The following is a 144,179-nucleotide window of genomic DNA, read 5'->3' as shown; positions in this document are numbered from 1 at the left end:
CCAGTGCTTAGCACATAATATGTTTGTTGACTGACTCAGTCTTCACTTCAACCTGGTTTTCTCCCTTCCATTTCATGTACGAGAAAATGTTGGCAGTATGTGAGAGGTGGAAAATTATGGGGGGAAGAGTAATAATAATTATAAATAATTCACATTTTAGTTTGTCTATATGCATTAGTGTGTATATCTGTCTACACACCCTTTTTCTTTCCCTTATTAAGATGCAAATTTCTTACATTTGGGAACTGTTGTATTTATTGCATTTTTATCCCTAGCACCCAGCACATAGAAGGCGCTTAGTAAATGCTTGTGGATTGATGGATAGTGCTTTCAGGTTTGCATAACACTTTGGATACATGATGTCCTTTAATCCTCACAAAGATCTCTATTATTACGTCTATTTTACAGATGAGGGAGAATCTGGAGCCCAGAGAGGTTAGGGAGCTTTCCCAGCGTCCCAGAACTAGTCTCAGGGGAAGGATTCAATCCCTGATTTCCCTCCCCAGCTCATTTTACAGATGAGGAAATGGAGGTAAACAAGGTTAAGTGACTTCTCCAGGGTCATACAGCTATTAAATACTTAAGGCTGAATTTCTCATAAATCCGAGTGCAGCATTCTCTCTACTACATTCTTACTCTTGAGTTTAGGATTCTTTTCATTCTATATATCCCTCAAGTAGATGCTGGAATTAACTTTATTTTAACCAGTCAAAAAATTAAAAATCTTTAATTTTTAGCTTTTTAACTAGTCAATACATTGGTTGTAATCTTAAACGTTTTAGTTGATTCCTAACTCCAAAGGCAAATTTATAGAATTTTATAACGCTAGAGCTGAAAAAAGTCTTAGAATCCATTTAATCCAAACCATTAGTTCTACCAATGAGGATCTAAGGGACAAAGGGGTAAATTAATTGCCCAACACCATGCAACTAATACAGCTGAAACTTGGATTCAGTTCTCCTGAAACCAAATACAGTGTGGTGTTTCCAATTCAGTTGAAATCAACTTGGCAACCATTAATAGAAACATGCATAAACAATATTATATAAATAACACAAAGATATGCCTTATCTACCCAAATGGAGTTTATAATCTAATAGAGATATGACCAAAGATAATTTAGCTTACAGACAGTCCAGTGTGTGTAGTTTCTCTTTCCCTCCCTCCTTGTCTCTCTCTGTCTCTATATTTGTATCTCTCTCTCTGTATACTTGTATATACAGCATACTGTATATACAAGTATATAAATACTTGAAAAAATATTTTAAAAGGTGGCAATTTGCTAGACTGAATCAAAGGTTTTTTATAGGTAGGAAAGGAAAAGCATGGTGGGGGAAAAAAGGCTAATTCAGTACTGTAGTCAAGAAGTGATTAAAGTTCAAACTAGAATGGTGAATAGTATAGTGAAGAGAGTGGAGAGTTGCTATGGAGATAGAAATGAAAGACTTGGAAACTAATTGGATATGTGGGGAAGGGAAGAGAATGTATAGGAGAAAACATTTGGCCAAATAAATTAATCCTTTCAATCATCCTCATCATCATCATAACTAGTTGTTATGGAATGTAATAAAGTAGAATAAATAGAAGGGAAAAAGTGGAAATAGACCCTTAGAGACACAATCAAGTTGAAAGGCCTTTTCTTACTATGCAAATGTATCTATTAATAATGGGGCCATGTCATGTATTATGTAAACAAGCATGATCTTGAGAAAAGTCTCTAACGGGGTTTTTACTTAGAGTAGGATGACTCAGTTTCTTGCAATATGCCTGCAGGGTTGCAGATTGTGGAATTTCCTCTGACATAATGCCATGATGAAGAAGTATTAGAACTGTATAAAAGAGCCATTAGCATGCTGCAACCAACAGAAAGCCTCAGACTCAGGACAGCTACCAAGAGCTCCAGCTGAGAGCCAATCGTAAACCAGAGCAAAGCAAACCACAAACTAACTGTGAACATGACTCCCAAGCTGCTGGGCGCCCTCCTGACCCTTTTCCTGATTTCTGTAGCACTGAACGAAGGTGAGTAGATCTCTTTTTCAGCATTCAGACTAAGGAAATCCGCACTCTGAATGTGGTTCTTGCTTAGAAATATGTATTTCCAGAAGAGCAAATTGTAATAATGGAAAAAGAAAACTATCTTTTTTCAATGGACACAAAAGAAAATGGACTCCTTTTGGACCTGCTTTCCTTTCTATCTTTCTTTTTCTTTCCTTCTTTCTTTCTTTCTTTTTTTCTTTCTTTCTTTCTTTCTTTCTTTCTTTCTTTCTTTCTTTCTTTCTTTCTTTCTTTCTTTCTTTCTTTCTTTCCTTCTCTCTCTCTCTCTCTCTCTCTCTCTCTCTCTCTCTCTCTTTCTCTTTCTTTCTTCCTTCCTTTCTTTCTTTCTTAGCCTTTCTATTCCAGTTTATCCTAAAGCAAGTATTTGTGGTTTAGGCATTTTTCGGTTATGTCTGACTCTCCGTGACCCCATCTGGGGTTTTCTTGGCAAAAATACTGGAGTGGTTTTCTTCTCCAGCTTCTTTGATAGATGAGGAAATAGGCAAATAGAGAGAAGTGACTTGCCCAGGGTGACACAGCTACTAAGTATCTGAGGCTGGGCTTGAACTTGTGAAGATGAGTCTTCCCAACTGTAGACTGGATGCTTTATTTGCCATAGCACCTAGCGAGGATAGAATTTGGCAAATGCAAATGAGATTGGAGAGAGCAGTTCCCGTAATTCCTACCTCTAATGCTTGTAAGATGTAAGATCATGGAGAAGGTATTTATCTTTTCCCCACTTTTGCTTCCTGCTTTGTGTAGCGTGAGGAGAATTGTATGTAGCTGACAGAGTGACTGTGATACTTCAATTGGATAACGCATGCAAACTTTATAGCGTTATGTCAATGTTTTTCTTATTGTTGTTCAGGTCCTAAATGCACACATACATGTACATATATACAAATATACATAAATGTATTCGCATATTTATACAAATCTATATACACACATAGATACATACATGTGCACACACATACATGTTAATACACATCTATCGTCATTTGCACACACAATATATGCCTGCACATCTGTGTATATGTATTCACACATAAAAATATATACATGTCTGCATGTTACACATATGTGCATCAAATAAAATGTGAATACCGTATCTTGCAAATAAATCAGTAGAAAGAGTCACTAGGTGGTGCACTGGATAGAGCACTCTGAATCTGGAGTCAGGAAGACCTAAGTTCAAATCCCTTCCCAGACACTTACTGGCAGTACGACCGTGGGCAGGAGCTTCTGTTTGCTTCAGTTCCCTCATTGGTAAAGAGAAGATAACAGTAGCACCTTTCTCACAGGGTTGTTACGAGTACGAAGCGAGGTGATATCTATAAAGCACTTCGCAAACTTTAAAGAGCTATGTAAGTGCTAATTATATAATATAGATATAATTTTAATTCACAATATTTGCTGTTACGCAATATTAGCTATAACCATGTAATTACAAATATGTGCACTTCGGCACATGCCTGCCGAGAATGGAAGCACACATATACCTCTGCATTCTAGAGCTGGCATGGGTTGTGTCTCCGCTATTATGAGTTCTCCTTACGTTGTATGTGGAGACTCATTTTTGCAGACTGCTTATTGACATCAGTCGAATTGGCCCAAATTTGACAAATGCCCACCTTACTTTTTGTGCACATGATAATGTTCCTAATCTATGTTTCTCAGACACATCTGTAGAAAACTTGGGAATCCTGAACACTTAGCAACTTTGATGCTTTGGTAACATGTTTACTGGACACTTCTTTGTTGGTAGCATTACTAGGAATATTGGCTAAAATGTCAAACTTTCAAAATATTCATTTCATAAACCTGGCATTTCTAGTCACCATTTTGTCCTCTTGTTTCTACCTTATCTGTTTTCTGTAGAATGGCTCTGTGATATCACAAGGAAGCATTTCATACCAAATAGAGAGAAGTGTGAGGATAAGTGAACAGGCAAACATTTGCTTAAAGATATCAAAGGTTTACCTGTAATAAAATCCCATTAGAAATAGCCAGTGGGGGCAGCTAGGTGGTGAAGTCGATAGAGCACTGGCCCTGGAGTCAGGAAGACCTGAGTTCAAATCTGGACTCAGACATTTGACACTTGGTAGCTATGTGGCCCTGGGCAAGTCACTTAACCCTGATTGCCTCACAAAAAAAAAAAAAGTAACCAGTGAAAACCATTCTTAGAGAATCAAATTGAGACTGATGAGAGATCAGTTTTCAGATTTAGAGAAATTTTCATGCTAATGATAAGATGTGTAACAAGTTCTTAAAAATCACCAATTAATTTCATGATCAGCAAACTCTTCAAATTGGGATTGATGGAACTGATTCTTTGATTAGTACTAATACTTATCATTTCCTTATTCCTTCCCAGCTGCTGTGGTGCCTAAAGCAGTGTCAGAGCTCCGGTGTCTATGCATCAAAACACACTCCAAACCTTTCCATCCCAAGATCATTAAGGAACTGAGAATGATTGACAGCGGACCACACTGCTCAAACACAGAAATCATGTATGTATTTTCAAAAAGGAAGCAATGGTTTCATTTAGGAGACTGGGGATGGGGTTGTTGGAGGGGGTTGGAGGAGAAGAGGGGAAAGGAGGAATTATGGCAGTTGCAAAGGAATCAAGAGACCCCACCTAAATGTGTTCCCATCATCTCTCTCAATCTAGTCTGGCCAAGGGTACATTCATAAAAAATTTCATGGAAATTGGATTACTTTGGGGACCAATATAAGTATTTTAAACACATGCCTTAGAAATTTGATATTTAATAAATTTCTATGGTGAACTTTTAAAAGAGCAAATAATTTCCCTATTTCTGATCTTTTAAGTAAATTGTGATTTTCATAAATCTATTTTGTCCTCAGGGAGGCATGTCTGTAGTCTTCTTTTAAAAGAACTCTATTTTAGAACTTATTTTGATAGAGCAGAAGGAGAACAGAACCTACATAAAATTATATGAACTCTGATTATATGAGGCTGCCAATGTTTAATTATTAGTAGCCTCAGTAATTGTTGTTCAGTCTTTCTAATCATATCTGACTCTTTATGAGGTTATTTGAGGTTTTTCTTGGCAAAGATATTATAATGATTTACCACTTCCTTCTCCATCTCATTTTACAGATGAGAAAACTGAGGCAAACAAGATTAAGTTGCCTAGAGTCACACAGCTAGTAAATGACTGAGGCCAGATTTAAACTCAGGAAGATGTCTTCCTAACTCCAAGTCCAGTGCTCTAACCACTGTACTACCTAACATTCATCAATAACTAGTTATTAACAATTAGCAACTAAATATTAACAATAGGCAACATTTACATAACTTTCATAAAATGTTTTACATGTCATCTCATTTGATTATCACAACAACCTGCAAAGTAGGTGCTCTTATTATCCCCATTAGACAGATAAGGGAAGATTAGAACTCAGATCTTCCTAACTCCAAGCCCAGTGCTCTCACTCCACATCATCCTACTTCCCTAATTTCTAGTGTGAAGCCTAGCTTGACACTCTCCAAAAAAGTTGCAGAAGCTTATCATGACTTTGAAAAACACTTCCACGTTTTTGAGTTATAGAGCTTATGAAGGTTTCTCCCCTCCTTTACATATAATTTCTTTGAGACATTACAGAGGATGGAACAAGGAACTAGGCACATTGCTGCTCTAAAGAGTGAAAGATAAATTAAAGATGAGCAGAAAGTCTTCAAATTTTAATATTTTAGTACGAACCATCAGTTGACTTCAATGATGCAGGTCATCATTTGTGTTATGTGAGTAGTAGCCTTCCTGAATGTTCTCCCCTGGACTTTTTGAATTCTCTGGTGCTTAATCATTCTTTCATGGCAAAGGAAAAAGTTCCCTGGAGGTTGATGTCATGAACGAAAGAATGCAGCTCCTGCTATTCTAATGAGATGGTTTTGGGAGAATCTCAGTGTTCTGATTGAATGTCTACATTTCTGGCTGACTTGGGGGAGTACTGCATTGATTTTGGTATCAGAGACCCTTCAGAGTAGATCATTATTCATCATGATTTTTTTCCTTTTTAGCGTCACTCTTCAAGATAATAGACAGCTCTGCCTGGACCCTAAGGAGAAGTGGGTGCAGAAAATTCTCCAGGTGTTTTTGAAGAAGTGAGTATGTCATTATTCCTCACAGAGAAATCAAAATCAGGAGGGAAACAATCAGAAAAATGAGACTAGATGAATGGCATTTGTCCACTCCTTTCTCATTGCCCCAGAGTAGTTCACTTTGTTTTCCCATTTCTGGCATCTACCCTTCCAATAAAAGAAAATCATGATAGCGACACCTGACATTTATGTAGTTTTCTTTAAGGTTTTATTAACATTTTATGTGCATTATTTAATTTGATCCCCATAACAAATCACTCAGATCAAAATGCCTGCTAAGATGGATATTTACAGACAAGGAAACTGAGGCTCCAAGAGATTATGCTACTTGTCTAGATTTTCCGGTTACCAAGAGTCAGAGAGTGGACTTGAATCCAGGTCTTAAGTGACTCCAAGTTCTTTTCATTATACTGCTACCACTACTACAACAGCAGCTACTACTGCTACAACTACTACTGCTACAGCTAATGACATAAATTATTTTTTTCACAACATAGTATATTAAAAAGATGATTACACACACAACTGCAAATCTACTATGCACAATTTGCTATTCCTTTTAAATAAACTAAAAAGATGTCTTTTAAAAAAAGACTTGAAAGAAAGAGCAAAGTCAATCTTAGAAGATATTAAGTTCTTGAAAATATGTATATTCAGAGCCTCCCTTTTTGTAGCATTGTTTAATCTCTTAAAATATTTTCCATTTCAGAGCTGAGAAGAACCCACAATAAAATGGGAAGACTTCTTCTTTGTCTTGAATTTATGTCACCATGAAGATGCCAATGAAGCGTCAGAAAAATCCATTTCTCTTTAAAATACACAAGATGGAACAGAGAATTAAGGAAGCTAGATCTTGACTTTGCCACTGATTCACTCTGCCTCAATTTCTTCTCCTCTGTAACTCTTCAAGAATACCTGCCCATTCCTACCTCACTGGCACGCTCATTATGAGGATCAGATTGCCAAAGTTCTTTCTGTTTTTTTGTTTCAGGGTTAGACAACATAATGTTACTATTTTCAACTATGATTTAATTTAAAATATTTACTATTTATGTATTTATTAAAAGGATGTATAGATCTACAGCTGGATGATAAAAACTGCCCTGATAGGAAGTGAGGACAAAATGACAATGAAGTTGTATTTCATTTAAGACCTGAGGAATTCTCAATATTCCTCCTACCTTCACTGTTAGGGACAGGATTCTGTCCTCCAGAAATGTCTGTGGAGGGATGGCATCACTGGAAACCTGGCTTAGGGGCTTCTGCCCCAGTTTGAGAATCTAGAATGGTATAAGAAATGAAATGCAAAGTCTTACTGGGCCAAAGTCCCAGAAGTCTTCTTGGTGGTATATTATATGCTGTATTATAACCTTGTTAGGAGTTTATTTAAATGGTTGTGTTCTGTCACTACCATGGTTTATTTATTTAACATAACTTGAGAAAACTTTGACATTATGTCTGAGAGAAGTTTTCTTAACATTTTTGGTCATTTAGAAGTCTGCTTAGGACCATGAGTATATTTATGAAAAATGTAACTTTTTACCAACTTTGTAAACATTTTCTTTATTCTAGTTTGTTTGTTAAGATCTCCTGGAAGTTTTCTTTCAATAAAAAACTGCATATTTTGATTTAAAAAGATCTGCTTCTTTGTCTCATAATTTCCATGATAACTCTTGGTTTAAACAGCCCAACAGTTAAATTTATTTAATTTTTGCACCAGGAGTAACTACCACAAATCAGATTTGGGCCCAGTTGCATGAAAGGCTTCTCAGTTTGGTTGGGGTGTTTATGAGAGGGGGAGCGGACTCCCTGCATACTATTGGGAGCTCTGTCCCCAAGGAGAGGAAGCATCATTTGATAATTCCGTTTTATTTTATTAAAAAATTATTTTTGTTTACTTTTTATATTCTTTTTTTTTTTTGAGTACCAAATGGTCTCCCTTTCTCCCACACACTGAGAAGGCAAGCAATATGGTATCAGTTATATGTGTGGAATCATGTAAAACATATTAACCTTTTTTCTTTTAATAATTATTCCTAATTAGGTGACAAATTCCATTTTTTCCCACTAAGAGAGTGAGAAAATGTTATCTCCTAGAGCAAAAGGATAATTGTCTTGGGAGAAAGATCTGAAGGAGGGCTTAAAGCCAATAGATTGACTATCCCCTCCAAAACACCCCTAAAAATTGTTGCACAAAGTATCATGATAGACTATTCATTTGGGGAGAAAATCATTTTCTTGATTAATTTCTTCCTTTGTGTTGGAAAAAAAAGCCAAGCTGAAGCTTCTCTTATGATAACCATTTGAGAAACTAAGTTCATGCTGTCTGAAGCTCGTGTAGAATGAAGGAGTGGGGAGTGGGGGAAATGGAAAGAGCATGAGCTCTGAAGTGAGCCATACCATTAATATTATTACAGTCTCCCTCAGCTTCCATTTCTTCATTGGTAAAATGAAGCTATATGGCCTCCAAGATCCCTTGGCTAAAGGTCTTGCTGAATCTGAAGATGGGGCAGAGCTAGAAGGGAATGAGAGAGGCCATCTTGTTAAATAGCTTTATTTGAAATCTAAGGGAACACAAGCCCAAAGTTATTCCAAACAGAGACATGACTCTCAGTCTAGTACTGTTCTAGCCAAGGTGTTGAAATTGGACATTCTGAGATATGCTTGAGGCTCACTTGGTGATCCCAATCTCTCTTGAGTTCTAGTGCCTGGTTTCAGGACTCAAGACAAACAGCTGAGTGACCCAGAGTGGAAGAGGTAGAGGGTGAAGTTTCCATGAGCTCACTTGGATACTGAGGTTCCTGTCTCTGGGGCAGGGTCTTTCCCCTACTCCTTTGTCAGCTGTGATCTGCAGCCTCCAGGGCAAGGACACCATGAGCCAAAGTATTGCTCTCACACTCCTGTCGCTGAGATGTGCTTCAATGATCATCAGTTTCTATAGTCTTCTTTCTTAGAGAACTACAAGTATTGCTTTTGTTGAGTTGGTTTTCAGTCATGTCTGACCCTTTGTGACCCCTTTTGGGTCTTTTTGGCAGAGATGCAGGAGTGGTTTGCTATTGCCTTCCCCAGCTCTTTCTACAGTAGAGGAAACTGAGGCAAATGGGGTGAAGCGACTTGCCTAGGGTCACCCAGCTAGTAAGTGTCTGAGGCTGGATTTAAATTCAGGAAGAGGAGTCTTCCTGACTCTAGGCCTGGCACTCAGTGCACTATGGTGCCACCTAGCTTCCCTATAAATGCTTTTAGAACTCTCTAAGTTCAATCTCTGCCTCTGAGAGGAGTCATAGAATGTAGAAGGCTTTTTTCTAGAAGCTCATTAATACAGAATGAGAACTCAAGGGGATGGCAGAGTCAAGGACAATTTTCTTTTTTTAAAGGATGGAATCTTTCAAGGAAGTAGGAGAAAAGGAGCCAGTAAGTAAAACTAGGAGAGAGAGAGAGAGAGAGAGAGAGAGAGAGAGAGAGAGAGAGAGAGAGAGAGAGAGAGAGAGAGAGAAGAGAGAGAGAGAGAGAGAGAGAGAGATAGAGACAGACAGAGACAGACAGAGACAGAGACAGACAGACAGAGAGACAGACAGAGACAGAGACAGAGAGACAGAAAGACAAATGCAGAGATAGACAGACACAGAGACAGAGACACACAGAGAGACAGACAGAGACACAGAGAAATGGAAACAGAGATGGACAGACACAGAGACAGAGAGACAGACAGAGAGAAACACACAGAGAGAGACAGAGAAAGAGACAGAGAGACAGAGACAGACAGAGAGACAGAAAGACAAATGCAGAGATAGACAGACACAGAGACAGACACAGAGACAGAGACACACAGAGAGACAGACAGACAGAGAGAGAGCCAGATAGGCAGAGAAAGAAGAGAAGACACACATGGAGAGACATACAGAGACACAGAGAGAAATGGAAACAGACAGATAGACACAGAGACAGAGAGACAGACAGAGAGAAACACACAGAGAGAGACAGAGAGGGAGACAGAGAAAGAGACAGAAAGACAGAGACAGAGAGAGACAGAGAGAACTGAACTCCTTGTCAAAGTGGCAGTTAAGGGCAAGGCCAATTAATATAGGGATCAGAATTATTCATTGTGTGTTTCTTCCATAGTGTGAAGCAGCCTGGCATAACAGATAGGGAGATGGTCTAGGAGGAAGAAAAACCTGGGTTCAAGTTATGCTCCTGGCACATACCATAAGTCTGACACCCTGGGCAACTAGCCTAACTTGTCACTGCCCCAGGCAATTTTCTAAGACCATAACTGCAGAACAGCATCTGCGTTGGCACAGGGAACTCCTTATTCCAGGAAGAATTTCCTCTTGAAGCTAAGCATTCCTATGATTTTAGTAACATATATTCTCCTTAGGACTATCCAGTGTCTCCCCAAAATCTTAGTGCAGTTTCAAGTTCTGTTAGAGAAAAAATAGTTTTTGCCACTGGCCCCATGGCAAGGAGAATGGACACTAGGAATTCTTTGTCCCAGAACACAAAGAGTAGGGAGAGAGAGGGATGAAAGAAAGCAAAGACTGGAGTGTAGATTGCCATCTATGTGCCACTAAGAGCTGGGAATGGGGAGGGGCAAAGTGGACCCTTGGAAATAGTACCATGATGACTGGATCCTAGAGAAATGGCAAGCTGAGGAAATGGGGCTTGCATAGACCGTTGGAGTATGATGAGGCATGAGAAATGAGAATGAAGAGTGTGTCCCCTCTGCTGTTGCCAGGGCCCTGAGGTAAAGCCCTCATCACCTGATCCTAGTTATGTCTCTGAGGAGACTATGCCAGAGTTTCTCTGGCTTGGTGGGGAATTCATTTGTCTTTGGGCAGTAACAAATGAGGGGGCCCTCTCAGGAGTTGGTACCTTCCTTGCTTTATAATTTGTGCCAATTTCTGACCTTGGTCCATAGAGAGATCAGGAATACTTTGCTTCTACCATCTCCAACTGAGTCTCAGTCACCTGAAGGAGATACTAAGTTGAATCTTTGTGTCTCCAAAGCCTGACATGCCTTTTCCCTCTGGCACCTGGATGGTGTGGCTTTTGCCTAGGCATGCACAGGTGTCTAGAATGTTGACAAACCATCTCAGATTCGAATGAATTATTTCTCATGTATCATCCAGTTTCTCTGGGTTCAAATGGGCAATGATATTCAAATTCCTCAGGGCTGCTTCCTGTAATACCTACCTGAACAAGTGTGGGTGGGGAAAGCTGGTCACTTTCTAAGGACTATCACCCATAAGGGTAATGGAGAATGGGAAAGAAACATTCTCTTTTGTTTAATATATATCTGTAGCACTTGAAGTGAATTCACTGTTGTTTTTGAATAGCTATAACATGATGGTCTGTAGCAGCCAGATAGATAATCATGGGCTACTGAAGCCATCTGAAAACCTAAGTGAGCAAAAAGAAATTCAATTTTCTTTGTCTTTTAGATTTTTAAAACTGCCTGCCATTTTAGCCTGTGATGGTTGCAATTTGTAGTATCACAATGATAACATGATGTGTAATATTAGAGCAGAAAGGAGCCTCAGGAATCCAGTCAAACTCATTTACTGATGGGTTAATTAAGACCCAGTGAAATCGTGAATTTACTCAAGTCTTAGAATTAGTTCAGAGTGGAACTGGGAGTTGATTGGGGGTCTCAAGAGATTCAGAGGGCAGTACATTGTCTGCTATGGATATCTATTATGCAGTCCATGACCATGAACAGTCTCTTTGTCATAGATGAAATGGACAATTTCATAGTTATTTTCCAGATCTGGAAATAATCATTGGCCAACTACAGTTACTACCAATATGGATTTATCTTCAAGATACAGTTCCTTTTGTTTAAACAAAGCATCAAATAATGGTCCATCATTATATATATATATATATATATTCCCTTTGAGTTTGGTGAAAAAAAAAGATTGTGTTATGTCCAGGGATCCACCACTGAAAATATTTAGGGACTAGGGCTAACTTTAAAATCAAACTTGGTCAAGGTGCAATTCTACTTTTAAATGTCTGCTGGCTTCATTTATTCCTCATGGCTGTGGTTGTTTGAAGATAGGATTTAGATGAATGGTAGATATATTTCAGGAAATATATATATATGGAAGGGGCAGCTAGGTGATGCAGTGGATAGAGCACTAGTGCAGGAGTTAGGAGCACCTGAGTTGGAATCTCACCTCGGACACTTGACACTCACTAGCTGTGTGACCTTGGGCAAGTCACTTAACCCCAGTTGCCTCATCCTGGGTCATCTCCAGTCATCCTGATCAATATCTGGTCACTGGACTCAGATGGCTCTGGAGGAGAAGTGAGGCTGGTGACCTGCACAGCCCTCTCTCACTCAAAACAAAAGTCAAGTGCAAGTCATATCACCATTTCTCTGATGGCATGATCTTCTTCGGCAATGAAGGACGAACACACACAACTATAGAAGGAAATGAAAAAATTGCTTGGAGGTGGTTTTGGTCTGAAGATGACTCAACCATAGTTTAGATGGGGAAAATTTCAAAGAATTAAAGAGCCTTTTATGAACTTATAAGTAGATGCAGAAGAATAGGGTAGAATCACCTCTAAAACATAAGTGGAAGCAGCTAAGGATTTCTATCCTCAGTTGCAAATCAGGAGGTAAGGAAGAATAATTAGGTAGAGTGAGGTATAATTGACTTTAGGGGCTCAGGAACATGTGGTTTGTGTGTTGTAGTAGGAAGCATAGACTGGTTCTCATTATAGCTTCTTCAGACTAGCATATATTGCCCAAGCCTTGGAGAATGCCCAGACCTTGATCCCAGGGTGGAAAAGAACTCATGATCTTGGTCTGGACAAGTTCAAATTGAGTATTAACATGTGGTTCTTGGATCTTAGTGGTCATTTATTCTAACCCCCTCATTTAAAAGATAAAGAATCTGAGGCTAACTGAGGTCATGCTACTTATCTTGGGTCACATTAGTTAATAGGTGTCTGAGGCAGTATTTGAACTAAGGTCTTCCTAATTCCAGGTTCAGTCCTTTATTTACTAGAGACCTGGCTTAAATCACACCATATCCCCACCTAAAAGAGGGAGGGTCTCTTAGCAAAAACAGAAATCTCATTTAGTCTAGAGCAAATTTCTATTGGAAGCTATTATATAGTCCCAGGTTTTTGAGACTGAGCAAGGCAGGGGGCTAAGCAAATGTAGCCACCACTACTGAAGGTCACCTAGGGATTGATAACTTCTCTCTGTCTCTGCAAAGCTCACAATGGCAAACTACCCATGAGTATGTGGCATTGGCTCAGTCATATCATTGCAATCCTTTGAACTTAGGATTAAGGCATGAATTTGAGCAATAGTATGACTGACCTTGGGTACCATGTGATGGAACAACTGTGAATAATATCCTATTTAAACAATATTCACACTTGAAATTTGGGTCCTTGATAGGGGAGCCCTTGCCTTATCTAGTCCAGAACTGCACCTCTACCCTATTTTCTAGACATCTTCACGCTATGCTTTCTGCACACTCCAGCATCATCCTTATCTGTTCCTATTGATTCCTTGGACTTTGCTTCAAGCGTTGTGCCCATTCTTGATAAATGATAGTCTACCTTATGTTACCTGGGATTAGTTCTCCACTTCTCTTCCTGGCTGTCTTCATAAGTGGTACCTCCATCCCCAACACCCTTGTGTGTATTGTCTTCTATTAAAATAGGATGGACATGTCTTGAGGACAGATACTACCTTCCTTGCTTGTATCTGTATACCTTTATTGTTTGTCTTTCATTTTTGAAGAGGACCAGTCTTGACTTGTATGTGAATGGGATTTAAGTGAGGCACAACATCATTAGCCTCACTCCCTATTCCAGTGGCAGGACAGAAGTCAAGATGACCAGTGATGACCCAGGATGCAGTGGATGTCCTTAGTGTCTTTGATGCCTGATTAAGCTCTTAGAGTTCTGTAATGTCTGCTTCAGCTGCTTCTGTGGCCCTTGGAACAAATTATTCTCATCTTCCCATTCTTCTGGGGTAGACATCCTCTAACGCACTGATGGGTATAAGGCTTGGTGGTTATCCTCAGCTTCATTTAGTCTCTCTGCCAAGATGATTTACCAGGGTGTGACTGCTGCTCCTGCTACAGCTTCTCGGAGCCACAGGTAAGAATTGAGTTTATCAGGTGGACACCAAAGGTGAGTGAGCAGCCTAGAAAGCACTCAGCAAGCCCTCATACCAGAGATGCTAGTCCTCTTGAACACCTCATACATCTCAACTTGTGTACCTAATACTTAGTGAAGTAGCTAACACACAGCATTTAATAAATGCTCTCTCTCTCTCTCTCTCTCTCTCTCTCTCTCTCTCTCTCTCTCTCTCTCTCTGCAATGGGGGTACTTGGTGTGGTGTTCTGGATATTTTCTGATACAGTCCTCAATCTCTGCATTTGATTATTCCTTAGCAATAATTTCATGAGTAACAAAGGAGAGGTTGAACCCTCAGCCTCTGACTCCTAATCCTGTGCTCACACTTCATTAATGCTCTGTACCTCTGTGACCAGAGGCCCAGGGATACTTGTCCAAAGAGACATCATTTAAAATCCTGCTCAGGCCACTTACTACTCCTATGACCATGGGCAAGTTACTCATTCTCCCAGGGTCTCAGGTCACAAAAGCATCGAGTATCAATAAAATAAGAGTAGAATTTGGAATTGGAGGATGTGGATTCGATTTTTCTCTGGACCCAGAGTCTCCTCTGTGAAAGGAGAATGTAGATGAGATGGTGTCTTCCATCTCTATCACCTCTAACTCTATGAGCCTTTAATCACACATATTTTCTTTCAACATTTTTTGAAGATTACTAGAAGACATTAACTAACAAGCCTTAAAACTATGTGTCTCCATTTGTTAACAATATTTCTTGAATGACTACTGACATTACTGATGTAGCAAACATCATGTTCCCAGAATGCAAGAAGAAAATTGCCAAAGTTTAACAAAAGAACCCCTCCCCCTCCAAATGTTAAGAAATAATGAAAAGGAAATGAGGAAGCTCTCCCAGTAAATGCTTTAATTTAGCTTTAAAAAATTAAGTTTTGGAGGCAAAACACCCAACTTTCAAATAATGTTCAGGTTTGCCAGTAATGTCGGGAAATGTTGATGAGAAAAAAATAAGACCAGGAAGTTGACAAACATTGGTGAATATGTCTGAGGAAAACGTCAACAAGAGAGTTAAGAATGAATTTTCACCTCAGGAAATTACGACCAGAAAACAATCATGCCCAGAGACTGGGAACTGAGACAGAACAGAGCTACAGTCTCCTGTACCTCTGCCACCTACCCTGTGCATCATTTCAGATCTTTCAAATAATGATTCTTCTAAGTACTTCAAGAAAGATTGGTGTTACAAATTTAGTTACTGCATACTCTCTTTCTATGTTGCTTCAATGATTTCCTTATGATAAACATCCCAATAACTTGATCTGTGCCAAAATTAAAACTTTAGGTCAATATGTAGTAACTAAAGCATATGGATACCTGAGTAATTCTGAATGATCACAAAGTTACATTAATAGAATTATTTTTAGAATGACTGAATTTGAGAATAATCTTTTAGAATAATAGAATGTAAGTTTTCTGAAGTTAAAGACTATTTCGTTTTTCTCTTTCTATCTCCAGTGCGTTGCACAATGCCTGACACATAGCAAGGGTTTAAGAAACGTTACTGACTTAAATGGAATGGAAGCGAAATATGCCAGATTTTTTTTCACTTTATATCTATAAATCAATGACCAACCATTTATTTAGCATCTATTTTGTGGGAGGAAAGCAATAAGCATTTATTAAGTGCCTACTATGTGCCAGGCATTGTGCTGAGCACTTTACAGATATTATCTCATTTGATCCTCATAACCATGAGAGGTAGGCACCATTATTGTTTCCCATTTTACAGATCAAAAAATAGGATGAGTGAATTAAATGATTCACCCAGAGTCACTTAGTTAGTAAGTGTCTAAAGCTGAATCTGAACTTAGATCTTCCTGACTTCAGCCCCAGCACTCTATTTACTGTGCTGCCTAGCTTGCACCCTACTTTGTTAATTATTTAATAAAATAATTACTTCTTAATAAATCATTCATTAATAAATGATTACTTCTTAACTCATAAGTATTTGCTCATCTCTGAACATCATACACCCACCCTCAGTTTTGTAGGTATAAATGAACGTCAAGGTGGTTGGCTATACCATTTATTGTTGTTCAGTCTTTTCAGTCATGCCTGACTCTTCATGACCCCATTTGGGGGATTTTCTTGGGAAAGATAGTGGAATGGTTTGCCATTTCCTTCTCTGGCTCATTTTTACAGATGGTACAACTAAGGCAAACGGATTGAATTGCCCAGGGTCACATAGCTCGTGAGTTTCTAAGATCCAATATTTGATAACTGGGACAATATGTACTCATATGTTACACAAAGATAATTACAAGGCAGTTTAGGAGGGGTCCTTGCAACAGGGACAACATCACCTCAAATAAGAAGTGACATCTGAGTTGAGTTCTGAAGCAAACTAGGGACTTTAACAGAGAAAACTGAAACATTCAGTCAAGTTAGTTATTTGACATTAGAAGAGAAAGAAGAAAAAGAAGAAGAAAGAGGAAGGAAGAAAATAAGAAAGCAGAAAAAGAAATATTAAGTAAGCAGGGAAGGCAGTAGTAGAAAGACAGACCTAGTTGCTTTACTGAATTCAACAATTGCTTATTTTGCTAAAATTACCGAATCTGTTAGATGTAGTACACAAAGACTTTATATTTACAGATAATTAAAAAATAGAATTAAATTGCTATGTGCTTTTAGGATTGACCATTCCATTTGTAGCTCAGGTGGGGTACCCAGTCCTTTCTTTCTCAGTTTGTTACTAGATCCTTTTAAAAATTCATCCTTATCTTCATTTCCAAGGTAAGGAAGGGGGTAAGTTCTATTAGATCCATATTGATTGCTAAAGCTGTGTCATCTTTTTCTTAATCTCTTGTCGTCATCCTTGCTTGGTAATTATTTAATAAAATGGAGAACTTTTTCCCCCATTATCTCTATGACATTTATCTCTTGACAATATCCCGTGCTCAATTTTCTAGGTATAAATTAACATCATGGTTATTGATTATACTCCTTATTAACTGTTGCTGTGCAGTTGTTTCAGTCATGTCTGATTCCTTGTGACTGCATTTGGGGTTTCCAGTCATTCTGATGAATATCTGGTCACTGGACCCAGATGACTTAGGAGGAGAAAGTGAGGCTAGTGACCTGTACAGCCTTCCCTCACTCAAAACAAAGTGAAGTACAAGTCATGTCATCATTTCTCTGATGTCATGGTCTTCTTCGAAAATGAAGGACAAGCACAGACAGACAGGCAAGGATATGGAAGGATATGGTTTGCCATTTTCTTATCCATATCATCTGACAGATGAGGAACTGAGGCCAACAGGGTTGAGTGACTGGCCCAGGGTCACACAGCTAGTTAAGTTTCTGAGGCTAGATTTGAACTCATGAAGAGGAGTCTTCCTGATTCCAAGCCCAGAGCTCTATACACTGGGCCACCTAGCTGCCCTATTTATTGATTGTAACAAACAATAAATCAAAAACAGTATCAGCTGTGAGAAAGAATTTAGCAAAAATCACATTTTATCACACCACAACTGCTGACTTTGCTCACCTTAGAACCCAGGAATCACTATATTTTCTCCAGTCCTACCATTCAGAATTCTGAAAAAATCAATTAATTTGTCTTTTTGAGAATTCTCTTCATACTTTTTCACAATATAAGGATCCAATTCATTTCTTTAAAAAAACAAGTGAAGACCTTTTCGTTAATCTCTAAAGAATGTTAGTAAAGCCACTTCAGATTTCTCGTTGAAACATAGCTAAAATGATCCTGTTCAAGAGTGTGTTGCCTTAGTGTATTGCAAAAGTACTGTATTTAAGATACAGTAACTATCTATAGCCTTTGTGAGAGAGGCTGTTGAAGATATTATACATAAAGACTGGGGCAGCTAGCTGGTGCAGTGGATAAAGCACCAGTGCAGGAGTCAGGAGGACCTGAGTTCAAATATCACCTCAGACACTTGACACTCACTAGCTCTGTGACTTTGGGCAAGTCACTTAACTTCAATTGCCTCATCTTGGGTCATCTCCAGTCATCCTGATGAATATCTGGTTACTGGATTCAGATGACTCTGGAGGAGAGGTGAGGCTGGTGACTGCACAGCCTTCCCTCACTCAGAACGAAGTCATGTCATCATTTCTCCAATGGCACGGTCTTCTTTGGCAATGAAGGATGAACACACACACATGATGACTAAAATTCATTCAAATACCAAATTGATTTACAGCAACTTTTTATTTTTAAAGGAACGAGTTTTGGTTTGAATGGACCAAAACCCAAAGAAAATTATTTCCCTGAATTATTAAGTGAAATAATACAAATGGATTGTGAATAATCATGCAGCCAATGAACTTTTGTGGTTTACTCATAGCTTTAAAAAAGGAAGAGTCTGAGCTTTCACCTTAAGAGAACACTAAAGGTCTCTATCATATTTAGAGTTTTTTACTCTTCAATGTTAGCTTGATGGGGATAGAATCTGAAGCCCTAAAAGTAAAAGACCATGTCTTTGGGATCTGAACCCCAAAAAGGAAAAACCTCTGAACTTTCCCATAAATTTCAGCAGTCCAGATTCCTGGCCAAAGCAGGTCATCTCCCTTCCTCTCCCTCAACCCAACTTGATTACTTAATTAGTTTATTTAACACTCCTTAATCCCATTCAGGGTCCCTTTCTCAGTTACCTCCGGACCACCCCAGGCTATTTGCCACTCCTTGATACCATCCAGGTTTTCTCAGTCTTTTCTGTACAAAAATACCAATTTTATTCATATCATATGCGAAGACTAACTAGGGGTTTCAGCCACTCCAATCAATGTCTTAATAAACTTGGACTGAAAGAACGCTTAAGTAGTTGAGTTTTTTCAAGGCAGACCCTCATGCTTTACCCATGCATTTGGGAGTTCCTAGCACTCCTAGACCAGTGCAAAAAACATTCTATTCCGCTCCTATACCACCATTTATTGAGCTATTCATTTAGAAGTTGTTGGGTATGCGACTTGTTATCAAGTTTTTGTTTCCTATCAATTCAGTGACTATGCATGTATAAGTAGAGAGAGATGCTGTTTTCTAGTGAGGACCTTCTTCAACTATAATCTTAATAGTAGATTGTATAGTTAAAGGACATGACCATCTTGGGGTCTGTTTTTGTGAAATAGATTCCCCAAATAACCATACTGTTTTGTAACTCCTCCAGAACTGAATTATGTACCCCTTTTATATGAACCCCATGAAACAAAAATCAATTTTTAATAACTTTCCTTTCCAGAGAAAATTAATTTCAAGAGTAGTTTAGTAAGGAAATAGTAAGTTTAAAAAAATAACAAAAGACAAGTAATAATATATTGACTGTTTTTTTTTCCTTTTAAAGTATTATGGTTACAATCTTGTTCATGAAACAAGCATTGTCTTCTGCTCAAAAGGCATTCTAAAATAAATATTTTTTTTTCAAAGTGCTGATTAGCTAATGGCTGTAAAATTGTAAGATTATTTGTTAAGAATATATTAATCCCTCTAGCTGTAAGAACAACTCACATTTATAAAATGATCATGTATGGTTGAGAGGGGAATTACTCACTGAAAAATTGTTTTAAAGCAAACTCATAGGAGTTGAGTAACTTTCTGCTGACTCTTTAGCATGACCACAAAAAAAAGAAATTATTTTTTTTCAATTCCTTAGGAAAATATGAAGGTCATGTTGACTCTACCATACTCATGGGTTAGTAACTGGCCTTTCAAATGCCCTTTAAAATAATGCTCACAACCACTGAAGCAAACTTTTACTGGTTTGCAAACCTTTGACCTACCAAGGTCCTTACTCTTAAAACCTACATGTAGTACTCCAACTTGTGCACTAGTACTTCTGACTTGGGTCTCTAGAAAGATGGGGCTACTTTCAGGTTTTCTTAACACTCCTAGAGCCCTCTACCTTCTTTTCACCAATGTGCTTTCCATTAATAATTAACGAATAGAAACAATTAGCTCCTGGCAAAGGCATTTACTGAGAAGGCATAGCAAGGGTTGGACTTACCAAATGTGGGGGCATACTTTCTCTTAAATATAAAGTGTCTTTTGGAAGAGTAGAGTACAATGGTAATGAGGTACATATGTAGTATAAGCAGGTGGCAAAGGAGACCCAAAAATCTGGGTATGAGACCACCTTTTTTCTCTTCATAGATTTATGTTTGGTTCAAAATTGAACAGAAAATCAGGCCAAATTACATTTGGGAAATTGTGAAGTGCCTTCAAAGGAAGAGTTTAGTGGATCTAAATTTGGAACTAAGAGACCTTTGTGGGCCTGGGAAATTTAATTCACCTCTCCATGTCTCAGCTTCTTCATCTGTAAAATGGGGGCAACTGTATTTATGCTACCTATAAAACCAAAACACTTCCTAAGTCATAAAGTGCTATGTGTTAATGAACTCAAACAGTTCACTGACACAAAAGTCCATCTCTGTCGCTGGTGTTCTCTCACATGGCAACCAATCTTACAGAGCTTCAATATTGAAGAATCACAACTTTAAGGGCAATGGAAAGATGAACAGTTGGTATAAATAAGCTATAGAACATTACGCATGAATTAATTCTATTAAACCAAGCACTTGCTAATGCAAGAAGCATACAAAGATAAAAAGAAATACTCCCTATTCTCAAGGACCATAATCTTGTTGTTAGAATATAATGTGTACACAGAGAAATGCACAAGGTAACATGAGGAGGGAGGAAACAGTAACAACTGGGAAAGAGAAGAATCAGGGAAAGAGTCATGCAGAAGTCCCTGAGGGTCTGAAGGAAAAAGTGGGAAACAAGGTGTATTATATTGACTACCACACTGAAACTCTACAGAGCCACTGTGCTGATCTCCTTGCTATATGCCTATGAAACTGGACAGTCCACCAGTGCCATGCCAGGAAACTGAATCACTTCCATTTGAATTATCTTAGGAAGATTCTAAAGATCATCTGGTAGGATAAGGTACTGGAAACTAAGGTCCTTTCTCAAACTAAACTGTCAGGCATTCAAACTCTACTTCATAAAGTGCAACTCCAATGGGCTGGCCACATTGTTTGAATGTTAAATGCATGCTTGCCAAAAAGGCTATTTTATGTTTGACTCACACATGACAAGTGCTTGCGTGTTGCTCAGAAAAAAATGATACAAGGACTCTCTCAAGGTCTCTCTTAAGAACTTTGGAATGGATTGTGTGACATGGGAGATACTGGCACAGAACTGCTTAGCATGGTGTGTCCTCATCAGAGAAGATGGTGTGCTCTATGAGCAAATGAGAATTGAAACAGCTCAAAGGAAATGCAGGATGTGCAAGTTTAGACTATCCACTCCAAATGTGCCCACGGACTATTTGTGCCAAACCTGTGGTAGCATTCCAAGCTTATATTGGTCGGATGAGCCACAGTCAGATACATTGTAAACTGATTGTAACATACTGATGACCTTTTGGTCCTCTTCAAGAATGAAGAACAAAAACCATAAATATATAATGTGTCCATGGACACATACACACATATACACATATATGTACATATGTTTATGTATGTATGTATAAAGCGTGCAATAACCTGTCATGATAATTGGCTCATTTTAAGCCGAGGAGGAAATATAAAAAAAAATCTCTAAGCTCCGTGCGGTTCCCTTCTCTTTCCCTTTTGGGGAAGTTCTTTTAGTAACAATGACTCCAAGACCTCATTTAATAAAATTTCTAAAATGTAATCAGAGGTTAGGTTGTTTGTCTAACATTACATTTTTGCTTATTTCTAGTTAATCTGTGGCTTCTTTGTGGTAGAGGCAAAATTTAGTTTGCTGGAAACATTTAGGAAATGAAACAGCATAATTTATTATTGTCTTTTTTGGATAGTCAGGCAGGCACTGGGAGAGGAAGCTGGAAAGTCATCCTTTTTTGGGAATTCTCTCAGTCAGGCTCTTTTGCTCTCTCCTGGAGAGCTGATGAGGTTTTTCTCTATGTGTCTAACTTAGTCCTAGCTTTGCTCCTCAGGGGTCTGCTAAAACACTGTGCTTGCCCTAATCTTGTTTGCAGACCTTCAGGCTCTTTCCCCAGGTCTGGGTTCCTCCTTCCTTTTGTACAAATACTTTAGATTTTGATTAAATCTCTCTTACAATGGCTCCAGATAATATAGTGTTAAGTGTTAAGGCTAGACAGACCAACAAAGGAAAACACAGACAGGGCTTTGATACTTAGGAAGTGTTTACACAGATGATCTGATTCTACCCTCACAACAACCAGGAACAAAATGTATAACACTCATTTTATAGGTGAGGAGACTGAAGCTCCAAAAACGTCAAGTGAATTATCTATTGTCACATAACTTTGAGCCCAGATCTGTCCTTATTCCTTTGTAACTCTGTCTAGACTGTCAGTTGATAAACATTTATTAAGTTGCTAATATGTACCAGGTGCTGTATTAAGTGATGGAGATACAAAGAAAGATAAAAGACAGTGGATGGAAAAAAAACCAAATGCTTGTCTTCCATTTGATATCTTGTGTAACTGTTGTCCCATTTTTCTTGATACCACAATACTTGTAATTTTAAGGAAATTGTTCTTATTTCATTACAATATTAAGTAATATCAATACTATTTTTTTTTTTTGCTTAAAAAGGATAACACATCAGTGGGGGCTCAGAGATTGGTTTTAAAGTTATGCTAACCCCAGTGAGTTGGGCCAGCTTTCAGTGTGTCTCTGGGTATAATAGATACAATTTGAAACAACATGGAGGGACACAACATGAAGACACTGCTCAAAAGTCAGAAAACATAAAGACAATACAACAGCAAAAATCAAGGGTACAAAAAAGATGGTATAGAAGTGCTATGTAATTAGTCATGTTCTGTTAGTGTTTCAGAGAAATGGGCAACTGACTATTTTTTTATGTGATCAGAAAAAGTAATGGCATTTCTTTCAATAATGTCAAGGTAACCTAAACCAAATTAATTTATTGGCAAAAGTCAATGGCTCTCAAAAAACAGTACTTATTGTCAAGAGTGAAAAAACACATCACACAGAGGACAGACACAGGATCATATTTATTGGCTAGTTATTTCTTGTTTGACTACAAATTAATATCTCATCAATAATTATGATAATCTCTGAAACAAAAAACCAGAAGTCAGGAAACAAATGATAAGATGGAATTCTTCTTCTTCTTCTTCTTCTTCTTCTTCTCTTCCTTCTCTTCCTTCTCTTCCTTCTTGATTATTGGATCTTCCTTATTGAGTCCTCAGTAATCTATAAGCCAGTGACAGCAAGATGTCATTATTAGTAAAAGGAGAGCAAAATGCGAAATCATTTCATTTTTTCAACGTATACACATGTGGCAAATCTGGATATGAGAGGCCCTGGGTATCTTTTTTCTCTTCACAGACTTTCTGTTCCAAATGGAACAGAAAATCTTAGGAAACTGTGATGTGCCTACAAAGGAAGACAATGTAGAAGAATGGAGAAGTGTAACGCAAGATAACCTAAGGAGCAAAAGATTGGTAATGAAATGGACTGACCAAGACAAGCACAGGCAAGAGTCAATTGAGAATTTGGGAGCATCTTTATTAGTCTGCAGCTGTCCACAAAGGTGGCAACCCTGAACAAAGGTGTGTGTGCCTTTTAAGCATCTTAGCACCTCCCGGTACAGCTTTGTGGTTCCAATAGCACACATTTTTCACAGAACAGTTTTGACAGGGGATCCTAGGTACTGCTAGGCAAGGGGGGCACAACAGAGAGGGGGGCCCAGGCAGCTGCTAGGCAAAGGGGTACAACAGAAAGTGTAGCCACTAACAGTAAGTGGCTACTAGGCCCAACCCTGCCTAGAACCTCAACAGACATTTCTCAACCCAGGGGCTCTGGGGGGGAGGGGAAATAATGTCTACTTCAGGTAATGGCTAGGTATACAAAAGCAAGCAAAAGGAAAGACAGTTCCTGCTTTCAAAGTGCTTACATTCTAATGGGAGAAGATAACACATAAAAGAAAGATGGAAAGATGGGAGGAGAGGGAAGTATCCATTTGAACACATGATGGAGAAATTTGGACAGTCAGAAGAGGAACCAAGAGAGGAAGCTAGGAAAGCTGACCTGGGCATTTTCTCAAAATGCAGCCTTTAGGATAAACTTCCTAATGGATGAAGAGGGCTGCAATGATAGAGGGATGCTCCAGGGAGAGTAGGTCGAAGGACTGAGGAATCTTTTATGGTAATTAGGCTACACAATGAAGAGATGTTTCAATGTGCAAAAAGCCACAGGCATTGAGGAAATTTACAGAGTGAGAAGGCAGTAAAGACATGGTAGTAAAGTATAAAGAATAATTGCTTCTAGAGAGGAACATCTTTACCAATTTTGTCTTATAAGAAATATGGTAGAACCATCTGCATATGGAAATAACATCAGTTTTGAACTAGAGATTTGGGTTTGAATTGGAATGCTGCTAATTGTTAGTTGGGGGAACCTCTTTGAGTTTCCTCATCTGTAACATGAAGAGGTTAGATTTTGGTGGTCCTTCTGGTCTCTTCTATCTCCATAGCTATGATCAACATCATAGAGGAAAAAAATCTAAGAAGTCAGCCTCATATGAGATAATACATATGTGTAAAATGCTTCACAAACCTTGAAGTACTATATTATTATTATTATTATTAATAACAATAATTCCATAAAGGGAAGCAGATGCTGTCATTTTTAAAATGAAAATAGTTGTATTCTTACTAGTTTTTAAAAATGATTACTTTGTGGAATTGATATTACTAAATAATGACTGACAGTGCTGATCGTAAGTGTGCTTTCACTCATCTCCAAAGTTACTCAAATGCCTTAGCCTGAAGTAGAACAGGGATGATAGAGTTTTTTAAAGTAGCATAGATTTGGACTCCATGAACTAGATATACAAGGTCCTTCCACTGAGGGCCCTCTGGGCCATGTGGTATGGGACTTAGATTCAGACCTGGGTTTGAATTTCAGTTCAGTTACTTAGTGTGTGATGCTGGGAAAGTTGATGATTTTTTTTCTTCCTTAATATATTTTCTTCCCCCTCACCAATTTTTTAGACATATCTATTCAAAGTTTTAAGTCCAAAATTCTATTCCTCCCCCCTCTCTGAGATGGTAAGCATCAGATATAGCTTATACATATGCAGTTATATAAAACATTTCCATATTGGTCATTTTGTACAAAAAGATTCAAAAGGAAAAAAATGAAAGAACAAAATTGAAAAATATCATGCTATGGTCTCAATATCAGTTCCTTCTCTGGAGGTGGATAGTATTCTTCAGAAAGCTGGTGATTCTTCCTCTATAAAATGGGGGTGGTGGGAGGTGGTCAGGAAACTGAAGGTCAGAGAGAAGTGACTTACCCACAGTCATGCAGCTAGTTAACAGAGAATGAGATTTCCAAGAAAGGCCTCTGATTCTAAGATGCAGTACTACCTTTGCTCCTATCATCCTAAAAGAGGGACTCAGTCACTCTGCCTAACAGTCTTTAGAAACTAGTTGAATTATACAAAATTCTTTAATATGCTTCCCCCCACACCATTTTATCACAGTCTACTTAGGTTATAGAGTTGAAAGTTTATTCATCTATTGGCGGGGGAAGGACTGATTGAAAGTGGAGTTTAATCACCTATGGCTGTTAAGTTTAAGAAGCTCTCATCCACATCATAAGAATGTTAAGTGGTTACCAATAAATCAGACAAGGAGGAAACAGACCTTCAAGAGAAAGAATATTCCCTGGGTTAACCTTCTCTGTAAATGACAGCCCCTCTTGGCCATCCACACCCACTGGAACTCCAGAGATATGGAAAGAATAACATTGCCCAAGAAGGTCCTATGGCAGGTATATAAGACATTACCTTCCCATCTATCAAGCATGTTTAAGATCTCCCATTTGATATGACTTACTTTCATTGTTTTCTTTGAAAAGAGCATTCATCTCAGAAGAATTGGAACTCACAAAAATCTTACTTACCTCCTACTGGTTCAGTGAAACCACAAGTAGTAGCTTGTTTAATAATGGTTGAGTAATTGTGGAATATAGCTTCCCCCTTGCATTCACAGAAATCATGAAGCCCTGCTTTAACTAGAGCTGAAGGTGCAACAAAGCTACCGTTGCACATTTTGTTCAGAGCGATATTAAAAGAACTTGCTAAAAAGTGGAATCTTGTGCAGATCAGAAAGGAAATATGCATTTGTTAAATGCCTACTAAATGCCAGACATTGTGCCAGACTCTTTCCAAATCTTATCTCATTTAATCCTCACAATAACCTGGGGAGATAGGCACAATATTATCTCCTTTTTACAGTTGAAGAAACTGAGGCAGAGGTTGTGACCTGCCTAGGGTCACACAGCTCATAAATGTCTGAGATCAGCTCTGAACTCTAAACTCTATCCATCCAGGTGCCTTAGGCAGTTACTGTACCTCAGCTTCCATAACTTCAAAATGAGGGCAATGGAGAAGATAACACGCTTAGTCCAACCTAGCTTGGCATCCTATCAGTCTGAAACAAAAATGTGCAGAGACAGCAAGGAAATAAAAGAAATGTTTAGGGTGAACCAAGGATGAGAGTCTCTTTTCAGGTCAGTGCTTCAGTACTGGAGCTGAATTGGTTGTGCCTATGTATTAGGCAGGTTGCCAATCCCGGGAATTGCTTATGTACTCTTTGGAGCTGCTTACATGCTCTTTCTTTGTTGACTAGACCTGAAGCTTTAGAAAATGACTGTGCTTTCATTTACTGTCCATACAGCATAAATCCCGTTTTGTGGATGGCCAAAGAGTGTCACTATCTGCTGCAAACTCTCCAGGGAGAGTTCAAAGGTTTGGTCCAACACCTGGTATGCTGGAAGCCAGAGGGGAGCCTGACTTCACCCATCATAAGTGGATGCCACTTGGGTTCCCTTTGCTCCTTGACCATCATGTGGGAGAAGGATGGACAGGAGAGACCATGTGCCTTAACACACACCAAAGCACATGGACATTCCAGAGAGTGGGATACACTCTCTTCCCTTCTCCATCATGACCACTTGGTGAACAAGTTAAATTTGACCTTCTCTTGAGTTTTTGCCTCTCACCATGTTGCTGATCTTGCCCTGCCAAGCTTAGCCTTTGATCACTCCCACCACCTGCTGCTATCACTCCTTCACATATACTGCTGAATCAAGTTGTATTGATTTTAGTCCACTACAGATGGATGTTACAGAACCTCAGCTGGTTGCTGTTTATAACAAGTTTATCATTGTTCACTTCGTTAATTAACTCACCATCCCAATAACTATAGCAGCATTCCCAAAACTTTTCATTCCTCCTCAAATTTCCCATACCTCCTCTTTCCCTACCTTCTCAACTGAAAATCTTGCTTTATATTTTACCAAGAAAAAGTAGACCATATGCTGAGAACTCTCCTTTCTCCCTTCCTCTCCATCTCATATCACTCTCATGCTTTCTAAAATTATCTTCCCTTTCACCTCCGTCTCACCTAGTGAAGTAAAAAGGCAGCCTGTGTATATACACAGGTGAATGATCCCATTCTGCTGCATCGTCTTCTCCAACAGATTGCCCTCCCATCATTCCCATTATTTCACTTATCTTCTATTTCTTTCTGTCTACTGTCTCCTTCCTTGTCTACTGCCTATAAAAATGCCCATGTCACTGCCATCCTTAAAAACCCTCCCTTGATCTATCTATTCCTGCTATCATAGTATATTTCTCCTTCCCTTTATGATGTAACTCCTTGAGAAAACCATTTTCACTGGATCTCTACTTCCTTTCCTCTGACACTTTTCTTAAAGTATGTATTCTGTACTCTACTATTCTGTAGTCTGGCTTCTGACCTCATCATTCAAATATAATTGCCCTCTCTAAATTTACTGACAATTTCTTAGTCACTAAATTTAATGATCTTTTCCCAATCCTCCTTCTCCTTAATGTCTCTGCAGCCTTTGACCCTTGATCACTCTGTCTTCCTTGATTTTCTTTTCTTCAGTTAGGTTTTACTAACACTACCTCTCTTGGTTCTTTCCTACCTATCTAACCTCAGTCTCTTTTTCTGGATCTTCATCCAAGTCAAATCTGCTAACCCTGGTTGCCCCAGGGTTCTATCTGGGTCCTCTTCTCTTCTCCCTCTATATTAGTTTATTTGGAGATTGTATCAGCTCCTATGGATTCAATTATCATTTCTCTGCTGATGTTCTTATGTCTATTATCCAGCATTGGCCTCTCTGTTGACTTCTAATATCATTTCTCCAACTACCTTCCAGACATTTCAGACTGAATATCCTACAGCCATTTTACATGCAAGATTTCCAAAACTGTACTTATCATATCTCCTAAACCCTACTTTCTTGGTAACTATTAATAACTTCCTTTCCCCCCAGGGCACTACCATCTTCTCAGTCTCCCAGGCTTGCCACCTAGATGTAATCCCCACCTGCTCATTCTCTCTTATCTCTCATATCTAACTACTTGCCAAATCCTGTTAATTTTTCTTTTGAACATCTTTGGATATGTCCCTCTAATGTCTTCTGAAAATGAAGTATGGATCCTTATAACTTCACACCTGAAATGTTGCAGTATTCTTCTGGTTGATCTTTTTGCCTCAAGTCTCTCTCTATTCTAATCTATCTTCTGTTTAGCTATCAAAATAACCTTTCTAAAGTGCGTGTCTGATCATGCTACCCTCCCCCATCCCATTCAATGAACTCCAATTCCTCTGTATCACTTCCAGAATCACGTTTCTCCTCCCACTTCCATGTTCTGATATCTTACATTACTGTGATACAATGATACTTTTTTTTTTTGCTGTTCCTTTTTCAGGACACTCCACTTCCAGAATCCAGGAATTATCACTGGCTGTCCCCCACGCATGACACATAAAAAGTCAAAAGTAAATATAACAAAATTATTAAGAAATGTGGGAATCAAATGAAGAGATGTAACAGGACATCCCCAAACCTACCTCTCTGTAGAGGAGGGAGGTCTATAAGTGTAATACATTACAAATGTTTTAGGATTTTTTTAAAATATATCTATCAGTTGAGTTGCCTTTTCCCCCCTTGTTCTCTTTCTCTCCCTTTTCTTCTCCAAAAAATACTATTTCTTGTGTGGAATGGCTACCTGTGGGGGGAAGGGCAACATTTGACGCATTGGATACTATGGTGATATAAGAAAATATCAATAAAATCTTGGAACAGTCAGTGGGCATTCAATAAGTATCTGGGCCTTGGAGTGACAAAGACAAATGCCTTTCAGAATCTTACAGCACACCTAAAGAAGACATGTACATGTGGAGATAGATATGAAACAGATATGAGATAATTTTGGGGAAAGCAATAGCAGTTGGGGCAAATGAAGAAAGGCTTAATGTAGAACATGCTAGGGATTCCAAGAGGTTGGGGATAGCTTGTCAAAGGCATGCAAGTGGGACATATATGAGGAAGAGTAAGAAGGCCAGTTTGGGTGAATCACAGAAGGCAGGAAGGACAGTCATGTGTAATAAGGCCAGGAAAGTAGGTTGGGACTAGGTTGTGAAGGGCTATAAACATCAAACAGAGGACTTTATATTTGATCTCAAAGGGAAAAAGGAGTCATTGAACTTTCTTGATTAGGGGAGTGACAGAGTCATGCCTATACTAGAGGCATCCATAGGCAAGATGTGATAGAGAGGTTCAGACTTGAAAAAGGACAAGCATTTAGGCTTTTGTAATTGTCTAGGCAAGAGGTGAAGAAGGTCTGAATAAGTGAGGTGGTTGTAGGATTGGAGGTAACAGCTTATCTAAGAGACTAGAAATGATAAAATTTGGCAATTCATCCAATAGAGTGAGGAGTCAAGGATGTGAGGAGTGAGGAGTCAAGGATGACACCAAGGTTGTGAAATTGACTGGAAAGATGATGGCATCACCAATGAAAATAAGGAAGTTCAGAAGGGTGAAGTTTGAATGGGTGTGGGGGGGAAGATATTGACTTCTGTTTTAGACATGTTGAGTTTGAGATGCCAGTGGCATATCCTGTTTGAAATGTCCACATGATACAGGATTGAATCTCAAATGAGAGACTAGAACTGGATAGCACATATCTAGTTATACAACAGGGAGTTCTCAATAATTCAATCTATGGGAACTAATAAGGTCAACAAAAGAAAGTATAGGAAGAAGAGAAAAGAAAGCTCAAGATAGAGCTTTGGGGAACATTCTCACTTATTTGAACTAATATGACATATCATCCATCAAAGGATATTGAGAAGCAGCAGACAGAGAAATAGAAGGAGAACCAAGAAAGAAAAGTGTCACAAAACCTCCCAAAATTCAAAAACTATTGAGAAGATGTTCATTAGTGCTACTAGGAAGAGTGTAATAAATGGTTACTCATTAATTCACTGACTAGTGGTAAAATGGAGAAAAGAGATCAAGAAAGATGAGGACTGAGGAAAAAAAGGCCATGAACTTTGTAAACGAAGTCACTGAGAGATCTCTGTTCTTGCTGAAACTGTAGTTTAGAAATGGACCTTAAATCTCATAGAGCCATAAGGCAAAAGAAGGAAAGGACATTAGAGATTATCTTGGGATACTCATTTTACAAAGGAAAATGCTAAGACCCACAGTTAGTTTTAGAGGAGATATCCTTTCATATAGGTTGCTGAAGTTAAGAGGGAAGAGGGTTGAGGGGGGAAATAGGGTGGAGGGGCAAAATGGGAAGCGAAACAAGCATGTTGACCTTTCTGTAGCAATTGTTATTGGTGGTTTCTAGACTCAGAACAAGTAGTTAAGCAAGGAAAGGGCTCTCTTGGTCATTCCAGGCACACATGGGACCCAAGTTCATCCATCTCTACCCATTACCATCATAGGTAAATCTAAACCACTTGGGGAGGTCAAACTTTGAGGGAAAGAAAAGTCTTTGCGATAAATGGATTCAACACTTCTCAAGTGTTAAGTGAGACACTAGGTGCTAGGTATTAAGGATCCAAAGACAAAAATGGGGGATGTTTAGTCCAAGCAAATGTGCCCAGAAAGGCATGACCCTTCAACAAGGCCTCCCTCCTTTGTCTTGCCATGCCCAAAGTTCTGTCAAAGTCCAGAGTCCCTGGAGAGGGCATAGGGATGGAAGGAGAGACAAAGCTGAGAAGCAGTAGAAAATTCATGCGGAGAAAAGCATTTCTCCTTATCCAAGACAGCTCAGTCATCAGTATATGTAGGGGTCTGGGATGCTTGAAGTGTTTCCTCTTTCCCCTCACATGGGCCAGTATACTTTCAAATAAATTCTTCTGTCCAAACCCAGGATAGGGAATTTTGGGAAAATTGGAGAAATCTGGGAAAGGAATCAGTGGTGGGATAAGGCAGGAGAGTCTCCAGGAAAAGTATGGAACTTGAGAAGCAGAGATCATATCTCTTCCCAAATCTTGCCCTTCCCCTGTAGAAGGAGCCCCCTTTCCCTTTTGCAGTCTGATGGGGCAAGGAGAGGAATTTAGGTCCCGTTCTAAGCCATGACTGTTATTATTACCTGGGTTTAAGTGAAGACTACTGGGAAGGGGTCAGGTGTCAGATAATGGTTATTGCTTGCTTCCCATCAGGAAAGATATTGGGTCTTACCTACCATTACCCTACAAATCCAAGATCAAGTTCTTTCCTAGTGCTCCTCCTATCCCTAACATCCATCTACAACTCTGCCCTTTCCTCAACCCCACGCTTGTTTTCTATTTAAAGGAGTATGATAGCTAGTCAGGAGACAGTATAAATCTCCCACTCTAAGGCAAAAGTCCTGATCTCCTGACCTACTTATGGCTCTGATGGTCAATGAAATTTCAGTGTCTGACATAGAAGTTCCTCCTGCAACTCCAAATATGTCACCAATTCCCAAAGACTCCAATGAACTTCTTTGATTGGAGAAAAGACTTAAAATGAAATTATTCCTATGAGATACATAAATGCCTTAATTTCAGAGTGGAGTATAAATCAGAAGTGTCAGTCACTTCAGCTCCCACTGAGTGGCTTGAAGCAGATTAAAATGTAATTGGGGTATATTTAACAAAACAAATGCATAAAAAAACTAGTAGAACATAGATGATAAGTCAATATGCACCTGAAGAGATTCTTAGATGTGGTTTGGTGGAACTTTTCTATTTGAATTTGACAGTATTGAAATAAATGATTCATAAAATCTTTCCCTGATAGCAGATTTAATGGAGGGAGAAGGGAGAGAGGGAACACAGGAACTCTGGGAATCTGAATGAAGGGAAGAAAATTGAAGAAAAGAGGCTGGGGGCACAGGAGGGGCAGGGAAGACAAGCTTCCCAACCTTACATTTGTTCTAAGACCTAGTCCTGGTACTTAACTGTTGGGGTTTTAATTTTGGTTTCATAGAGTCCCTATCAGAGCCAAAGACCCTCATGTGCTGAAGCTTAGTCATTGACTCACCTTAGAAGGTGACTTCTAAGGTGAAATGGATTTGGTCCTTACCCCAAACTCCTGGTTCCTTCACTATACATTCTTTGACCAGGATGCAAAGGAATCAGAATTTTCAAATACAATTCTCGTAGATCTGAGATCAGCATTCACAGGATCATAGACTGTGACCTGGAAGGGACTTGGAAGGTGATCCAGGTAGAGCAGCCCGAAGAGGTAAAGTCATTGAGGCCCAAGGTCACACATAGTGGAGTGAGTCAGGTCTTCTGACTTTCAACTACGTGTCATTCTCAGAGCATTGCTTTCATTCCAATTCCAATAAACCTAATCATTTTGCTGCAGAAAAGCATAAGAAACAGTTTTGCCTACAGCATAGTCTCAGAAATCAGAGAAGTTAAGCAAAAGACACTTTTGAGGATACTGCTGATGACAGTAAATAAAAAAAATTGCACAGTCACTCACCTCCATTACATCACGATAACAGCTTACACATATGTAGACTGCTTACAGAACAGTTTCCTTAGGAAAGTTCTATAAAGTAAACAGTACCCAGGGGTATATACTGGATCCAGGCTGACTCAGCTCAGAGATGATGGTTCAATTTTCAGGGTAAGCACTGATGGTAGGAAATCAGTAAATGCTACAGATTAGGTCTTGACTTATTGTTTCATTGATTGTTTATACTTAACGAAAGTGATGGAGAAACTGCTAGTAAAAATGATCAAACTTAAAAGTATGTCCAATGTATTTTCTTTTCTTCTGGAAAGCTAGTGGTTAAACATTACCAGTACCCTCCTGGTTATATCAGTATTATATCCCTATTTTATAAGTAAGGAAACTGAGTCTTACTGTTAGTGTCAGAGTGATCTCTTAACCCTAGGTCTTCTGAGTCTAGAACTCCTTATACCACACTGTATTAGTTCTATGTTTTTTTTTTCCTTACCAGGATGTAAGAAAAAAAATTTAAAGCTATTCCTAAAAATATTGATAAATAATGTGCTGAATTGACCTATAGGAGACATTCCTGGTGGTAGGGTCTAAGAACTCCAGTGGAGTTTTCCCAAGACTCCAAGGACATGGTGATTCATTATTTGGGTCTTTTGAGGATAATATACTTCCTAAATGCCTCCTTCCATTGGCAAACACAATACTGAAAGGAATGAGCTTTTTAGTATGATTTGGTGATCCTAAATGATCCCTCTGTCATCCACTTGCTCAATAAGAGGATCGAGGAGATGCAGTGCTACAGCAGTTGAAAGAGGTGATAGCTTCCAGCTCCAATCCTTCAGGTGGCTTTATGGAAAGGAAAGGAAGGGTATGTCCTTTCTCTCTGGTAGCATGCCTTTGCCAGCATGATAACTAGCACAGGGGGCCTCAACTAGGCACGCTTTCAGCCCATGGCTGCCTTTGGCCTCTTTGTTCTTCTTTATTCCTGATATTATACAAATAAGTACCTATCCAGAGATGAACATGTTCAGGATTGGAAGAAGCCTTCCATTTTTGTTTAGAAGTTCCAGAGGTCCTAGATATCATTGGGTTGAAGCTGAATGGAAATGGGGGTAGGGTTGGGCAGAGTCAACAGAATAGAAGCATTTAAAAAACCTTCCTTTTTAGTTTCTCTAGAAACACTAATAAATAGTATTTCTTTACCCTAAAACTCTATCCAGATTTTTCTTTCCTTTACAAAAATGAGAAGAAAAAGAAGTAAAGACCTTCATTTAAAATAGAATAAAGGTGATGTCTAAGCTTAACTCTTCCAAAGATAGGGTTGTCACTTTCAAGGTTATGATGCTGATCACAGAAAAGAATTTTTAAGGTATAGTAGTTGAGGAAGAAAGTGAGCAGTAACTATTCTGGAATGTTACAGTATTTTGATCTATTATAATTTCCTTGTTTGAGATTCCTATAAATGATACCTTATATTGGGAGTAGAGAGTCATGTTAGAAGGCATGGAAAGACAATGTGAGTTTGGACATCTCTCTGTCCAAATTGGAAATGACTTGGATATGGATTAATGTTAAATTCCATAAAATTATTTCTGACAAAAGAAGCCTAAATTGTAGAGTATGTTACACACACACACACACACACACACACACAAACACACACACACACACAGGATGTCTATCAGAGCACAGGGTGAGCTGAATATGAAGGGAGAATACCTAAAAAAATAAAATTTACTGTTGAATGGAATGTACTAGGAGTAAGAGAAAGGGAGATGTAGAAGGTTGCAAATCATTCCACATAAAAGAGGGAAGAAAGAACTTCTACAATGGAGGGGAAGAGGAAAGAGATGAAAGGAATTAATTGAGTCATATTCTCATGGGGTTTGGCTTAAGAAGGGAATAACACACACTAAATTTGATATGGAAATCTATTTTACCCTGCAGGAAGTCAAGGGGAAGAGGATACGAGAGAGAATATAATAGAAGGGACAGAAAATTGGGAAAAGGGATAACAAAAGGAAATGTTATTGTGGGAAGACAGGTCAAGGGAGAGAATGGAAAAAATGAAGGACTGGATAAAACAGAGGGAAATGTGGTTAGTCTTTTACAACATAAATATTATGGAAGTGCTTTACATTGTTATGTATGTATGACATATTGAATTGCTTGTTTTCTCAATGAGGGTAGGTGGGGAGGAAGGGAGAAACTGTGGAACTCAAAGCTTTAAGAATGAATGGTAAAAAGTTGTTTTTTCATGCAAGTGGAAATTAACCTAGACAGGCAATGGAGTATAGAAATCTATTCTGCCCTACAGGAAAATAGAGTGGAAGGGGAATGGAAGAAAGGTGAGTAATAGAAAGGAGGACAGACTGGAGGAAGGAATGGATGGGGTGCATGCTATCCTGGGGTGGGGGTGGGGAGAAATGGAGAGAAAATTTTGAATTCAAACTCTTTTTTTTAAATCTCTGAATATTTTATATGAATGAATAAAACAAAATTAAAGACAATCCCTGCCCTCAAGGAGCTTACATTATATTGGGGTAGACAACACACAAAGGAGAATAGTGGTCATGGAAGGAAAGGGAACAAGTATTTATTAAGCACCTACTATGTGTACCATGCTGAGTGTTTTCCCAATGTGACATCATTTGAGGAGATAAGGTTAATGACTGGGCATGCCTGACATGGGAACAATGCAATAATGGCAGAGTTGAGATGATCATGGTTGACTGAACCAGGACAGGGAGAGCAAATAGAGAAGAAAAGGATGGCCATGGAGTCAGGCATGGCTGGAGCTGTTCTTGAAATACTGGTCTGGGAGAAACCATCACCAATAAGGAGAGTATTCCCCCAGGGCAGAAAGGCACCCAGCTAGGAGGCAAAGATTCCCTCTCCCTCTCTCAAGCAGAATAGAAAAAAGTTCTAGTTCATTTTGCCTGTTTTATCCCTAGCACCTGCCACAGTGCCCAACACATAGCAAGTATCTAATAAATGCATACTGATTGACTTATTGAAAGCCAGGATTTCTGTCTATGGATCCTATATATTTTCTTTTCTTTTTTTAAAAAATTATTTGTTTATTTATTTTAAGTTTTTAACATTCATTTCCACCAAATTTGAGTTCCAAACTTTCTTCCCATCTCTCCCTGCCCTCCCAAAATTCTGTGCATTTTGATTGCCCCTTCCACCAATGTGCCCTCCCTTCTGACATCCCTCTCTTCCCTTAACCCCATCTTCTTTCCTGTCCTGTAGGGCAAGATAAATTTCTATACCACATTACCTATATTTCTTATTTCCCAGTTGTATGCAAAAACAATTCTCAACATTTGTTCCTAAAACTTTGAGTTCCAACCTCTCTTCCTTCCTCCCTCCCCACCCATCCCCACTGAGAAGGCAAGCAATCAGTATAGGCTATATATGTGTAAGCTTGCAAATGACTTCCATAATAGTCTAATTTCTCTCCATTCTATCTTGCTCCCCATTTCTTCTCTTCTCTCTTTTGACCTTGTTCCTCCCCAAGAGTGTTTACTTCTAATGTTTCCCCCCTCTCATTTGCCCTCCCTTCCATCATCCCCTCCATCCTGCTTATCCCCTTCTCCCCTACTTTCCGTAGTGTAAGATAGATTTTCATACCAAATTGAGTGTGCATGTTATTCCTTCCTTGAGCCAAAAGTGATGAGAGTAAGCTTCACTTTTTCCCTTTCACTTCCTCCATTTTCTGCTCCATTGGAAAAGCTTTTTCTTGCCTCTTCTATGAGAGATAATTTGCCACATTCCATTTCTCCCTTTCACCTCCCAATATATTCCTCTCTCACCCTTTAATTTTATTTTTTTAGATATGATCCCTTCCTATTCAACTCACTTCAGCTTTCTGTCTCTCTCTTTCTCTTTTTCTCTCTCACTCAGGGCTGAGATTCAGATCAGTTGCTCAATTCCCCATGGGTTTTAAGCTGAGGGTTTAACAATGGAAATTGGCTGCTGCATTCCCTGGGCCACCTTGGCTTCTGCCTGCTACTGCTGCTGTTGCTGCTGTTGCCACCACTGCCTGGGGCTGGGGCTAGGGGAAGACCCTGCTTCCTTGTCATAGAGGTGGAAAAACCCTCTCACTGACCTTTGAAGTGTCTTTGGTGCTTGTGTGTTGAGAGATCTGTGAACCTCTGCTGCTGCTGGGGATTCTACCCTGAGGCCTGTTCTGCAAGGCTGGGTTCCTCTCTGCGTCTGGTGAGACAGAACTTTCCTGTCAGCCTTCCAGGTCACCCTGGGCTGGAAATCTTCTGTACTCTGTTGTTCTATGGCTTCTGCTGCTCTAGAATTTGTTGAGAGTCTTTCTTTACAGGTATTTTATGGGCTGCGGAGGAAGAGCTAGAGTATGTGTGTCTTTCTGCTCTGCCATCTTGGCTCCACACTTTTGAATTCATATTCTTATAAAAGTGAATGTTAAGAACTGAAAATAAATAAATTATATATTAACAAAAGAAAAGGAAAACAAAATAATAAAAAAAGAAATGCTAGCTAACTGACTGACTCCAGAATGGCCACCAAACAATGAAGCAGATAGTGAAAATAATCTTGATTTAAAAGAATTGGAGGAGATGGGCATACTTAAATAGTAATTTCAAAAAAATACCTTCCAATTTGATGATATGAGTGAAATAGAAAAACTATATCAAAACAAGTAAGTTAAAACAACACTCATATTGGCTGTAACCACAATGAACAATTTTATTCTCCCCATAATATTTGACAGAGTCTCAGGATTTTACACAATAGCAGGTTTGTGTTCGAGCTAGTTCAAAGCAACTCATGAGAGGATTGTTAAATTTTGAAAGTGTTAATAACGAAGATTAGACTTTAAAGTGTATTGCATGCACTTTTCCCTTCAGAGGCCATGGTTGTTTAACATTTACCAGCATACCCCTGTATTGACCTATAAACATTTTCTTGAGCTTGTTCTGTAACGAAGGTCCAGGAAATGAAGTCATTATCAGATTGGAGGTCTGATTACTGGAAGCTAATAATATTAATATATTATTATTAATATAATAATAATGGTAATGATAGCAACTGACATTTACATTGTGCTTTGAGATTTGCAAAGTACTTTATACCATTCTCTCATTTGAGCCTCACAATACCCCTGTCCAACAGTCTGAAGTAGCCATTACTCCAGTAAGACAAATGAAATTAGGAAAGGTGGTGATATTTAGGGATATTTCCAAGGATACGCATCAGATACCACATTATTAGAAATGATTTGAGAAAATGATTATAATTTTCTGGAAATACACTGAAAGAGTATATCATTTTTATCCAGAAAACACAATAGAAAGCTTGAACACCTTATCTCCCAATGAAAGACAATGACAAATAAACATGTGGAATGGAATCGGAAAATTAAAGTCTAACAGAAATTCTTGATAGTCTTAATGAGCAAGTGGTAGTAAAAGCCAAAATGCTATGGATGTATAAAGAGTTAAAATGGTACAAAGAACAAGAACAACCTGATGTCTCTCAAAACCTACAGTGTTGAAACCTGGGGAACAAAAGCATTAGAGGAGAGAGAAAAATTCCTAAGAAGGGAGTCAACAATAAAATTGGAAGAAATTGAACGCAAAAAAAAAAAAAACCAAACTAAAAAACGAAACCATTAAGTGGGATCCAACATGAAAATAGAAGTTTCTGTCATGGCAATTTAATGAATGGCAGAGCAGTTCCATCAAAGAAAGGGATAAATTACAGCTTCTCTGCAAAAGTCGAAAGAAGCAGGGCTAGACAAGATCCAACTCAAGCACTGAGCATGAATTACTAACTAAGCAATTTATTTTTTACCAAATTTCTCTCTGAATCAATTTTTATTTTGTCTTTCTTTTTTTGAGGGGTTAATAATCACTTTAATCCAATACATGTATCAATCTTTTAACCAAGCACATGTATTATTATCCTACTACAGGGGAGTCAGCACCCTGAAATTCAAAGAAAATACAGAGACATCAAAAAGTCAACACACATGGCTTCCTTTGCCTGAATTCAACAGACAGCTGCACCCCAACTATCTGATGATAGTTACCAGAGAGGGAAGCATGACATCTGGGTTCTCAAAGCCAGGGAGCTCCTTAGAGGCTTCCCAGAGCCCTCATCTGGCCAAACACTGTTAGAAAAACCAAGCCCCTTATTTTGTCTTTCTTAATCCAGAGAATGATATGTTTATTACTAAAAGATGAAAATACCAGTAAATTATCCATATATAGGCCATTTGCTTGCTTATGCACATCATACAAAGCATTCAAAGCTTGTAATAATAAAAAAATTGAAAGATAATTACAATCAGGGGTGGACTGGCAAATGTTTAACAATTGACTTAAAAGAAATGTTCACATGACACACTTTTAAGTTTAATCTACATCATTAACATTTTCTTCATCACTTTAAGTCTAGAAATCAACAAAATGATAAATCTGAACATGATTTGAAGCTGATTTTTGTCACGTAAATACTCACACTGAAAATTTCACATTAGCTATAGCAAGCTAGATCAGACCAGTGGTAGCACACTTCTCTTGACTAGAAAACAACATATTAGCCTAACAATAAAAAAGTGTGATGAAAAGTCCAAGGGGTATAAAAAGTAACTTAACAATTCCATGACTGTTGAACAAATTATTTCAAAATTCCTTAATTTTTATAATACCTTCACCATCATGAAATCTTTCACTCCATTCTGCACTCATTGCTCATTTATCTGCTGAAAATATATAAAACATATTCAAGTAAAAATGAATACTAGCATATCTGGAAAATTGCTGTCTTTTAAACCATGTAACTAGAACAAAAATTTCAACAACAATTGATATAAACTATTTCAACTTCCAGAAAAACAGTTTAAGCTCATTATGTTTCTTATTATCCCTAAATTAATTGTTATCACTCCTAAATAGAAGTAAAGTTGACTGTCTAATCAAATAAACATTAAAATCAAAGCATGACATTAACCATTTGATGAATGTGGATTACACTAAGTTAAATGGTTCCATTGAAAATCATATTAAACAATTGCATCAATTAATGGAAAATTTCTCCATCAATATTAAACTATCATTTGTAAAATTCTTGAAGTGCGCTAGAGAAGAATAGACACCAAGACCTTGAGCTTGAATCTGGAGGTTAAATGGAGCCTATGGATGAAAGTAAGGTTTAAAATTCTTTGGTCTTCTGTAGGCAAGACATGTTAACAGTAAGAGAGAAAGCTGAGGCTATGCATGTCAAGGGACTAATTAGCATCCTGAAGTCAAAATTGGATGGGAAAAACATTCAGAGGGAGCCAAGATGGCGGAGTAGAAAGACACACATACACAGGGTCTCCCCCCACAGCCCATAAAATACCTGTAGAGAGGGACTCTCAACAAATTCTGGAGCAGCAGAAGTGGAGAACAACAGAGTGGAGGAGATTTGCAGCCCACGGTGACCTGAAAGGCCCACGGGAAAGGTCAGTTGCACTGGACGCGGAGCTGAGTGCGCAGACCAACCCAGCCTTGGCTGTGTGACTTAGCGCAGCATGAATCTGAAAGGAGATTCCACCTTGAGGGCGGAATCTTCAGTCGCAGAAGTGGGTCCTCAGATCCCTCAGCCCACAGGCACTAAAGGTGAGTGACGGGACATTATCAGCTGGCCAGGAAGGGAGAAGGGCCTTCCCATAGCTTCAGCAGCAGGCAGCTACCGCAAAGGCTGCACAGCAGCCAGTAAAGACTGCTCCATTGAAGCATAAAAACCTCTGGGGGCATTGAAGAGCTGAGTCTTACCTCAGCCCTTAGTAGATGCCCTGAGGCAGCTGGTCTTTGTCTCCCACTGAATGGCGGCCCTGCCCCCACAGCTTAACTGAATCCCACCCCCCTAGTGCTAGCTTGGTGGAACCAGAGGCCAGGTGCCTGTGGAGAGGAACCTCTGCTAAGATTCTGGGCACAAAAATCCTTCCCTGCACCTAGACCAGTACAGGCTTGATTGTGCCACCTTGGAGGAACTGATACCTTACAGGTCCCCAGAGTATACCCTACTCTTGACAAAGGACCCAAAAGTCAAGTAACTGGTTGGGAAAAATGCCCAAAAAAGGGAAAAAAAATAAGACCATAGAAGGTTACTTTCTTGGTGAACAGATATCTCCTCCCATCCTTTCAGATGAGGAAGAATAATTCTTACCATCAGGGAAAGACATAAAAGTCAAGGCTTCTATATCCCAAACATCCAAAATAAATATTCAGTGGGCTCAGGCCATGGAAGAGCTCAAAAAGGATTTTGAAAATCAAATAAGAGAGGTGGAGGAAAAACTGGGAAGAGAAATGAGAGAGATGAAAAAAAAGCATGAAAAGCAGGTCAACACCTTGCTAAAGGAGACCCAAAAAGATGCTGAAGAAAATAAAACCTTGAAATATAGGCTAACTCAATTGGCAAAAGAGGTTCAAAAAGCCAATGAGGAGAAGAATGCTTTCAAAAGCAGAATTAGCCAAATGGAAAAGGAGGTTCAAAAGTTCACTGAAGAAAATAGTTCTTTAAAAATTAGAATGGAACAGATGGAGGCTAATGACTTTATGAGAAACCAAGAAATCGCAAAACAAAACCAAAAGAATGAAAAAATGGAAGATAATGTGAAATGTCTCATTAGAAAAACAACTGACCTGGAAAATAAATACAGGAGAGACAATTTAAAAATTATGGGACTACCTGAAAGTCATGATCAAAAAAAGAGCCTAGCCATAATCTTTCATGAAATTATCAAGGAAAACTGCCCTAATATTCTAGAACCAGGGGGCAAAATAAATATTGAAAGAATCCACTGATCATCTCCTGAAAGAGATCCAAAAAGAGAAACTCCTAGGAACATTGTGGCCAAATTCCAGAGTTCCCAGGTCAAGGAGAAAATATTGCAAGCAGCTAGAAAGAAACAATTCAAATATTGTGGAAATACAATCAGGAAAACACAAGATCTAGCAGCTTCTACATTAAGGGATAGAAGGGCTTGGAATAGGATATTCCAGAAGTCAAAGGAACTAGGACTAAAACCAAGAATCACTTACCCAGCAAAACTGAGTATAATACTTCAGGGGAAAAAATGGTCTTTCAGTGAAATAGAGGACTTTCAAGCATTCTTGATGAAAAGACCAGAGCTGAAAAGAAAATTTGACTTTCAAACACAAGAATGAAGAGAAGCATGAGAAAGTAAATAGCAAAGAGAAGTCATAAGGGACTTTACTAAAGTTGAACTGTTTACATTCCTACATGGAAAGACAATATTTGTAACTCTTGAAACTTTTTTCAGTATCTGGGTAGTTGGTGGGATTACACACACACACACACACACACACACACACACACACACAGAGAGAGAGAGAGACGGAGAGAGACAGAAAGCACAGGGTGAATTGAATAGGATGGGATCATATCTCAAAAAAATGAAATTAAGCAGTGAGAGAGAAATATATTGGGAGGAGAAAGGGAGAAATGGAATGGGGCAGGTTATCTCTCATAAAAGAGGCAAATAAAAGACTTTCCAGTGGAGGGATAAAGAGGGTAGGGGAGAGAAAAAACATGAAGCTTACTCTCATCACATTTGACTAAAGGAAGGAATAAAATGCACACTCATTTTGCTATGAAAACCTATCTTACAATACAGGAAAGTGGGGGATAAGGGGATAAGCAGCGTGGGGGGGATGATGGAAGGGAGGGCAATGGGAGGAGGGAGCAATTTGAAGTCAACACTCTTGGGGAGGGACAGAATCAAAAGAGAGAATAGAAGCAATGGGGGGCAGGATAAGATGGAGGGAAATATAGTTAGTTTTACACAACATGACTATTATGGAAGTCATTTGCAAAACTACACAGATATGGCCTATATTGAATTGCCTGCCTTCCCAAAGGGAATGGGTGGGGAGGGAGGGATGGGGAGAAGTTAGAACTCAAAGTTTTAGGAACAACTGTTGACTATTGTTCTTGCAACTAAGAAATAGAAATAGAGATAATGGAGTATAGAAAGTTATCTTGCCCTACAGGACAAAAGAGAAGATGGGGATAAGGGAAGGGAGGGATATTAGAAGAGAGGGCAGATTGGTGATAGGGGCAAATAGGATTCTCGGCGTTTTGGGGTGGGGGGGAGGAGAGAAATGGGGGAAAATTTGGAACCCAAGCTTATGTAGAAATGAATGTTGGAAAGGTAAATAAATAAAAAAAAAATTCAGAGAAATTCAGAGAATTTAACATAATATAAAACTGTAACATAACAGTCATAACAACAGTCTTAATGTATACTGTAGGCACAGTAAAATCAATGACAGCAGACCTATAGTGTATCCAAACAAATAAAACATAACCACACACAGTGTTTATAAAAAAGTTTTAAAAATGCAGAAATAGTTTTAGAAAAAAGATACCTTGTGTAAGAAATAGTAAAGACCAACAATAGGTATACATCACCCAATTTATTAAATGTAACCAAGAATACTTTATTATGGGACAGAGCTCACAAAAAGGCTAAAATCCAAGAGTGACATCAAAATGGGGACAACCGGTTGAACTTAACCAACTATATTTCAATAAGGAAGTGAAGAATAAATGGTTGAGTGACGCAACTTTCATTATAAAATACAGAAGTGTTTAATATTATGACTCAAGATCAGGTCATGGCTTCCAGAAGTTTTCTTTAACGAACCTAATCTTATTCATGAATGCAGATCACAGGTTAATGGAATCATAGATTTAGAGCTAAATGAGGCGGTGGTAATCATTGAATCCAATTCCTTTCCTTTTATAGATGAGGAAACTGAGGCGCATAAAAATTAAATGACTTGCTCAGGATTACACAGTTTGCAAATACTCAAGACATAATTTTAGCCTAGGTCTTCCTGATTCCAAATCCAGTGCCCTGTCCATTAGGAAAATGGTATAATATATTATTGAAGATTCTAAAAATTTAGCTTCTACTAAATACCATGAAAGACATGACCAGGAGATTAGGGTTATTTACCAGATATTTACTATCCTTTATAAACTAAATGACCAAATCCCTGTATTATAAACATAAACCACAAAATCTTGAGAATTCAACAAATAAACAGAACTGCTACCACAGTGTCATTACATACGTAAGTAACTGCTGTTCACAGCAGCTCAGGGATTCCATTGATGCATAAAAATGTCAGAACATTATTAATATAGTACCATGCTAGAGACTTATGATCTCTAAATTGCATGGAATTGTTGGGATTGGAAGCTCAATTCCGTGTGGACGGTCTCGGACGGGTAAAAGTGGGACTTCTAAATCTTAGAGTCTTATGAGGCCCTCCATGAACAGCGGGGGTTCGAGAAGGTCAGACTGAGCTAGCTCGGCTAGCTCGGGTATTTCCGCCTCTCCCCTGGAGATACGTGATGGGTGGAGTCTCCCTGCCCTCGAGGTCGTCCCGGATTGGAGCACACCTAGTTACCTAACAGCACGGTATTGAGATGCAAACTGTGTGGCTGAAGGTTAAGTAGGATTGAGGAAGCCGGAAAGCCCTCTTAGCACGTGTGGAGCCAAAGAGGACAGTAGGCTCCGCTTCTTTTCTTTCCTCTCTCCCCTCCCCCTCTCTCCCCGCTTGTACTTCTACTTCCAATCCCTTAAGCTTAGCCTCCTTAGGAAATCTCCCCCTCTTCCTCCTAAGGAAGACCCCCCTGCACTTGTAACCCGGACCCTGAAATAAAGCTCAACCCCTGTTCGACTCTGGAACGTCCTTTCTCTCATACGTGCATCCGGCGTGGCCAGCCGAAGACCTCGGAGGTGAGGTAAGAAAGACTCGGGTAGCCCAATACAGGCCTCTAGGTCTGGCATGGAATGAAAAGTTTTCTAAATAGAGGCATTGTGGGTTAAACTATGTGAGTTTAACAAAAAACTTATTTGAAAATGGGAAAAAGGAACCCCCCCCCCAAACTAATGGGGGAACAGGACAAGCTACATATCGTATTCATCCTCCTGACTGTTTTAGCAATGTTTCCAAAATGATGCTTTAAGTCACTCTACAGTTGAATTGACATCTCAATACAATTTTTCAGTTACCAAAAGGAGTCATTTAATTCACCTGTCCACAGAATATAAAATATACAAGAATAAGAGGAGAGTGACTCAAACTGTGAAAAGATAAAAATAATGATTATGCCAATAGCTCAAATGTGCATAGTACTTACTTTCTTATGGATTATGTAGCACTTACTTCCCTTTCAATAGCCCTACAAAATATGCAATTAATATTTTACAGAGTCATGGAATTTGAGCTAGAAGAGACTTTTATTCTGTGACTAAACCATTCTGGAGCCACAATGAGCTCATGCTGTAACTAGGGAAACAAAGCTTAAACAGGGGAAATAATTCCAATTTTTTTTTCCAAAGTAGAACCAATTACAGCACGTTATGCCTTCTGTAGTGGGTTGTGCAAATAGAATGAATAAGGAGTAGGACTCTCTATGCTAATTGTGCAGGACAGATTAAAGAAAGAAATTGCACCAGGAAAATTAATTTACAGTTGGAGTTGTAGGGACACTAAATGAAAGAGATAAAATTTGAGTTCAGAATTCAAGAACAGGCTGGAAATAGAAACTCCTTTGTAATGCTTCTCCTTGATTTTCCCTCTACATGTATGACAGTTTCTTCTCTCATAGTGTCATCATCTTCCTAAAGGTGGTCACAGTTTAAACCTCTGCCCTAGGCTCTTTTCTACTGGTCCAATTATTATCTATGTTCAGGTGACTTCCAAATTTGTAACTCCAGTACTAATACCTCCCTTGCATGTCATTCCTGAATGACAATATGGGTGTCACCTAAGCATCTCAAACTCAACATGTCCAAAATGGAAACATATTCTCCTACGTAAACCCCAAAGTCATCACTTCTATAAGCTTCCCTGCTTTTATTGTGGTTATTATGTTTCCAGCCACTCAGTTTCACAACCTCAAAATCATCCTGTCTCTAAATTCCCTTAATCTCCATGTTCTATTTGTTGCCAAATCTTGGCATTTCTATGTCCACCAGATCTCTCATCCTTATTTCCTTATTTCATACGACCTTTACCTTAATTCAAGCTCTCATTGTCTTTCACCTGAACTATACTTCAAGAGTCACCTAATTAGTCTTCCTGCTTCCAGTCTCTCCTGTCACAACCCTTCCTCCACAGAGCTGCCGAATTGATATGACTAAAACTAAGATGAGAAGACATTATGACTCTTCTGGTCAAAAATCTCCAGTAGCTTGCTTAGACGAAATGCAAAATCTTCAGTCTGGTATTCAAAGCTTCCCTCCCTATCACAACATGGCTCCCACCTACTTTTCAAGTCTTAAATAACTTGATTTCCCTTCATGCATTCTCTGTTTTAAGCAAACAGGCTTACTAGTTATTTCTTGGGAAAACACACCTCTGCCTCTTAGATTCCTCATTCCTTCAAACCACAGCTAAGTTGTCACCTCCCATATGAGGTCTTTCAAAAGGAATTTACCCATCTCCCTAACTAGTATTCTCTCCTTGAATTTGTTTCTTAGAATAGTACATTATTTGTCCTTATCTTTATATGTGTGTAACCATACAGCAGACTATCAACTCCTTGAAGGAAAGGATTCTCTCTTTATCATCTCTGTGTCTTCAATGAATGTTTGATGAATTGATAAGCAAAGAAGGCATTCAGCCAGCAGATGAAATGGGGTAACCCATCTTAAATAATTGCTAGTCAATGTTACTTGGTTAATCTGGCAAAAGTTCTATGACGTATATATTTGCCACCATCTGATTTGTATTTGCCTCCCCAAATCTCTAATATAAGGAATATTGTTTATATATTGAAAGAAAATAACAATAATTATGTCTTTCATAGCAAAACCAAATCATGCTAACCAAACATTTCTCAGGATTCCCCAGAGCATTCAGAAACAACAAAAGAGAAATCCATCCTACTCAACTTTCAAGAAGGTTGGAATTCCCCGTAGTCACTCTTAGATTTTCACATGAGTTGCACCAGCTTTCCAGGATTTTCCTGTTGCACTTAATACTTCAATATTAAGGTGTGGCATTGGTTACTAAACATCCCTGCAAGAGTCAAATTTATGGGAAGTCTTGCCATTTTCAGAGATCAGGCCCGAGGAAATTCTGTTCAGGCAAAAATGTGTCTGTTATCATTGGTTGGATCTGCCTTACTGATATAAGCATAAGCTATCACTTTCATGGTACCATGGGAAAAGGCAGTAGGAAAGGAAGACAATGAAAAGGCAGAATTGCCTGCCCAGAAAAAAAAGCCTATGGAAATTATTTCACTGCAATAGTTCCATTTTCTTAAGGATTGAAGGCTTTTTAATACTTCACTTCTGTTAGGAAAGATCACATTTCAAGACTGCTTCTCCATTCTCCACTCCTCCACTTCTAATCTATGTCCCATCTTCAGCACTCCATTGTAACGGGTCTCTCTAAGGATATTGGTGGCCTCCTAATTGTCAGATAAAATGCACTTTTGTCAATCTTCATCTTCCTTGACCATTCTCCTTGCAAGTTTTGACACTGTAGATCATTTCTCCTACCAGAAACTTTCTCCTCTTTCCTTGGTTTCAGAGATATTATACTAATCTGGTTGTCCTCCTACCTCCTTAATCACTTCCCAGGCTCAAGGTTTTTATTCAGGTATCTATTCTTCTTATCTGCTCTCTTGTAATTTCATTTACCATAATGGCACCAGCTTTTCAGAGATAACTACCAAATCTCCATCTTAAGTCTTGACCTCTCCTCTGACCTGATCTATAGCTTTAACAACATGTAGTGTAGCTCTTTCTATCCAACTAGCACCTCAAACTCAACATACCCAATGACAAAATACATTTATTTCTCCCATTTACTCCTTCTTTTTAAGTGTTATTTTGTCTAGTATCACCATTTGCCAAATCAAATTCCCTTAATCATGCTAGTATCGGGATTTAGAAGTAACCCTGGATTCAATCAATCCATAGTCATAAACTTAGCAATCATCTTTCAGTCTCCCCTCCCATTCCTTTTTCATACACAATCAGTTACTAATTGCTGTTAATTCCTTCTCCAAAATATATTTTGCATCCAGTTTATCCTTTTTAATCCCACCCCACTGCTCTAAACACATATTGGAATTTCTAGCTGCCTTGAGTATTACCAGATTCCTCAGATGTGTCCTTACTTTCACTCTATATTTCTTCCAATATATTGTTCATTCTATTGTCAGAATAATTCTTCTGATGTCTAGATCTGGTTATGTCATTTTACCCCCAAATCTTCATTTGTTCTCCATTTCCAGCCAGGTAGAATTTAAACTCTCTTCCTGTCATTCAAGGTGTTTTACAATTGACACCACTCTATCTTTCTAACCTTAGCTCATATTACCATATAAGATAGCTTCCATACACTTTCTTATATCAACAAACCAGACTACTTCTTGTCACTAGAAAATGCAGTTGTCTACATCTGGAATATCTTTCCTCTTCTTTTTCAGTTGTTAAATTTTCAGTGGTTCTTTAAAGCCCAATTCATATGCCACAACTGTCCATAAGAATAACTCTTACCCCTCTGTAATCATATATCACTTTGTTTTATAACTCTTTAATGTATATATTATATAATACTACGTACTCCAGTGATTGGAGTCTTTTCCCTCTACTAGCCCACTTAGAATAGAGCTCATTGCCTCTTTAACCCTGGTATATTCCTTAGCTTATTTCTTTTTCTTGGTGTTGAGTGAAATAGTTTAATTCAACCAACATTTTTTAGAAAGACATTATGCTAGAACCATAAAGGATGAAAATACAAGTAAGAGAAAGCTCTTGCTCTCAAAAAATTATAATCTATTGTGAAATATGACATGCATAAATAAATATATACTAAATACTAAATTATGAAAAAGCTGATGGGAGATGTACAAAGTTCTATGACTATAGAATAGATAAGGGTGATGGTGGGTGGGTCATGTCAAAAGGCACTTTTAATACAATTGTCCTGTGTATTATGTAGGGTGAAATCTCCTCCCTGACTGTTCCCAAAATCTTATGCTATATAAATAGCAAAATGGATAGCTAGAGGAAATAAGGGAGACAATTCAACCAAATGAGAGCTGGCTTATAATGGTAGTTAATTGAAAGAAAGAAAATAAGATGAGGACCAAAAATATTGGGGACTAGATTAAGTTGGTACAGATATTTAATTAGTCGAAGAAATTAAGTACTCAACAGAAATGACTGAACAGCAATTCTAGGACACTAGAGTGAATGGTAGAGTTAATTTCTATAGATCCTGACTTACTTAGTCATTTGGAATTGTTAGAGGTGAGGCATCTTTTGAGCAAGCGTCCATCAGGAAAAGAGGGAGAAAACTGCAGAAAAAGAAAAGTCTGACTCAGCAGAGTGTATGACTGGTTATGATATACCACTTCCTGTTATTTCCTAGGTCATTAACCAACATCGTATGACACAGCAGAAAAAAACCCTTTTTTCCATGATGACATTTAAACAATGGATGAAGAGGGTAGGGAAGATGACCAGAGGTCACCAAATTTTTGCTATTATCAAGAAGCAATCAATAAGAGGAATTCTTTTATAATAATGAGAGGCATGCCTTGTAGTCCAGTCATGCTGTAGTTGATTTGTTGAGCTTAGGGAGGGGATGAGGAGGAATTGATTGAATCCATGTTGCCTCTAAATTCCTATAACTTCATGATTAAAGGAATTTTATTGCATTTGAGCTCTATTTCTTTTCTTTCTCTATCTCTTTCTCTTCATTCTTTTTCTTCTCTCTCTTTTCTTATTCTTCTCTGTTCTCTTTCTCTCTGATTCTCACTTTTCTCTCCTCTCTCCCTTTTCTCCCCTATCTTCTCTCTCTCCTCTCTCTCTTAAGTTCTCTCTCTCTGACTTCTCTTTTCTCTCTTTCCCTCCTCTTTCTTCTTCCTTCTCCTCCTCTTTTCTTGAGTGAGAGGTATGATATAATGTAAATATTATTAGATATGGAGAAGGGAAAGGGAAACTCAGTTTTAATGAAATTGTTATTTGAGGTCACAGAATTAAAACCCAGATGTTCCAACTTAAAACCCAAAGTACTTTTCCATTCAGTATGGTATTTGCTACTCAACAACTCCAGGAGAAATGCCAGGAGCAGAACAGAGATCTATCCACAATGTTTGTAGATCTGACCAAGGTCTTTGACACTGTTGGTTGTGAGCGTTTATGGAAAATTATGTCAAAATTTGGTTGCCCAGAGAAGTTCATCTGTATTTTACATCCATTTCATGATGACATGTTTGCCCAGGTTCTGGATAGTAGACAATGCTGTCATTCTTTCGCAGTCACCAATGTAGAGAATCAGGGCTGTATGCTTGCTCCCATGCTTTTTAGTATGATGTTTTCAGCCATGTTGTCAAATGTTGTCAATGAGGATGAGCACAGCATCAAGGCCAACTACCGTACTGATGGTAAGTTCTTCAATTTAAAAAGGCTGCAGACCAAGACCAAAGTGCAGGGAGTGGTGGTGCATGATTTTCTGTTTGCAGATGATTGTGCACTCAATGAAGCCTCTGAAACTGAGATGCAACAATGTATGGATCAATTGTCTGTTGCCCGTGCTAATGTTGGCCTAATAATTAACACCAAGAAGACAGAGGTGCTCCATCAGCCACCACCACATCATCAACATGTGGAACCATCGGTTACAACAAATGGAGAAGTTTTGAATGCTGTGGATAAGTTCACATACCTTGGTAGTGTACTTTCCAAGGATGCACACATTGACAATGAAGTTGATGCACACATCTAGCTCAGTGTTTGGGAGGCTCCGAAGGAAAGTTTGGGAGAGAAGAGGTATTAGACTGACTACCAAACTGAAAGTCTACAGAGTAGTTATGATGACCTCACTGTTGTATGCCCATGAAACAAAGACAGTCTACCAGCACCATGCCAGAAAACTGAATCGCTTCCATTTGGGCTGTCTCAGGAAGATTCTGAAGACCACCTAACAGGATAAGATACCAGACACTGAAGTCCTTACTTGAACTAAACTGCTAAGCATTCAGACTATGCTTCAAGGAGCACAATTCCAATGGGCTGGCCATATCATTTGAATGAGAAATGTACGTTTGCCAAAAAGATTGTTTTATGGAGAACTCGCATGGGGCAGGCAATGACATGGTGGTCAGAAGAAGAGATACAAGGACACTCTCAAGGTCTCTCTCAAGAACTTTGGATTTGCTTGTGTGACATGGGAGACACTGGCATAGGACCTCTCAGCCTGGCATGCCCACATCAGAAAGGGTGCTGTGCTCTATGAGCAAAGCAGAATTGAGAGAGCACAAAGGAAACACCGGATGTGCAGATTTGGAGTATCGACTCCAAATGTTCACATGCACTATCTGTGCTCAATCTGTTGTTGAGCATTCTGAGCTCATATTGGTCTGATCAGCTATAGTCAGACACACTGAAACTTGAATTTATCATGGTGATGCCATTTTGGTTCTCTTTGAGAACAAAGGACAACAACTAAACCACTTTCCCATTGCCCCATGCCAAAAGCTTTCTTGGAGTAATCCACTCTGCTTTTCTCAGAATCTCAACCAATATTAAACCACATACTTTTAGATTAGCAAGAATAAACATGTCAAGAGCAAATATAATAATTAACACATAAAACCATAAGTATTAGGAAGTAATTAGGAAGCAAGATCATTCTCTGGCCTGTACCAAAATGAACACCACCTCCCATTAAAAAGTACAGAGGAGTTAGCAACACTAATACTACAGAAATTTGGAAGAGAAGCTCAGTTACTTAGCTGTTTGCATCATGGAATTCAGGAAAATCTTCTCAGTGCATTTTGGACATAAGTGAGACTCCTTGTCAAATCTCTGGGATCAGCAGGATTTTGTGAGGTTTGCTGTGTTTAGGGATACCCTGGAAACATTGTTTTAGTTGGGCATTTCTTTTTCTGTCCCATCTGTCAGAAGGCACTCCACGACATGCCTTCCCAGATCTCCAGACCTGCTCCCTCCCACATGTGGGTCTCTTTGACTGTGCCAGGTCTAAAAAAACCAAATATAAACTTTCTATGCTCTTTGCAACACTTTCTACATATCAGAGTCCCTTTTGACAATGCCCAAACTCCAAATTTCATGGTAGTCATTCACCTCACTCCGCTTTCATTTGTGGTGTGCTCTTTGTTTTATTTGACACATTTGACACACCACAGTAGTGCCAAGCAGACACCAAAAGTTCAAACCAAATGAAAGCTGCCTTTAACTCAAAATTATAGTTATTTTAATTATGTGATTTCTTGTAAAATTTCTTTTGGGATCCTAAATTGTTCCAGTAAAAAAAACCCATTTCACAAAAGTCTTTAAAAAAACCAAACCCTTGAAATAATGTACTCTTTTGTTCAAATCATTCATTAAATTAAATGTTTTGTTTTGTTTTTTTAGCAATGCTGACATTTTTATTATTTGTTCAAGGTCCTACCCTGATGCATCATTGAGTCAAACTGAGATCTTGAGTTCTATGCCAATTCAAAGGATAATGGTAAATTCCATCAGGCTAGAAAGACTTTGAGTATGGACTCACTGAGACCTTGTGTGTGTTTTCTTAGGACCACTTCAGAGAAGTACAGACACATCCATTACTAGTAGGTTGGTCAACAGGTGATGAATGTTTCAGTCATGGTGGAGTAGGGCAGATTTAACTCATTCAGGGTTGAATGTTAAGGTTCAGGATTGGAAAAAAATGAGAATTGTAGATTACCTAGCTTCTAGCCAAAGGAAGTTTGCTTAAACGTAGCATAGGAAGAATATTCCTCAAAGGTAGAACCAATCAGTCAACAGGCATTTATTAAGTTCCTGTTGTGGATGAAGCATTATGCTAAGCTCTAGTGAAACAAAGAAAGGCAAAAAAACCCCAAAACAAACAACAATCCCTGCTCTCAAGAAATTCACATTCTAATGGGAGAGACAACATGTAAACAACCCTGTACAAGCAGGAAATATACAGGAGAAATTCACTGATTCAGTTTGCTTAGCTCCCTGCCTCTGTATTGGCCATGCTGGTGCACTAGCCAAACTCCTTACTCTTTCCTGAGTAGTGTTTTTACTTAGACCACCAGGAAGCTCCATTAATGGTTCAGATCTCAGATCCCAAACCAATTTTATTTCAAGGACCATTTCAGTTCTTTTAAAGGAAAAAAAGAAACAAAAAATACCTACCCTGTGCTGGTAGCTATTGCTTCTATAACATAAAGTGATGTATGAAACTGCTGTTCAGTTTTTTTCAGTCATGTCTGACTCTTCATGACCTCATCTGGAGTTTTCTTGGCAAGGATACTGGAGCAGTTTGCCATTTCCTTCTCTGACTTATTTTGTAGATGAGGAAACTGAGCTAAATATGGTTAGGTGACTTGCCAGGGTCACATAGCTAGTAAGTTTCTGAGGCCAGATTTGAACTCATGACTCCAGGGCCTGTATCCATTGTGCCACCTCACTGTCCTGAAATGTATGGGATAGAAAAATAAAAAATGTACAGCAATATTGTACAATAATCACCTATGAATGACTTAGCTACTCTGATCAATAAATTGATCCAAGACAATTCTGAAAGATTAATGATAAAAAATGCCATCCACTTCCAGAGAAAGACTGATGGACTCTGGGCACAGAATGCAGTATATTTTCACTTTCTGTATTTTTGTTTGCCTTTTTTTGGCAACATGGCTAACATGGCAATGTATTTTGCATGATTGCACATGTAGAACTGATATCACATTTTTTTTTGTCTTCACAATGGGTGGAGGAGGGGTGAGAGGGAGAGAATTCAGGACTCAAAAATCTTTGTGTTTTTTTAAAAGGAACATTAAAATAAATAAACAAATTTTACAAAGGAAAAATACAAGATGCTCCTTGATCCTGTGTAGCTCCCTTCTGCTTCTGTGGTAATGGTGGAAGGATGAAAGAAAAGGGGAGGAGAGGGTATCAAGAAATACAGGTTTTAGAAGGTCTACATGTATTAAACAGCTACTGAGACTCTCAACTTGAAATCTTTGCCCTTTGACTTCCTGATCAATATCCTCCCTAGAATGTAGAACTTGATTGAGTGTAGCACTAAAAGTGTGGCCCATTCAGGGCAGAGTACAATGAGATGGTCACTTCTACATTCCTGGATAAAGGCTGGACCTCTCTGTCCCATTTCACTCTGGAACACAAACCAGATAATCTGCTATTTACAGGGCAAAAGGCACTGGGAGTAACATACGGGAACAGCAAGGTCATGACCAGCGAAATTGCCTTACTCTGATTTCTGGCATTGTGGAGAAAGCATGGAATGAGAAGTCTTAGTACGTGGTTTCTGAACTCTCTTCTACTCCTGTGCTGGAGTGTAAACTGAAGCAAATCTTTTCATTACTCCAGTCTTTTCTTGGTTGCAAATTGGAGATGATGACACTTACTCCCCCTACTCCTCCATCTCATGGCCTCTGTCTCATAGAGTGATTGCCGGGATCAGAAGTGCCCGTATGTGTAAAGTGTTTTCAAAATTATAAAAAGCATTTGCCCAGTGGTGCTCTTTCTTATTATGTCTTATTATTCACAAAAAAGTCACTCTTCAGGTCCATTTTCTGACTTCTATCCCAGAACTTGGAAAATTCTGCTAACCCAGGGGTTCTTTTATTTTATTTAATTTTTGTTTTGTTTCTCAATTATGTATAAACAAATATTTGCAACATTTTTTTTTTGAGTTCCATAGTCTATACGTCCCTCCATTTCTTCCCTCCTCCTTGAGAAGGTAAGCAATTTGATATAGATTATACATGGGCAGTCATGCAAAATGCTTCCATATTAGCCATGTTACAAAAGAAAATGCAGACCAAAAATAAAACAAACAAACAAAAAAGCAACAGCAATCAGGAATAATAAAGTTTTTTAAAAGTATGCTTCAGTCTGCATTCAGACTCTATCAGTTCTTTCTCTGGAGATGGATAATATTCTTTATCATTAGTCTTTTAGAATGGTTTCAGGGCATTGTGTGGCTGAGAATAGCTAAGTCATTCACAATTCATCATTGCACAATATTGCTGTTACTGTGTAGTGTTCTCCTGGTTTTGCTTATTTCACTCTCCATTTTATATGTCTTCTCAGGATTTTCTGAAAGTATCTTATTCATTATTTCTTATAGCACAATAGTATTTCATCACAATCATATCTCAAAAACTGTTCAGCCATTTCTCAATTGATTGGCATTCCCTTGATTTCCAATTCTTTGTCACCATTAAAAGAGTTGCGATAAATATTTTTGTATGTGTAGACCCTTTTCTCTGTAAAAAATCTCTTTGGGGTACAGACTTAGTAGTGGTAATGCTAGATGTAAGGGTATTCATAGTTTTATAACCTATTAAGCATAATTCTAAATTGCTGTCCAGAATAGTTGAATCAATTTACAATGCGTTAGTGTCCCAGTTTTCCCACATCTCCTTCAACATCTGTCATTTTCCTTTTCTGTCATATCAGCCAACCTGATAGGTGTGAGATGATAACTCAGAGTTATTTTAATTTTCATTTATCTAACCAATAGAGATATAGAGCATTTTTTTCCATATGACTATAGATAGCTTTGATTTCTTCATCTAAAAACTCTCTGTTCATATCATTTGACCACTTATCAACTGGAGAATAACTTATATTCTTATAAATTTCACTAGGTCCTCTAAATATTTGAGAAATGAGGACTTTATCAGAGAAAACTGCTTTAAAATGTTTTTGCCAGTTCCCCAATTTCCTTTTAATCTTGACTTCATTGGTTTTGTTTGTGCAAAGCCTTTTTAATTTGATGAATGCAAACTATACATTTTATATCCCATAATGCTCTCTATCTCTACTTTGGTCATAAATTCTTCCACTATCCATAAATCTGACAGGTAAAATATTTCATGTTCCCTTAATTTCCTTATGATAATGCCTCATGTCTAAATCATGTGCTTATTTTGACTTTATCTTGGTGTGAGGTATTGATCTATGCCTAATTTCTGCCAAGTTGCTTTCTAGTTTTCCCAGAAATTTTTGTCAAATAGTATTTGTCCCCAAATCTTGGATCTCTGAGTTTGTCAAACATGAGGTTACTATGTTCATTTACTTCTAGGTATTGTGTACTTAATCTATTCCATTGAACCAGTACTCTATTTCTTCACCAGTAGGAAATTGTTTTGATGACTATCACTTTGTAATATAATTTGTGATTTGATACTACTAAGCCACCTTCCTTCATGTTTTTTTTTACTGATTCCTTTGAGATTCTTAAACTTTTGTTCTTCTGGATGATTTTTATTATGACTTTTTCTATCTCTATTAACTATTGCTTGGTCGTTAAATTGGCATGGCACTGAACAAGTAAATAGGTAGAAGTGTTATTTTCTTAAAAGAATTTTTTTTTCAGTACTCTTAGGTAGTTTTTCGTTATATCAGTAAGAAGGATATAGAGTTTTGTAGTATTTCAAAGGAAAACCTGTCCTGTTCTTGGGGGATGAGAGAGAGAGACAGAGAGAGAGAGAGAGAGAGAGAGAGAGAGAGAGAGAGAGAGAGAGAGAGAGAGAGAGAGAGAGAGAGCTCCTACAGATCAATAGATGGCTGGATAATTGGCATCCCCTATCATTGATCTGTTTCTCAAAACTCTCCCTTATTGTTCACTTGGACAATATGTCCAAGTATACCCCAATGACAATATCATTTTTGTTTCTTCCTCCCTTGATTTTCACCCAAAGATTATCCATCACATGTTCCCTATTTGCTTCCTAGATTTCCTCAAATTAGTATACCTTTTAAGAGACATTAGTACATCTACCTATCTTGTTTCTTTCAAATAAGGTATATTTATCAAGAACCTTAGTCCAGTCATAAATTTCATCCCACTAATTCTCAATAGTGTTTACAAGGTCAAATTTGCTTTAAGTAAGACTCTTCATTTTCCCTGTGTACTGCATAAAATTTGGCATTTATGGTAGATATTTGAAGACTTGGTTTTTACTGCTAACTCCTGCTTTGGATGTTTTTCTCCTGTGAAATTTGGGGTATTTAAATGATACTTTATTGTCCTTGCTATTTATGAGCTCTAGCTCTAGGGAAATATATAGATCGTATTTCTCTACCTCCATCCACACCATCCTTTTTACCTTAAAGCCCTTTCTTTAGATTTACAATGCACCTCACATTCTTATCTGCCTTTCTTATATATATTCTATCTTTGACCAGGAATATGCTCTCATATAAATATCATATAAAATATGTATTTTAATCTATGTCCAATTCTCAGAAATCACCTTCTTTTGCCAGATATTAACTGTTCTGCTTGACTTGGTTTTACACTCTTTAGCTTCAATTGGCAAGAGAGAGGGAAAAATAACCTCTGCCCCAATTGTCTTTAGTTTCTTACCCAAACTTCATTATCATTAGCAATACCTTTTTGGTTCTTTCCAGAAGCACAGCAGCATCATTTGTGCCCAGATTAATCAATCACCAGAAGTGAGCAGTCATCATTTACTTTGGAGGCTTTCTGTTATATCTTGGATACATGCCCGAGGAAGGGAACAGACTTCTCCATTGTTGTCAGGCTGAGAAATAGCTTCCCCTGGAACTCCAAGAAGAGAATCTTGTATTGTTTCTGTTTCTTACTGGATAATCTCCTATTTGGTATCTTCTAAGGCTCTCCCATAACATTCTTTGGAGGATAAGCAACCATTTTTACATCAGAAAATTATCTTTCTTCCCTTCAGAAAGAGGATCAAATCAGGTTTTTAAAAATTGATTTTCATGAATATCTTTTTTCTTTTTACAACATCTACAATGTATATTTCCTATATATAAAATTGGGCAACTCCTTGGAAAGAGCTACCACTTAAAACATAAAATAAAGATGGACACAAAAAAAGAGCTCAGCAAAACTGATGAACATAGTGAAAAAAGTTAACAATGTATTTAGTCATCCATACTCATAGTCTCCCACCTCTACAAAGAAATGGGGAGATACACTTTCTTGTATTTTTCCCCAGTGGGGCCAGGGTTGCTCATTGTAATTTCACAGATGTAAGTGTAATTGATTAGCTTTCATCATTCCCTCCACTTGCATTGTTCTAGTAGTTGTTCATATTGTTTTCCTGGTTCTGCTTATTTCACATGTAATTAATTCCTATAAATCTTCCTCTGATTCTCAGTATTCACCATATTCATTACTTCTTAAAGCCAAATTATATTTTATTATATTCATGCATCACAACTTTTTAAATTACCCCCCATTTTATGGGCATCCAGTTCTTTACTGCTAAAAAATATTGCTATAAATATTTGGTGGCCTTCCTTTTGGTCACTGACCTCGCTGAAGTATGTGATTGGTACTAGAATTTTAGGATGAAATGAGATAGCTAAAAATCACTTCCTTTTCATAATTAAAAATTGCTATTCTAAATCGTTAGGTTAGGTGATAGCTCTATCAGTAGTGTATTAGTATGCCTATCTCTCTGTAACTTCTCCAATATTCTCCTTCCCTTTCTTGTGTCATCTTGCCTGACTTGAAGAATATGTGGTAAGGCCTAATGGAGAGAATTTTGTTCACTCTGTTTATCTTTATGCCTTTAATGTCTTTTTCTTCTCTTATTGCTATAAGAAGAGTTTCTAGAACTGTGTTAAATAATGGAAGTTCTGCTTAAAAGTAATGCTCATTTCATTTTTAAACGGTTTGGGAATAGCATATTCTCAAATTCCACAGGGTCTTCTGTATCACCAAGTGTTGGATCATTATCTTATTCTTTTTTGGTAGTATTTATTCATAGATGTCTGAACTCATTTACTATACCTGGAAGCCATATTTCCTTTGTTGCTGCTTTTTCCCTGTTTATTTATCTATTGATGTTCAAAGTCTTTGAGTTTTCTTTGTCCTGAAATCTTTGGTACAGTGCAGTTTTTTTTCTCCCCGTATTTTCCTTATCACTCACTTTCTGACTCCCTCCTCTCTGATTGTGGTTTCTTTAGCGATTGGGTCTCAAAGTGCCTTAGCCTCCTGCTACATTGGACAATGCAGAATTCACTGGCCTAGATCTATACCCCAACTGATGCTATGCTCTTTCTTGGGCTTAATAGTGTGATGTACAGCTCTCCACATGTACAATGTCCTGTCCTGGTGATCTCATTCTGTTTCTCAATTCTCTTGCCTAACATTGGTAATTCTGAGCCTGCTTTCTCCAATAACTATTCCTACAGATTGCAGTCCCCAACAGGCTATTGATCCTGAAGGGCAATGGCCAAGCTGGCTATTGAGGCCTCAGTAAAATTCCATAGCCTGGAGTTGGGGTCTCCATGCACTGGAAAGAAGGATGTTGGATAAGGATAAGAGAGTAGGTTTTAATATAAGCTTGTATTTTCGCCTAGTTCTGCTGGTGCAGCCATTGCCAATAGAGTGGGAAGATTAATTGAATACTCAGAGTCAGTGAGTTTCTGGGTTTGGGGGAATTTTTCTTAGCTTTCTTTTGAATTCTTGGTGTCCTAGATCATGGAAACAGCTGAAGTTACTTTATCTTTGGCATGTAATTCTTGGAGAAGGTTGAGAGGTCTTGGGGATTAGAGAAAATGTCTAGTCTACCATCTCATTTGCACTTAGGTCCTTTTGTTTGGAATGTTTCCAACTTAAAGATTTTGTTCATATCTATTTGATCCTGCAAGAATCTCTCAAATGCCTCTCTGTCAAATACCTTTCTTTGTTTCACTAATGATTAACTTTGGGTTTTCAAGATGTGTCATATTGAATTGGAATTTAAGCAACTTTGCCTTACAGAGTATGCTATACCCCATCCTCCTGAAATTTTCTTTTTGCTACAAAATGATGCTACACCATTTTAATTCCTTTCCTTTGTATTTAAAGATCTTTCTCCTGAGCATTTGTAGAATTTGTTCCTTGTCATTGAAGTTTTTAAATTTAATCTTTTTCTGTCCTAGTGTTTTAAGATCAGGTTTCTTTTTTAAAATAATTTCCTAAAGGTTAAATATGGATTGACATGACTAATGATTCCCGTATTTAGAAACTTTGGACAGTTTTCTTATATTATGTATTCATGTATTGTTATTATTCATTCTCAATCCTAATATTATTCAATATTATTCTTGTATTATTTCTTGTCCTATAGTTTCAAGTTTCTTGTAATTTGCCATCTTTCTCTGAGATTTCTGTAATTATTAATAACTGTCACTGTGTGTTCTGTCTTCAAGGTTAGTCACTTTATCTTGAATAACATTCATATGCTCTTTTAGTCTTGTCTTTTATTTTCTATTCTATATTCTTTTCCATTTTGACTTTTTTGTGTGCTCAAAATATGGTAATCCTTTTACTTCTTTAATAGAATTTCTATCGTAGATTATTAGTGTTGTTATTTTTACTATTGTAGTTATTAATATTATTTGCTTTCTGCTAATTGAGTTTTAAAATTATACTCTAAGATATTTATATTCTGAGCTATTAGTTATTATTCAGTCATTTCAGTCATGTCCAGATCTTTCTGATGCAATTTGGAGTTTTCTTGGCAAAGATGCTGAAGTGGCTTCCCATTTCCTTCTCCAGTTTATTTTTCAGATGAGGAAACTAAGGCAAACAGGGTTAAATGACTTTCCCAGGGTCACTCAGCTAGTAAGTTTCTGAGTCCAGATTTGAACTCATGAAGATGAGTTTTCCTGATTCCAGGCCTGGTATTCTATCGACTGTGCCCCCTAGCTGCCCATATTCTGACCTATGGTCTTTCTAATTGTCTCATTTTTGTGGATTTCATTTCCCTTTTGAACATTTCTGGAGTCTTAGTGGTTGTCCCATACTTGATTTGGAGTCCCCAGTATTCTGTATTTTCTCAGGCATTGAATCACTTTCTTTCATCTTGTAATATTTAATATGAGAGTTCTAGAACCTTTTTCAGGAGTGAAGACTCAGCCTTTCTTCTGGTTTTAGATTCTCCCTTTTGGCTTATTTGCTTATGCTCCAGTGTTTTATCGAATTTTGTTTCTCCTGAAATCGTTAACACTTTGGCTTTTTAATATTTTCTCACCACTCATTTCTTGACTCTTTTTCTTGGCTGGATTTTATTGTCCCACTCCCACCCATGCAAGAACTTGGCTATAAAGCTGACTCAGCATCCTCACATGGTAGAAATAATGCTCACCTGCCTTGGTCCCTACCTTGAATAGTCTGTAGGTAGACAGGACTGTCTTTAACTGTGTAAGAATGCTAAGGATTAGTGTATCAACATATAAGGACTTTATCTTGTCAGAATTCTCTCCTCCTTATCTCATAGATTTATCTGTGACTTCTCTATATCATACATCTCTATCTCTATATCCAAAATAATTTATTTTGGAAGAAGAGTTAGATGGTTAGTTAGAGAAAGCAATGACTTCCAGCTTATCATGTGACCACAAATTAAAAAGTTTTTAAAAGAAGAATTGCTACCTATAAATGACCTCTTGAAAATGTGATCCAAATCAGTAGAGGTAAGGTAAATGCTAATTAAAATAGCCCTGAGATTCCATATCACAATCTGGCAAAGTTGGCAAAAGAGAAGAAAAGTCTGTTTTTCACGGGCTGTGGTAAGACATATACATAATCTGCGATGTGCTGCAACCATTTCTGAGTCTAAGTTTGACTCAAAGAAGAAAAATTACTAAACTAGTCAGACCATTCAGCCCATTGGTACCACTACTGATGTAAATGAAATCGATGACAGAAATAAATGTCATATCTATTCCCCAACATTGTAAGTAGTATACTTTGTGTGATGGGGTAGCTAGGTGGCACAGTGGATAGAGCACTGGCCTTGGATTAAGGAAGACCTGAGTTCCAATCTGACCTCAGACACTTGCCATATACATTCTGTGTGATTTCAATTGCCTCCAATAATAAAAGAGTAATTAACTAGGAAAAGGAGTTTGAGTTGGACATTAACTGATAGTGTATGAATCAAATCAGTTATTATTGTAAGTAAAAATTATAAATAAGAAGAATTCAGAGACACCTGAGAAGATTTGTAAGAAACAACATAAAATAACAACATCAGAACTAAAGAACACATAATGGCTACAACAATGCAAAATGACAATATCACTGAGAGGAAATTGAACTCTAAGGACTGATGAAACTCATGTAGTTGTCACCGTTGAATATTCTACCCAGGTGTTTCTCTGGCTATAAACAAAGGATTCAAATTGTTAAGGAGAGCAGTTGAAATGATTATCCTGTGGACAAAATCTGTCACTCTCATTTGATTGGACTGGTTAATTCGTTCTTATTTTCAATTACGAGGGTTAGATCTACATTTCCCTCAGTCGCTAACTGCTTTTCTTTTTAAACTAGGATTCCCCCCCTCTTCCTCTGTAAAGACAGTGCTTTGTCTCTTCAGTTATTTCTGTTTAATCTACCTTAAGATAATCCTATTCTCACAAGTTTTCTTCACCCTCCAGCGTCCTAATTCCCTCCCCATTATTACCCTTTTCTCAGCCTTAACTTTCTTTCGTCTAGTTAACTGTTCCTATCTTTTTTCTCTCAGTTAAGAGTTAAAGAAAATCCTCCTCATCCCCTTCAAAGTTTTTCTTTATTTCAATGTTATTTTCTAAAAGAATTTCTTTCTCTTATTCTCTTCGTTACTTATCTATTTGAAACATCTATTGTTTGATTCCACATACTAACAAGCAGAGAGGTCATTTTCCTGACAAACATCAGTATAGTCAAAACAATGTTTTTTATTTTTCTAGACTTTAAGGATAGCTTTAAGGATAGTTTTTTTGGACTATAAGGATAGCTGAGTGTTGAAGAATCAGAGCTTTGAAATCGTGATGTAAGCAACTTTTGAAAATTCTTTGGATAACAAGGAGATCAAATCAGTCAAGACTTAGAGATTAATTCAGACTATTCACTGGAAGGTAGAATACTGAAGCTGAAACTTCAATACTTTGGCCACATAACAAGAAGACAGAACTCACTGGAAAAGCCCCTGATGTTGGGAAAGATAAGGCCAAAAGGAAAGGGGATGGCAGAGGGTTAGATGGGGAGATAGTACTGTGGAAACAACAAATATGAACTTGGACAGATTCTAAGACATAGTAGAGGATGGAAGGGCCTGGTATGCAATGGTACATGGAGTCACAAAAAATTGGGTACACTTGAACAACTGAACAATGAAAATTCTTTGATTTGTGACCTTAATACTTCAGCAAATCAATCAAAAAAGCATTTATTAAGCTCCTACTGTGCTCCAGGCACTGTGATAAGCACTCTGAATGTACAGATAAAAGAAAATCTCTTGTCTAAAGAGGCTCATATTCAAATGAGAGAGATAATATGAAAACAACTAGGTGCAAACAAGATATACACATACACACATATATACACACATATATAATGTGCAATACAGATACATATAGAATGTGCTATATATATACGTATCATACATAGGAGATAATCATTGAGGGAAATCAGCATTAAATGGATTGGGAAAGGTTTCTTGTCGAAGGTAGGATTTTTACCTAGGACTCTAAGGAAGCCAGGGAAAGCAGGAAGTAGAGATGGGTAGGGAGAGAATTCCAGACATGAAAGATAGCCAGTGAAAATTCATGACATCAGGAAATAGAGTTTCTTTTGGAAGAAACAGCAAGGGAGACCAGTGATTTCAGAGTACATTGGGATGAGTAAGGCATAAAAAGACTGGAAAGGACAAGGGGGAGAGAAAGTTAAGGAGGGCTTTGAATATAAAACAGAACATTTTATGTTTGATCCTGGAGGTGATAACGAGTCTCCAGAGTTTAAGGAGATGCCATGGTCAGTCCTGTAGTTTAGGAAAATCACTTTCACAACTGAGTAGAGGATATTCTGGCATAGGGAGAGGCTTGGCTTTTACAATAGTCCAGACTTGAGGTAATGAGGACCTCCATGAGGTTTGTGACCATGCAGGTCTATCCACCACCTAGCTGCCCCTGGAAAGATAGTTTACAACCATTAAAAAAACAACAATCTTTGGCAACTTCCTTGGTAAATCCTGAAAAATTTACTCTCCTGACTATGATGGCTACGAGGAGGATGCTGAAAAAGACACAAGTGAATCTGATATAACACACCCTATGATTCTAAAATATTAGATATTTGTTACAGCATCTGACGCAAACTAAAACTTACATGACATTTCCACTAAAAATCATCTCCTGGCACACACTGTTCCAAAAGGAAAATCGTCAGTCTAGCATACTGATTCGACAATGAATAATGACACTTGAGAATAGACAGCTCATTAATGTCACTCATCAGATGGCAGACATGGGATGTAATTCTATGAATAAGATTCAAGTATCACAGGGGAAGAACTAGATTTTGAGGATTTTCCCCTTAATTTTCATCCTGGCTTTTATGTAACTCCTATTGGAGCTCTGGGACCAACTTTTTATTTCTTGTAAATGTTCCAAAGAAAAATCATTTATAAAAGTAGTCACTTCTAAGAAGGATTAAAAAAACAGACTTTATAATTTCTTACAAAGATAAAATAAGATTTAAAGGAGTAGAATTTTTTAGTGCTTCAAGGATCTGGAATTTGAATAAATACATTGATGTAAGAAGTTGCTGGCAATCAGGCAATCTGGCAATGAATCTCTTGGAGCTTTGCTATGTTAAATCCCAAGGCAAAGTACACTCAGTCCTTGATCAGCCTATCCTGAAGGATTTTCCAGATGGATGTTTCTTGCATAGATTGTGCTCCAAGAGCATGCTTTTTTTAAAAAAAAAAAAAACCCTGGGCCTCCAGGCACGCAAATGTGTTGAACTTCACTGGAGGATAGGATTCAAATGAAGAATTCCCAACAGATAAAAAAAAAAACAAAACCAAAGTTTTTTACTTCTAAGTAGTGATAATGATCTTGAGGAGTGCATAGGTTTCACCAGAGTGCCAAAAGGAGATATGAGGCAAAAAAGTTTCAGAATTCTTGCTTTGGAGGGTTACCTAGAGCATCAGTTCTCAAAGTGTATCTGTGGATATCTTAGAGGTCCTCAAACTCCTTTAAGAAGGTCTTTGAGGTAAAAACTTTTCACAATAATACTAAGATGTTTTAATTTTGAATATGATAATTATTGATAGATGTAATCTACATAAATAAAAGTTATTTGGGAAGTGAGGAGGAGTCAATAATTTTCAAGTGTGGTCCTGAGACTAAAAAAATTTGAGAACCAGTGGTCTAGAGTCCTGAGAAGTTAAATGACTGTGACTGGTCCTGGATCATACAGACAGTATGTGTAGGAGGTAAAGCTTCAACTCACATCTTCTGTGCTTCAAAATTGGCTCTCTACCCACTAAGTCATAAGTAATAGAAATTCACAGTTTTATACACAAATATGATCTTTATCTATTGAAATAGTCTTTTTGTTATATTTTTTACATCATGATGAATTTTTAAAATTTAGTGTTTGCAGAGTAAACATTAACAACTGCAAAAAATGATATCACGTATTAAATGACAAAATTGTGAATCTTGCTTCCTGTTGAAGGAAGACCAATTTTGAAATAACGTTAACATTTAGGATGTTATAATTTAAGTAAACATGTTTTGCAAATTACCACTAAGAATTCTATATCTAAACTTAATGTGTCTTTTCTTCTATTTTTTTGTGTTCTTCCAGTATTGAATAACTTGCTAGATTTTTGGACCCTGTGGTTTACTTCAAGAAAATGTCATGAGGGAGATGTTTTGGATTTTCCCCAAGAGTAATAATTGAGTAATTACAGTGAAGACAGCCAACCTAGGATAAATAAACTTATAAGTGAAGACTCCAAAAGCATTTCCTTGAGGCTTGAATGATTGGCTGATATTACATTAAAGTAATCTCTTAATCATGGCATTGGTAATTCCTAGTTCAACAAGCTGTTTCTAAAGACAGTTGGCTCATTTAATGAGGATTAAATTTAAGTTTATCTACATTTTAAGATTGAGTATATTCATGCTGTTCAATGAGAGAAACATGTTCCTTCAAAACTCTGCTTTGCAAGGCACCTCTTTTTGCATTTTCCTGCTTCATTAACCCTATCTAGCCTCCAGAAGTTCTTTTGACTTTCAGCATGCAAGTTCTCATTTGTACTTATTTCTTATTTAGATTCCTTGAGATAATCTCCCTTTTATACTACTTTTCTAGCTCCCTACACGACCTACTTCCATGCTTTATAAACAGTGGAATCTCAAGAAATATTGTCTTAGTGACAATAATATTAAGGTTTTAGAGTTAACCAAAGGTAGACATGAAGCCTGTGATTTTACTGTTTTCCTTTATCTTAGAGAGTTGTCTAGAACATCAATTCTCAAAGAAGAAATTTCATCTACCAGTCAAGCTCGCCAACTTCTCTACTACTTGTAGCCCTAGAGAATTGCCTAGACCTCTGAGAGGTTATCAAGGAGTCCCCACATGTAGTTATGTGTCAGAGACTGGAAGGAAGGAGTAAACATTTATTAAGCACCTACTATGTGCCAGATACTGTGCTAAGTACTTTAAAAATATCTCATTTGACCCTGGGAATCTGGGAAGTAGATTCTATTATTATGCCCATTTTATTTTTTTATTGTAATCAATATTTTATTTTTTTCCCATTGCATGTAAAGACAATTTCAACATGAATTTTTACAAGATTTTGAGCTCCAAACTTTTCTCTCTCCCTCCTCTCCCCCTCCCCAAGATGACAAGCAATTTGCTATAGATTATACACATTTTTATGCCCATATTACATTAGAGGAAACTGAAATGAAATGAGGAATGAGAATGACTTGCTTGAGTACTTCCTCAAATGGGGTTTATGAGGAAATCAACAATTGGAGGAGGGAGATTCCTAGATGGAGGCATCTTCACACATTCACAGTTGCCTACTGGAAATTTCAAACTCAGTGTTCCTTTGGTAACTCAAAATAAACATTTCCAAAACAGAATTCATTGCCTTCCCCCCCAACCTGCCCCTTCTTGTTATTTACTCATATCAAACATGCAATCAGTTCTTAAGCCTTGTAGTTTCTATCTCCACAACATCTTTCATTCTTCTCTTTTTCTCTCTTCTCAGGACAATCTCATCACCTTTTCTTGGAGTATTTCAAGAGCCCCTTAATAGGTTTTTCTGTTTCCAGTCTCTCCCTCTCTGCAATCCATCAGCCACAAAATTGCCAAAATGGTTTTCCTAAAGCTCAGATCTGAGAATGTCAGTCCCTTACTCAATAAGCTTTAATGGTTTCCCAGTAACTCCAGGAATACACACACACACACACACACACACACACGCATATATATGGACACACATATGTGTGTGTTATTTGTATATAGTTAGAGAGTTATGTGTCTGTGTGTGTGTGTATGTAGTGCCCTACCTCATCTCTTAGAGAAATGGAAATTGTACCTCTATGAGTTTACTGAGTGATCAGTCTTGATGTCCTATCTACAAAAGGTTATTAGATTTGGAACTAAATCTATTACAAGTCAAAAATTTGGAATCTATGGGTATGAGTCTTTTGTAGTTCAGGATAAAAGTCATTTTCTCTGGTCACTGTAGGTGGGGGAAGTAGTTTTATCCCATATCTGGAAGGTTAGCTAACTTAATGTCAGCTAGTTTAGTTTCCCCTCTCACCATTAATCAAAAGAAAAATAACAGATTGCAACCAAACATTTATCAAAGCAAACGACACTAACTGAATAGGCCACAGAGGTTAGTTTGGGTCATAGAATACATAAGAATTAGCAGCTTGAAATCTCAGCTTAGCAGGGGAGAGAACCATCTCACCCAATGAGTCACTCAATTAGGAACTGCTAGGGGATACAGGCACTGGGAAACCAGGTACATGTTGGGATGTTGTTTTTTTCTTCCCAACACACCTATAGCTTGAGAGGTCTCCCTGTGCGATTCAAGGTCTTTGCTTTATTTTTTCTCCTCTTGTCTCTCTTCTTCCCTCTCTAAACAATCTCTCAGTCGATGTAATCGTGGTTTCCTGAAGGGCAATCTTTCAGGGGTCCTTTTGAGTTAGATTTCATTCAATTTTCATTTTTTCCCCTGTTTTATAATGTACATAATTATTAGCACAGTAATACATGTATATGTGGGCAACTAGGTGGCACAGTAGATAGAGTTAGAAAGACTCGTCTTTGTGAGTTCGAATCTAACCTCAGACATTTACTAACTGCTTGACCTTGGGCAAGTCACTTTATACTGTTGGTCTCAATTTCCCTTATCTATAAAATGAGCTGGAGAGGGAAATGGACTACCACTCCAATATCTTTGCTAAGAAATCCCCAAATGGGGTCCCAAAGTGTCAGAAATGACTGAAAAACAATGGCATGTGTGTAATTTATAAATAAATATAACTATATTTGCAGTGTAAGCTCAAATTTTTACCGACAAGAGTCTATAACACTAAACTTTGTAGTGACCACTGACCTAGCTTGGGGTCATGGGGTATAATTGGTTCCAAAAAAATGGTTCAGGATTGTTTAAATTACCTTGAGCCAGAGTCTCTTTATGATGGCTACTTTGTGGTGAGGTAGTTAAAGTTAGATACTTTTGACTAGCTGTCTTCAGGTTATGAAGATTATAGTTTCTTAGATTTAGAGATGAAAGAGCCTTGGAGGACATCTGGTTCAATGTTAGTTGAAATGGGTTACCATTTTAGAGATGAGAAACATGAGACCTCCAAAGGTGAAGTGATTTGTCTGAGGTTACACAGAGGTATTACACATCAAAGGTAGGATTTGAAAAAAGCCCATCTGACTCTAAATCCAGCACTTTTCCCCACTATGATTCTAATAAATAGGATATTCACTCACTCATTAACTCAGTGTACATGATCATTCTCTTCCTCTCAACTACTTCACTATAGCAGTGATCTCTGTACAAATGGCTCAGAAACTCTAAGAACCCAAATTCTATTTTCCCCAAAGGAAGCTATATCCTTTAATATCCCCTCCTCTTCCATCCATCCCCTCTTTCTTAGTGTTGCAAGGATGAATGTTGGATTTCTTGGATACATTTTTACATTCCTTTCTGACTTGAGAAGACCCAAGAGAGAAGGAAGCTAGATCCCAGGGATTTCGTGGTTGGCTGAGTTTACAAGATTCTGGTGACTCACTATTTGTTGATCAGGTTGGGCAATGAAGCTGTCCTCTTACAATAGAGGCTTCTTTTCCCCCCTAAATCCCAATACATGAAGATTCTTTATTCAATAGATAATCCACAAGGAGGTATTTCAGTGTGCATATCAGATGAGGCAAAATATTTCAAGGAGGAAACCAGATTTCCCAATGAAGTTGATGAGCCTATATAGAAAGCCTTGTCTTGTGGGTCAACCTTTTCTTGTCTTGATAGTCAAGTTTCCCAGGAACATTCTCATCTCACTCATACCTGAAAGAGCTTATTTGGGATTAACTGGAAAGCAGTTTTGTAAGCACCTTGGTCGTATGATTAAAAGCTTCCTAATACCTTTCAGCTTGCAATTCATTTCCTTAGAACTCTTTTAATATTTCCTCAGTGTTATCGAAGTCCTAGAGGCAGTGGATTTGAAGTTAGCCTCATAGGCAGGAAGACACAATGTGACCTGCCTCTGGCATAGGCTGGCTTTGTGACCTTGGGCAAGTCCTAACCTCCCCTGGCCAATGATGACCTGCACTGGCAAAAGGAGTTTCCTCTCTGTGAGTTTGATACGTATTTGGAATTGTTGATCTGGTTTAATAATAAACTAAATAAATACATAATATTTAATATATACTATATATTACATATACTATATATTATAACATAATATATAAATAATATATAATAAATAAAAATAAATAATAAATAATAATACTCTTGGAGTTAGGCCAAATAATAAAAAAATGTTTTTTTTCTTTCTCTGTCTCACATTACAAAAGTTGTGTCTAAAATTGCATTGGACTGAGCTCCAAAATCCTTCTACACATGTCAGAAAGACCATACCCATGTTCTAGGGTATAACTCCTAACATAATCAGTGATCACTTCCCCAGTCAGAGGAATGATAGGTTCACTGTACTGGTGTTGGTTCTTGCCCCCTCCCCCAAGTTACTAAATTCTGCATGTCCTTTTGTCCACAAATACCACAACCAGACCTTTATCTCAAAGAAATCAAAGAAAGAGGAAAAGAATGTGAGCAGTTCTTTTCTGTGGTGGCATAGAACTGGAAATGGAGGGGGTGCTTATCTATTGGGGGAATGGCTGAACAAGTCATGGTACATAAATGTGATGGAATACTGTTGTGCCCTAAAAGACTTGTATGAATTGGTAGAACATGAAGTGAGCAGAACCAGGAGAAAAACTTAACAATGACAGCTGTGCTCTAAAGATGAACAACTTTGAAAAAGTTAAGAAATCTTATCAATGCAATGATCAACCATGACTCCCAAAGAACAGTGATGAGGACTGATGAACTAAATATGAAGACTGAGGGGCACATTTTTAGACATAGCCAATGTGTGAATTTGCTTTGCTTGATGATGCCCATTTGTTAAAAGAGTTTTGTTTTCCTTCTTTCTTTGGAGGAGTGGAAGTGAGAAAAATAAATATTTGATAATTGAAGATAAAGTAAAAAATAATTTTAAAAAGGAATGATATTTGGGCTGGAGAAAGTATGTATATTTATACATATACATATGTATGTATATATACATACACACATGTGTATATATATATGCATATATATATATATCATAAGAGAGAGCTTTGGCATCCATGGAATGAGGGCTAAACTTTGTATTTCTCTCTATGTATTAGTATTATCTACCATTTGGGGTTTGGTAAAAAGGAATATTGTGAAGGAAGGTTAATCAAAGGAAGATTGAAAGGTGGCTTGAGAAAGGAAGTCACTGACAAAGTCTTTGTATTTTCCCCCAGAAACTGAAGTTGATGAAATTGGCATTTATTATTTAAGTTCAAGAACAGGTTATGAAGGGGGTGGGGGCACATTCAGAACAAAGAGTCTAAGATGGAGCCCAAGGCAGAGGGAGGAAGAGGGAAAAGGTAGGGATACCAGAGCCTCTCAGCTGTGTCTGCTCTAGATGGGGTTGATCCTGATTTCTGATTCTTGGTGCAGAGCACACAATGAACCCCAGGATAAGATGAAATGGCAGGGGTACCGTTTTAAGAAAACATCAAGGAGTGGCAAAGTTTACACATCCCACTAAAAGAAGGGTCTGGGATTCTCCTTGTATCAGCAGCACTGGTTCCCTTTATGGAACCCAAGCTTGGAAGTTTGATGAATTCCATCTGGTGCATTTCAGTTCTTGTGAAACATTGATGTAGTTAAAATTTTTGTGCTAAGGAATTCTTTCATGGCCTCTCCAACTTTTGGTACTTGGCTTCTAGTTTCTTTGAATATGCATCCCACTTGTAGCCTGCCTCCTCAAGAGCTGCTACTTGCTATCCGGTTAGAGTGATCTAATATAGATAAAACTCCAAGTGCAGCAGACTGCTAGTTTAAGCCCTCTAGGTTTCTACTTATGTTTACTGCAATGTCTTTCATTTCTAGATACTTCAAACTAGTCAGTTTGTTCTTTATTTTCCAGAAGTTTGTAATCTTCGATAGTGGATGCCAATTCGTCTGTCAGGTACACGGCCATTTTGGTGAACACGTCCTGGTACAGCCTGGTGGTGTTCGCCTTGGCCTCCTGGGCTGTCTCCACCACAGCCTTGTCTAAGAGGGAAGGGATGAAGGAGGAAAGATGGAGGGACGGATGGGAATGGGAGAGAAGAGGAAGAAGGGAGGGGAGGCAAGGAAAGAAGAGGACTAGATGGAAGGGGAAAGGAGGGGAGCAAAGAAAAGGGATCTTTCGGGTTTTTTTATTTTTCATTTAAAGTTCAGTTTAGCTCCATACCACGCACATCTTGCCTTACTGGGTTTTATTTTGTTTTACGTTTGGGGGTGGGGGGACTTCTTGCCAGTGAAAGATTTCTATTTCTAATGGAAAGTCTTCAGAGAGCAGAAATGCAGAACAAGGCTCTCTTCCATTCACCCAATCTTCCTCCTCTTAAGTTCTTCCAGATTTAGTCCTTCAAACTTAATGAAGAATTATGGGTGGAGAAGCTTTCCCCACAGTCGAGAAAACCGTACTCTGAGCTGACAGCACAGAGCGTCTCTTCGTCACCAGTGACCATGGTCTGGTCACTAGTAAAGAGTATCTTCGCAGCCCCATCGCCGGCTCGTGCCTGATCTGTTCCAGCGGCTCCCCAGGCCAAAAGTTCACTGCCGAACTGGGCTGGGATTGGGCTAAACTGGAGCTCCACAAGCTTTCTTACTGGCGAAGGCGGGCCAACTCCAATGATGCGGTCCACCTACTTCGCTTCGCCCGCCCATTACTCGCTACCTCCCTACCCCATCCCCTCAGGGAATTTCCCGAAAATGTCTGGGTAGCCAATTTCCTCACGTAGCCCCTAGGTGGACGTGGATAAAAGAGCTCCGAAGTGCATGGGGTGCACAAAGCTGAAGAACTCTCTCCATCTGTGCTCCTAGACCTCCTATCGGACTTCTCGCCCTCTCCATCACCATGAGCTCCACATCTTGTGCCCGGTTCCCGGCTGGTTCTGCGCTCCTTCCGTCTGGGCTGCTGCAGCTCTTGCTGTTGGCCAGTTTAGCCTGGATTGCCAGCGGTGAGAAAGAGAGTTAAGAAGAGGGTTGAAATGTGGTTTGTGGAGAGGGAGTAAGTGGAGAGTCTAACCAGCTCGAACTTGTTACTCGGGGATCCGTGGGTAACTATAACCAATGATTAATCTCTGTTTGTGTCTCAGCTTCCTGGACGGGGACGGTTGGAGAGCTTCGCTGCAGGTGTGTGAAGACCATGCAAGGGATTCATCCCAAAAACATAGTCTCTCTGGAAGTGATCAGAGCAGGACCCCACTGTCCCAATCACGAAGTCATGTGAGTCCCTGTGCTTTGACAGCTCCTAGTTTTTAAAGTTGTTTTTTGTCTCCTGTCCCCAACTCCCCAATCCAGTGACCTCTGTCCCAGCCAAGTCTTCCTCTTTCTCTGATTCTTCTCTTTTCCGGTGCAGAGCTACTCTGAAGAAGGGATCTGAAATCTGTCTCAAAGCAGAAGCTCCTTGGGTGAAGAAATTCATCCAAAGATATTTAACCTATGGGTCTGCACGTTGATTTACTGAAGGTGTGTATCGAATAATGTAACGTTCTGAAAAAGCTTTGCTTGCCGATTAGCGCTACTCTACTTAAAACTCCTCAGCGGTCTCACATTCCAAAGCGCCTTTTATCTAGCGCCTTACATTTGTCGTGAACAGGTTCCACCGAAAACGAGAAAATGAAGTCAGAGTCTCTCTGTCTCTCTCTGTCTCTCTCTGTCTCTCTCTCTCTGTCTCTCTGTCTGTCTTCTCTCTCTCTCTCTCTCTCTCTCTCTCTCTCTCTCTCTCTCTCTCTCTCTCTCTCTCTCTCTCTCTCTCTGTCTCTCTCTCTCATAGCTACGTACACGTACACATATCTATATGTACATATATGAATATATTTTAATGTAATTGTAAAATGTTAAATTTGGAACAGATGCACTAGTTCAGGTCCTTTGTTTTACTGCTGAGGAAAGTGAAGATCACAGCACACGGAAAAGGGAAAGAGAGGGGTATGCGGTAGTGTATAGAACACTGGACTTGGGGTCAGGAAGACCAGGATGCAAATTCTGCCTCCAAAACTTATTAGGTTCAGGACCTTGGACAAATCACTTAACCTCTCTAAATATCAGTTTCTTTGCGTGTCAAAGGTGCACAATAGCAGCATCTACCTCGTGGTGCTTCTACTCCTGACTTCCCTGGCTTCCTTTAAGTCTCAGTTAAAATCTCACTTTCTCTGGACTCTTCTCTGTCCCCCTTAATCTTTATGCATTCTCTCCGAGATTCTCCTTAATTAATCCTGTATGTATCTTGTTTGTACATCGTTGAAAGTTTTCTCCCCTTTTAGACTGTGAGTACCTTGAGAGTAGGAGCTGTTTTTGCCTTTCTTTGTATTTTCATCCCTTAGCACAGTGCCTGGAACACAGTAGGTATTTATTTAATATTTGTAGGTTTAACCATGCTACTAAAGGAAATCTGAGCTCTTAGAACCTAGTATTTCTGAGCATTGGTTCCTGATGTTTCCCATTACACAGGGACATTTTTTTCCTTTATTTTTGTTTCCGTTCATCTCTCAATGAATATAAAGTTGTACTTTAAAAAACTCACCAGTTTTAATGAGTGTAAACAGTGGTTATTTGTTTACAGATTGAACTTTAAAACTGATCCTCTCCTTTTCTCAGCAGTGGAACTGAGGAAGACCAGTGAAGTGAAGATACTCTGTATGAAAATGTGGATTCCTCAGCAGAAAATCTTTCAAGATTTTTTTTTTCTTTTGGAGTACAAAGAATACAAGAAAATGGACATTCTTTGGGTGTGTGTTTCAGCTACTCAGTCACCTAGCCATCACTCACTGATTTAGGATTCATAAAGCATCCACTTTCTGGACAATACTCCCAGCACTTGACATTCTCATTTTCCTATTATGAGCTTGGCAGTGATTTTTTAAAAAAAAGTTATTTGAACTATTTATTATTTTTAATGGCACATTACTCCTGTATAGTGAAACCTTTGGCAATTGATCGATTCTTTAAAAGTCACTGCACTAAGTGGCACCTGGTAATCTATGAATGTTTTAAGATTACTGTAATCAAGGCATCACAAGAGTTAAAGATAAGCAATGCACACTCCACAGCTTAGTATATGAATATGGGATGAGTTTAAATGCAAAAATGAAACCATGATTATGAGGATAAGGGAGATTAAATGAAAGGCATTCACTCCAACTTGCTGTGAAGCTAGCAAGATTTTACACTACTTACTTGCACATTTAGTGAGGTTCATAATTTCAGTCTAGAAATAATGCCCAAGAAAGCAGGGTGTCACACATTTATCTGCCGCATGTTACTTTATTTAGAATTTCCAAATCTTTGAGTTTTAATGAAAGGAATGTGTCTTTTGCATATACATTTAGAATGTGGTATCTATTTTAGTATGGCATAATGTCATTGCACATGGATCTTGTTAGATATTTATTGAATATTATTAGAAGCTGTGTTTACATTGCTAGTCATATGTACATATATGTGCATACATATATATGTATATAGATAGATTGAAAGATGAAGAAATTAAAGAAAATTAAATTTTTAATTATGGCTTTCATGTACTTCCATTTTTGCAGACGTATTTTATGAAAAACATGCATCTAGTAAGAATCAACAATTCTGAGAGCTTGTGATATAGTTGAACAATTCTTCATGCAGCTTTCCTTAAAAATTAGATGAACTATTAACATAGAGTTTTTGAAAAAAAAGTATTATTATGCTTTAACGAACCGGTCAAAACTACTTCTTACCTTTGTTGTAGGAAATTATGTTAACATTGTGCTGCATAAGTATTTTTTTTCTTTTCCAGTTAATTGTACTTGTTTCATTACTCTTGGGGGAAAAATAAATGTTTTTTAAGTTCAAATGATATTGTATTCTTCTTATTTTAGCCTATGGTAAAACATTTGCTTTTCTTATCCATTAATTTTTACATTATTTAGATTTAATAAATTATTATAAGTTATCTCCAGTTACACACACCCTGATCATGACCTTGTCATGGCAAATAGCCTTGATATTTAAATCAGATAGCTAGTTCGGTGTCCCAGAAATCATAGGATAATTGATTTAGAGGCAAAAAAAAAGCCAGCCTGAGTCCCATCTTGTCATAGAACTATACAATTAAAACTGGAAGCAGTGGTGTGTTGGTAAATGTTTAACGATTGGTTCTCAAAAAAGAATGTACATATGACCCACTTTAAAGTTTCACCTATATTATTAATATTTTCTCCATCACTTTCTTAAGTCAAGACAATCAACACAACAAAAATCAAGGTCTGATTGGTAGCATTTACTCATTTCTAAGATGGAAAAGCATACACTGAAAATGTAACAAATGGTCAGCCTGCATGAGCTGGCCCCTGCATGTCCCTGACAGAAAGAGACCTTTCAGGGCATCTAGTCCAAACTTTGCCTTTTTGCAAAGAGGAAACTAAGACCCAAAGAGCTTCCGAATTTGTTTTTAGTTTGTTTTGCATAAGGTCATACAGTTAGAGAGGTGAGATTTTAATACAGTTCCTCTGAACTCAGTCCAGGGCTCTATGCTCTCATAGCATGGGTTACCTAATAATTCTATATGATAGTAATTTCACTTAAAAAATTTCCTGTTGTAGCATGCACCGAAACATAAACGTTTTTGTAGATGAGTATTCTCATTTGGCTGATAGAGTGTCCCAAAAGTCTTAGTTCAGGTTCAAACTTTAATACCTTCAAACTACCTTAAGGCTTTTGGGATGTGATGTCATTTGTCTTCTTCAAGAATGAAGGACAAAACAACAACAACAGAGAGACTGGGGGAAAATGTAGTTTTCCTGCTGCCAGCAATAGCCTAATTAGCATTTTTAGTTTATTGTTGTTTCAGATGGGTGTGCGCAATGAAGCCAGGAAACCAAATTGAGTCAGGCACAGGTGAGAAAAAACCAGATGCCCTGGTACAATGGAAAGAGCTCTGGACTTTGAGTCAGAGGACCTGTGTACACAGCTGCTTATTACCTGTTGAGAGGAATGATTGCTAATAACTAATGATTTCAGGAAACTGAGTTCCTCTTTCTCCCCGCCCCCCCACGACCTTAGTCTCTGAAAGTTGAGTTAAATTGACAAAGAACCTCTAATCTCAGGTGAATTCCATTCAATCAAGCTTGGGGGAAGACAGATCCTTTTGTCTGGACCAGGAGGGTAGAATCTGTGGCCTTGAGGCCACAGATGGTCCTCTAGGTCCTCAAGTGTGGCTTGGATTCAGTCAAGGGGCTGCACTTGAGGACCTAGAGGGTCACACGTGGCCTCGAGGCCACAGGTTCTACCCCCCTGGTCAGGGTAGCCCAAGGCTGGGGGTGATCTGAGTACAGAGGAAGTTTCTCTGCTCAAAGGAGATAGAATGTCACTCTCAGCCCCCTATTTTAATATACTTCACCTCCTATTGTGTTATCCAGTCAAAATTGATTGCCACCATTCAGGAACACCTATTCTTTGAAGGGTATATAAACGGTGAGTCCACTGCTATGATTGTCTTTAGTCTAAGAGGGAAAACCAAATGACCATCCTTTTATTAACAATATGCTAGCCTTATTAATAAAATGACTAAATTACTCAGAAGCTATGTCTCTTGGATCTTTTTAATCACCACACTATGTAACCTAGATCAAATCTCTTAATTTCTTTTGGTCTCAGTTTGGTTAGATTGGATGACCTCATTTGGATGATCTAGAACCATAGTTTCTTCTGGTCCTAAATCTTTGATCCTATGATCCTGATCCCATCTAGAATATCATTTTGAATTCTAGAATTGTATTTGAGGAAGCTGTAGAATTGAGAGAAAAACACCAATCATGGTAGTAAAGGGACTTGAGAGTCTCAGTTCTTTCTAATTCCCAGTCAATGCTTTATCCCCTGCACCACCTAGCTTCCCTGATGTAAACATGCTGAATAAAATATTAGCAAAGAGGTTATATCAACCTATTGAAGAGACTGACTATGATCAGGTTGGTTTTATGCCAGAAATTCAGAATTTGATTTAATATTAGGAAAATTAGGATATGTAATAGACCATATTAATAACAAAATAAACCATATGATTATATCAATAGAAAAAAATATATTTGGACAAAATATGATGACCATTCATGATGATAACATTTAAATAGTAGAGAAATAAAATGGGTCTTTCTTTAATATGATAAATGCTGTGCATTTAAAATCAATAGTTGATTTTATCTGTAATAGAGAAATGCTAGAAATCATTCTTAGGATCACAGATTTAGTCAGAAGGGAACACAAAGACTGTGTAGTTTGACCTCCCTCAATATGGGGCTCAGAAAGGTTAAGTGAACTCCTTGAAACCAAACATAATAAGTGAAAGAGGCAAGATTTGAAATCACATCTTCTGCCTCCAAGGTTAACACCTTTTCTACTGCATCATATAAGTAATAAAAATAACCATTATCACCATCATTATGTGATATAGTTATGGAAACATCAGCTCTAGCAATAAGAAAATAAAAATAAATTGAGGGAGTAAGAATAAGCAAAAATATAATTTTTATTTCTTTATAGAATACAATAATACAAATGAAAATTGGACAAAATAATCAATAACTTCAGCAAAGTACTAGGATATGAAATATCCTTCCTCCAGAAAAAAAAATGCCAGCCTTTCTGCATATTACCAACAAAACCTTTCAGAAAGACAGAAAAAGAAATTTTCTTCAAAATACTAAATATACCCCAATTGATAAATGGTCAAAGGATATGAACAGGCAATTTTCAGAGGAAGAAATTAAAGCTATCTATAATCATATGAAAAAATGCTCTAAATCACTATTGATTAGAGAGATGCAAATCAAAACAACTCTGAGGTACCACATCACACCTATAAGATTGGCAAACATGACAGAACAAGAAAATGATAAATGCTGGAGAGGATGTGGGAGAGTTGGAACACTAATTCATTGTTGGTGGAGCTGCGAGCACATCCAACCATTCTGGAGAGCAATTTGGAACTATGCCCAAAGGGCTACAAAAATGTGCATACCCTTTGACCCAGCAATATCGCTACTAGGACTATATCCCCAAGAGATCATAAAAATGGGAAAGGGCCCCACATGTACAAAAATATTTATAGCAGCACTCTATGTAGTTGCCAAAAACTGGAAGTCAAGGGGATGTCCATCAATTGGGGAATGGCTGAATAGATTATGGTATATGAATGTAATGGAGTACTATTGTGCCATAAGAAATGATGAACAAGAAGACTTCAGAGAGGCCTGGAAGGACTTATATGACCTGATGCTGAGTGAAAGGAGCAGAACCAGGAGAACTTTGTGCACAGCAACGACCACAGTGTGTGAGAGTATTTTCTGGTAGACTTGGATTTTTGTAATAACGCAAAAACTTCTTATAAAAAAAAAAAATCCCAAAGGTGGTTCTCAAGGCAAAATGCCTTCCACACTCAGAGAATGAAATATGGAAGTCACTCACAAAATGTAGCAGATCATGTTTGTGTATGTGTATGTGTTTACGTATCATGTTCTGCTTTGTTATACGATTTCTTTCATTTATTTTAGTCTGACTACATAGCATGACTATAGTGAAAATATACTCAATAGGAAAGTATATGTAGAATCTATACAGAATTGTATGCAGTCCTGGGAAGGGAGGGGGGTAGTGGGGGGTAGGTGGGGGGGGATAAAAATCTCAATTGTATGGCAGTGATTGTTAAACATTAAAAAATTAAAAAAAAAATACTAAATATACAAAAACGTTGGCAGAATAGTTAAGTTCTTTACTTCAAGGCCAACCCAGAACTTTCTATCTGGTAGTTTCTTAACAATTTTTTTAAAAAAGTTATACATTTTTCTGGATTTTTTGAAGCATCTGGTTTAGTTTACCAAGTGATTTTTTTCCCTTCAAATCATAAACTATGATGATCATTCCTATAAAGTTGACAGTAGCAGTATATTTCAAGTCCTATTAATACCCTGTATATTATATAGTATATTACGAAGATTATAGTACAGTTTAAGCTTTAGTAACTTAATGCTATTACCACTAATCATGGAATAGGTGGTAAGTGTAATCGTATCTCTACATTTTCTGTGAACTTAAAGACTTAACATTGTGCATATGGACTAATTCCCAACTTTTGACATACTTTGTACACTATATACATTATTCCAGTGTCTAACAGTTTCATTTAGAAGGAATAGCTCCAACTGAATCCTTAAGAATTTTAGTTGTTAGGGATATACATAGATAGAGGGAACAGGTATAAAGTAAATGATATGATGATAAAAACGTGAGTTAACCATGTGAAGGAATTGTAACAGGAGAAGTGAAAAGGAGAAAGCAGAAAATGGCGAACTGCATCACAGGAAGGAGTACAAAATTATATTACAATAGAGGGAAAGAGGGGAGGGAGATGAGCATTGTTTGAGAGGTACTCTCATCTGATTAGGTTCAAGGAAGGAACAATAAACTTAAGTATATAAATCTAACTAGCTCTATAGGCAACAGGAGGGGAAGGGGGAAGAAAGGGGAAGGGAAGCTAAAAGGAAGAGAAGAAGTAGTAAGGGTAAAGGGGAGTAAAAGGGAGGGGGAGTGAAAGAAGGAAGGGAAGACTGCAGGAGGTGGGGGTTAAAAATTGAAACTTTGTTGCAGAGGGGAAGGGAGATGGGAGAACTAAAAGCACAAATGGTGGGAAAGAGGATGGAGGGAAAGACACAGATAGTAATCATAACTGTGAATGTGAATGGGATGAACTCTCCCATAAAACAGAGACAGCAGAATGGATTAAAAGCCATAATCCAACAATATGTTGTTTACAAGAAACACATTTGAAACAGGGGCAGGATACACACAGAGTAAAGGTAAGAGTTTGGAGCAGAATATACTGTGCTTCAGATGATGGAAAAAAAGCAGGGGTAGCACTCCTAATCACAGACAAAGCAAAAGCAGAAATAGATCTAATCAAATGAGATAAAGAAGGAAACTATATGCTGCTAAAAGGCACCATAGACAAAGAAGCAATATTATTACTAAACATATATGCTTCAAGTGGTATAGCATCCAAATTCTTAGAGAAGTTAAGGGACTTAAAGGAACAAATAGACAGCAAAACTATACTAGTGGGGGGACCTCAACCTTCTCTCTCTGAACTTGATAAATCTAACCTTAAAATAAACAAGAAAGAAGTTAAGGAGGTGAATAAAACTCTGGATAAGGTTGTTATGATAGATCTCTGCAGAAAACAGAATGGGGATAGAAAGGAATATACCTTTCTCTCAGCAGTACATGGCACATATACAAAACTTGACCATATTCTAGGGCATAAAAACCTCACAATTCAGTGCAGAAAGGCAGAGATAGTCAATGCATCCTTCTCAGATCATAATGCAATAAAAATTATATGTAATTAAAGACCATGGAGAGATAAGTAAAACATTAATTGGAAACTAATCTAATTCTAAAGAAGGAGTGGGTTAAACAACAAATCACAGAAACAATTAACAACTTCATTCAAAAGAATGACAATAATGAGACAACCTACTTCACATTATGGGATATTGGAAAAGCAGGTCTTAGAGGAAGCTTTATATCTTTGAATACCTACATGAATAAAATAAAGAAAGAAGAGATCAACAAATTGGACATGCAGCTGAAAAAGCTAGAAAAAGAACAAATTGAAAATCCTCAGGTAAATACCAAATGAAAAATACTGAAAACCAAAGAACAGATTAATAAAATTGCAATTAAGAAAACTATTGAAATAATAAATAAAACTAAGCGTTGGTTTTATGAAAAAAACAATAAAATTGATAAACTTTTGGACAATTTGATTTAAAAAAAGAAAGAAAAAAACCAAATTACCAATATCAAAAATGAAAGGGTAAACTCACCTCCAATGAGGAGAAAATTAAAACAATAATTAGAAATTACTTTGCCCAACTTTATGCCTATAAATTCAACAATTGAAATGAGATGGATGATTATTTTAAAAAATAAAAAATTGCCCAGATTAACAGAAGAGGAATTTGAATACTTAAATAACTCCATCTCAGAAAAAGAAATTGAGCAAGCCATCAATGAACTCCCCAGGAAAAAATCTCCAGGGCCAGATGGATTTACAAGTGAATTCTATTAAACATTTAAAGAACAGTTAATTCCAATACTATATAGACTAGTTGGGAAAATTGAGGAAGGAGTTCTCCCAAATTCTTTTTATGATACAAATATGGTTTTAATACCTAAGCCAGGAAGAGACAAAACAGAGAAAGAAAATTATAGACCAATATCTCTAATGAATATAGATGCAAAAATTTTAAATAAGATTTAGCAAAAAGAATACAGAACTCATCATGAGAATAATACCTTATGATCAAGTAGGATTTATAGCAGGAATGCAGGGCTGTTTCAGTATTAGGAAAACTATTAGCATTATTGATCATATCAACAAAAAACCTAACAGAAACCACATGATTATCTCAATAGATGCAGAAAAAGCTTTTGACAAAATACAACACCCCTTCCTATTAAAAACATTGTTGAGCATAGGAATAAATGGAACTTTCCATAAAATAATAAGCAATATCTACCTAAAACCTTCAGCAAACCTTATATGCAATGGAGATAAGCTAGATGCATTTCCAATAAGATCAGGGGTGAAACAAGGATGTCCATTATCACCATTATTATTCAATATGGTACTAGAAATGTTAGCTGTAGCAATAACAGAAGAAAAAGAAATTGAAGGAATTAGAACAGGCAAAGAAGAAATTAAGTTATCACTCTTTGCAGATGATATGATGATATACTTAGAGAATCCCAGAGATTCAAGTAAAAAACTACTTGAAATAATAAACAACTTTGGCAAAGTTGCAGGTTACAAAATAAACCCACACAAATCTGTATTTGCATATATTACTAACAAAGTCCAACAGCAAGAGATATAAAGAGAAATCCCATTTAAAGCTAGGGTAGACACTATAAAACATCCAGGAGTCTACCTGCCAAAAGAAATCCAGGGACTATATAAACACAATTACAAGATACTTTTCAAACAAATAAAGTCAGATCCAAGTAAGTGGAAAACTATCAGTTACTCATAGGTAGGCTGAGCCAATATAATAAAAATGACAATTCTACCTAAATTAATTTACTTATTTAGTGCCCTACCAATCAAACTATCAGATAATTATTTTCTAGTGCTGGAAGAAATAATATGAAAATCCATGTGAAAGAAAAAATGTTCCAAAATATCAAGGGAACTAATGAAAAGAAATGCTAGGGAAGGTGGCCTAGCTCTACCAGATCTCATATTGTATTATAAAGCAGCAATTATTGAAACCACTTGGTCTAGGAAACAGAAGGGTAGACCAGTGGAAGATGCTAGGTACTCAAGACACAGTAGTCAATGAATATAGCAATCTACTGTTTGATAAACCCAAGGACCTCAACTTCTGGGATAGGAACTCACTGTTTGACAAAAATTGCTGGGAAAACTGGTTAACACTGTAGCAGAAACTAGGTGTAGACCAATGCCTGACACCATACACAAGAATAAAGTCCAAATGGGTACATGATCTAGGTTTAAAGATTGATACTATAAATAAATTAGTGGAGCAAGGAATAGTGTATCTATCAGATTTATGGAGAAGGGAAGAATTTTTGACTAAGCAGGAGATAGAGAGCATTATGAAGTACAAAATGGATAATTTTGATTACATTAAACTGAAAAGATTTTGCACAACCAAACTTAATGCAATCAAGATTAGGAAGGAAGCAGAAAATTGGGAAAAAATTTTTGCAACCAGTGTCTGTGATAAAGGCCTCATTTCTAAAATATATAGAGAACTGAGTCAAATGTACAGGAATACAAGTCATTCCCCAATTGATAAATGGCCAAAGGATATGAACAGGGAGTTTTCAGAGGAAGAAATTAAAGGTATCTATAGTCATATGAAAAAATGCTCTAAATCACCATTGATTAGAGATATACAAATCAAACAACTCTGAGTACCACATCACACCCATCAGATTGGCTAACATGACAAAACAGGAAGATGATAAATGTTGGAGAAGATGTGGGAGAGTTGGAACACTAATTCATTGCTGGTGGAGCTGTGAGCTGATCCAACCATTCTGGAGAGCAATTTGGACGTGTGCCCAAAGTGCTACAAAAATGTGCATACCCTTTGACCAAGCAATATCGCTTCTAGGACTGTATTCCCAAGAGATCATAAAAATGGGAAAGGGTCCCACATGTACAAAAATATTTATAGCAGCACTCTTTGTGATGGCCAAAAACTGGAAATCAAGGGAATCCCCATCAATTGGGGAATGGCTGAATAAATTATGATATATGAATGTAATGGAATACTATTGTGCTATAAGAAATGAAGAATGGGAAGACCTCAGAGAGACCTGGAAAGACTTATATGATCTGATGCTGAGTGAAAGGAGCAGAACCAGGAGAACTTTGTACACAGCAAGAACCACAGTGTGAGAGGATTTTTTTTTTTTGATAGACTTAGAACTTCATTGCAATGCAAGGACTTAAATAATTCCCTATGGTCTTTTAAGGCAAAATGTCTATCACATCAAGGAAAAGAATTATGGAATTTGATCACAGAATGTAGCAGATCATTTTCTTTTGTATTATGTTTTGGTTTGTTTTGTGATTTTCCCCATTCGTTTTAATTCTTCTATGCAACAAGACTATGATGAAAATATATTTAATAGGAATATATGTGTAGAACCTATATAAAATTTTATGCCATTTCAGGGAGGGAGGGGGGAAGGAGGAGGAGGGAGAAAAAAAATTAAGTTATGTGGTAGTGATTGTAGAACACTGAAAATAAATAAAATTACAGAAAGAATTTTTATTTTTGTTGTTGTTTAGTCTTGTCCAGCTCCTTATGACCCCATTTCGAGTTTTCTTGGGAAAGATACTGGAATGGTTTGCCATTTCCTTCTCCAATCTTTAGGAACAGGAAACCTTAAATATCTTAAGGACATAATGATATTTCCCTTTCATGAAATCTTGAAAAATGAATACTATATTTTTGTCTTTATCTAACATAATGGAGTTTTTTCTTCATTTCCATCAGCCAACAATTCCTTGTAAATTCTTGGTTCTCTGGGGAGAGGGGGGGAAGTGTCTTCATGATACACTTTCAAGTTTAATATTCATTACTGCCATTTGCCAATCATTTTCTAAAGTCTAGCCAATCAAAAAACCAATAAATTAAGCCCTAAGTAGGAGCATTTCCCAGTTTCCAATGTGTAATTACTCATATTTCTGTCTACAGATTAGTCTTCTTGGATTCCAGCATGATCTGCCTGTCTAATGAAACATCTGTGAATTGTTTTGATCACTTCTTACACCATCTCAAACCACCACAGAAGCAGAAATATGGCAGCTTTACTCAGGCTCTTTTTCACTCATATGAAGATTTATTTTTCTTCAACTGACACTGACTTCCCCTTAGCATGCATGTAGTTTTATCCAGCCTTCTCATGAAAGCTAATTTGCTGTCACCATTCATTTTTCTTCCCCAGTTTCTCTTTTATTCCTGATATAACAGATGTCTAATTTCAAAAGTTTCTCTAGAAATAAACTACATGGAAATAAAGATTTTTCTGGATATTTTAAAACTTTACTTGTTGGTAAACAAAATGGAAAGTTCTCCCTTTTCCATAATGTTATATAAGACAATTGGCATTGTGATGTAAAGCAGTTAAAAGAAAATCCAAGTTTTCTCTGCCAAGTTTTCTTTTGTTTTTTTCTCGTTTTTCTTTCTACTTGTGAAATAACACCATTCCTAGTCATCTGTCATCTGCAAATTTATATTCTAACTCACTGTTCTTTTGGCAGCCATCTGTCTCCATATGGGTCAAATGTTTTCTGACTAAGATGCTTTCTGGACACTTCTGGTCTTCTTGTGGTGGCAATTAAATTAATTGGCTAAACTTCTGGGTGAAATTATTATGGTCATTTTTGATGCAAATTCTTTTGTACAATTCCTGTTTTTCTCTCTTCAAATTCTCATTTAAACAAGCCAGGGGTACATTGTTTATCATATAATTTTCTCATTATTACCCCTTCCTCTTGTTTTTTTTTTTTTAATATTAATTCTGAACTTAACTCTAACAAATCAGTGACCTAAAGCTACTTAGCTCAGAACTTGGCATATTATGAGTATTTAATAAATGCAAATTGACTCACAGACTGATTATCCAAGTGTACACAGATACCTCAGGGTTAATTCCCATATCAATAATAAGTCTTTGTCTTCCTGTTAAAATTAAGTCAATTTAATGGGGTTACTCGGTGTCTGTAATACCCAGAGCTTTTTTATTCTCTATTTAAAGGAAAATATTAATGGCATAAATGCATGATGTTTCTGTGCAGTCTACACTTCTTTGGTCTCTCTCATTTCTTCTTTATAAACCATGCTTCCTCACAAATTTCTCCTAATCTTTACTTTTCCCACTTTTTTCATTTAAATCTCCATCTATCAAGGTGTATTTTGGTTTGATTTGGAGATTCTGTGGAAGTTCCTCATGGGATTTCTCTGACTCCTCATCTACACCCACCTGTTCATACATAAGCTGCAGTTATTTTTATGGTGATCTTTTTGCAGATATTCTTAGTGTTGTAATGCTGTTGTCCCTTCATCTTGGAAGAGGACCAAAGTGACATCACTATGATAAAGTGAAATTTCAGTGTGTCTGACTGTGGCTGATCAGACCAATATGAGCTCAGAATGCTCTACCACACATTAGGCACAGATAGTCCATGTGAATATTTGGGGTGGATGTCCCAAATTTGCACATACTACTTTACTTTATGCTGTCTTGATTCTGTTTCGCTCAAAGAGCACAGCACCCTTTTTGATGGGGGCACACCATACTGAGTGGTCCTGTTCCAGTGTCTCCCATGTTGCACAGTCAAATCCAAAGTTCTTGAGAGAGACTGTGTGAGTGTCCTTGTATCTCTTCTTCTGACCACCATATAATCCCTTACCCCATGCAAGTTCTCCATAAAATAGCCTTTTAAGGCAAGCGTAGATTTTGCATTCAAACGAAGTGGCCAGCCCATCGAAGTTGAGCTCTCTGAAGCATAGTTTGAATACTTGGAAGGTCAGCTAGAGCAAGGACTTCAGTGTCTGGTACCTTATCCTTCCAGGTGATCTTCAGAATCTTCCTAAGACAGTTCAAATGAAAGTGATTCAGCTTCCTGGCATGATGCTGGTAGATTGTTGATGTTTCACAAGCATATCACAATGAGTTCAGCACAATGACTCTGCAGACCTTCAGTTTGGTAGTCAGTCTAACACCTCTTCTCTCCCAAACTTTTCTTGGGAGCCTCCCAAACACTGAGCTAGCTCTGGCAATGCGTATATCAACCTCATTGTTAATGTGTACATCCCTGGGAAGTATACTACCAAAGTGAGAGAATTTATCATCAATGTGCCAAAAGAGGATAAGTTTATAATTCTGGGTGACTTTAATGCTAAAGCAGGCTCAGACTACCAGACTTGGTAGGGAGTCCTAGGAAGGAATGGAGTTGGAAGCAGCAACAGCAATGGTCATGTACTGCTGAAGACTTGTGCATCACATGACCTCATCACCAACACTATTTTCCATTTACCTAAATGCAATAAAACTTCATGGATGCACCTTCGCAGAAAACATAGGCATCTAATAGTCTATGTGATTGTAAGGAGAAGAGACAGACAAGAGGAGAGAGTGACAAAGGCAATGTATGGTGCAGAGTGCTGAACTGATCATAGACTTACTCTTTGTAGTCTAAATATTTGCATTCATCTAAAGTGTTGCCCCCATGGCAAATGACTACTGGAAGAAATAATGTCAACAACAACAAATTAGTATTGTAATACAAGATGACCAGACAACCCTTAAAATAATGTTTGTTATTATTTCTGGGTGTACAATAAGATCAGCTATCCCTGCCACACTTTCTTTGCTTCTCCAAGGAGTACCTGCAAGCTATCCTTGCATTTATCTGCAAAGTCCTTCTTTCTTCTGTTCTTTTTTTCTTAAAAGCAAGAATATCAAGATCGATGTGATTCTGCTTTTCCAGCAAAACATCTACTTGTTGGACAAGGATCTGACATCTAGAGTGTTCATAAGCAAGATGAAGTTTGCTAACAATAAAAAATTTAAATGATTCTTAGCCATCAGCCAGTCAACAAGCATTTATTGTTTGCTAAATACTAGGGATACAAGGAAAGGAAAAAAAAACATGCCAGCTCTCCAGAAGCTCATGTCTAATAGGAAAGACAACCATTAAATACAAACAAGCTATAGATAAGATAAATTGGAAATAATCAAAGAGGGGAAGCATAGAACTTAGGGGATTAGAATTTTATCATGATCTTGAAAAGGTCTTGGAAGCCAGGAGGTAGAAAGAAGAGTGGAGAACATGCCAGGCACTAGGGCAAGCCAGTGAAAATACATAAGGAAGATAAATGGTGCAGTGGATAGAGTATTGGTCCTACAGTGAGGAAGACTTCCATTCCTGAATTCAAATTCTCAGACACTAGCTGTGTGACCCTGGGCAAGTCATTTAACCTGTTTGCCTTTGTTCCTTTATCTGTAAAATGATATGGAGAAGAAAATGGCAAAATATTCCAGTATCTTTGCCAATTAAACCCCAAAGGGGTCATAAAGAGTTGAACATGACTGAAAAAGGACTAAATAGTAGGAACAATGACAAGAAATGAAAATATATAGGTTCAAGTGATGGAGTATCTTGTAGAAGGAATAGCAAGGAGGCCCGTGTCTCTGGATAGCAGATTCTCCTTTTCTCATTTTCCTATCACTCTAACACCTTCACTGAAGAAGTGAAAATGGGCCATAAGAGACCAAGGACCATTTACAATTTTTCTTTGTTTCATCAATTATTGTGGCAAAAAAGTCTATAAGATCAGGAGAACATCTGGAACTCAAAATCTTGTGAAAGTGAAGGTTTCAAGGTAAAAATTAATTAATTAATAAAAAAATCTATAACCAGATGGTCAGACTACTAGTGATATGCCTCTCTGTAAATAAGTAATTTGGATCTTGGAAAAGAGACTTAAGTATATCGTGAGGGTTCCACTGGTACATATAGATCAGATGCTGGAGGTGATACAATTGGCAGGGTACTTTGGATCCTCCAAACTTCATTGCTTATACTGGTGATATTAAATTAGGGGACTAATATTGAAGGTATCTGAAGGAGGGGAAGATCCTCAAGATTTGGGGCCCTCAGATTTTATTAATTCCAAAAAAAAGATGAGAAACAAGAGAATCAGTAGGTTCACACTTTATTAATTCTAGAAAAGAGCTAGAACAATAGAACATCAGTAGCTAACAACTGATATACCTCTCCTATTGGCTATACAACATTTTTATGAGAGTCTTCAACACACAAATCAAGGGCTTCCTCAATAAGGCCATTAATACAGACCAAACAAATTTTCACAAGTGATAGTCAATGGTGTGCCACATCATCATCTTCTTCACCATCTCCCAAGTATTTGAAAGATGAGAATACAAGATACCATTGTACTTGTAGTTTGCCATTAATGACAACCACAAAGACAACCAACCAACCAACCAAATATGTTTAATTCAATAAAATAGAATGTTACTATACAGGTTCTTTTCCAACACTTTCTCCCATCCATTCATCATGATTGTTGTTTCCTTGGCAAATAGAACAACAGATTCCATTTAATGACCTTCTGCTATGTCACCCTGACAGCAGGTGAGATATAATACAGGGAAAGAAATATTCACCAATGGTATGAAAAAAAAAAAACCTTAGATCTTTGAGAATAGGAATTGCCTTATTTTTTGGTTTCCCCAGTGACTAGCTCAGAGTATGGACTTAATAAATGCTTATTGATTCATGTTCTTCATTATCTATAGCTCGTAACCCAAGAAGATCCCTCACTATCATGCATCTAATCATTCAATAAACATTGATTAAACATCCACCTACAGTGGCCATTCTTACTTTAACGGCATTGTTGTCAACCATTGGCCAGCAGCCTCGTATGTTTCTGCAACTGAAGATTTCGAAGTCATTCGAAGTCATTTAGAAATGACTCCTCTAGAGTCCACATGTGTGGTCAGGGAGAGAATGTGATGCTTGGTCTGGAATTCAGGTTTGGATTCATTCTGGTGCAATAGGAAGAGTCTTTTGAAAAAGATGACTTTCATCAGTTAAAAAAATACTTTTAGTGGATATTCTCAACTCCCATTTTCCTTTTAGAATTACTCACATAAATATTTGACTAGGTTATTAATAATTAAAGACAGTGTAAAGGTCCCCAAATCATGAAATTTGCAGAACAAAGTTATGCGGGTGCCTTATCTTTTTTTTTTTGTTTTTGTTTTTGTTGTGTAAGCACCTTTCCCAGTCTATTCCCAGAAGGCTGACTATCTTTCATTCTTATCACCCAAGGCTGTCACTAGTTAACTGAACTGATGGCAAAGAGCAAACTCTATGTTCGCTTGTGTAATCATTGAGAGTTTGATGGAAATGGAGTTCACTTGGATTTTTTTTTGAAGAAAAAAATATTCACAACCTAATGCCTAAAAGTAACAAATTATTGTATACAAAATGGATAGATTGGTGAATTATTCCAACCATTTAAAAAAATAACTAAAATGTTCGTTTCTTTCTCAGTACTAAATACATACCTTTAAGAGGTCAAAGATAAAGAAATGTTCAAAATGCACCCAAAATATTCATAGCAGTATATTTTGTGGTAGTAGAGCACAGGATACAAAGCAGGGACCCCATTACTCAACAAATAGTGGCACATGAGTGGAGAATTCAGAGAAACATGGGAAGATATCTAACCTGATGAAGACTTAAGAAATCAGAATAAGGAAAATTTATTGCAACTGAACAATGTATATGGAAAGACCAAAAAGAAAGAAAGAAAGCAACTTGTAATCACAAGATCCAAGCTTGACCTTAGAGAAGAGTTAAGTGCTTTAACTCATTTCAATGAGTGTTTTTTAACTGTCATTTCAATTGATCTTCATGATAACCCTGTGAAGCAGGTATTATTATCTCTTTTCCCAGAAGAGTAAACTGAAGCTGAGAGAAGTGGGGAGAGGGAAAGATATATTTGGAAATGCAAATAATGTAATATGTCAATAAGATTTAAAACGTTAGTCATATATAATTACAATAAATTATATGCTGGGAAGTTGATGACGTAATATACATATAGATTTATGCTAACATATATAATGCAATAATATATGCCATGTATTCATCTCCTTTCAGTTGTTTTCCTGACATATGTATTATCTAGTAAACTACACTTCCTCCTTTCCCCCTCTTCCCAACATATAGTAACACGTAAACTAAGGTTCCCGTCTTTGTAATGAAGATTCTTCTCCCTTCTGTTTAGAATATATTTTACATTTTAAAATCACCTTTCTTCAAAATATAAGGCATTCTTCAGTGTCTTAGACTATTAACAGTAGAAGCAAATGTGCTGATAATGAGCAATAAAATATTATATCTGACATTTACAGTGTTTAACCAAATCTGTTATTATAACTGAATAATATTGAGGTAAGTGAGAAACATTATTGCCCCCAGTTAACAGCTAAGCAAAATGAATAGCCAATGTTAAAGACATATCAGAAAATTCAGAAAATGTGGAGCTGGTACAAGGTACACATCTTCTTTTAACCCTTGGCCTTGGACTTCAAGGACACTTAGCTATCCTATATGGGACTCTGAGAAGGCTCTGAGGATGATGGAACTCCAAGTACTTACCAAGTCTACTGTATCAGATGAACTGGGCAAGGGAAGAACAAGAGAGAAAATCCTGGACGTAGCTGGCTTTCCTCTCAAGGCCAAAAGGAGGCCCCTTTATGAAATTCCCAACATTCCTGGCTGAGATTGTGGGGGTTGGACTATTGATATGAGGGTAGTTACTGATAGGTTCTAAGTTCAAAAGAGAGAGGGAATTAAGCCTAAGGCTTCCAGAATTTAAGATCAGGGTGTGTAAGCACTCCCTTATCCACCTCAGAATTATCTTTCAAGGTTTATTTGTTGTCCAACATATATTAAAGGAAAAGGAATACATTAATGAGAAGAAGGACTTGGGGAGAGGATAGTTTTTCCTTTTTTCTTTGCTCTTCTTGAGATATAGACCTAGTGGTAGCAGTATTGCTGAACCAAAGGGTTCAGTTTGTCAGTTTTTTGGGTATGCTTCCATATTATTCTCCAGAATGTTTGGACCAGTTCACAACTTCAATAGTGTCCCTATTTTCCCACATCCCTTCTAGCATTTGTTCTTTTCCTTTTCTGTCATGTCAGCCAACCTGATAGGTATGAGCTAGAACTTCCGAGTTGTTTTAATTTTCATTTCTCATAGTTATTTAGAGCATTTTTATATGAATATAGATAACTTTGATTTCTTCTTCTGAAAAAAATGCCTGTTCATATCCTTTGACCATTTATCAAGTAGAGAATGAATGGCCCTTATTTTTACAAATTTGTCTTAGTTCTCTATATATTTGAGAAATGAGGTCTTTAATCAGAGAAATTTACTTTAAAAATCCACAATCCACCCCCACCTCTGGTTTCCTACTTTCCTTCTGATTTTGACTGCTATGCTTTTATTTGTGCAAACCCTTTTTTAAAGTCATGTAATTACAATTATCTATTTTATTTCCCATAATCCTCTCTATCTTTTATTTCATCATGAACTCTTTTCTTATTCCTAGATATGACAGGTAAAATTTTCCCTAAAATTTCCCTAAAATTCCCTAAGTACGACAGGCAAAATTGCTCCCCTACCTTGCTTATGATATCCCTGAATGCTATCTTGAGCTGAAATTCGAATATGGTAAAGATCATAGTCCTGTGGTCACAAAGCCAAAGTAACATCTCAGTACAAGACTATCCCCCCTAGGACCAGTCTCAGAGATTCTTAGGGCTTTAGGTAGAGCATCAGTCAGTTCTGCTGCACATATTGCAGAACACCACCAATAACATGGGAACAATGTATTGTCAAGCAACTGACAAGACAGTTTCCTCCCTGATGGTTATTGCCTCTCAGTAACTGGTGGTGACACAGTGGATAGAGTACTGGGCTTGGAAGGAAGATTCATCTTCATGATTTCAAATCTAGCTGTGTGATTGGGCAAGTCACTTAATCCTGTTTGCCTCAATTACTTATCTGTAAAATGGCCTGGAGAAGGAAATGGCAAACCACTCTAGTATCTTCACAAAGAAAATCCCAAATGAGTTCATGAAGAGTTGGACACAACTGAATAACAACTGGTGCCTAAACTTGCTGATGAATTGCTCTCACCACCAGAGGTATACTGCTCTGTGTCTGGATCTTATTGACAGGGGAGCTCTTTGGTTTGACACTGGACCACCTCAAGCACTTTACGTACCAGTCCAGCTGGATGACCACCTGATCCAAGATAGAGCACACTCTATCCTCTGTGTGTTTTCATAAACTTTCTCCAACCCTCTCCCATTCTATTTTTCCTCTTCCTCCTTAATGCTATTGTCTTCCTCTTGAAATCATCTTCAGTTAACCCCATATAAAATTTTTGTGTACATCATTGTTTGCATATTGTCTCCCCCACTAAGACTAGAAACTTCTCGGTGAGGATTATTTATACTTTTTTTGTATCCTCAGACCTTGGCACAGTGCCTGGCACATAGTAGGTGCTTAATAAATGCTTTTTCTTATAATTTACCAGTTAAAATTCTTGGCTCCCTTCAAAGCTTATCATCTCCTTCATTCATTTCTTCCAGCTTGAATATATTCTCTGCTGCTAGGGTTGGAAGCTCAATTCCATGTGGACAGTCTCGGGTGGGTAAAGGTGGGAACTTCTAAATCTTAGAGTTCTCACAAGACCCCCCAGGAAATGGCTGGGAATCGAGGTGAACCGAGCTATCTCATGTATTTCCGCCTCTTCCCGTGAGAAACGTGATGGGAGAGAGCTCTCCCCGCCCTCGAGATTGTCCCGGATCTGGGCACACTATTGTTATCTAACAGCACGGTATTCAGATGCAAACTATGCTGCTGAAGAGTTTAAGTAGGATCAGGAAAGCCTGAAAGCTCTCTTGGGCGGAGGGGCGCGGAGCAGACAGGACAACAAGGCTCTGCTTTTCCTCTCTCCTCTCTCCCCTCCCCCTCTCTCCCCGCTTATACTTCTACTTCGAATCTCTTATTGTAAGATCTTTGCCTCCTTGGGAGATCCCTCTCTCTCTCCCTCCTAAGGAAGAATCCCCTGCACTTGTAACCGAGACCCTGAAATAAAGCTCAACCCTTGTTCGACTCTGGAACGTCCTTTCTCTCATATGCGCACCCGGCTTGGCCAGGCGAAGACCTCGGGAGGTGAGGTAAGAAAGACTCGGGTAGCCCACAGGCCTCTAGGCCTGGCACTCTGCCACTTCAATTTTTCTTAAAGTACATTACATCCCTCTTTTGTCACCATCCCATTCTGTCTCATATCATTTTATTAATGTATTTCCCCTACTAGAGTACAAAATCAGGAAGGGAAGGGACTCCACCTATATATCTCATAACAGTGATATGCATATACTTTGTTCCCTTCTCACATGGGGTTGTCCAGTCCCCCTTTTTCAAGGCTGCATGTCTTTGTGTCCTCTCCAAGACTGGGGTCATTGACTGGCCAGGGTTTTGGCTCTGGTCAACTAGGTGGCATAGCAAATCCGAGTTCAAATCTGGCCTTAGACACTTACCAGTTTTGTGATCTTAGGTAAGTAAATCTCAGGCTCAGTTTCCTCATCTGTAAAATAAAGATGATAGTACCACTTGACTACCAAAGTTGTGAGGATTGAATTAGGTAGCATGTAAGTGCTTTGTAAACTTTATGTTACTATAAAATGCTAATTGTTGTAGGTGCTGTTGTTTCTAAAGTGTTTACGGGGGGTAGGTCTCTTTTGTTGGGTTCTGTTAGTCTATATGAAGAAGACAGACATTTTTTTAACTGGGGAAGTTTGATAATTGATCTAACCTGCAAAATAATGTCATAATAAAACTGGGAACTCAAATAGGTGCTTTTGAATGAAGTAAAGAAGCATCTTTTCAGTTCACAGTGACATGTTGTGGTTGGAAGTTTGTATAAAGAAAAGATGTGTCACTGTAGACATAGTTTTCCTTGTCCACCCATGCCACAAATTAACGGAAAACTAAACAATGAAACCACAATGTTTATCGCCTGAGATTATCAAGTCATGAAGAACAATCACTGACCGGGAAATCTGGTTCAGCAGCTCATTTAATAAACTCAGAAAGCAACAACAGTAAAATAAACTACTTAAATCAGATCCAATTTCTTTTTTCAATTCAAATCAACCAATACTTATGAAATGATAACTCTAGATAAGCCATTGTCTGGACCTAGAAATACAAAGACAAAAATCAAAATACTTTTTTTCCTCAAGGAGTTTACCTTGTATTGGAAAGTTATTCCTTGGAAAGAGTATTGGATTTGGAATCATAGGATCAGTGTTCAGATCTGGTCTCTGCTACTTACAATGTGAATGTCTCAGGAAAAGTCATCTGACCTCTCTGGACCTTGTCCTTATCTGTAAAGTCAGGAGGTTGAATGTGATGTCCTCTGACATCCCTCCCAAGCCAAAATCTATGATCCTATGACTCTGTTAAGTACAAGAAGTCAAGTCTCAATCACTGCAGACAACAAATCCTATAAAGTGGTTGAATTATTGCAGTTTTCACTATTTGATACTATAATTATATGTAAAGTATGGCAATCTGTTCTAGCCCAGTGGAAAATATGCAAGGTGAATCCAAATAATGTAACCACTTCCCAAATGAATGGAAAGTCATTATTGCCATTAATTAGGTACCTACCTAATTGTTTAAGGTATATACAGCTAGAAGGCACAACGTATAAAGTGGTAGACCTGAAGTCATGAAGAGCTAAGTTCAAATCTGGCCTCAGACACTGTGTCACCCTAGGCAAGTTGTTTAACCCTGTTTATCTCGGTTTCTTTATCTATAAAATGAGTTGCAGAAGAAAATGGCAAACCACTTCAGTATCTCTGCCAAGACAGTCCCAAATAGGGTCACAGAGTCAGGCATAACTGAAATGACTAAATAACAAAAGTAATAGAACTGACAACTGAGGAAGAAGCAGAGTTGCAGCTCATCCACAAGGGAAGGCATCTGGGAGGCAGATGCGAGGAGGGAGGGCTTTCCAAGAATGACAAGTAACTTTTGCAATGGAGACAGGAAGTAGTATAAAGTTCATATAAAGACTGGTTGGAAAATATGTGAAAGGGAGGCTTATGTAATAAGAGTGGGAGGGGAAGGGGGACAAGATGGTGAGGCGGCAGAGAAGTTTGTACGTAGTCTGAGAGCATGGATTCTTAATCTATATTCCACAAATTTGTGTTCTTTTTAAAAAGGTCTTTTAATGACTCTATTTCAAAAGAATTGGTTTCCGTTGTAATCCTTTGTATTTTGTTACCCTCATAAATATGCCAGCCTCAGTTTGGATTGTGAACCCCTTGTACCTGTATAGGTGTTCCACAGGCATATTCATTTCTCTTGCAATAAATCCAGTTTCACATAGGTTTCACAAAGTTGTGATTTCTGATTCACAGTTTTATTCAATGCATCTAAAAACACAACCATGACAAGGGATCCACAGACTACACTAGACTGCCAAAGTTGTCCATGATGAACAAAAAGGTGGATTACTTCCTTCTTTGAGACACTAGCAGTCATTGAAGGTCTGTAAGCAGGACAAAGTCACACTAGCACCTGAAAGAAGATTATTTTGGTAACTGGGTGAAGTGTAGATTAGAGAACAGGAGACCCAATTAGAAAGCTATTGCCAAAGTCCATGTGAGAAGCTATAAGGGCCTCAGTGACAGTAGTAGGCAGATGGAGACAGATCAAAGAGATGGCATGGAACTGGAATGTACAAAATCTGCCAACTGCTCAGCTATGGAGGGGTGCAGGAGACCGATGCATGAAAGTAGTGTCCCCAACAGAAGCAGGAAAGTTTGGAAAAGGGGCAGGTGTAAGTTCTGTTACATCAGTTCTGTTGATCATTTCTGTTTTGGGCAGCCTGAGTAAGGGAGGCAGTATGAACAAAGATATCAGCTATGGGAGTGGAGGACAGAAATGAAGGACAGCAAGAAATGGAGAATTAGGAGATGGTTGATTAGGAGATTTCTTAGTGTAGCAACACTCTGACCGCATTCTTCCTGAAAGAGATGAGCTACATGTCTACATTTAGAGGCATCTAAGTGGCCCTACCAGATAGAGCTTTGGGTCTTGAGTCTGATAGATCTGAGTTCAAATCCATCCTCAAACAATTATTAACTATGTAGCTTTGAGCAAATTGCTTAATTTCTGCCTGTCTCAGTTTCCTCATCTGTAAAATGGGGATAATAATAGCACCCATTTCACAGGACTGTTGTGAGACTCAAATATATTTGTTAAATGTAAAATGAATTTGTAAAGTGCTTTTCACAGTGCCTCATACATTGTTGTTCAGTCATTTCAGTCGTGTCTGACTCTTGGTCACCGCATTTGGGGTTTTATTGGCAAGGATACTGGAGTGTGTGGCTATTTCCTTCTCCAACCCATTTTATAGATGAGGAAACTGAGGCAAACAGGGTGAAGTAATGTTCCCAGGATTACACAGCTAAGAAGTGCCTGAGGCCAGATTTGAAATCAAGAAAATGAATGTTCCCGACTCCAGACCTGATATTCTATCTACTCCACCATCTAGCTTTCCACATCAGTACATAGTAGGCATTTAAATAAATGCTTGTTTCCTTCCTTCCACTGGGTTCTAGGGGTATCCCTTAGCTGTTGGGCTGTTACTCCTTTCATGATAGCAGTTAAAGCCCCTATTCTGGTAAATTTTCTCCTGCTATCAGCAGCTGCTGATTAGCACCCCAGTTCCAATTAATATCAATTAGCTTTTAACAAAGAGATATTTACTTTGAAGTTGAGGCAAGACCAGAAGTACAAGCATTTTCCCCTAACACCTAGGGGGCACACTCTCCCCTATACCACCTCAGTCCCTGGGAACGATGGGTTCAAACATAAAGAAGTTTCATAAAATAGTATTCATGCCACCAATTTCATTTCCATTTGAGGCACCACAGACAAGTGGGCATGTCTTTTGAGGAAGTCCCTTGGTACTTTGTTCTTCCTTGTCTGGCTTCTGAAAACATCTCATCATGACTCCCAGTCCTGAACTCTGGTGGCTTGCTCTCCATACCTTTCTTTGTTTTATTTTGCTTTTTATTGGAGTAATATTTATTGCTCAGAGGTAGATAAAGTCAGTATAATTTTTAAATGACAATTTTATCTAACTAATCTATTTATTCAATGCCATCACAATCAAATTACTAAAAAAAAAAAATAATAACATCCTGAGTTAGAAAAAAATAACAAAATTTGTTTGGAAGAGCAAAGGTCAGGAACTTCAAAGAAACCCAGAAGAAGAGTTAAAAAGAAGTAGAATCAGCACTCTCAAACTTTAAACTATATTTCAAGGGAGAATATTGTTGAAGTGCAAAAAGGATAATTTTGATCGTTTGAAGTTAAAAATTTCTTATACAAATAAAATCTATATAGGAATAGAAGGATAAAGAAAATTAGGGGAAAAAAGTTCATAGACAATCTCTCAGATAGGATGTGATTGGGTAGGAATCCTGGTGTAGGAAATGATGAGCTGGTTGCTTTAGCAAAACATGGAAAGATTTGGATCTATGAAGGAAGATGTCATCCACCTTCAGAGAAATGTATGACAGGTGGATGTGTATATGTGTGTATATTTGTAGATATCTATGTATATGACTATATCTATGTAAGTGTATATCTATAATAATATATCTGTATATGCATATATCTATATACAGATATGTATCTATGTATATGAATATCTACTCTTAGCTATAGCCTTCTTTAGTATGGGAGGGGGAGGGGAAAATAAAGTTAAAAAATGTATAGCACAGAACAAAAGAAAACCAACAAGAAAGCAAAGAAAAGCCTGTCAGTTTTGAAAACAATGTGTAGTATTATATAGATTTTCTTGAAATTGAAAGTTATTGTGTTATGCTGAATCCTGTCTTATGGTCTGCTGTGTACATGCCTTTTTTTTTCTTTTCTCATTTTGTATTTAAGTTTAAAATTTTTAAAAATTGCATGCCTCTCCCCCAGTCACTTAAGTATTGCATATTCTATTGAATTGGGAGCAAAACCAAGGTTGCTCCCATTGGGGGTGAGTTGGGAAGAAATGCAAAGATAAAGAGAAATTTTAAGAGGAAGGGTTCTTGAGATCTTAGGACCATCAGCTTAGGGTCTGGTGCCATGGAAGCTGAATGAAGTCCTGACTTTTTCCCACATCAGTTCTCTTCAGCTGCCAACCTTGTAAAACCATGCTCCAGAAATGTAGGGACAGCTCTGGACTTGGGAATTCGATTGGTTGCTGTACTTTGTTCTGGAAGAGGACCAAAGTGACATCTCTGTGCTAGAGTCAAGTTTTCAACGTGACTGTCGTTGATCATACCGATAGGAGCTCGGAATGCTCTACCACAGGGAGGATACAAATAGTAGGTGTGAATTCACGGATTCACTTATGAATTCACTGATCTAGGGAAGTCTCAGAGGAAGAAATTCACCTCCTCTGCACTTTATAGTTTTAGCTTCTTATAACCTTTTTGTTGTGTTGTTCGTCCTTCGTTGCCGAAGAAGACCACGCCATCAGAAAAATAATGACATGACTTGCACTTGACTTTGTTTTGAGTGAGGGAGGGCTGTGCAAGGTCACCAGCCTCACTTCTCCTCCAGAGCCATCTGAATCCAGTGACCAGATACTCATCAGATGACTGGAGATGACCCAGGATAACCTTCCTTATTACTAGGCTTATTTAGGTTCTTTTGTCCAGTGTCCACTGTTCTTCTAGCAAAAGGTTGTTTTGGTTGCTGGGTGTGTGGGGGGGAGTACAATTGAAGTCCGAGTTCACACCTACTTTCTCCTGACTACTTAGATAAGAGACCCCACCAGGAAGTAGTTCGTTGTGGGAGGTATCTTCTCGTACATAAAAGGAGAGAATGCAAACGCTTCTCTGTACTGCAGGCTGCGTGGTCTAGGTAACTCAGAGAGACGCCGACCGCGCAGTACCTCAGGATGAATGCCCTGACCAAGGTTAAGCTTATCAAAGAGTTGAACGAGCGAGAGATGGAGCTCCAGGTGGCCGAGAAGGTATCCTGGCACTCCGAATACAAGAATAGCGCTTGGATCTTTCTGGGAGGGCTCCCATACGAACTGACTGAAGGAGATATCATCTGTGTGTTTTCTCAATATGGCGAAATTTTTAACATTAATCTAATACGAGATAAGAAGACTGGAAAGTCCAAAGGATTCTGTTTTCTTTGCTATGAGGATCAGAGAAGCACAATTTTGGCCGTTGACAATTTTAACGGGATCAAGATAAAAGGAAGAACTATCCGAGTGGACCACGTGGCTAATTATCGGCCCCCCAAGGATTCCAGGAATCTGGATGACGTAACCAGAATGCTCCTGGAGAAGGGCTGTGGGGCTAAAACTCCACCTCCTAGTTCAGCTGAATTCTCTGAAGATGAGATGCCTGTGAAAAAGCGTGAAAAGGAAATAAAAAGGAAGAAAAAGGACAAAGATGTTAGAGTGCGTACGGATAAGCAGGGAATGCCTGCATCATCCTCCACAGCATCCCGACACAATACCAGAAAGGAAAAGGAAGGAGTTGACTTTGGGAAATCTGCCCCTATAGACCTTGAGAAGGGCTCACTTCCAGAGTGGCAAGAAGGTCATAAGTACTCAAGTGACTCACCTGTGCTCTGCCAAGGTCAGTTTGAGAAAGCAGAGACCTCAAGGAGGGATTCGAGGGAGGATAAGACATGGCTTAAGAAGTCCTGGAGCAGCTCCCACAGGAAGGAAAAAAGGAAGCATCGGGACAGAAACTACAACTCACACTATGAAGAAAGTTCTGAAGGCAGATCTAAGAAGAGGTACAAACACAAGTCTCAAACCTTTGGGAAAGACGGTCATTCCAGTCATCAAGTGCCATCTGATTGATGTCCACACAGATCCAGTTGAATGCGTGGCTTAGCACAGTTTATGTTAATCTAGAAATAAAGATTCATTTATAAAACTCACCTGAGCTAAGCTGTTATTATTGTTTCAGTAAATAAAGTCTCTGTTACTACTTGAAAAGGGGGAGGGGCAGCTAGGTGGTCCTAGAGTTAGGAGGACTAGAGTTCAAATCTGACCTCAGACACCTCAAACTTACTAGCTGGGTGACCCTGGGCAAATCACTCAAACCCCCACTGCCGCGCATACACACACACACACACACACACACACACACACACACACACACACACACACACACACACATTCACTATTAGTTGGGCATAAGATATTTTTCAAGAAATTGTCAAGGAAAGCTGCCTTGATATTCTAGAATCAGAGGGTAAAATAGAAATAAAAAATGTTTAGGGCCTTGAATAGCTGGTTAAGGAACTTGGTCAGAAGATCACAAGAGGTGGAAAAATGCAAATAACTCTGTAGGTCAGCTATTCCCATTTCTTTCTACAGATGAGGAAACTGAAGCCAGCCTAAGTAGTTGACTTGCTACCAGGTTTAAAGCCCCTATAACTGTGGATGCACTATCCATTTTTCCTCTCTCTGTTGGAAATGAAATGAAAGTTTGGTGATTTGGGAAGTGAGGAGGAAGAGAAGAGACAGACAGAGGGATAACATCTTTAAATTCTTTACCAATGTCATGCAGGTAGGGGTGGCAGGAAATAGGATAGGTGTGGAGCCAGGATGTCTATTTAGGAGGATATTGCAATAGGAAAGCCAGAAACAATGAAAAACTGAATTTGGTTAGAAATGGTGGGTACAGAAAAAAGGAACAGAGACAAGTGACACTGTAAAGATCCAAGGACAGACTTTTTGGAGCACTTATAGTAAAGGAAGAAGAGGAGGAAGAAATGGTAGAAGGAAAGAGCCAAAGTAGAGAAAGCAATGTTAGGAAAATCAAAGGAGGGAGGATTGAAAAAGGCCCAATTGTGTCCACTGCTTCAGAAAGGGTGAGCTGACAGTGTCTCAAAGCTTTTTATTCTTAATTTGATCTAGTCAGGGGATGAGATGCACCTGGAATTCTCCAAAACTTTTCTTCCCCTTTCTCCTAGACCTAGAACAAGTTCTTGCTTCAAGAAGGAAACAAACTGTATTCAGCCAAAAACAGCATCATGTTGTTATTGACTATTTTATGAGGAACCAGTCTCCTGTTGTACGAGAAAGGGAAGAATTTGCAGCAGAGCTCATCACTGACGAGCCTAGAACAAAGATGAGTGGAGAGCTGATGTCTCAATGTAATGTGAGAGAGAATGAGAGTGGTTGTTCAATTTGAGTGGAGAACACAGGATTCTCCATAACTCTCAAAGCTCACAAGAGCATAGACATCTTCAGTCTCTTTTGTCCAAACCCAAATAGGACCAAATACAGAGATGCCAAGATTAGAGTTCTATATTCATAGGCCACATGGAGGCCTAGGATAGTAAGTCCTGAAACCTCTCTCCTTACATATTGTCTCTGTCACCCAGAGTCCTATGAGATAGTAAAATGACTGATTTCATGTTAGGTCCTGGCTTTTTAAAAGTCCTAAAGTTCTTTAGTATGCAGCCAATCAATACTGCAAATCTTCATCATGTGTTTAGCAGATGGAAACACTTAGATCACATCTACACATACTCCGAGTCAGGAAACAGAGACCTTTCATTAACCACCATTTTGCTTTTCTCCCAGTTAACCAAGTGAATAAATCTATCACTTTCCTTCCAGTTACACCAGTTTCATGGAAGGAAGCAAGACCTTCAAAGATGGCTGGTCCAGTCATTTTATAGGTGATGAAACTGAGATTGGAGAAAGTTTAGGAAAGGGGTATTGCCTAACCGTGAGCAAAACTGGCACAGTTATTATTTGATTTTGAACTGACCCATGATTCCTGATTGAGGAATGTGCTTGACCACAAGAGATCAGTCTCTTCTCTTTATTTTAAAGTCTGGGAGGGTGCCTAGGTTTAAAAAGAAACATTGCTATAGGTAAACATACCATACCAATAATTCAGACTTTATTTGCATTGTACTGAGTTTCAATGAGGAAGGAAAATATCAAGTTTTTTCTAAGTGTAGTTCAGATTTCAGTTCAGTCATTTTTCTGTCACGTCTGACTCTATATGACCCCATTTGGGTTTTTCTTGGCAAAGATACTGGAGTGGTTTGTCATTTCCTTCTCTGGCTAATTTTACAGATGAGGAAACTCAGGCAAACAGGATTAAGTGACTTGCCCAGGGTCACACAGGTAGTAGGTGCCACCAGATTTGAATTCAGATTTTCCTGACCTAGGACCCAGTACTCTATTTATGGCACCATCTAGCTGCTTGAAGAACAGGTCATGCCCAACTAACCTTATTTTCTTTTTTGACAGTATCACTGAACTAGTGGATGAAAGGAAATCTGTGGATATTGTTCACCTCAATTTTAGCAAAACCTTATGGTCTCTTAACTATTCTCATGGAGAAGATGGAGGATGTGGATTTGGCAGTTGTTGGAGGGCTAAACTCAGCAAGTGGTTGTTAATGACCTCCCATTAATGTGGTAAGAGGTCTCCAGTGGAGTATTCCAAAAATCTGTTTGGTCCTAGGATTTTTAACATTTTAATGAATGATTTGGATAAAAGGAGAGATAGTATGCTCATCCGATTTGCAGACAATAATAAAACATAGCTATTAATAGCTAACATGTTGCAAGTTAAGATTTACAAAACACTTTAGATAAATATGGGAAGGATCATTAACATGCTGCATGGAAGAATTGAGATTCTTTCTGACAACTTAAAAAATGTGGAAATTCATTTGGGAGAAATATAAATCTTACACTTGGGTTCAAAAATATCAGCCTCACAAGTGTAAGGTAGGGGAAGTATGCATAGTCAGCCTTTGTCTTGAAAAAATTCTCAGGGTTTTAGTGTACTTCAAGCTCCAATTTGTCATTAGAGTGATATGACACCCCAAAAAAAAAAATAGCTGATGCAGTTTTGGACTGTATTGAGAGGCTTAACTTTCAGGAATATGAAATATCTCAGGAATAAGAAATCCTATTGTTCAATAGCTTCTAGAAGATTTTGTTTAATTCTGGGTATCACAATTTAAGAATGCCATTGATAAGCTGGAGAGTGTCCAGAGGAGGGTAGATAAATTTGGGAAAGGTCTTGAGTCCATGACAGATGTGAATCTGTTAAAGTAAGTGGTCATGTTCAGTCTAGAGAAAAGAAGATTTGGGAGGGGGGAGGAGGGAGGAGTGGACATGATGGCTGTCTTCAAATGTTTGAAGGACTTTTATGGGGAGGAGGGTTTAGATTGGTTCCTATTGATTCTAGAGGAACCCTACAGTGATCCTTTCCACATAGTGATTTTCCCTATCATGGTGGTGATAGATTGCAGTTGACATAAGAAATTAAATGGGAATTTTGGGGACCTTTGCCAAAGTCACAGATGACTCGTGAAGGCCAACAGACAACACAGGGTGTATGAACAGATACTTAACCTAAAATTTATAATAAGGTACTGTAAACACCCCCTAAAAGAAAAAGTCAGACTTCTCTGATACAAAGAGAGGACCAAAATTTCTTACGTGCATATTCCAGATTGCAGAAGTGCTGTGCCCCTAACCCCAGAGGTGTGGATAGGATAACTCTGGTTCTGATGCAATCCTAATAAAACTGCCCCCAGTCCTAGTAGTCTAACTTCCTTATAGGCCTCACTGAATAGCAGGCCCACTTCCCCTAGCTAACCACTGCCCTCAGATCTAATTCATATATTTCAACAACTGTGTTCTTGTACTCAACCACAATCACACCATCCATTTAGCCCAAGACAGGACCACAGTGTCTACCTATCCAGCTTGACCAGACAGGACCACAATAGCTAGCCAATTGGAGTCAGCACAACCAGAATGTTTGACCACTGTACCATAGAGGGGACCCTTCCCCTATTACCTAATCCCTTAACAAACCCCTCCTGCCTTTTTAATATTCATAATTTCTGTTATGTAATTACATCTTTACCCTATAAAAATCTACGTTGCTTTCTCTGAAGTTGCTCATTCCTCTTGGAACTTAGCCCACTTCATGAGAGACATCAGTCTCAATAAATGCTCATACTTGGATTAGAGGTGGTCTGACTTTGAATTCTTTGAGATGGTTCCACCACAACATATCATGAAACCACAACAGTTCCAAGGATGGTAGTTATAAAGGGTCCATTTAGGCTTGATGTCAGGAAAAGCTTCATCATTGACATAGAAAGTGTTTTGAGAGGTTGTGATTTCTGCTGTTTTGGAGCTCTTTGAGCAAAGTCTGTACAGCTGCTTATTGGTTATGTTACAGTGCAGATTTCTTTTGTGTATAAATCAGACTAGATAGTCACTATGGTCCCTCTTGCCTTTTAAATTCTGTTATTTTTAGTAATTTGGATAATTAATAATAAAATAATAGCATTTTTAAATAAATATTAATAATATAATATTACTATTATAGCTAGCAGTACTTAGGCAGCTTAAGTGGAGAGCGCCGGACACAAAGTCAGGAAGACTCCTCTTCCTGAGTTCAAATCCAGCCTCAGACACTTACTAGCTGTGTGACCCTGGACAAGTCACTTAACCCTGTTTGTCTCAGTTCACTCATCTATAAAATGAGCTGGAAAAGGAAATCGCAAACCACTTCAATATTTTTGCCAGGAAAACTTCAAATGAGGTCACAGAACACTGAACAGAACAGGAAACAATAAAAAAAACAGTGCTTACTATGTTCCAGGAACTTATTACCTTACTTGAGGACAACTCCATGAGGTAGGTGCTATTATTCCTATTTTACAGAGCAGAAAACTGAGGCCAAGGTGAAGTGACTTGCCCAGGATCACACAATTGACAAAGGTCTGAGGTTGGATTTGAACTTGGATCTTCTTGACTTCAGGCCTGGTCTCACTCTGGAATAGTGAGCTCGGATCATTACTGTATTAGAAAATGCCCCAGTCACCACCTTGACCATCTGCTGTTATCACATCCTTCATATCTTCCTCTCCCTAGCTTCCCTAGCTATTAATGAATAAGCTGGGAGCAAAGGGAGATGTTTGACTGCCGTGCTGGTTTGAGCCACTGTGATTAAGACTATCAGTAATCTGGAAAAGAGATAAAGGGTCAGAGTGTTTCTGAAATAAGAAATGAGCTTTAAGGGTCGGGGAGTGGATGGGTGGGAAGGGGAAACCACTTCCCTTTCGGAAAGCTTCCTTTTTGGACTAGGTGAGTATTAGGAATCATTACGCACAACTAAGGCTGACAGTTCCTCAGCTGTCCACATTTTTTTTTTTTTTTGCTATGTCTTATCCTTTTCTTTGCTACTCCTGGCAACCTGAGGCCCCGCATTCCACAAGCTTACGTCAATGCCTCAGGGTGAGGCTGGCCCTTGTTTCTATGACTGTAAGTCTTTTCTTGTTTTGCTCAGTTATCAGAAACTCTATGAGAATTTTGGACGGAATAAAGACTTACAGCCGTTCTAAGGGGAAACCAAATTATTTCATAGCTAGAGTCAGTCAAAACTTAACATTATGAATTTGTCATATCTAACACAGACAGACATGAGCCATTGAGTTCCACATTCCTTTCCTCTCATCCTACCTCTTCTTTCTATAGGGCAATAATGTGATGATGGCAAGTAGTGTAACTACTCATACGTTCCCATTTTACAGATGAGAAAACCAAGGCATGAAGAAGTTAGAGTAAGTGGCTTACTGTCAAACAGCTAGTAAGGATTAGAGCTTCACTAGAACTCAGTTCTTCCGACCATTGTTCATTCTACTATATTATATTGTCTCTACAATCAAAGAACTTAATGCTAGAAAGATTTTAATATTTATTATACTCCATTAATTAAAAATAAAAAAAAATATTGCCTTTTCCAAGCCCCTCATTTTACACTGGAGGAAAATGGGCCACCAGAAAGTTGTTTGCCCAGTTCTTAGTGGAACAAGTGTACCTAGAACCTAGTTCTTCAGACTCCAAGTTCAGGACTCCTTTTTCTGTCTTTCTCTGCTTCCTCAGGATGCCAGGTCTATATCAACAAGTATTTAGAGGAAAATTAAAAGAACAAAATAGAAAACACACAGGATTAAGATATGCCTAATCTTGTCTGTAGATAAAGAGTTGGCTGGCAAAGTCCCCAAAAGACTGCTTGCTCCCTTTCCAGACACCATTCTAGTGTAAGTCTCTTTTGACCTGCCTCCAGCTCTTCTGATCTACTTTGACATCTAGGATGGTAGCCAAAACAAGTGCAGCAACTGTTGGTTAAGGATGATTCTCTCCTTAGGTGAAACTTGACTCAATAACATCTTCTGGAACTGGCATTAAACTTATCCCATATTCTCTGGATATATTCCTTAATAACCTCACCATCAAGTTTTTACAATTCTCCTTTTCAGATCCAGGGCCAACTCATTTCCTTTTCCACTTTCAGTCTATGTGCCAACTGTCAAATTCCCATTTCTGTCCTGAGGACACTTCTGATCTTTCACAAGTTGGCAAAGTTGGACGCAGATTCCTTCTTTTCCAGGCTGCCAGCTGCACCCACTTTCATATGCTCTCATCTCTCAGGTGCCTCTTACTGTTTCACAATATAACTTAAATGTAGATGAACTAATCTTTCCACTTCTGACTTCGGAAGGAGAGATTGTGTGGCAGAAGAAATTGGAGAAGAGAGACTGAAATGGAAAAAGAGAGATAAGGAGCTCCGAAGGTCATTGAGAAAGCTGGGGAATTGTGAAGAAGGACAGGGATGAATCTTGGTGACATCACTGGGAAGATTTGATAAGTGGGGTAGGTGGTAATGAACTAAAGGAAAAATCAGCCTAAAGGAGGAGAATTTGAGGAGAAAGAGATGAAGATGATGAACAGAAAAAGATGAAATAACTTAGGAGGAAGAAAAGAAGAAAAAAATTTGAAATGGAGGAAAAGAAAAGGAAGGAATAGGAGAATATAGATGTTAAAACAAGGTAAATTAAACTAACAAAATCATATGACAAAGGAAGAACTCGGTGTGAAAAGGAAGGAAGAAAGAAACAAGTATTTATCAAGCATCTACTATGAGCCAGGAACTGTGTTAAGCACTTTGTAAATATCATTTCATTTGGTTCCTACAAGGGTGCAAGGTAAGTGACCTTAAAGTCTAGTACTTTATTACATTTGTACTTCTGACATATTTCTATCTATGTCCAAAGTGAGGGCAGTTAGGTGGCACAATATATAGAATGCAAGGTCTGAAGTCAAGAAGACCCAAGTTCAAATCCAGCCTGTGTGACCCTGGGCAAGTCACTTAACCCTGATTGCCTCAGTTTCCTTGTCTGTAAAATGAGCTGCAGAAGAAAATGGCAAACCACTCTAGTATTTCTGCCAAGGAAATCTCCAATAGGAACACAAAGAGTCATGACTGAAAATGTCTGAGCGTCACGTCCAAAGTGCAGACTGATCTTTCTGCTAGAAGAGAAGTGAAGGGGTGTGAGAAATCTCTCTCCAAGCACCAGTTTATTAGGGGCAAAAAAGTGTTCCTTTAAAAGGTGCCATTAAGGATGTGAAAAGAAAGAGGAAAACAGAATATGAAGAAGAAAGAGTTCTGTTTTGTGTTAAGACTTTGGAAAGGTAAGGAAGGAAGAAGGTGCTAAGGAACAAATCTGAGACTTTCTCAAAGAAGAGGAAGCTTGATGTTTTCAAGGAGGAAACAGCTGCTTGTCCTCTAAAGAATGAGAAGATGGATCCACAGATGTTGGCAGGAAAAATCAGAGTTATCAGAAGAAGAGTATGGGAGGTTGATGAGGCAGGGCACCTGGGGTAATTAATTTGTTGACCCGAGGGCAATAATAGAGATGTTCTGTCTCCTTAGGTTATGTATCTAAGATACAATGGGAAAACTCATGAAGCTATCACAACAGATGGCTATAAATCACATGAATGGCAAGATGGGAGAGTAATATAGCCCCTCCAAACTAAAAATGTCAGAAAAAGGGATTATGTGCCATATATAGAAAGCTTAAGTGAATCCACAAGATAAGAAGACATAAACCATATGTAAACTGTTTTTAAAAAATCCATGAAATATAACATCAAACAACTGAAATGCTTAGAACTCTCACACGATATCTTCAATCTATAGCCCATATCAATGCCTCCTTCCCCGAACACAAAACAAAACAAAACAAAAAACCCAGCCTTTACATACTTGATTTTTAGGGTTTGACTGTGGAACCACCCTCACCCCAACCCTAGTATTGACTCAGATGGAACCTCCTTTTTTGTCTCCATAATACACAAGAGGTGATCACCAATGAAACGGAAAAGGAGAGTAACTAGATAGGATGTAAGGTAGAAGACCTCTCAGCACAGAGCATCCAGAACAGTGGTGTCTAAAGTAGAAAGTCTACATTGCACAGGGTGTGCAAGATAAATCATTGCACAGCAGGGAGAAAATATTCAAACTTCTATTTATTTTTTATTTAATAAATTCAGCTTTATTGATATCTAACGTACAGACTGACTCTGGTACCCTGAACCAAACATCACATATGGTGGGTAATGAAAGAGTGGAAAATTCACAATCCATATGGACTGACTGGGACACTTGTAATTCATTCATTTGTTTTTAGTATATTTCAACATATTGAGATTTATATGATTACAAAGAAATGGATAGTATGTAGTTCTAACTAAAACCACTCTTAGAAGATATACAAATAGCTTTGAAAGGCTCTTCAAAGAAACCACAGGTCAAAGATAATAGGAATTATCCAAAAATGGCTGAACAACAAGAATGAGAAGTGACGAATTAGAAAATGGCATTTTTCCTACTCCTAAGTCCAGATGTTCTTGACTGAGAGGGCAAATTGGCAGAGCAGACAGAACATATTTGCATATTTTTTTTAATGTGTGCAATATCTTTGCTTTTATATCACACTCATTCGGAATCAATTGTCTTTCCTTATAACAAAGATGCAGTTACCAAAAAGTCAATGGACACAGTAACTGACTCTGACAGGCTATGCACCATCTCCCAAAGAAGAACACCAGGATAATTTTTGCTGTAAAAGGACTGAAGCCATCCTTGAGATGTAATTGGACCAAAAAGACCAAGGCTGAATGACTTAGGCTACAGTTTCCTGGTGGCCTAAGTCCTAAAATTCAACACACAAGTGATCAAGAGCTCCTCCCTCAGACTCAGGTGAGTGAGTAAAGCCAATTCAGATGTATCCACAGGCATTCATTCTCTATCTTTTTTGAACTTCTCTGCTTTAGTTAACTCTTAAATGGTCTATCAGCAGCTAGATGGTGCAGTTGAAAGAACACCAGGCAAGCCTGGAATCAAGAAGATCTCAGTTCACATCTGGCCTGAGACACTTGCTAGTTGTGTGACCCTGGCAAAGTCTGTTTGCTTCAGTTTCCTCATCTGCAAAGTGGGCTGCTTAAGTAAATGGCAAATCACTCCAGCATTTCTGCCAAGAAAATCCCAGAGGGGGCCTTGGAGCATTGGACTTGTCTTCTTCATATTCTACCAATATATAAAGAAGATGGATTTTTGATATCTACATAGAAAACTTGTTTTGGTATAAGACACCACCAACACAGTACTATTATGAAAAATTGGCATAAAATGTGACATGATCCAGAGAAACCGTTTAAGCCTGCTATGGTACTGCCCTGTCTTAAATTCATTACTACATTACTCCTTTTCAGTCTCTGTCATAGGACTCCTTGGAACAAAATTCTGATATTGGGAAAGACTGAAGGCAAAAGGAGGAGAAAGCAGAAGGTGAGATGGATAGATAGTGTCATGAAAGCAATGAGCATGAACTTGGACAGATTTCAAGAGACAGTGGAGGATAGAAGGTGTTCTGTGGTCCATTGGGTCATGAAGAGTGAACACAACTGAACAACCAAACAATGAAAAGAAAGAGTTTTGAATAGAATAGAATTTGACTTTCAGATCAAAGAAAGAGTTGTACTAAAAGATCATATTAATCATTTGATGTACATGGATGACAATAAGTTATATACCATTACTCTACAGCATATTAACTAGCTCTTTGGTTCATGGAAACTTTCACTGATGATATCAAAATCCAGAGTGGATTCAGCAAGTGTAAAAATATTAATGCACACCAAGATAGAATGGAAACTGAAGCCTTTGATCTTCAATCTAGAAGTCAAACTGAATCACTCGATGAAGGTGTTATTTACAAATACCTTGGACTTCAACAACTATTAGAAAATTAACTTTTTAGTTATAATTAAAAAAAACATACTGATTTGAGTTCAATTGCTGGCTGACTTTTTTAAAAATCTTTTTCAATTTTAGTCTTGAATGCTAAAACTTAAATACCTAATAAGAAAATAAAAATTAACATACTATAAACTTAATATAAAATGAGAAAAGAAAAAGTGTCATGTGCACAGCAGAACATAAGAGAGGAATCAAAATATATATAGCAATAAATTTCCATTTCATGAAAGCCTATATATTAAATACTATGTCTTGTGTTGAGACCTATTCATCTTTTCTTTCCTCCTTTGCTTTGCTGTGCACTTTTCACTTTTTCCCCTTCCTCCCCCCTCTTCATGCCAGACTATAACTAAGTGTGGTTATATTTACATTTAGATATAGATATATCCATACACATATACATATATACACATACATATATATATGTATATATATATGTATATATATATGTATACATATACATATATATATAAAAATACGTACTTTCCTAAGAGATTCTACTCCTACACTTTGTTTTTATGTTTGTGCATATCTCTCATTTCAGGTTGACTTCTTAATATTAAATAAACTAAGTATTGTGACTCATTGAATACAGAGATATTTTGGGGAACTAATAATAATGTTGGCAAATTAAAAAATTAAACATTTTCTACTTGAAATATTTTAATTTGATGAAAACCCATTTAATATATGGGGGGAGGAATGATGAAATTCAAAACAAGAAGCAGCTGCTTTACCTATGAAAAATAATGTAGTTTGTTTTATCCAACCATGTCAATATAATTTGATTTGCACTGAATCTGTATTCATAGGTACCACACACTGTGGCAACCTCAACTTCCCCCAATTCTGAAAAACAAATCAATTTCATAGCTTTTCACTGATTCCAATGCAACATCAAGTTCCAACCAGTCTTTTGATGAACATTTTCTGGGAAAGTCACACTGCTTTTGTTGCATTCATAAAATTTAATGGGGGAGTTTCTCGGAGATAGCATGCACTTTTAGTATTTGCTGTTTTCTGATTTTACTTTTAGGATCAAATAAATACCTAAAGTTACTACTCACATAAATAGCACTCTTGATAGAATTATAAAAATTTTCTTGTGTTTCTTTCTGATTCTTGAACTTCTAGGTCCTTAGGTAATGGTCAGTGTTATTAGGGATCAGTTGTTTGCAAAATAATTAAAGATAATTCTTTATCATAAAAAACCCCCACCACATGCCCGGTACTTGAACAAGCCATAGATATAAGGATATTTAAGGGAAATCTGAGACTATGGACTAAAGAAGCTGAGCAGAATCTTGAAGTTAAACCAAAATGGGAGGAACATGTTTAAAGCAATGAAGAATGATGGAATATCAGTCTCCATGCACAAACACAAAAACATGCATACACATGTGCTATACATATATACAGATATTTATTTATATAAACATACAAATATGTTTTTATGGATATACATTCACATTTACAGTATGAAATGGGTGACAATGAATTTAGAAGAAACCTAAACAAAATCTGAACAGTATAAATGCAATCCAGGGATCATCACCACCACGACAGCTATAGAAGATTAAACATATCCTCCTTGACAAGAAGGAGGAAGAGGATGCATAGAAACTCTCAGAGCAAATAATAAATACATTAAAAAAATTTAAAGAAATATTTGTGGAACAATCTGACCTTACTTCACAAAGTAATTGTAAAGGCTGGCTCTTTGTTAATGGATTTATTGAATACAATCAAAAATGATTTTTCTACTACTTAGGGTGTACTGATCTGCTTGTATCAACTGATAAGAGTCAATTGTTAAAATTTCAGTGAGAGCATTTATACCTGCTGCAAACCATGACTTGATTCATTGTTTTGTTGATTGTCTAGACTTAAAAAATGTGGGATTGATTAGAGAAATACAAATTAAAACAACTCTGAGGTAGCACCTCCCAACTATTCAATTGACAATAAAGAAAAATGACAAATATTGGAGAAAATGTGGGAAAATTGGTACACTAATGCCTTATTGGTGGAATTGTGAACTGATCCAACAATTCTGTAGAATAATTTGGAACTATGCCCAAAGGGCTATAAAACTATGCATATACCCTTTGATGCAACAATACCACTACTAGGTCTATATCCCAAAGAGATCATTAAAAAATGGAAAATGAACCACACGCACAAAAACATTCGTAGCAGCTCTTTTTGTGGTGGTAAAGACTTGGAAACTGAGGAATTGAGAAATTGAGCCTATCAATTGGGAAATGGCTGAACAAGTTGTAGTATATGAATGTAATGACATACTATCATTTCATAAGAAATGATGAGCAAATAGATTTCAGAAAAACCTGGACTTATATGAACTAATGCTGAGTGAAGCAAGTAGAACCAGGAGAATATTGTACATAGTAGTAGCAGCACTGTGTGAGGATCAACTTCAGTAGATTTAGCTCTTCTCACCAATACAATGATCTAAGACAATTCCAAAAGACTCATGAAGGAATATACACTTTGTTCAAAATATACAGAAAAATTTCCAATACTTTGAGGATGAAGAGATTAGGCTGACAAGTTAGCTCAGGTCCCACATAGCACTGGTCTCATCAAGGCCATTCCAAAGCTCACATTGCCACTGGTTTCTGTTGGGTTTGAGTTGTGGTAACCCTGTTCCTCATGGTTAGCACTTGTTCAATCATGTCAGTTATGTTTAGTTTTTTGTGACCCCATTTGGGGTGTTTTTGGTGAAGGTACTGGAGTGGTTTGCCATTTCCTTCTCCAGCTCATTTTATAGATAAGGAACTGAGGCAAACAGTTAAATGACTTGTTTCTATTTTCAGATTGAATGCTGAGGTCTGCAGGTTTTTGGTTTGTCTAAGGTGGTGTGATCCTGGGAGATGTATTGTCTCTGCTGTTCCGGTCTATTCTCTGGTCTTTATTCAGGAATGCCCCTGTTTCTCTGCAGCTTCAAGTACTAGTGTTTTTCTCTGCCTTGGAGCTTTGATGAGGTTCCCTGTTCCCTTGTGACCGCCCTCCTCTCTACCTTGATGTTGCTACTCAGGACTGTGTATGGGCAATAGAGTTGCCAACCAGTGCCAACTGCACTGAGTTCCAGCAAAAGTTCCTTTATATTCACTTTCTGACTATTTATCCAACCTCCTCACCATCTCTGGGCTGAGAGCTCTCAAAGCTTTGACTACTGCTATCATAGTCAACTCCAAGGCCCACATCTGGTGCTGTCACTGGACTCTGGGTCAGCCCCCACCCTGGTGTCTCCTGCCAACCTACTAAGTTGTCTTAAGTTGGAAAATATTTCACCCTAATCTTTTGTTGGCTCCACTACTCCAAAATTCAATTTGAGGCATTATTTTAAGGTTGTTCAGAAGGGAATATTGGAAGAATTTGGCTAGGTTACTGCCTCTACCATTTTGGCTCTTCCTCTCAATCCATCTTTTATATAATTGCCAGGGAGATATTTTCTTAGTGATAAGGCATGACCATGTCCCTCTCCTAATCAATAAAATCCATGGGTTCCCCATTACCTCTAGAATTGTATATTAACTTCTCTACTTGTCATTTAAAGCTCCTAGATAGCCTGTTCTCTTCCTACTGTTCCAGACTTCATACACATTATTCTCTTCTAGATATCCAGAACTAGGTCATTCTGGCAACTCTTTGCACCCCACATTTTATCTCCTGACTCTGTGCCCTTACACTGGCTCTCCCGAAAGACTGAATGTCCTCACCCCTACCTCTCAAAATCCCTGGTTTCTTCCAAAACTCAGCTCAAATGCTACCTTTCATTAGATACTGTTTCCAGTCTGCACAACTATGATTGCCCTTCCATCAGAAACTACCTTGTGATCTTTTAAAAATATATGTTCTACTTGACATAGATACATATTAAACATACAATCCTTGAGGTCAGCAACCATTTCATTGATCTTTTCATATCCCCAGGATTTAACACAATGCCTAGCACATAGCAGGCACTTTTGTTGGCTCAGCTATCGCAAAATTCAATTTGAAGCATTATTTTAAGTTTGTTTAGAGGGGAATATTGGAAGAATTTGGCTGGGGTTACCGCCTCTATTCTGATCAATAATTATTGATCAATTGATCTTATCAATCTTGATCTTTGCAGAATTTTTCTATGTCAGTATCACCACTGGTACATAAGCTGCAATTATTTTCATTGTAATAATTATAAATAATAATTATTTCATTTAATATTTTTCAATCTCTTGCCCTCCCATCTATGCCTTTCCTTACTTTTGAGATGACAAAAAGGACAATACTCTAGAAACAATTAGAGAGAGAGAGAGATGTGTACCTCTCTATGAGTGTGTAGATGTACACACACACACACACACATAATACGTGAACATATATTGTTTATTCAATCAAAACTAATTTTCACATTGTTCATGCAAAAATATATTTCATTCTCCCTATTGAGTCCATCAGTTCTCTTTAGATCATGAACAGCATTCTTCATCATAAGTGCTTTGGAACTATGTTTGGTCTTAGTTCAAAAAGTCTCATTTCTAAGATATGAGAAACTGCCCCAAATTTCCAAGAATAACAGCCATTTTCCCATTGGGAAACGGCCAAAGGACGTGAATAAGCAGTTCTCCAGGGATAAACACCAAACCATTAATAATTATATGGGGAAATGACCCAAATATTTAGTAATTAGGTAAGTGGAAAGGAAAGCATCTCTCAGATTCAGCTCACATCCTTCAGACTGGCAAAGTTGACAAAATCAAAGAAAATAAGATAAAAATTCCAGGAGCTATGGGAAACATATATTAATGACTGTTGCTGGAATTGTGAATTGGTCCAACTACCCCAGAAAACAATTTGGATCTATGCCCCTACACTTACTAAATTGTTCAATTATTTTGGGGGTACCTGTTGTATAAGGACTTATTGGAAGCACTGTAATATGTGATGATCAATTGTTGCCTTTGTGTGTAGGATAAAACCCATTTTCACAACTTCTTTCTTTGTCTCTCCAATTTCTCCTATTTCCTCTACTGGTCTTGTTTATTCTATGAATACTCAGGTTGATGTAATTCAACAATATCAATACTTTAAAGGTGTTGATCATTGGACAGAGGTCTCAAAATTAGAGTACCAACAGTCACATTAAAGTTTATAGATGTTTATAAAGTTATGTGATTCTTAGAAGCTTTTCCCCCCTCTCCTCCCATCCTGTCCCTATACTGAAGAAAAGTGATCGAGGGCCGTTTATTCTTGGCCATGGTGACAAATGAGACAAAGAAAAAATCCTTGAGAATTTAGCAAATAAACGATACTGGGATCAGAGGATTGTTACAGACAATTGTCACCCTGCGCAACTGTGAGGTGTGGACAGTAATAGTCCCTGCCTCCCAGAGTTGTGGTAAGGATCAAATGAGATAATGCTTGCAAAGCACTAAGCACAGTGCCTGGCACATAGTAGGTACTTAAATAAATAAATGCTTGTTTCCTTCCTGTAGAACGTATCCTAATATTCTTCTTTAGTCACACACACACACACACAAATAACTGTATCCACCTTGACAATAGCATTAAATATAAAAGAATGCTAGCAGGACAGCAACTTGACCATTTCTTTCTGATCTCTGTCCATACAGTTGAGAACAATATGGCCATGATGATAATATTCATAATAATCCATACTTATATGGAACTTGGGGCAGCTGGGTAGCACTACAGTGCATAGAGTACAAAGTCAAATCTGGTCTTAAATCCCTGTATGACCTTGGGCAAGTCACTTCACCTTGTTTGCCTCAGTTTCCTCATCTGTAAAATGAACTGGAGAAGTAAATGTCAAATTACTCCAGTATCTTTGACCCTTCCCCCCAAAACCCCAAATGGGATCATGGAGAGTTGGATATGACTGAAAATGACTGAATAACAACAACATATGGCTTTCAGAGTTTACAAAGCACTTATCTGTAATGATAGATCCATAAATACCCTTCTATTACTATTATTCCAAAATACCAGATTTCTTCTGGAAGTCTCAGAGTCACAAAACTTAGAGCATTGTTTATTCTTTACCAGTTCTCAATTTTGGTGACATCCTTCTGAGATTATCTTCCATTTTTCCTGTATATTTTTTGTTTCTTCATAGTTGTTTGCATATTTCCTCTTCTGCTTGAGGGCTGGGACCATGTTTTTGCCTTTGTAGCCCTGGTACAGGTGCTTAATAACTTGTTGACTTGACTGAGACAAATACATAAACTGACTTGTCCAGGGCCACATAACAAATGTGTCCAAGGTCTGATTTGAACTTGAATCTTTCTGACGCTAGGCCTAGTGTACTCCGAATCATGCCTGTTAGCTGCCTCATGGCATAAATACTGTCTAATGCATTCTTTGATTTTTTGTTTGTTAGGTTCTCTCCCCCCTCTTTGGCAATTGGGGTTAGGTGATGTGCCCAGGGTCACACAGCTAGTTAAGTGTCAAGTGTCTGAGGTTGGATTTGAACTCAGGTCCTCCTCACTCCAGGGCCAGTGCCCTATCCACTGTGCCACCTAGCTGCCCCATATAATGCCTTCTTTTTAAAAAAAATTCACAAGAATTATTTACTTTGGAAGGTATAATCACAAACATACAAACTTACTCCAATATCATGAGACAGAATCCTCCTCTCCCCTCTCCTTTCACCACCTCTGTGTGGAGATGAAGGGGCTTAGCTTCACAGTTTAGCTCATTTCTTATAGCACATGTACCAGTTGCTAATCCAATTTCTCCCTGGGACTGGAGTCCCAGACCCCCTGGCTCCTTAGGGTTTCCAAACAGGGCTAGCTGGCTGCACCAGCCTGTAATTCTGCTTCTAACGTCCTTACCATGCTTCTAACTCTCCGGTACAGGGAGGATTATTATTGGCCCTTGTAATAGAGGACGAATGATATCTCTTACTTGAAAGGACTTGCGGGTGTTTGTTTCTGTTCTGTGCATTGTATTCTTGAGAAAACACAACTCACTCAGTGAATTAAGGTAGTCTAACATGTATTTCTAATAAGAGAACAGAAAATGCTGAACAGGTTAATTATAAAGTCGTCTGGGAATGTAATCATATATCCAGGGTGGGAAGGAATCTCAAGAGTCCAGCTAATCTAAGCATCTTATTTTACAGATGACTAAAGCTAGGAAGACTGAATAGAACACGGTGCCCAGTGTCAGGAAGACCTGAGTTTGAATCTGACCTTAGATACTTACTAGCTGGGTGACCCTGGGAACTTTTAACCTCAGTTTTCTCATCTGTAAAATGAAATGGAGAAGGAAATGGCAAGCACTTCCGTATCTTTGCCAAGAAAACCCCAAATGGGGTCAGGAAGAATTGAACATGACTGCACAGCAGCAAACTGAAGACCAGATAGATTAACTTACTTGCTAAGGCAACCTAGGTATCAACGTCAGGCAGAATCTAAACCCAGTTCCACTAACAGGTTCTTTCCACCTAATTAGCAACTAATGAAGTGTGTGACAGCATATCAATATACTTATAATCCTATTTACTGAAATATGCTGCTTCTAGCTTTTAAGTCAGAATACCTTCGATCACTGTAAAGCACCAACTCAGTCCTTCTGCACATTCCTAAGACAGCTTTGACTCCAGCTCCTGTGCTGGAATTTCCACTTTTTCAGAGAGGAAGCTCTATAGCAAAGAGATCATATTACAACATTCATCTTAAAATAAACAATGAACTCAGCACCACCACCTTGCACTGTAGGATTTCGAAGTGGATAAGTGATGTTTTTAATCCCTATATGTATAAAATATATGTGTATTTCATTTCTTTCTGTCTCACCTTCATTTTGAATGTATCCCCTTCCTTTTCTTACTCAGGGAGCAGGAGAGAAAGAGAAAGAGAGGGAGACAGAGAGAGAGAGAGAGAGATAGACAGACAAGAGAGACAGAGAGAGAGAGAGAGAGAGAGAGAGACAGAGAGAGAGAGAGAGAGAGAGAGAAAAGAGCAAGAGATAGAGACAGAGAAACAGAGACTGAAAGACAGACAGACATAGAGACAGAGACAGAAAGAGGGAAAGACAGAGATAATGTCAGAGAGAGAGGGAAGAGAGGGAGGCGGAGGATAGGAGAAAGAGAGACAGAAACAGAGACAGACGTGGAGAGAGATACAGAAAGACAGAGACAAATAGAATATATATATATATATAGAAATACATATATATGTATACAGAGAGACAGACAGACAGAGAGATAGAGAGAAGGAGACAGAGAGAGGGCAGATAGACAAAGTAGTAAGGAGAAGCCATTCAGAGAAATATATGAACCATGTCAGACCGTAGATATGTGAATTCCATGTTTATACATGTAAAAACAAACTTTCTTATAACTTTAGACTCCTAGAAGCCTTATATACTATGTAATTTTAGATTCCCTCTGAAAGACTCAGCCCCAAAGCACATGCAGGTATTCTCCTTGGGAGCAAGGACTGCCATTTTCATCTTTGTGTCCTGGATCACAGTAAGCACATAATAGAGCACCTGAGCCTGAAGTCACAAAGATTTAATTCAAATCCAGCTTCAGACAAATACTACCTGTGTGACCCTCAGCAAGTCACTTGACCTCAGTGACTCAGTTTCTTTAATAGTAGAATGAGGGTAGTAATGGAACCATCCTCCAGGGCTGGTTGTGAGGATCCAATGAGATATTTGTAAAGGACTTTGTAAAGTGTCTAGCACATAGTAGGTGCTTAAGGAATGTTTGCTTTCTCTCCCCCTTTTTGTGATTTGTTGGTTGACATATGCCATATTGATCAGATGGATTTTTTCAAGTACAGTATAAGTCTCAACCCGATTTTCTGCCTATAATTCTAGGCAGGGCTGTCTGGATTATTAACCTGAATTTAATCCACACGAAGACCTCTACAAAATGCCCAGACAAACTGGCACAGACCCCTGCAGCACCAGCTAACCGAGGAGTGCTCCTCTGCCCCAGAGAATCGCGTGCCAGCCTCCTCTTCTGGTTGCCCGACTACAAATTTGGAAGCGAATACGAATACACTTCCCCGGGAAAGTGGAAGAGCCGTGGCTACCGACCCCTGAGCTCAATGAAGCCATCCCAGCTCCCACTTGCCATCCCCAGGGCCCCACACCTTTGCTTCTCCGTCCCGGCCAAGAGACTACGTTCAGACCGCCACATTCTCTTTCTATCTCGGGTTAGATCCCGGTGCGGGTCTAGACTCTCCTAGAGCGGAGCAGGCGCACCCTGGAGCCAGAGCCCGAGCCGAGCCCGGAGTGCTGGCGGGCCTCCAGGCCCCCCTCCTCGGGGGGCGGTGTCTGTGCCTTTTTTCCTGAGTCAGCACATGGCCCAGGGGACGGGGAATTTCCCGAACAGCAGGTTTTCCCGCTTCCGGACCTGGCCCTCAGTGGATAAAAACAGCTGGTGGAGCATGGGGAGCCACAGCACCAAGGAGTCTTGGAACAGTCAACTCTCGCTCTCTCCTCTTCTGAGCTCCCAGCACCAAACTCCTCCACCATGAGCCCCAGTCTCCGCCAGATTTCTTGCCTCTTCCTGCTGTGCCTGCTGTCCGGGCTCCTGACGCCGTCCTTCCGCCTAGTGAGCGGTAAGAGAACTCTAGGGGATGAGCTGGAGGGAAGTTGCCGTTGCAGCTGGGGCTACGGCTTCAGATGTGCCCCAGCGAAGGTGGGGATGGGGACCTGGTGTGGCCCTGCTGAGATGGGGCTAGGAACTCAGCTGTGACTCCAGGCGATAGGGACAAATGTCTGGTGGGGTGAGGTGCTTGGTGCATCCTTACGATCTATAACAGTTATCTCCCTTTTCTCTGCATCAGGAGCTCCCGTGGCCAATGAGCTACGTTGCCAATGCCTGCAGACCGTGCAGGGAATTCCCTACAAGAACATCGCCAACCTCAAGGTGATCCCAGCCGGTCCCCACTGCTCCAACCTCGAAGTAATGTAAGTTTGGCCAGCCAACAGCTGCGTCCAGCCCCTTTCCTCAACATTTCAGCCCTTTCTGGTTTTAGAAATTAGTTTCTCATAGTTTCTCTCTTCTCCTTTGCAGAGTTACTCTGAAGAATGGAAATGAGCGTTGCCTTAATCCCGCTGCCCCCCAAGTTAAGAAAATAGTGGAGAAAGCGCTGAAAAGGTAACAATCAGTTTGCTATCCCTAGATAAGTGACCAAACTGTCTCCTCCTACCCCACACCCTTTAAAAGAGGTAAAGTCAGGATTTTATCTTAACGATTGGAAAAGTGTCTAAATCCATAGTTTCTATTGAACTCAATGCACTCTTTCTTTTCTCAATTCCACCCTCAAATTCAAACTAGTTTTGTCACTATATGTGATACCACAGTGATTGGCATTAGACCTATGATTTCATTGGTACCACGAAAACGGCTAGAGGAGGAAACTGCCTTTAACAATGTAGGTGGGCATCTCTTGAGCTTAGGATTTCAGAAGCTAGTCTAGTGCTCTTCAGGGGTCAAGTAGCTCGCCAAGGGTCACGCAGTCATCAAATGCCACAGGTGGGACAAGAACTCAAGGTTTCTTGGCTTTAAGTTTATTCTCTGCTCACTATGCCAGGCTACCTACTTGCCAACATGTGGATGGAATTGATAAAGTGTCTTTTAAAAATCATCCACCCTTTAAAAATCTGAATTTTCTAAGATTTAAGACACATCTCTTCAGAGGGGAAGGCTGTATTTATCAATACATACAAAAACAAATGGGTTATTTAATGGATTTTCTTTGCTTTACTATGAGGGTGCATAGTCAGGTTGGATTTATGTCCATATCCAGAGAATCATAGTTTATTTCGAAATCTCGGATAATGTCTCTAGTTATAGATTGTTAATCAAATGTCAATTACTTTTTCTTGATAACAGCTCCAACCAGTAACTTCAAAAGAGAAGATATTCTATTGCAATGTCTAAGCAACTCCATTCTGAGAATGAGTCTCCAGAGCCAGAAGAGTCCTGGTACTTTGCCAAGGATTTATGATTTGTCTGAGAATTCTTTATTGCAATGCTTTTATTTATTTTATTTTGTAGTTTGTAAAAGTGTGATTGAAATTAGTTGTTAAATTTATACTGATGTCATCTCTTTACTTTTTACAAAACCAGTTATTTTGGTTTTCCTTCATGTGCTGTGTATTTCACTTAAATGTGATATTTTCAACTTTTTTTCAGAATCATTTATTTCGTATCTATTTAAAGTGGGCTGTGATTTTCATGAGAAGGAGCTCCCACGTGAATGTGGGAATGATCACAAACTTTATTTATGAGAACTATTTGACATTATCTGTTAACTATGTATTTATATTGAAGTATGGAGAACTGTAATGTTCTAATTACCCCATAGACATTTAATGTCTTCTTTGTATGGCATACTGTCATATTTAGTGTAAAAATACGGAATGTTCTTAATTCTATTTATATCCTAAAATAAGACAAATATTTATTGCTAATAAGTAACTACAAAGTCTATGAAATAAACCATTTTGAGAAAGTTCACTCTTTGTTGATGTTTCTTTTATTGGGGGATGAGGAGAGTTTATCCAAAAGGGTGGTTTTTATGATTTAAAGGGGAAAATATTTTTATGATACCATTTTTCTACTCATCTAATGGCTTTCACATTCTGCAAGAGTCAATTAAACTGCACTGCTTTCACCAGCTGGGGGCTTGAAATATGGGCATGACTCATTGCACTTATTTAATAGGAAATTAAATGAGAGTAAGGCAAACTTTTCACTTGAATCCAATTCATGAGTACTTTAAATATAATTGAATAAAGGAGACCAAATACAGAAGCTTGGACTGCGTTTTGTTGTTTTTAGTTTGGAATTTCCCAAGTTAATTGGATAATTTTTCATCTCATAGAGTTAGGTCAGATTCACTGACTTGTTTATTGTCACTCAGCTAATATATCAAAGGCATATTTTGAACAAATATTTTCAAATTCTCTCTCTAACTGGACCATATGACCTCTTCCATCAATACAGAAGGAAATAAAGAACATGGCCAGACTCAACTCTGGCAAGAACTAATTATTCATAGAGAACTATTCTTGAATTTATGTAATTACAGCATGTATCAGGAATAATAATTGGTCATGCAGATTTATTGAATACATTAATTTTTCTTCAAATCATGAGTATGCTGTAGGGATCTATCTCCATGCCACAGCTTCCAATTGCACAAGTTTATTAAATTTAAGCAATAGAAGCCAATGTTATGAGTAAAAATGGGAAGAAACAACCCCTTAACTTCCAAAAGAAGAAAGAAGTGGAAATAGGTATAAATACAGGGAGTTCTGCCTTCAAACTGGAGGGAATGAAAGATAACCTAGTTCAATACTGTTATTTTACAGATTTATGATTACAATTTACAGAGGAAATTGAAGCTCAGGAGAATGAGACATTTTGTTTAAGCCCATACAAGTCTAGACCCTGAATTTTCTCACTTCTAGTCTTCATCTAGTCTAGTCTTTCCTCCTCCCTCTTCTCCTCCTCCTTTCCTCTTCCTCTCCTCTTCCTCCTTCTCCTCCTCATCCTCCTCTGTTTCTTCCTCCTGCTCCTCCTCCTCTTCCTCCTCCTCCTCTTTCTTCTTCTTCTTCTTCTTCTTCTTCTTCTTCTTCTTCTTCTTCTTCTTCTTCTTTTTCTTCTTCTTCTTCTTCTTCTTCTTCTTCTTCTTCTTCTTCTTCTTCTTCTTCTTCCTTTTTTTCTTTTTCTTTCCAATGATAACACTTGGCCTATCTTATAAATGATCAATTCCCAATGCTTAGATCCTCAAATCAGGAGACACTATATCAATTCTTCCTTTCCAATGAGGAGTGGAGGGAACCCTTCCCCAGATGAAGAAGAACTCTTACTCTCAAACTTACTCATGGCTAGCCATACAACACAATCTTGTTTTATGAGTAAGGGAAGAAGTGAGAGAAGATGCTTTTGTCCCATCAGAGAAAAGTAAATTCAAATCCTTTTCCTTATATTAGTTTCCTTTACACTTTCTGGCATATAAAGGAAATCCTCCCTGACTCTGAGCTTTTCCCTTCCTTGATGCTCTGGGATGTAACAAAAAGACCCCATCTGGATAGTTTTCTTGGTTGGAATAATTAGCTTCTGAACTCAAGATTATGTTTTCCATTTGGATCAAGTCAATAAGCATTTATTTATTAAGTGCTTACTATATGCCAATCACCGTGCTAAGTGATGAGGATACAAAAAAAGGCAAAAAAAAAAAAATGCCCAACAACAAACAAAATGAATTCCTGTTCTCAAGAAGTTCACTTTCTAATGGAACAGAGGAAGGCAAGAGGCAAACAATCATGTACAAACAAACTATAGGAAGAAGAAATTTGAAATAATCACAAAGCAAAGGCACAAAAATCAAGGGGGATTAGAAAAGTCTTCCTGTAAAAAGTGGATTTTAGGGGGCAGGACCAAGATGGTGGAGTAACAGCCCACACTTTCTAAAGTGCTGCCCCAAGCCCAGTAAAATATCTGTAACAAATGGCTCTAAACAAATTCTGGAACTGCAGAAACCACAGAATGATGGAGTGAAGCAAATCTCCAGCCCAAGACAGCCTGGAAGGTTGCTGGGAGGTGTCTATCTTGCCACAGAGGGGCCCACAACATGGGCCAAACTGGCACAGACAGGACCTGAGCAGACCTTGGGGAGACTAAATCTCTCACACCTGTGGCAATTTCCAGACTTCAAGACCCCAAAACACCAAAGACAAATTAGAAGGGCAATGGAAAAAGCCTGTGGGACCAATGTGGGAGAGTGGAGCTGTCTGGCTCCAGCCCCAGGGCAGCAGAAGAAGGGGGCAGAGGAACCCAGGGCCGCCACAGCAGCAGCAGGGACAGTTGCAGCCACTGTTTCTGGAGCTCTAGGCCCACAGAGTGTGGGGGGATCAAGCAGTTTACAGTACACCTCCCCATCCCCACTGGAAGTAGAGAACTACCTTGACAAAGAGCTCAAAAGTCAAGTAAATGACTGGGGAAATGAACAAAAACCAGAAAAAGAATCAGACTACAGAATCTTACTTTTGCGACAAGAAAGACCAAAGCATGCAAAGAGAAGAAAAGGAAGTCAAAGCTCCTTCAATGAAAGCCTCCAAGAAAAGTATGAATTGGTCTCAGGTCATGGAAGAGCTCAAAAAGGATTTTGAAAATCAAGTAAGAGAGGTGAAGGAAAAATTGGGAAGAGAAATGAGAATAATGCAAGAAAATCATAAAAAATGAGTCAACTGCTTGCTAAAGGAGACCCAAAAAATGCTGAAGAAAATAACACTTTAAAAAATAGACTGACCCAAATGGCAAAAGAGATCCAAAAAGCCAATGAGGAGAAGAATGCCCTAAAAAGCAGAACTGGCCAGATGGGAAAGGAAATCCAAAAGCTCACTGAAGAAAATAATTCCTTAAAGATTAGAATAGAGCAGATGGAAGCTAATAACTTCATGAAAAAATGAAGAAATTATAAGATAAAACCAAAGGAATGAAAGAATAGCAGACAATGTGAAATATTTCATTGGAAAAGCAACTGTCCTGGAAAATAGATCCAGGAGAGATAATTTAAAAATTATGGGACTACCTGAAAGCCATGATCAAAAAAAGAGCCTAGACATCATCTTTCATGAAATTATCAAGGAAAACTGACCTGATATTCTAAAAGGTGGATTTTAACTGGGACCTAAAGGAAGTCAGAAGGTGGAGACAAGGAAGGAAAAATCCCAAGCTTCAAAGACAACCAGAGAAAACATTCAGAGAATAGAAATGCAAGGAGGGACATTTAAGAGGCTATTGTCATCGAATCACAGAGCATGTGGGGTAGAATGAGGTATTAGAAGATGGAAAGATAGGGAAAGACCATCTATCAATTTTTCTGTCTTCTTAGGCTAAGCTTAGTCATTCATGTTGCCAAAAGATATTATGGTGCCCATACCAACTATTATCACTACTGGAAAAAAAATAAATCAAAGCACTTCATTCTCTGTGAATCAGGAGCAACATTTTCATAGAAAAAAGCTGATACACCATCTATCACTTGATTCATTTAACTTTAGAGCTGGAAACAACCTCAGGCATTACTAACCTAATTCCTTTATTTTATAAAGGAGGGAACTGAAGTGAAGAAAAGATAAATGAACTGCTAAAGATTCTAGCGTCATAAGGGTGGGAGGGACCTTAGAGACAACCTAGTCCAAACCTTTATTTTACCGATGTGGAAACTGATGCTTCAAATATGGAAATGATTTGCCTTGAGTCATATGTAGTGAGTGACAGTTGGGACCAGAGCCAAGTTTTCTTGATCTCCACCTCTTCTGGGATCTTTTCATTACCCCAGGGAAGGAGTGGCAGAACTACTCTGGAAACACACCTTCCCCTTGACATGGTGGTGGACTTGAAGCAAAGTTTATTCAGAAAAAAAAGACCTTTCCTAGGTATCTGCTCTCTTTATTTGCTAGGGAAAGCATTCAGTCACCATTGAGGACTACTCCACCATGGGAGGGAGGTAGAGACTGATGTTCCCTAGAAAAATAGACTTACCTAATCATAGATTATAAAAATGAGGAAGTGCACACACACACACACACACACACACACACACACACACACACTAAGGAATAACAAGTTATATCTAATGGATTTGCAGTTTCACATGGAACTATCTTTTGTTCTTGTTGTATTATGTTATGGAAATGCTTGTTTCATTCCATAATTAAAAAATAAACAATATTTTAAAAGAAAAAGAAAAATGGGAAAGGACTTTGGACCTTTGTTCTACCTTCTCACTTAAGAGCTAATTGCAAAGAAGTTGTGTGTGCATCCTTCGTTGCCAAAGAAGACCATGCCATCAGAGAAATAATGACATGACTTGCACTTGACTTTGCTTTTGAGTGAGGGAGGGCTGTGCAGGTCACCAGCTTTACTTCTCCTCCAGAGTCATATGAGTCCAGTAACCAGGTATTCATCAGGATGACTGGAGATGACCCAGGATGAAGCAGTTGGGGTTAAGTGAGTATCAAGTGTCTGAGGTGAGATAACTTCTCGAAGGTCCTACAATGAGTGAGAGAAAAAGCTGAAACTTGAACATAAATCTTTTGACAACTAGTCCAGGCTATATTTCTGCAATATAAAAGCATCAGGTAATTTATGTTATATTATAGTACATATTACATGATAATTTTCATTATGAAGGCCTATTCCTGACTTTGTCATTGAATCTGCAATATTATTTTAATCTCCCTTATACAATTTGTTCTTGAGACTAGGTCTGCCCCTCTCCCCAGGTTTAGGGGTGCAGTAATCATTCACAGGCTGATCCTGATTCTAATTGACTTTAACCAACTTTAACAGGTTCCATTTTTCCAAGCTGGGTCAGTTTTCCTTTTCTTAGGCAACCTGGTGACCCTCCATCCTTGGAAACTCACCTTTTAGATGATGGACTTTGTGAGCAGTAATAAATTCAGCTGGGTATCCTCAGAAAGTCCAGCTCCTAAATGGTGAGTTTCCAAGGACGTAGGGCCACCAGGCTCAGAATTCTTGAGCTCAGTCAGTCACCCCCAATAGCTCACTCAGTCTCTCCCACAGCAAAAAGTACAAGCATACTCCACCATGTCAGGTCCTCGAAGGGTTTTCTTTTATTAACAAATGACTAATAAAAATGATTATAAAACACTCAAAAGAGCACAATTCAATCTCAGAGATACTAAATTATGTGTTTGCAATTATATAGCAGGTCACTGAAGACATGAGACTAGAAACCAGACGTTCAGATTTCTCTCCCAGGATCTTGCTACTATCCCAGCGTTCTCAAGTGATTTACTGTAAGGGTACAAGATGAAAAAATGGAGTCATAAGAGTGCATGAATGGGATTGGGAGTGGTGGGGGTGATATTGGAACTTAAAACCTTCCCTAGATTGTGCCCCATTCTGTATTTCCTTTCTATTTCCCCATATAAATATGATTATCCATGTGAAACCAAGTTAAAATAACAATCAATTAAAGCTTGGAAAAAGAGACAAATATCATATTTATTTGATAAATTATTGTATGTGGATACTGGGGTCTGTGATACATTTCAATTCTTTAGGAGCAAGCAGGGCTCTGCCAGAAGAGACATTTTCACTAGGACATTCTAAGCAATATTGTCTGAGTGTAAACTCAACCAAACAGAAGGAGAGGTGAGATGGAAATATGCAGACAGCCTGGTTCTGGTCAATGGCAGGAATTTTGCAACCTTTTGAGAAGCAATTAGAAAAGCCATGGCATTTAAACTCTTGAGGAGATTAATTGGCCGCTGGCTTGAGTCTAGCGCCATCTAGGGTTAAAATGATCTTATACGTCCTTGTCAATTGAGTGATGCACTGCGTCTCCATAAGGTTTCAGAAAAGCAGATGTGGACAAAGTGAGGACCACTGCTGAAGCTGTATCATCCCAGCACTTGGGTAGCCTGTACAAGTGCCTCATGTGGCTTCTGGGCGATTTTTTCATTTCTTCTTTTTCTTTTCTTTTCATTTTCTCTTCTCTACTCCTCTCCTCTTCTTTCCTCCTCTCCTTTTCTCATTCCTGTGCTTCCCTCCCCTTCAAAATGCTCATCATCCTGGGGTGGGGGGAGGGGAGAGATGGGGAGAAAATCTGGAACTCAAATTCTTGTGGAAGTGAATGTTGAAAACTAAAATAAATAAATTGAAATGTTTCCTTGTTCATCCACTTTAGTTTAACCTCAGGCAGCAGAGATGAAATTTGTTACAGACCCCTATGCATTGGTTCAAAAATACTTTAAGCTTTTTCTGTTCTTTAGAGCTATAATTAATGTTCTTTTTAACCTGGTCAGATTTCTGAGATATTTTATTATTTTTTTTGCCTGTGGGAGTTTTCTCTTTTGTGATCAACCCACTATACTTGATAAGATTACAAATGAATTATGCTTTTGACTTCCATTGATTGGTGATGCATTAAAATATGGGTTAATGATAAGTTCTACTTATTTGCACATATTGCTAAGTTGCTTCACATTCACTTGTCTATTCATAGACCAAATGCTGTGTACATTGTACAGTTATTGATTATTGAATGGTTCTCGGTGGGTGTTGCTTTCCATTAATTCTAGCAATTTCTTGCTTTCTCTTCATAATTTGTCTTGACTGAAGTCATATCCCTGTCAGACAAATGCCAAATAGGAGCAGCATTCTTTGTTCTTTTAATTGCAAATTGCATTGAGGGGAGAGCTCATTGTGCAGAAGGAACTCATCTTACTGATCACTGCTACCAACTGCTGCCACCAAGAGGCAGAGAGGCACAGAAGCCTTTAGAGTGGTTGCTTTCCCCCCAGCTGTCATCTGGGGAAATCAAGTGGAGAACAGATCATCCATCCACATCCACAATTTAACCACCTGTCACTCATAGGGCAGGCAAGCTAGCTTAGCTTCAACTAATAAGGCACCCTGAGGGAGAGAAAAGAGGCAGCCTGTGTTGGGTTAAGTCAAACCACCACCACTGCCTTGACCACAGTCTCCCCTCAGAATCTGCTGGGGGCAGTTCAGAACTAAACCCGAGAACCTTGGGAATCATGACATTAAATAATGACATTAAAGATGAGGCATGACCACCTGCTTGGCTGTTGAGTCCTAAGGATCACGGAATGTTTCCACCTGACTTACCGCTGGAACTGTCCATGTGCATGGTCCTCTCTCACTGCATTGTGAGATCGTTAAGGGGAAAGACTGTGTGACTTTGCCAATATCCTCCCGCTTCCCCACCCCCAGTGCTTAGCATTGGGCTCTGTTCGCACTAAAATGTCAAATAAGTGCCTTAACCATTCATTTTAATTATTACATTATTGTTTTTTCATGTTTGACGCTTTGCTTTAACTAATATTCTAATGAAACAGTCAGTTGGTACAGTGGATAGAGTGAAGGGTTTGGAGTCAGGAAGACCTAAATTCAAATGTGATCTCAGACTCTTATGAGCTGTATGACCTTAGGTAAGTCACTTAAACTCTGTTTGCCTCAGTTTCCTCATCTGTAAAATGGGTAGAGTTATTGTTGTGGGGATCAAATGAGCCATATTTTGGCTTTTTTGCCTAGGATTGAGGAGGAGCTGAGTTCAGAAAGAAGACAAGCTCCTTTAAATGGGACTGAAGTTAGTAGAACCTAGGCCATGGTCTTTCAAAACAGTAGCAGGGGACAGAGCTCTTTTCTGATAAGTCATGATGCAGAGAAATAAGAGATAGGAAACTCAAAGAGACCTGAAGTTAGTGTTTCTTCCACAGTCGAAGGTAGGGTGTCAGGGTAGTGTCAGGCAGCACTTACCTGAGGGATCTTCAAAGAGACTGCAGAACAGGATGGTCTGCATCTGATTGGTGTCTGTCAGAGCCACAGCAGATGGCAGAGCAAACTCCCAGTTGGGAATTATGCCTTGAGAGACAGAGAAGGACCAAGGACAGTACTTGTGTTGGGCTACTGGGAGACCCAAGGATTATGGCAGAGAATAAAGCTGACTCCTACACGCTCTCCAACCAAAATTTTGTCTTCAGTGGCATCTTGACTTCAGAGAGGACAGGACCAAGTAGGGTCTGATTACCTCTTCCAAGAGTTCAAGAAAGAGAAGAGCCCAGTCTTAGCACAAACTACAAATGTAGAAAGTACTCATGTGAGTAAACAAAATAAATATTAAAATACAGTGAAGGAATACAACGGATTAAGATAAGAACCAAAGAAAGGAGTCACTACAATAAATATAGAGAGAGTCTTGTTGACTGGGAAAGCACGAAAACGTTATCCCTCATCTCAAGCCCTTGTGATCATGCCGTCATGAAACTGATATACAATGCTGATGAATTTCTCTGGGCAACCTTGTTTTGCCATCATTTCCCACAGATCCTCACGACAGACAGTATCAAAGGCCCTGTCAAAGTCCTTCACTAGCAAGCAATGCTTCATCCATATGTAGAGCCATTGGTCACAGTAAATGGAAAAATTTAAAATACTGTGGATAATATTACTTACCTTGGCTGTATGCTCTTCAGGGTTGTACATACAGCTGATGTTGAGGTTGATATACTTATTGCCAAGAGCTAGCTCAGTGTTTGGGAGGCTCCAAATGAAAGTGTAGGAGAGAAGAGATATCAGGCTACCTACTAAACTGAAGGTCTACAGAGCTGCTATGCTGACTTCACTGTTACATGCTAGCAAATCTGGACAATATATCAGCCTTATGCCAAAAAACTGAATCACCTCCACTTGAGTTGTCTCAGGAAGATCCTGAAGATTATATAAACAGCTCTCTAGAGCTGAATTACCAAGCAGTCAAACTCTATTGCAGAGAGCTCAACTCCAATGGGCTCACCACATAGTTCAAATGTCAAATGCATCCTTACCCAAAAGACTATTTCTACAGAGAATTCATACAAAGTAAATGCTCCTATTGTGGTCAGGAGAAGCTATATAAGGACACTCTCAAGGTATTTCTGAAGAACTTTAGTATTGACTGTGACACATGGGAAATACAGGCACAGGACTGTCCAACATGCTGTACCCATATCAAAGAAGGTGCTGTACTTCATGAGCAAAGCAGAATCATGAAAGAACAGAAAATGTGAGCTGTATAAATCTAGTGCTTCTTCTAAACTAAATGTTCTAAAAGACCACTTATGCCCTATGTAGGGTAGTGCCTTCTGTTCCTATTGGCCTGATCAGCCACAGCTGGACACACAGTACCTGATTCCAACATTGTGATGTCATTAGGCTTCAAAAAAAAAGAAAAGAAAAGAAAATGATAACATAGAGCCGCAAAGAGAAAAAAATAGATTGGCCAAGAATGACTCCAACACTAGCCAGAAGAACTGAAATTAGAGTTCTTGAGGGAGAAAATATAAAGGATAAATATTTTGAAAGATAAGTAGAAAATCTTATCAAAGCAATGGTGTCCAGTAAAGAAAATGAAGTGAACAAAACTCACAGATTTATTTTTAAAGATCACAAAAGTAACAGACTGGTAAACTAGTGGAGATAACTTGAGACTTGCTGCTCACTCTCTATCAAAAACAATGACTAAGCAAAAAATTTGGACATCTTATTTCAAGAAATCATGAAGAAAACTCCCCAGATCTGAAGGAGTCAGAGAGGCAAGTGAATTTAGAAAGAATTCAATGGAGGGAGAGAGAGAGAGAGAGAGAGAGAGAGAGAGAGAGAGAGAGAGAGAGAGAGAGAGAGAGAGAGAGAGAGAGAGAGAGAGAGAGAGAGAGAGAGAAGAGAGAGAGAGAGAGAGAGAGAGACAGAGACAGAGACAAAGACAGAGAGACAGAGACACACAGAGAGAGACAGACAGAGACAGAGAGAGACAGAGAGACAGAGAGAGACAGAGAGACAGAGAAAGATAGACTCAGGAATTTCAACAGTTAAAATCTAGAATTGGTAAGTCAAAGAAAAAAAGTTACTTGAAGCAACCAGAAAGAGAGGAGGTGGGATCACATACAACTATTCTGCAACCACTGTAATGAGGATATCTTGGAATACAATATCTTGAAAGCAAAAGATAAAGAATTATAATGAAAAATAACTTAGACTACAAGACTCAGAATATTCCAGTGTTGGGGAAACTTAATCTTTAGTAGGATAAAGGATTTTCAAAAATTCCTGATGTCATGATCAGAGACTAGTGGGATCTTTGAAATGCAAACATGAGAGATAAGAAGAACCTGGAAAGGTAAATATATTTAAGCAACTGGAAAGATCTATTTGAAATATTGATAGTCTAATAGGAGTGTGTTAGTCTAACAGAAGAAAAATTTTTCCCTTCAAAATTTCACTGTCTTCAAGATTGTTAAAAGGAAAGGAAGAAAGGAAGGAGGAAGGAGGAAGGAAGGAAGAAAGGAAGGAAGGAAGGAAGGAAGGAAGGAAGGAAGGAAGGAAGGAAGGAAGGAAGGAAGGAAGGAAGGAAGGAAGGAAGGAAAGAAGGAAGGAAGGAAGGAAGGAAGGAAGGAAGGAAGGAAGACAAAACTGTTGGAGTTGAGTATGACTTTGTTCCATTTTGTTGATTTTAAGGACGTAAAGAAAAGAGAAAGGGAAAGGAATACAACCAGGAAGAAAATAAGGAAGAAGGCAGAAAACAACTATTTCTCTTCATTGAGGTGACTGAGAAAAGTATACAAACAGAAAATCGGGAAACATATATCTCATGAATCTTATTTTTATATAATCAGACAAATGGTGATTGAATGCGAGCATGAAAGGAGTTTGGTCTAGAGATATGCTAAATTAAACAGGAAAACAGATGGAGTCCAAGAGAGGGGAGGTATAGTCTAAGCAGAAAGGTAAAATTTATGAGGGAATAGTGACAAGAAAATAAAAATCAACTTCAGAAGATTTTAAGATTTAGGGTTGAGGACATAATTCATTGCAGGCACAGGAGACAGCATCTGATAGGGTGAAGAGATGGAATGCAAAGTCCAGTTATAATAAGTGTATTTTTATCCTAGGGAGTTTTCTGAAGTTTCCTGAACAGGGCAGTGATATCATCAGTTATGTGTGTAGGAGGGATTATTTTGACAATTCTGTGGAAGATAGTCTGGAAAAGAAAGAGATTCAAAGATAATAGACCAATCAGAAGATCCCAGTAACATTGTGCTCAGAACGACTGTTTTGTTTCAGATTCCTTAAAAGCTTATTCATTTTATATCTAGAGTTTGTACATTGCTTCTCTAACCATGAATGGAATCTGGGAACCTGGTTATTCATAACAGCTCAACACTCTATCCCATAGATAAGGAAATAGAGACATGGGGAGGTTATGTTTGTTTGTTTTGTGCATAGAGTGAATCTTTCACAGCTTCCCAACTGTCATAAAGGCCAGGCAATAAGCAACTAGTTGAACTCTGGATTTCACCTTGTTTGATACTGCTCTCAGGATGATTTTAGCAACAGATCAGACCTGGGAAAAAAATCATAGTTTCAGGAAAGCTAAGACCCCAAATCAATGGAAGACTGGCAAAAGATGCTAAGACCCCAAATGACCACCATGGGTCACTGCAGATATGTACTGAGGGCTGGAAGAAAAGGGGGCAGCTAGATGATACAGTGGATAAAATGGGCTTGGAAATCTAAAAGATTCATCTTCATAAATTCAAATTAGGTCTCAGATGCTAGTTGTGTGAGTCACTTAATCCTTTTTGCCTTAGTTTTCTCATCTGCCAAATAAGCTGGAAGGAAACGGCAAAGCACTCCATTATATTTGCCATGAAAACCCCAAATGGGGTCATGAAGAGATGAACACAACTTCATTGACTGAGCAACAAACAACAGCTAGGTTGAGGGACTAATGTTAATGGAAGGTAAAGAGAAAAATGGAACTGCTTTATTTCTATTTTGCATCTGTGTTCTCTATCAAAGAGAACTTCTAGAATCTCTGTTCTAGGATCTCAGAGTTGGAAGAGGTCTAAGAGACTCTCTAGTCTTATAAGTACCTGAAAAAAATTCATTCTACAACATCCCTGTCTTTGCTTAAATACTTTTAATGAGGGGAAAACTACTCTCTCTCTCAGTAATTTTGTTGCTTCATATACTGATATGTTGTTGATGTTTTTAATTATTTCAATTAATGTTTAGCTTAATCTCTAGGATTCTTTAAGGAAATCATGACATGATCTGTGAAAAAGTAACATTGTTTTAATTTTATAATGCTTGTTCTATTTTGCAGTCATTTCTTTGCTTATTGCTTTTGCAAATATTTCTAAAACTTTCAGGAAGAATGATTTATAGAAACTATTATTATACTACTCTATTAATTATTATTATATTATATATAATTATATATATTATAAATATTAATTATTATATGACCTTAGTAATAAGTACCTTTTCTAATAGTTAATTAATACTACACACCAGTGGGGGCTTTCATGTAGTAATACTTGTGTAATTGTGTAATCATTTAGAGTTATCTCTAGAACCTTGAATGTGTGTATCCAAGTAATCCTCTGGGGATTCTCGGCCTGAGAATATTAGTGCAGGTTGGAAAAAATGACTCAGAGAGACGGACAGGCATGGTTCAAAGAGGCAATGGAGCATATTGGATAAAGTATCACTATTTGATTCAAGACCTGAGTTTGTGTCAGGTCTCTGACGGTCCCTTACCTCTAACTAGTAAGTTATACCCTCTCAAAGCCCCCAAACAACTCTATAAGACTCTAAGATTCAGAAGAGCTGATGAGGTACCACCAGATGGAATTTCCACTATAAAAAGTTCCATATGTTTATGAATCATAGTCAAAACTACCAAAAGGGGCAGGGGAATGTAATTAATGGACTTGGGAATGTTGTAGAAATTGATTTCTGGGTAAGCAAGGTATTCGACAATTTCTCTGACATTTCATCTTATAGAAAAGATGAAGAAATATTGCCTGAATGATACCACAGTTATGGATTTGGAACTGGTTCAACAAGGTGGCGTGCTGGATAGAGCACTGGATCCAGACTCAGGAAGACCTGAGTTCAAATCCAGCCTCAGATACTTTAGCCACTGTGTAACCCTAGACTCTTAATCTCCCTCCACTTCAGTTTCCTCAAATGTAGTGGGAATAGTAATAGTACCTATTTCGCAGGGTTATTTTGAGGATAAAAAAAGATTATTTTTATAAAGCACTTTGCTCACTTTAAAATGATATTAAATCTTAGCTGTCATTAGTCAACAAACATTTATTAAACGCCTACTTTGTGTCAGGTACTCTGCGAAGTGATGGTAAAGCAAATGGATGACAAGACAGTCCTTGCTCTTAAGGGGGAGGGGAGAGAGAACAAACATTTATTAAGTGCCTACAATGTGCCAAACACTATCTACAAATATTTTCTCATTTGATCCTCACAGAAGCCCTGGATGGTAGCTGCTGTTATTGTTTGCATTTTACAGTCAAGAAAACTGAGGCAGACAAATGTTGTTACTTGCCCAGGGTCTTACACCTGGTAGGTGTCTGGGGCATGATTTGAAGTCAGATCTTCCTGACTCCAGGTCCTGTGCTCTACCTGCTGTGTCACCTAGCTGGCCAACTGTCCCTGATCTCAAGGAGTTCAGTCTAATAGAAGAGACAACATGGGAACATTGAAGTAAACCTAAGATACATAGAAGATAAATTGGAGAAAACCAACAGAGGGGAAGCACCAGAATTAAGAAAGCTTGGGAAAGGACTCTGTAGATAGGAATTTCATTTGGGACTTGAAGGGAATCAAGGAAGCCTAGAAGTGGAAATGAGGAGAGAGAGAATTCTGGGAATGGAGGACAGCCAATGAAAATAGCCAAAGTTAGGAGATGGAGCATCTTGTAGAAGAAACAACAAAGAGCTCAGTGTCGCTGGATTCCAGAAAGTGTAAGAAGGCCAGTGAAGTAGGGAGAAAAGGCAGATTATGAAGGGCTTTGTCAAATGGAAGATTTTATGTTTGATCCTAGAAAGATAGGAAGGCACTGAAGCTTACTGAGTCTGGGGTACAGGCTGATACTTTGGGAAGGTCACTTTGATAGCTGAGTAGAAGATGGATTGAAGTGGGGAAAGATCTGAGGTGGTGAGACAACTCAAAAGGTATTTTCACAGTTCAAGTATGAGATGATAAGGGTCTGCACTACAGTAGTGACAGTGTTGGAGGAGAAAAGCGGGCATAGAGCAGACATGTCATGAAGAAAACTATTACCTGATATTATTAAACAACCAGAACTCAAGAATTTTGATGGCTCAGTGTCAAAAAAAGGGGGAGACCTTCTGTGCTTCTGTCCTCTCCGTTATCCTATTTCACACTTTAAAAAAAAGGATTTATTGGTCCTACTAAGTCTGGAAGTAGCCTCTAAACTCCAGCTTTTCCTTCCTCTAATTTCAAAGAATCACCAACAGGCTCCAGGACATGTATAAGTTATTACAAGAAAGCCTGGAGGTTATGTATGAGTTAGAAATCACAGAGAGGCCTAGGTACAGGGACTTGCCACCTGGCTAATCTTTCTCTATCTCCTCCACCCTAACTCCCACCACTAGCCTTAACCTGTCAGCTTTTTTTCCTTCATTCATTCTGGGTCCTTTGTTAATTGCCTAGCTCACTCTGTTCTCTTTGTTAATTGTCTGGAAGAAGCTTACCAGACCTTCTTCATGGAACTGTTTCATCATGTCCCTTCCTGACTCGTCCTATTCCTCCTTCCCCCCAAGAACAGAATGAACGTCTCTCTTAGGGATGATTTTAAGGGCTGTTACTGGTTGGTTATGTTTCCTTATCTCTTCATTGGGCTCCTCACTTAGGGGCTGGTCTCCATAATCAGTAAGGTTCCCATCAGCTCCAAAGCCTCTCTGATCCTTGAATGTACATCAGTCTGCACTGAACAAGTGAGAGGAAGAAATAGCCAGGTGCTTGCCAATGGGGAATTATTGTGCAACTACCTAAGAGACAGTCTCCCAGGTTTGTAGGCCAGGCTTGAACCAAGAGTGTGACATCACTGCCAAAGGAATATAGGCTCTTCATGGCCCAGATATCTCTGGCATAAGATTCTACATGGGTGACTTAGACCCAGAGGGTACATTTTATTGAAGACTACTGCATTCTTATCAAATATCTAATTGCTACAAAACTGGAAGAGCTAGCTAATATAATTCATTACAAGATGGAAGGAGAATCTCCAAGCATCTAAAATAATGGGCCAAGTCTGATGCTATAGAAACATGATAGATATAAATAGAAATTCTTTTTTAAATTTTATTTATTTCAAGTTTTCAATAGTCATTTCCACAAAATTTTGAGTTCCAAATTTTTTCCTCATCTCTCCCCTCTCCCATCCCCAAATGCCTTGCATTCTGATTGCCCCTTCCACCAACATGCCCTCCCTACTAACACCCCTCTCTTCCCTTATCCCATCTTCTCTCTTGTCCTGTAGGGCAAGATAGATTTGTATACCCCATTACCTGTATTTCTTATTTCCCCATTATTTGTAATAACAATTCTCAACATTAGTTTCTAATACTTTGAATTCCAACTTCTCTCCCTCCTCCCTTCCAACCCATCCCCACTGAGAAGGCAAGCAATTCAATATATGCTATATATGTGTAGTTTTCCAAATGACTTCCTTAATAGTCATGTTGTGTAAGACTGACTATAAATAGAAATTCTGACACTTAAAAAAATCGATTACGTACATCTTTAATGGATTAGATGTGGATGAATGTCACTTTTTGGTGAAAAAAAATTGGAAGTTCATTTAGATGCGAAAAAGGTAACTGTGTGAAGGAGCTACCGTTCAAACCCAGATATTGGGCAAAATATTACTATAACCTTCAGTACAAGAAATGCTTCCATTGGACTCTGTCCTGGTCAGATGACTTCAGGAGTATTTTGTTCAATTCTGGGTATTGCATTTCAGAAAGAAGAGGTTGTCCAGACAGTCAGTCAACCAGAATTTTTAAGCCCCATTATATGCCAGACTCTGTAGTAAGCACTGAGGATGGAAAGAGGGGTGATAACCAAAACAAAACAAAAAACATGGTCCCTGCCTTCACATTCTAAGATGAAAGTCTGTAAATCATATGTGTCCCTGTGAGATGGACAGCGTAGATAAAGGTAAGGTGAAAGGAGAAGGCACTAGCATTGTGGGATGGGAGTGGGGTGGAAAGCTCCTATGGAAGATGGGATTTGAGTTGAATCTTTAAAAAAGTCATGGAAACTCAGAGGTAAAGATGAGGAGGAGGGACATCAAACACTCCATCGAAAGAAAAGGAAAAAGGAAGTAAAAAGAGATGTGAACTGGATCATCATGTTTAAGGGAAAACATGCCGCATGAGAAAGGGATAAATGAATTAGCAAGGGTTAGCAGCATGTCTTGGTTTTTTTCATATAAATGTGAAGTTCACATGTATCCTAAAACAATGTTTCTCCATGACCGTGTTACCTACAACAAGATTAGGGGAGGGATATGAATTTTACCTAAGCATTACCTCTCTCCCCACTTCACTATTGACTGTGACTAACGTCTAGGATAAACATGGCTAGGTGGTGCAATGAATAAAGCACCAGGCTGGAGACAGAAAGACCTGAATTCAAATCTAGCCTCAGACACTAACTAGTTTTGTGACCCTGGGCAAATCGCTTAAGTTTATTTGTTTCAGTTTCCTCATCTATAAAATGGGCTGGAGAAGGAAATGGCAAACCACTCCATTATCTCTGCCACGTAAACCCCAAAAGGGGTCACAAAGAACCAAACACAACTGCAAATGACTTAAACAGCAGCAGCAACAATAGCCAGAGACAACATGAAATCATGGAAAAAGAAAAAAAAAAGGATAAATTTGGAGTCAAAGGACCTTGATCTGAATCGTGGCTCTGCCACTACCTATATGATTTTAAGGTAAGGGCTTCAGTTTCTTCATCTGTACAATGAAAGGCGCTAAACTAGATAGCTTCTAGGATCCCTTTCAGCTCCAAAATATTATCATTATAATTTTACAATTGATCATTTAATTCATCAATAGATATTTCTTGAGGACTCCACTTATATGCAAGACAATGGGAGGTAACTGGGTCTGTATTACTACTTCTTTCTCTAGTAGGAGATACTAGTAAGACACACTAGTAAAGCTATTAAACTTTAATAGTTTAAAATGCACGAAGACTTTTGAGACATGCTGTATTTTGTATCCTTTTATGATCAGATGCTAAGGAAAAGCTATCTATACTTGTTGCCTTATTTATTGCTGTCTGTTATTCCTGTCATCTTGTTCATTCTAAATTCTTTGCATCCTTGCTTATGACCTCACTATTGAATAGAATCAGCTCAAGTTTCTATAGAACTAGGCTTAAAATATGTGACTTCATGTTAGCAACAGCATGTTCCTTCAGCAACCACAAGATGTCCCAATGAATGTTCTCAGAAAGTCTGACTCTGAGCCATCCTGATGATCCCTTTGCCCTTCTTGACCATGGTTGGGTCCCTGGAGGACAGGGACTAATGCTTCTCTCAGGAATCAAAGAGTATTGTCAAAAGATTCTAGCCCTGTTGCTTATGAGCCCTCATCCAGTGTCATCCTTGTTTCTAATAAAAATGATTTTAAACTTCCATGTTTTTTTAGAAAATGGATTTATAGAAAAATAAAACATGTCCCCCAAATTCTCTCTTAGCCTACACAAGGAGAAATTGGGCTCAGAAATAAAGTACAATGGTTATGAGAGAAAAACATTTAAACTTCTGGCACTGGAAGTCTCTTCCCCTTTTCATGGAGTTCTCATGAGATTCCCCTTAGGTAGAGCTTTCTGATGGGTTCTGAAAATTGGGACCTTTCTAGAATCCATAATCAGTATTTCTCTTCATTATCAAAGGTCATGATCCTTGGAGCTGCGGCCATCCTTGGGTATGATCTTACCACATATGTCTACAGTGATGCCTGTTTATTGACCACTACCACTCTAGTAGATTCTGAGACTGACTTTCATTGTCTATGGGATCTGTAATTAATCTCTTGGTCTCCTAGGCACTCTCTTTTAGGTGAATATTCATTCACCTAAGATCAAGAAAGAATAAATAGATGCTAGGCAACAATAGGTACATAATATTGGATGGGACCACATCCAAAGCTTTGGCAGCTAGGCAAAATACTTTTGAAAACATGGTAGGAGAGTGGGAGACATTTTAAGTCTCTGGGAAGTTTAGTGATATAACAGAGTTTAATTTAATAGTTAAACCCCAAGAAGGTATTTCCTGAAAAAAAGTGAACGTATTATAAATGAAAAGCTATTAACATTATGTATTAGTTGAGGTCATCTTGTACTATTCCTGTACTAAATTGTTTTCCCTTTGCTCTTTTTTAATCAATGCATACTCATACCAGTTTCCTTTAAAATTCAAATTAATCAATGCACACCCATAGTAGTTTCGCTTAAAATCCATTTCCAGAAAAATAATCTAAGGACATTGCAAATAACTTCATTATTACAATTTATTGTTTCCTAGAAAAGAAGAAAAAATGTTTCAACATCAGTTAATCATAACTAATATTAATTCTGAATTTTCCCTGAATTATTCTATCTTTTGGTGGTATCTATATTTATCTTATTATTATAGTCAATGTTCATATGGCAGCATTGTTGTTTGTACTAAGTCACTTTCCATTAGCTCATCCAAATCTCATGTTTCTGTTTTCTTTGCATCTTCATTCTCTAAGTATTACTCACAATAAATTTTATTTCCATTTGTTTGCAATTTAGATAGCATAGACAGGAATCATTTGGGGAAGGTTTCTGTAATTGACTTTCTTGGAATACAAATTTATTATTGGGATAGCTAGTGTTACAATGTGATTGATTTAGTAACCATTCCCACACAATTCAAAATTTTTCCCCAAAATGGTTAGATTATTTCATAGCTCTCGTATTTGTGTATCCATTTCCCATTGCCCCTCAAATATTAACTATTTTCATCTTTTATCTTCCTTATTAATTTGATGAAAATGAGGTTAAACCCCAATATTCTTCCATTTTGTTCTATTTTCTGTTATTACAATGAATTTAGAGCATCTTAAAACATAATTATTGATGCTTTATATTAAAAAAAACCTATTCGTTCATATCTTTTAGCCAGTTATCAACTGGAGAATTATTCTTTCTTTGTCTTATAAATTGTGTCAATTCTATGTAGAGCTGGACATCATACTTTCATCAGAGATATTTGATATTTTTCACCAATCCATAACTTGTAAAAATATCTAGCTGTATTGTTTTTCTTTATGCACATACCTTTTTTAACTTCCTACGATAAAAATGATCAATTTGTCCTTTATCATATTCTCTTTCCCTTGCCTGGTCATATAACATTTCCTTCTAATATGTCTTGAAAGATGGAATCTTCCATTCTCTTCTAACTTTTATGATACTCATAATAACTCACCTTGATAAAATACTTTAAAGCTTGCAAAAGGTTGGACTAACATTAAACAATACATACCTCACGACTAAGCTGTGGCAGTACATGTTATTAATAGTATTGTTATAATGCAGGAGAACAAACAGAACTCAGAAAGGTTATGTCAATTGGGTCAAAGTCAGTAAATATTAGAGGTGAACTTTGAGACCATTCCTTCCTCCTTCAAAGCCCATAATATTTATATTGCCTAACTATTAGAAAATTATTGTGGTATATGGTTTGAGATGTTGTTCTAAATTTGCTTTAATTAAATACCTTCTAGTTTTTATAAAAGTTCATATCTAGTAACAAGACTGTACTCTAGGAGTTTGTGTTTTTGTGTTTATCAAGCACTGAGCTGTCATACTTATTTGTCTCTATGTCTTTTTCATCTCATCTATTACACTAGTCTTTTCTATTTTTCAGTAACAAGTAGTTTTTATAATTGCTAATTTATAATATTTTTATTTCTTTTTTATTATAAACTTTCAATAAACAAGCACAAATATTTCAACATACAAATAAAAAAGAGATGATTATATGTGAATTAATTATTTCACAGCAATCTATAATGATGGTACAATAGTTACAGTAGTATTGAATAGGAATTAGTATATGCACAGAAAATGATAAACGCTGGTAAATGTTTAACAATTGTCTTTCCAGGGGGAAAATTGTACACATGACACACTTTTAAGTTTAATCAGCATTATTAGCATTTCTTCATCACTTAAGTCTAGACAATCATCATAACAACAAATCAAGTCTGAATTTGTAGTATCTGCCTATTTCTGAAATGAACATGCCCACCCCTATAAATTTAACACTCAGCTCATGAAAGCAAATTTGAGTTGGATTTGCACAGGGGACTTCTGATAACATCTCCCTTTGTGAAGAGACCTACTTTTGGGAAAGTCAAGATGATGTGAAATGAAAATGACTTGAAGAGTCACAGAAGCATGCTGAGATGTCCTATAACTGGATCCAGGTAGCTAAGCCCATAATAAAGAACAGACTTTGAGATTGGCTGAACCAGATTAGAGTTTCAGCCATTTTTCTCTTTGGCTCCATGCTAGCGGTTTGACTCCATCAAAAATGGTGTCTGGTGAAAACTTAATGCTATAAAAGAAAAGAATTTGGATCTTGTCTCTTCTGAGGTTAATGTGTCCCCTGCGAGAACATGCTTCAGTTCCTTTGACTGGACTTGTGAGTTTCAAATGCCAGGAGAGCAAGCTGCCAGATTCTGGGAGTTTGAACCTATGCCAGGTTTTGCAGCCAGTCCAGTATCAATGTCCCAAAGAGCAAGAGCTGACCTTCTGGAGTGACTTTCAGGACCAAGGCTAGAAGAAACTCTGACAATGACTCATTTGACAATGCTACCACATTTGGACATGAACTTGGTAAGACCAATATTATGTAGAAACTGAATTAACTTTGAGCCCACTCTCCCAGAGACTGAAGTAGAGGAAGTGTGTTCCAGAGGGTATGAGAAGGAATTGTTTGTAATTTTATTATTGGATGTCTTTGAAGAAAATATCTTTTTGTAACAGGTAATCAATGTCAAGGGGTTCATGGAAATGGGTTTTTAGTTATTGACACTTAGTGAAGAGAATGTAGCTGGTGGAAGCTTAAGGCAATAACATTAGGGAAGGAAGATTTCCAACCCCTGAGGGTCCCTTGGAAGAGTGGGCCTGATTCTGGAAAACTAAGCCAGATCATACTTTATTTTTAAATGCAACAATAAAATATTAACAAATTCACAGAGGGAAACTAAGACTTTTACAAGGGAACACAAACAATAATTTTGTCAAGAACGCCTCTGTCCTAGAGACCATCATTCAATATTCTTGTTCTGAATATAAGAAGAAACAGTAAATTCCTACTTGCTCTTTCTTTTCTACTGAGAATTTTCCCTTTTACGTTTTCTTTTGTCTCTTAAAACAGAAAAAAATCACAAACGAGTTTTGAGTTTTTCTTTTATTGAC

General features: G+C 38.1%; 4 protein-coding genes and 1 long non-coding RNA gene across 7 annotated transcripts; 4 read left to right on the top strand and 1 right to left on the bottom strand.

Moving 5' to 3' along the window:
* The first annotated feature begins 1,866 nt into the window (after positions 1-1,866).
* On the top strand, positions 1,867-7,799 carry LOC140514212 (interleukin-8-like). Its single transcript, XM_072624326.1, has 4 exons — positions 1,867-2,019; positions 4,412-4,547; positions 6,083-6,166; positions 6,873-7,799. Exons 1-4 carry the CDS (start codon positions 1,956-1,958, stop codon positions 6,892-6,894), a joined length of 306 nt encoding a protein of 101 aa, XP_072480427.1. The 5' UTR covers positions 1,867-1,955; the 3' UTR covers positions 6,895-7,799.
* A 15,519-nt stretch (positions 7,800-23,318) lies between these two features.
* On the bottom strand, positions 23,319-120,500 carry LOC140514204 (uncharacterized). Of its 2 annotated transcripts, XR_011970471.1 has the most exons (4): positions 120,412-120,500; positions 57,603-57,771; positions 33,143-33,296; positions 23,319-23,539 (listed from the first exon to the last, which is right to left on the bottom strand). It is a non-coding gene; the product is annotated as an uncharacterized lncRNA (long non-coding RNA). The 2 variants fall into 2 exon arrangements; XR_011970470.1 differs by lacking the exons at positions 57,603-57,771; positions 120,412-120,500 and adding an exon at positions 37,242-41,679.
* LOC140514199 (permeability factor 2-like) lies at positions 72,417-75,703 on the top strand. Of its 2 annotated transcripts, none has more exons than XM_072624309.1 (4): positions 72,417-72,825; positions 72,964-73,093; positions 73,227-73,336; positions 74,471-75,703. In XM_072624309.1, the coding sequence occupies exons 1-3, from the start codon at positions 72,723-72,725 to the stop codon at positions 73,324-73,326; spliced, it is 333 nt and encodes a 110-aa protein (XP_072480410.1). In that variant the 5' UTR covers positions 72,417-72,722; the 3' UTR covers positions 73,327-73,336; positions 74,471-75,703. The 2 variants fall into 2 exon arrangements, with proteins under 2 accessions (XP_072480410.1, XP_072480408.1); XM_072624307.1 differs by having other exon boundaries at positions 72,425-72,825; positions 74,468-75,703.
* On the top strand, positions 94,254-101,049 carry LOC140514202 (RNA-binding motif protein, X-linked 2-like). The gene has a single exon (XM_072624312.1). It carries the CDS (start codon positions 100,043-100,045, stop codon positions 100,967-100,969), a length of 927 nt encoding a protein of 308 aa, XP_072480413.1. The 5' UTR covers positions 94,254-100,042; the 3' UTR covers positions 100,970-101,049.
* A 109-nt stretch (positions 120,501-120,609) lies between the features above and the next one.
* CXCL2 (C-X-C motif chemokine ligand 2) lies at positions 120,610-122,789 on the top strand. The gene is given in 5 exon segments (XM_072624313.1): positions 120,610-120,747; positions 120,750-120,882; positions 121,111-121,234; positions 121,341-121,424; positions 122,163-122,789. Coding segments are annotated over 5 exon segments (480 nt in total). The 5' UTR covers positions 120,610-120,621; the 3' UTR covers positions 122,176-122,789.
* Positions 122,790-144,179: the final 21,390 nt, after the last annotated feature.

Source organism: Notamacropus eugenii, chromosome 7 (assembly GCF_028372415.1).
Source record: "Notamacropus eugenii isolate mMacEug1 chromosome 7, mMacEug1.pri_v2, whole genome shotgun sequence".
In the NCBI taxonomy this organism is placed as follows: Eukaryota; Metazoa; Chordata; class Mammalia; order Diprotodontia; family Macropodidae; genus Notamacropus; species Notamacropus eugenii.
This window is presented reverse-complemented; position numbering and strand designations above follow the sequence as displayed.

Coding starts and splice junctions, on each gene's coding strand:
- LOC140514212 (XM_072624326.1), top strand. CDS start 1,956: ATGACTCCCAAGCTGCTGGGCGCCCTCCTGACCCTTTTCCTGATTTCT. Junction 2,020..4,411: donor TTCTGTAGCACTGAACGAAG/GTGAGTAGATCT, acceptor ATTCCTTCCCAG/CTGCTGTGGTGCCTAAAGCA. Junction 6,167..6,872: donor CTCCAGGTGTTTTTGAAGAA/GTGAGTATGTCA, acceptor TTTCCATTTCAG/AGCTGAGAAGAACCCACAAT.
- LOC140514199 (XM_072624309.1), top strand. CDS start 72,723: ATGAGCTCCACATCTTGTGCCCGGTTCCCGGCTGGTTCTGCGCTCCTT. Junction 72,826..72,963: donor TTTAGCCTGGATTGCCAGCG/GTGAGAAAGAGA, acceptor TTTGTGTCTCAG/CTTCCTGGACGGGGACGGTT. Junction 73,094..73,226: donor TGTCCCAATCACGAAGTCAT/GTGAGTCCCTGT, acceptor TTTCCGGTGCAG/AGCTACTCTGAAGAAGGGAT.
- LOC140514202 (XM_072624312.1), top strand. CDS start 100,043: ATGAATGCCCTGACCAAGGTTAAGCTTATCAAAGAGTTGAACGAGCGA.